This window comes from Manis javanica, chromosome 17 (genome assembly GCF_040802235.1).
Source record: "Manis javanica isolate MJ-LG chromosome 17, MJ_LKY, whole genome shotgun sequence".
Taxonomy (NCBI): domain Eukaryota; kingdom Metazoa; phylum Chordata; class Mammalia; order Pholidota; family Manidae; genus Manis; species Manis javanica.
In genome coordinates, this window is record NC_133172.1 from 15,955,901 (window position 1) to 16,080,442 (window position 124,542).

At 40.2% G+C, this 124,542-nt stretch overlaps 1 protein-coding gene and 2 pseudogenes across 1 annotated transcript; 2 read left to right on the forward strand and 1 right to left on the reverse strand.

The window, feature by feature from the left end:
• The first annotated feature begins 577 nt into the window (after positions 1 to 577).
• On the forward strand, positions 578 to 29,380 carry LOC108388229 (uncharacterized protein C2orf78-like; annotated as a pseudogene).
• A 7,341-nt stretch (positions 29,381 to 36,721) lies between these two features.
• On the forward strand, positions 36,722 to 106,706 carry ZNF875 (zinc finger protein 875). Its single transcript, XM_073226196.1, is given in 16 exon segments — positions 36,722 to 37,413; positions 38,337 to 38,552; positions 47,504 to 47,560; positions 47,815 to 50,011; positions 58,779 to 58,843; positions 61,254 to 61,338; positions 62,488 to 63,968; positions 65,007 to 65,149; positions 65,369 to 69,483; positions 69,865 to 69,953; positions 78,691 to 78,816; positions 86,743 to 86,869; positions 87,310 to 87,405; positions 101,250 to 102,918; positions 102,920 to 103,013; positions 103,016 to 106,706. Coding segments are annotated over 8 exon segments (2,565 nt in total). The 5' UTR covers positions 36,722 to 37,413; positions 38,337 to 38,552; positions 47,504 to 47,560; positions 47,815 to 50,011; positions 58,779 to 58,843; positions 61,254 to 61,338; positions 62,488 to 63,968; positions 65,007 to 65,149; positions 65,369 to 69,197; the 3' UTR covers positions 103,094 to 106,706.
• Positions 106,707 to 107,518: 812 nt separating this feature from the next.
• LOC108403767 (swi5-dependent recombination DNA repair protein 1 homolog pseudogene) lies at positions 107,519 to 109,449 on the reverse strand (annotated as a pseudogene).
• Between the last annotated feature and the right edge of the window lie 15,093 nt (positions 109,450 to 124,542).

Below are 124,542 nucleotides of genomic sequence, written 5' to 3' on the forward strand. Positions count from 1 at the left end.
ATTATGTTTTTTTGACTGTATTTGTGAATGATGACTTTCTAGTCTTTGTTTCGTTTCCTTCTAGGTTATTGACCAATATTTTGTTGAGACATTAAAATAAATTATGACCTATTTGTCCATTTAACTTGTTACAATTATTTTCCCCAAATTCATTTATTTTAATCTTTTGTTTTTGCTTTATTTATAACATTCAGATACTTTGGATACTTATAAATAACGATTATGTTTTACAAGTAAAGATCATGTCAAGGTTCTCTAAATATATTTGCATTTCTCCACTTGGTTTTGTTTAGAAAACTTAATAGCTTAAACCAAAATAATAAAAACATTTACAAGATATTTACTAAGATCGTTGTTTGCCACTACAATTATTCAGTTCATCTTTAATGTATCCAAGGATGAAGACTGTAATGTAACTTCATGCGCATACAATGTTAGTCAGTTTACTTAACACTTTACTGGACAGCGTAGACCTTTAGCAGTGGTATTAAAAGTTATCATTCTCATATATTACTGAGCATATTGTCGTTATTTCAGGGGACATAACAGACCCAGGGTCCTCTGTTCGGGTGCTTACCGGCGCAAGCACGGGATGGTCCTCAGGGCCACATCACCGACTGACTACAGGACAGTCCCTCACCCACAGTCCTGAGGCCTCGTTACGGAAGAGCTCGGCAGGCCCCTTCTCGGAACTGCCGGGTCTGGTCCTGCCCGCTCTCCGCTCTCCTCCAGGCCCTGACGACCTCTAAGCGCGCTGGTGGCCAGCTCAGAGCCTGAAGCAGGCGGTCGTCTGCGCTTGCGCACGGGCAGTGCGGGCCGCCACTCCCAGAAGCCTCTGGGGCTCGGGAGGCTTTACGTCTGGATTTTTACGACCTTGGACTCCAGCTCCATCGTGCTGGAGGGAACTTCGCCTCCGGCCCCTTTTGCGCTTCCTTCTGCGCGCTGCGTTTTCCCATCTGAGGAAGAACTCGGCGGGGTCGCTGCGGGCAAGCCGGTGCGGGCGCAGCGTGGAGCCCGCGTGGGACGGGGAGCGGCGGTGAGAGCCGGACTGAGAGAGGCACTCGGAGCGCGGGCAGGGAGAGTCCGCCCGCCGCCTCCGGCCTGTGGGCCCCAGCGGCCGCGGAGGGTGGCTGTATCCCCGGGAGACGGGAGGGCGTGTGGCTGTGAGAGGCCGCGCTGCGTGTGAAGGGCCGCGGGGTACCTCCGTGGCGATCGGGGCACCTGCGAGGCTGGGAGAAGTGCGTGGTGTCCGTGTGACGGGGACATATGGTGCTTGTCCTGTGTGTGAGCGTCGGTTGCAGTGGCGCTGTAGTGTTTCTGGGCCCTCTTCTCAGCCACGTGCGGCGGCCGTGGGGAAATGATAAGATACTGAGCTTTAGATAAGGGTTGAAAGAAACTATAGAGTTTCTGTTAGGGTGGGAAGTTTAGATCAGGGATTGCCCTTGTGGCAGACATGATAAACTACAGTAATAGGATTTCTTTCCTGAAGGGTATCCCCGCGGGGTCTGGGAATTCATTTACGTGTTAAGAAACACCATTCCTGAGCACTCACTTCAAAAACCTGCAGTGAACACTGATACCAGATTATATCCACCGTACTTCGTTCTGCTTTTATGTAGATCACCATACGTATAGCGTTGGAGGGGGAAATAAAAGCGCCCAGTATGATTCCAAATCATTTCAAGTTTCTGTAAGCCGAAAGCAATAGAAACAGGAACTTCATTGTGATGTATGCTCGCTTGCACAATAATGAAGTGAGCCAAAATTCAAAGTGTTCCAAGGCAGGAGTTCTTGACTAGAGGTCTTTGTTTCTATGGGTTTAGAGGGCAACACAAACCCCTTGAAACTGTATGGAGAATTGCGGTATATATTCGTAAATTTGCATTTGCCAAAGGTATACATAATCCAAATTAATTAACATAGGTCTCGAATGAAATATTATTGTACCTGGGAATGGTTTTGCACAAAATTAGTGGCCAAGATTATGTGGATGGTTTAGAAAATCACATGACATGTAAGAGTATAATGCAGATACTAAAATTTACCTTTGTAAAAAAAATAGTAGATACATGGGAAAATGGTTATGATTAATGTTAAACCATGCTTATAATTATGGGTAAGAGTTCTTAAGAAATTTTTAAATTATATATCCAGCCTATTTTAAAAAGTAGAATTTTGTAAAACCTTTTGCATGGATTGTATCCAACATTATAATTTAATTGATTGTTCATAGGAGAATGGAAGGAATGAAACCATATGTACTGAGCATCTTGTGAATACCTAATTTCATTACATGTGCAAAGCTATTTCTCTTTACATTAACAGTAGGTTCTTTATAGTGAAATGTGTATGTAGTTGCAGTGCAGCTGAAGGCTGTTTAGGAACAGTAAGTTTTTTTTTCATGCTAGGACTTATATTTACAAAATTTTTTAAAAGGTGAAAATGCACCCTTTTCCCATACTGATGTTTTAAAAATATTTTAATAAGAAGAAAGGTGGATTAACTTGAGTTCTCCTGCCCAGAGATAATCATATTCAAAATTTTGGTGTATATTTTGCAGTTTTCATCTGTGCATATTTTCATGTTCTTTTTCTTTCTGCAGACTGAGACTTAAACTGTTATTTTGAAAAAGGAATCTAACTCAATTATATGTTTCTTTATATATATATATATATATCAGTGCATGTAGGGAGTAGAGCGAAGTTTAAGGGATCTCCTTGAGTGAAAAACATTCCAAGCATTTACAGGTTTTTGATATTAGAAATATCATTTAAACCTTAATTAACAGACCACCAAATAATTTAGCAAGACTTTCAAGATTCGTATTTTAGAGATGTAAGGTTCCTTCGAAGAAAATAGTAGAAATCTATGATATCCAGGTATCTTGAAAGTACAAATGATATTTCCTAAGGGAGTTAGTATGAAAAGAAAATGAAGATTGTAATATTTTCTTTTGTGTGCAAAAGAATAAGATTCACTCCTGTTAATATCCTCAGTTTAGCACTTTATTAGATCCTGTTCTTTGAATAGGTTTATGAGGCTGATGTTGTTTTCCTTTTTCTCTGTAGCTACTGGGGACTGAGGAATGGGACATGCTCTTTATCTGTCTAGTAATCTTTCCTTTTTTAAAAAAGCTTTTTTCCCTTCTTTTAAAGAACTGTGTTTTTTCCAAGATAGTCCTGAAAATCTTCAAAGTAGAATGGTAAGAAAAAGTTAAAAAGCAAACTTTGGTATGGTAAGCAGGAAGCAGTTCCTCTTAAAATAATGCAGTGAGGGACATGTAATATTTTTCATCTTCAGTAATGATACATTATTAGACTAACCAGTATGTATGTATGTATATTATCTTGATTAATTTTCTAAACCTTTATTTGTGGTAGATGGTATTCTCATCCCTACCTTCATGATTGGGAGGCAGATGCACTGGCAGGTTATTAATGGCACAAAGCTCCATATCACTTCTTGAATATCTGATAACAGAATTTCTTAATTTCATCAGGATACTACTTACTAGTTATACATACTTTTAAAATGTTTTTTTTTTAGTGATACTGTTTTTTTAAATGAATGATACTCATTCTTGATACTGTTTTCCTTCAGTTATATGGTTCATATCAATCTTATTAAGATGGCAAATTAATATATTTAAGATAACATTGTTATAATAATACTATGCCACCATGCAGCTAACCATAATATGTTGAACCTGCTGTCCACTGTGAGATATTTATGTTTTTATATTTTGGTTATCAAGAAATTATTCTCAGATGAACATAATTGTTCATATGCCTTTTCTACTTCTATGGTTATCTTTAAAAAAAAAAGATAGAATTGTTCCTTTTAAAATGCTTGCAGTCTATCAAGGAAGGTAAAATCTGAATAGGTAAGTTTAGGGCAGTGTGAGATAGAGACTGGAGAGATTTAGGTGACCTGTCTTGTGAGTTCACTGAAATGAGATGTCATTCTGACTATAGTAACAGTCAGGATATGAATAAATTATACTGAGCACATGGAATCTGTGTGACAGTGAATAGATTTAATATTGTAACCTTTATGTTCTTCATTCTAAGGACATTAAATGAAAGTGAATTAATAGGTAAAAAAATCTCATCTGGAGGACATCATTGCTAACCTGCCAGTTTTAGAAACAAAATAAGCCCGTCTGTCAAGAAGACCTGAAATAAAGCTGTATCAAGACCACCATCAATTTATAGAAGAGATTATGCAGGTCTGTTCCTTTTTTATTTTTTTAGACAATTCTAACATACCTGAGAGGAAATAATAAAGTGAGTTCAGGTTTGGGGATCCAAAGGACCACAAACAAAATAGCACTCAGTAAAATGATCCAAGTTTTGAGAACAAAGAATTTTGTTGAAATCCCCAACCAAAATTTTAAAAACATGCAAAACTCAATATATTTCCTGTTATGATGATTAGGAAGTTAGCATTTTAATAAAGAAAAAATGATCAGAGCAAAAAGATAGGGAATACTGATTGTCAAAACCAAAAATGTAAGCACTGTTAATACACAGTTATATAACTTTGCAGACTTTTTCTGTACTGTGTTATGATTATCTGTCAGTTCTGTGTGATATTTGTTGGTATGTTTACGTATCTTACAAAATAAATTTATTGGCCAATCGGGTTTTTCTGTTGACGTTATATTGGAATATTTTCCATGTTCTTAAATATTTTTCCCAACTTAACATTTAATGACTACTTTGTATTCCGGTATAATGGCGGTGTGTCATATATTTTAATCAGTAAGCTTTTCTAGATTCAGAGTACTGAATATTCTTGGTTCATTTCCAATATCTTGACAAACTTCAACCAGTCAGTAGGTCACAAAAGAGGTTCTGGTTAGGAAGATGTGGCCTCTTTTCCATCCTGAAGTTGGAAAATGGAAGGAAGGTCTGCTCAGAACAGGGCAGAGCTGCCCAATCTCAGACGTATATCTACATCAACAAAATGGCACATTGGCCAGAAAATTTCCTGCTGAAGTATATGGGTCTGGCTTCAGTATAGAGAAGCGTCTGCTCATGACTTGTGCAACCGAGAATTATGAGAATTGGAGAGGATGTCAATTCACGCAGAAAAGTCTAATTTACCCAATTGTATGTAATGTGAGGTAATTTAGAACCTGGAATGGAAGAGCATAATGATAAAATTAAATCCAGTGGGGAAACACTAAAGCACAACAGGTCTCAAGGTCTTTTCCGTTTTCCCAGGTCGGTTTTCTGAATTCTCTGTGTTCACCCTGGACCTCTGTATAGGGACCCTGAGTGATCAGCTCTTAAGAGGACTAAAACCATGGCCTTTGTAAGTTGATGTTTCTGTCATTGCTGAAACATGAGTGTGTTTTTTTCATTTTACGTTAAGTATTTTCATCAATTTTTGTGATGTTTACTACCAGTGGAGGCCCCTCAGCCAACTCCCGAGTTCTTGTTCTTCCCCTAAAGTGTGTGCCACATTACCCAGAATCCTCCCTATGCGACTCACTCTAACTAACTAGTGTTCATGTCATTACTTGTCAGATTATTCTACATCATCTCCTATGTGCCTATTCTGTTTTTAAGGGCACTGATAGAAAAGCATTCGAGTTCCTTAAGACAAGATCTGTGAAGTCTAAGTCTGTTGTGTCATTTGGTGAGACAGAGACAATGGTTCCATTTGTCCACCCATGAGATGACTTTCCAGAGACTTGATTTTCCAGGTAGATAAGACAGAATTTGGCATTAAATGATCTAAATCTTCACGCAGGGTGAGATCTTGTAAATTAGCATTTATTGGGACTTGTAAACATAGAGGTCATGGGTTTTTAAAGAAAGCCCTGAGAAACAAATACCAGGGCTATTCTGTTTTTAAATGGAACATGCTAAACTTAGGAGACATCTATAAAATTGATCATCCTTCCTCAGTATCCTTTAACTCAGTGTATTTAACATTTATTCCTTTTATAGTGCTCTTTTTTTCATGCAAATCTGAGTCCTATATTGTTTTCCTTTTCTCAGATGAATTTAGCATGTCTTCTTAAACATTGGTAAATATTTAAATGAAACTCTACCTTTGGTAAATTCACTCAGTTACTGTTTTTCTGAGCAATTCTTTATTGCTTCATGTTTAATGGACAGTTTTGGTCCTATCGTATTTTAGGTTGATGGGTTTTTTTCCTTTCAGCACTTTAAATATGTCATTCCACTCTCTAGTTGCATAGTTTCTGAGAGAAGTCTGATGTAATTCTTATCTTCACTTCTCTATAGGTAAGTTGTACTTTGTTCTGGTTTCTTTGGAGATTCATGTTCAGTTTTCTACAATTTGAATATAATGTGCATACATGTAGATATTTTGTGCCTTTATTTGTTTACTGTTCCTGGGTATGTGGTTTGTGTCTGTCATTAATTTTAGAATGTTCTAAGTGGTTATTCAGATTTTTTCTTTATTCCTATCTTTTTTCTGGTATTCTCAATACATGTGTATTATATCTTTTGAATCTTTTGAACTTGTCTTAGTTTGTGTTTATTTTGCTTTATTTTTACCATTTTTTTCTCTTGCCATTTCAATTTAAGATGTTTTTTTGAGGTTCAGGCTTACTGATTTTCTCCTTGACTGTATGTAGTCTTCAGGTGACCATGAAAGGCATTTTATCTACAGTGTTTTTGATATCTGGTATTTACGTTTAATTCTTTAGGGTCTCTATCTTTTTATTTATACTACGCAGCTGTTCTAGCCACTTTCTGGCAAGTTGTCCGCTTTATTTACATTAAAACCAGGAGCATCCTAATCATATTTAGCTTTAATCTTAGTTATTAAATTTACAGTTTGATAATTCTAAAATTTTTGCCATATCTAAATCTAGTTCTGATGCTTGTGCTCTTTGGATTATGTTTTTTTTTCTTGCCTATTAACATGCTTTGTACTTTTTTTTGTTGAGAGCTGGACATGACTATCTGGTAGTAGAAAATGAGGCAAATAGGCCTTTAGTGTGAAATCTTCATTTATTAGGCTAGGAATCATGCAGTGTTAAATGTTTGCTATGGCTATAGGTGTCATAGTCTTCAGTTTCTTCTAGTATCTTTTTTTTTATCTCCCCTGTTTTGTTTGGGTTTCCCTAGAAACTATTTCTCCAGTGGAGTTTGTATATTGTAGCTTTCTAGAACAGATGTAGTTCACTGTTATTTTAGAATTATGTAGCCCTGTTGTGGAAGTAAAGAACCAAGGAGGGCAGATATTTCTATAATTTTATGATTAGGGCTTTTTTCACTCATGGGTTAGAATCCTTGACCTGAAGAAGAATATCTTAGCCTGTTTTTTCCTTTTTATATGAGAAAGGAAGGTTAGAGGGAACTCAGTAATTTCCCTTCCTCAGGTCAGTAAGTCTGTATTACAGTAGTTTCCCTTGAGGGCTGACTTTACCTGAAGAGGACCAAATGAAAATCTGAATCCTCTGGGCTTATTTCAAAATACTTTCTTTTCTTCCCCTACCAACTTTTCTCTGTTCACAGTGAGAACCTGGTTGGGTTCTTAGAGGATCAATCACAAAGTTGTGGGGTTTCCTCTAATACTAGGCCCTGCTAAAATTTTTAACACTCAAACTAGTTCACATTTGACCTCCAGCAATTTGCCAGTCATATTTCAAGTGTTCCTTGGTGGTATGGCTCCAGCAGCAGGCTTCCATCTTGGCTTCTGTTCAGGGATGCTACAATTCTCTGTATTGCCTGTTGCTCATGGTTACAGGGCAAACCATTGTAACCACAATTCTCTAAGATGTTTTTTTTTCTTTCAGTTGACTGAGCTTTCTCTGTGGTGATAGTAATGATGGCTTCCACTCTCTTCACATGTTGGAGCATAAATCTGAAAGCTTGTTGTAGGTTTCTTATATATGACTTTTGGAGGAATATAGTTGACATGTACAGTATTATTGTTTTCATGTATAACATAGTGATTCAGTAATTATATACATTACTAAATGTTCACAATGGTAAGTATAGTTACCCCCTGCTACCATACCAAGATATTACAATATTATGTGTTATATTCTCTATGCTATACTTCATTCCTATGACTGTTTTATCAAATTGAGGTAGTTTTACATCACTTGTTTGCTGAAAGTTTTTCAGATGCTTTATCTGAATCTACTGAAATGTATCATGTAAAGTAATTTTTCTTTAATAAAATTCACTTTTAGTTGTGTACAGTTCTGTGAGGTTTGAAAATACAAAGGTTTTTACAGCCACAATCAAACTACAGAACAATTCTGTCACCTCACGCTGCCTCTGTGTAATCAAACTCCAATCTTAATGTTCACCCATGGCAACCACTGATGTGTTCTCTGTCTCTATGGTTTTTCTTTTCTAGAATGTCATATAAATAGAATCAAACAGAATATAGCCATTTGAGTCTGGTTTCTTTCAGTTGAGATTCAGTATGAAAAAAATTTATTCCTTTTTATTATTTAGTAGTAGTCTATTGTATGAAGCAACCAACATTTATTCATTGATCCAATTAAGAATATTTGGATCATTTCCAGTTTCTGGTGATTATGGAAGAAGCTTTTGTAAATATTATTGATAAGTTTGTGTGTGAACATAAATTTTCATTTCTCTACAGGTAAGTCCCTTTGAGAATTCTGGTCATAGATGTGTTTAGGTTTTTAAGTATCTGCCTGTTCTCAAAGGTCTATGGTTTCGCATTCCCACCAGCGCTGTGTGAAATTTCTTGTTGGTTCCGTCTTTCCTAGTACTTGTTCTTAACAGTTTTAACTGCCTTTCTGTAATCTTACTGACAACTTTTCATGCGCTTATTTACCATCTGTATCTCTTGATCAAGTGATCATGTGGTTTTTATCTTTTATTATGGTTTGATTACTAATATGTTTGATTTTTGAATCTTACACCATCCATTTGTTCCTGGAACAAATCCATTTGGCAGTTACCCATTTTATTGCTATAGTCGATATGCTAACAGTTTGTGTGTATATTTTTATAGAATTGTTTTGTAACTTTCATGTACTATCTTTATCAGATTTTTGTATCAGGATTATGCCGACCTCATAACATGAATTGGGAGATATTCCCACCTCCTTTTAGTGAAAGGATTTATGTAAGATTAGTGTTATCTTTCTTTAACATTTGATAAAATTCAGTAGTTAAGTATTCTTGGTCTCATGTTCTCTGTGGGAAAGTTTTTAATTATGAGTACAATTAATAGACACAAGATTATTCAGATTTTCTTTCTTGAGCCAACTTGTGGAATTTGTGGGAATTGTGTATTTCACCTAAATTTTAAAATTTATTGATAATAAGGTTATTCATTTCTTCATTTTCCTTTAAATATTTTAAGTGATCCCTTACCTTTCATTTCTTGTATTGGTAATTTGATATTTGTATAACCACTCGACTTTTGTTGTACATCATGTCTTTTTTGCATGTTTTATCTTTTACCATTCTTCTGTTTTCATATGTGAATTATATTTATAAAAATGAGTTTCTAATAGCATATAATAGGGTCTTTTTTGTTTTTGTTTGGCAGATTTTAACACTGTAGATCTTTTAATTGGAGTATTTCCTAGTACACTACATCCAATTTTATATATAGTTTGGTTCAAATGTATATCGTTATTTTTCCTTATTTTCTCTTTCCCTACTTGTTTTGTTCAGTACTTTTTAGAATCCATTTTATCTCTAATATTGCTTAACATTTGTCCTAGTTCTTACAATATGCATCTGTAACTTATCACAGTGTATTTTCTAATAGTATTATACAGTATATGTAAGACCATTATAATAGTCTACTTTCATTCTTTTACATGCTTTTGATCTGTGGTTGTCAATCCAAAGAGCAACAGAACTAGATTTGGATATGGCATTTGAGAATTATCAAGCTGTAAATTTAATGATTATGATTAAAATTAACATGATTAACATGTTTAACCTGTTCCTACTATAATTTACTTAACTAACCTCATGAGTAAATCCCTTAATTTGTATCTTTACTGGTATATTCCTATCTTCAAACTGTCTTCAAATTCCAATCATTTTTATGGTGCTGTTTTCAATTTTGTCCAGTCATCACACTGTAAACCTTTGATATGCTGCGCATAGGAAGGAATTAACCACTGTGGATGGAGACATCTATATTTTTTAGGGGAATTATAACTACAGAATCATCAGGCATATGTATTCACCTTTTCTTATTCTTACATTCTGATAATATATCTCACACACTGGGAGCAGTGTGTGAGAGCTGGCCAGTAATGTCACACCAGAGCCAACTATGCACATCTCTCCCTAAATCTGTGTTTTATACTATAGTGGCAATCACTATAAAACAGTAGTTTCTGTGTTTGGGAGGAATTGTTTGTTAAACGTTTGCCAGCACTTTACTGTATAAAATTAAGATTTTCTGAGATCTCCTTTCAATTTTTCAAATTTTATATCCATACTAGGATTCTTTTCAGCCATTCCTCATGGGGAAGATTCTGAAATTTCTATTAGTTCTACTGTAGAACATTCCTTTATTCTGGTCCTGTAAAGAAAATGGTTTTGTTTTCTTATTTATTTTAGATTTGGGTCAAGTTCTGAAATAATCAGTAATGGAAAAATGTTCATGTCTAGAAAATGTTCATCTCTTATTCTTCATCAGAGAATTCATACTAGAGACATTGTATGAATGTAAGGGATGTCTAAAGGTCTTTAGTCACCTTACAGAGCTTACTGTACATCAGAAAATTCATGGTAGTGAAAAACTGATTGACCTGAAGCATTTGAGAAGACCTTTAGACATTTTACAGATCTTAGAGTACATATGAGAATTCCTGCTGGTGAGAAACCCTGTGAACGTGAAGAATGTGAGAAGGCCTTTAGCCTTGCCTCAAACCTTGCTCAACATGGAAGAGATTGGTGGGAAGTTCTGTGTGTGTAAGGAATGTTGGAAGTCCTTTATTGACACTGGAAGACTTAAAATACATCAGAGAATTCATATGGGTGATAAATCCTATGAATGTCAGCAATGTGGGAAAGATCTTTAGTAGGTATGGAGTACTTACTTGACATCATAGTGTTCATACCCGTGAGAAACCTTTTGAATGTAACAAGTGTTGGAAGTCCTTTAGGCTCAGTTCAACCCTTAAAGCTCTTCGGAGTGTTCATACTGGTGAAGTCACTGTCCTTCATTGTAGTAAGATGCCACAGAGTCACTACTTGTCTTCTCTGTGCTACACTGCCTTTCCCATGAACCGCCTCTCTGCCCACACACATCATGTGTACCAGTCATAATACCCCTCAATCGCCTTCTCCCTCACACCCCACCCCTCCCCTTTGGTAATCCCTAGTCCCTTCTAGGAGTCTGAGTCTGTTTCTGTTTTGTTCCTTCAGTTTTGCTTCATTTCTGTACTTGTGGAAAGGCTTTTTAGATGTACCTCAGATCTTGTGATTTTGAGAGAATTCATACTGGTGATGAACTCAAATGTAAAGAATGTGAGAAGACATATCTTTGTGCCTCATATCTTGTTAGGCATGGAAAAATGGATACTGGTGAGCAACCCTCTGTATGTTTAGAGTGTGAGTAAGTTTTTACTAATAGCCATTAACTTACTATATATTGTAACAGTTCATACCAGTGAGAAACCTTATGAATGTAACAAATCCAAGAGGTCTTTCAGGCTTAGTTAAATCTTTGAGGTACAACAGAGAATTCATACTAGTTAGAAACTTTATGATATATACATATGTACTACACAGTACTGTATGTTGATGAATTTACATCACTGAGAATTTGAAAACAATATCAGAAAGCTCAGTTTTAGATATGGCTGTTTCCTTAAGGAATCAATATATGGTGTTCACTCCTTGGAATGTAAATATTTGATTTTTTTTTTTAGTTATGACCCAAATGTTGCTCAATTCAGAGAACTTAACACTATCTATATCATAACAAAACCTCTTTGGACACTCATGTTTATAGATGATCAGAGTATTCATGCTAAAGGAAAATTGACAGAATATAGGAAACCCTTCTTTATGCTTTATGTATAAAACCTTTCTAGCAGCAGTTATTAACTTTGAGAAAAATAACACAAAAATTAATATCTTAAGTATCATGATTGCATTTGTACTTAAAACCAGTGTGACATTGGGTAAGGTATTTATCCCCTTTAGGCATCACATGTGTTTATAGTAGTACCTACAGTATAATGCTGTTCTTAGAGTTACATGAAGCAGTACATGTAGGAAATGTATTTAGCATATACTTCGAATCCCAAAAAGCATTAGACACTATTTCTAATTTAATCATTTTTTGTTATTGTTTAAGTATTCTTATGAGATAAAGACCCCATAGTTTTACTGAATTAAGCAAAACTGTAGCTTCTAACTCCTTTTTGAATCTGAATTCATTCTGAATACAGGAGAGCATCTTCATTCAGATCTCTTAAGGTACATCAGGTACTTAATCTTGGAATTAATCTAAATATAAATAGTTACTAAATATAAATAGATATAATATAGATTTAGAAAACCTGAAACTTTTGAAAATAGTAATTTACATTTCTTTTGTGCCTTCAGAATTGATTATAAATTAACAAAAGGACATCCAATTTGTAATTCAAACTTTTTATTAGTGATAAATTTAAACATATAGAAAATTCCTAAGAACAGTGCAAAAACATGTTAATACATAGCCACCTCTTTCCTGTATATGTAGCTGAATAATTTCAGTGTTGTAAACATTATGATGTCTCGTCCTTAAATATATCTGTGCTTCCCCTAAAAAAGACAATTTCCTGTTTATTCAAATTGCTATATAATCGCTAATCATTTTATCTTCTAATATTTCATGCATATTCAAATTTAAAAATATTTCCCCAGGAATGCCTTTTATAACTAATGTTCAAAATTTTATCCAATCTACGTTTATTAGATTATTGTGGCTGTTTGCTTTTAATTTAGAGTAGTGGCTAGAAGACCATGGCCCACAGACCAAATGCAGCCTAACACACATTTTATAAAGTTGTGTTGCAACACTGCTGTACTCATTTATGTTTTTTACAGCTGCTTTCTTGCTACTGTAACAGAAGAGTTATGAGAGATACTGTATGGGAAACGAAACCTACAGTATTTACTATCTTTATAGTTCAGAAAGTTTTCCAACTTGCTGTTTACAACATTTCTACTGCTTTTCATGACTGGCTTGTATAGGTTTCATTTCATTCCTTCCTTTTTTTCAATTAAAAAAATTGGTACAATACTAAATAGCACACAATTTACTGTCTTCACCATTTTTAAGTGGTTCAAATCAGTGGTATTAAGAACACTCATAGCATGTGTAGGCATCACTACCCTATGTCTCCAGAACCCTTTTTGTCCTGCAAATTGGAATCTGTGCCCTTTGTACAATAAATCACCATTTCCCTTTCTTTCTACCTCCTGGCAGTGTTACAGAAAGCCTGGGCTGGATTGCTGAGGGAAGAACAAAGCAGCACTTGGAGGTCTTGGAGAGGGAAGGTTTATTTCATACCAGGGGGCTCAGAGGAGAGTGATCTCTAAAGGTCTGAGTCCTGAGCACAGCAGGGCCATGCCTTTTATATATTTACTACAAAGTAGTGGGCAGTCAGCACCCAGGAATGTTGCAGTGGAAGGTATGAGGTCACTATAGGTGTGTGCAGGTTGCTAGTTATATATATATATGTATATATATATATATATATATATTTTTTTTTTTTTGAGAGGGCATCTCTCATATTTATTGATCAAATCGTTGTTAACAGTTAAGAACAATAAAATTCTGTACAGGGTACTCAATGCACAATCATTAATCCACCCCAAGCCTAATTCTCATCAGTCTCCGATCTTCTGAAGCACAATGAACAAGTTCTTACATGGTGAACAAATTCTTACATAGTGAATAAATTCTTACATGGTGAACAGTACAAGGGCATTCATCACAGAAACTTTCGGTTTTGATCACGCATTATGAACTATAAACAATCAGGTCAAATATGAATATTCGTTTGATTTTTATACTTGATTTATATGTGAATCCCACATTTCTCCCTTATTATTATTATTGTTATTATTTTTAATAAAATGCTGAAGTGGTAGGTAGATGCAAGATAAAGGTAGAAAACAGTTTAGTGCTGTAAGAAAGCAAATGTCGATGATCAGGTGTGTGCCTATAGGCTAAGTATTAATTCAAGCTAAACAAGGGCAACAAAACATCCTCGGATGCAGAAAATTTCTCTCAAAACGGAGGGGTGAGGTTCTAAGCCTCACCTCTGTTGATCCCCAATTTCTCACCTGATGGCCCCCCTGCGACTGTGCCTGTCTTAGGTCGTTCCTCCCTTGAGGAATCTTACCCATCTCTGGCTAACCAGTCATCTTCCGGGGCCATACAGAGAAATGTAAAGTTGGTAAGTGAGAGAGAAGCAATATTGTTTGAAAAGGTTGGCTTTTTACTTCTTTGCAGATTTATGCCCTGTGGGTTTTATGCTCAACATTTGTCTTGAGGTATCTTTACCACTTGGAAGAATTATGATACTTGGTAAATTTGATATGAGGCACGAATTCTATTTAAGGGTTGTAATTAGGAAGGAAGAAGAAAAGCTATAGAAGTAGCAGATGGAAGAAAACATGGGAAGATTGGTTATTTCTTTGACATATCTTCTTGTAGAGTAACTTAAGCATGTATAGGTTTTAAACTACTAATTAAATTGCGCACCCACATTAACATAATAGGAATATAGTTACATAACCAAAGCAGACCTACAATTACCAGCCATCTCCAGTGAAACCAAGAAAACCAGTTAGGCACCCTAAGCATTTGTGAAAACTTATCTATGATATGATGGATATTGTCTAACTGAATTTGAATAGTTTGAGAAAAATCAGACAATTTAAAACAACACATTCCTGGGAACTGTTCACATCCCGTATGTTCTTTTAACAGTAGATAGTCTATAGTCTCAAGATTTTGGAGCACTGCAACTTGCACTTCTCCTAATTCTTGGTTGAGTTCCAACAGTATAGATCCAGTCAAATTTTTTATTTTACTGTATGCACAGGCCAGCTTAGATATCTCCTTCTTCATTCCAATGGCAATTCCAGGAACCAGTGGGATGAATGCAGCTATAGGTTGCTAGTTATATTTTAATCCATTTCTGTAAAGGTTACCCTGATAGTGTATTATGAACTAGAGGGCTTCCCTGACTGTACAACAAGCTGTTCCATAACTCTGAGTCTTTGGGAGAGTGGGAGGGGAAATACATTGTTACATTGTTTCAATCTCAAGCACCTTGTGATTCCTCTACATTCCTGAAACCAACAGAAACCCTGTTTCCTTGACTTCCTTAGCTTCCCACCACACCTAGCAAGAGGGGGAGGGATTTGAGAACTTTTTGAGTGTTTCCTCATCAATAGCACCTGGACAAGGCCGGAGGATCTCCAAATCTCCAAGAAGGTGTAGCCAACAGTACACAAGCCGTTGCAAAGTTTGGGAGTGGGGTGCTGAGGGCTGGCACACTCGCGCTGAAACCCGCAAGAAACCTCTAATGTTTGTAGGTGGACCGGCCACAAACGCTTCTTACTGGCCAACGTGAGGTGAATCCCCTTCCTTTGAAAATTCAGGCTAAGAGCTCTGTCTATACTTGAGGATACCCTCATTCTTTCCATCCGCCTCTGCATTGCTTGGAAACAGAGTTCAGTCTGTTAACATCCAATTGTGTTCCCATTATCCACGCTCTCCTGAAGCCCAGTGTCACACAAAGCCTCCGGCGAACCCTGGGCCCCTCAGATTCGTTCCATGGCTGACGTCCGTGAATGTGGTACTGCAGCTTCGTGTCTGCACAGCCAGAGGCCACTGGCGGGCAGCAGTGCGGGATGCCCTCCAGGTCAGTCCTGCTCCCTTGCAGTGGACTCTCGCGACGGTGGGAACCAGGACTCGGGCTCTGAACCAGGGTAGTAAAAAGCTCGATGTGCGCCGGGCCCTTCCGCCTCCAGCCCGAGCTGTGGGCGCCCGCAGTGTGACAAAGTCCTATCTAAATTTTAATTTTCCTCTTAACTGAAATGGAGTGTTGCCTTTCATCCTGAATGTAGGCCCCATGCGTGTGAGTCTTCGTTAGTCCATGAATACACAGCAGTTTCATTGCCATAGCGTCTCCAAAAAGTGACAGCCTTTGGTTGTCACTGCTTCCCAGAAACTGTCCTAATGACCTGCTACTCAAAGTGGCTGGTTCAGAACTATTGCTGTCTAAGACATCACACCAAATTTAGCGGCTCACACAACCACTTTATTATGCTCATGGATCCTGTAGGGCAATTTAGATATGGCAGAAACATGGCCAGCTTGTGTGTGTTCTACTACAGTGTTTATGGCCTCAGCAGGGAAGACTCAACAGCTAAGGGCTGGAACCATCTGGAGGCAATTCCCTTCATATCTGGAGCCTGGGCTGGGTGTTGAGCAGTCTGGGCCGTGCTGGGCTGTCCTTCAGAGTGCCTACCTGTGCCTTCTCCATATGGCCTTGGCTTCCTCAGAGCCTGGCAATCTCAAGATAGTCACACTTAGCATATGGCGCACGGCTCCAGAGGCCAGCATTGCAGTGATCAAGGTAGAAGCTGTATGATCTTTTGTGACTCAGCTTTCAAAGTTAAACAGAATCACTTCTGTGTTGGTTACAAATAACAAATCCCTCAGGGTCAAGGGGACAGGACAGGGACCCCACCTCTCAACAGGAAGAATGTTAAGCAGTGTGCAGCCATTTTTGAAAAACTGCTACAGTGACATGCCCATTAAGAAGTTCTAAAGTACTCTGATAGCTGCATTTCTGTGAAGTTGTTTGAAGTCCTATGGATTTCATGCATTTTATAGCATTATTCCGAGGAGGGTTCAGGGACTAAACCCAAATGTCAGATGGATCTAGCACATAGCATAGGCTTAGGCCCTCTCCTGAGATTTGAGGTACCGTTTCTGTCCTGGCTTATTGGTCGGGGCATTGGATTCAACAACGGTTTAGAAACTGGTCTGTGACCAGTTTGGGGCCTTTTGGGGGGTCTGACTTCTTTCTTTTTGTACTTAAATTTTTCTTCCCTCAATAGAGGCTAGACGTTTTCCCAGCCTCGCTCTGTCTTTGGTGCTTTTGAAGACAAGTTTCCTTGTAAGTCAGACTTTGGACTCATTTTGCTGGTTTTGCCAAATGGCATTTTCATCCTCATGTATGTTCCATTTTCTTCTTTGACCATTCGTCAGTTTAAAAGTGTGTTTGCTTTTCTGAGTTCTCATTTTCTTCTTTTTCTTTCATTATGCCTAGCTCACAGAATAAATGCCACCCAAAAGGAATAACTTAAGGAATGTGGAGAGATACTTTCTTTGCATTTAACCACTAAGTGAAGTTGACTTTTAGTCATTGAGCATCAGCACAGGCCTGGGAGGCCATCAGCCCCGTTCAGGTCCCAGTTCCACCTTTTATTAGCAGTCTGACCTTGAACCCACCACTGGGTTTGTACCTCTCTTTGCCTTTGCCTCATCATGGGGGAAATGGTGGCATCAGGATCATACTGATGACCCAGGGGAAGTGCCTGGTGCTCCAACCTTTACTGTGTTAATTGGAGAAACACTGTAAACCCTTCTTGGTGATGTCTGGCATTTACTCTCCTAACAGTTTAGTTAGAGGCTCCTGCACATTTTCTGTCTACTCTGCTTTCTGTCCTTCCTCACCCACCTTTCTTGATCTGGTTTGATCTTAATTGTGTGTGTTTACACAGATGTAATTCTGGCTATGTGTTTTCTCGAGGCTTGATTGCCTTCCCCCTACCTCTGCCAGCACGTGGAGTTCCTCAGGACCCTCTCCAAGCCCCTCCCTGGAGTCTACTACTTCTCCTGCATTCCCTTCCCCACCCCCACCACTGCAACTTTATTGCCTAAACGTTTCATGGTGAACATCCTTTCCTGACTTTTTATTATATTAAATTATAGTTGGTTGGGATACTGCCCTCTGTGTCTATGCTGTGTTACAGTTAGTGGAGGCAGGTGAGTTTATGTAAGAATTTACTTTCTGTGGTCACAAGGAGTTGCCGAGCAGAGATGGGAGAGACAGGACTGATGTTTCATGAGAGCTTCCACTCAGAAGTGAGAAGCTGAACCTTCTCAGGTAAACCTTGCTTTTCTTTTAGGTTTGGATTTTGGACAAATCTTGCTAGAGCTTCAAGAGGTAAGACCGAGCTTTCAACATTCACACCGAGAAAGGCCCAGGAGGTGACTTGAGTTGTAGTTTGGGATAGCAAAAGGGTTGACAGGTGGACAGTAGGAAAGTCTAAACATAATCCAGGGAGAACAGAAAAGGCTCCTCAGAAGTCAGGGTAAACTCTCAGTGTCTCTTTCTCCATGGTATCTGGCATGTGGATTCTCTTCCCTACTCTGCCACTGCAGTGCCAGGGAGGGATGGACGAGGGTGGGGTAGAGTTTGGTCACTCCATTCACACACACACCCAGGTACGTGTGTCCCCTCTGAGTGTGCTACCCTGCTGGACAAGCTCAGTGCATGTGCTTGCACAACATACTCATTTCAGTTGAGACATCCAGTCTGTGTGGCATCTGCTGGTTTTGTTGTGACCTCATGTCAGGATGATAATAGAGACAGTGACCTTAACGTTTAAAATCTGATCAGTCTGTGGGTAGGTAATCTGGAGTGTATTTCACACTTACAGCATTTCTCAGTTCAGACTAGCAGTAGTTCACAAATGCTCAGTAGCCACATGATGAGCTAAATGTGCTACCTTGTTGGACAGCACAGCTCAAGAGAATGGTTTTATGTGCACAGTCCACCTCTCTCCTGCCTCCATTATTCTCATCGGCCCCCACATCCTCAGCACAGTTCCTGTTGCCTCTTTCTCCTCTTTCTCCTTTTGTTGTGTTCCTTTTCTCTTCCCGATTCCTTAACCTTCTGGCCTGATTTCTTCTGTCTTACATCCTTTTAAAGGTCACCGTTTTCCTCTAACCCTCTTTCCAGTCCTTTTCCATGAGAGGTGACATGCCTTTTTGTCTTGGGCATTTATTTGCAGTTGCCTCCTAGTGATTATTTTCTTTGACCCATTAGTTGACGTAGACAGTTCACTCAGTTTTTCATATATCTGTCTTGACAGATGTCCAAATTAGTTCCAGTGTTGAACTACAAAGCATAAATTTAGAGGTGTAAATAGCACTTCTTATGTTTCTGCCTCGACTTTAAAAATAGCAAATATAGGTATATATTAGGATATAAGGTCTCACTGAGTATCACTTTACCTCATTGGTATTTTTGACAATTTTGTAACTTCTGTGTATTTTAGGGTTCCCATTCAACATACAGAATTCTGTATTCTTTTGTATAAAAAATAAAAATTTATTTTAAAAATTGCTACTTAAGTGGTAGTTATTTTTTACCTAGAAAAGTACATAAAATGGGCATATCAACTTGGTGAAGGGGGGAGCCTAGTAAACATAATGTTCTTCATGTAATTGTAGATTAATGATAACAAACAAAAAAACAGGCATATCAATAATGTTCCTTTCTGTGCTGTACTGGAGGATTATAAGGAAACAGGGTGTCAGATCGAAATGAGGGAGGGTGGGAAGTAGGGGTTCTCTGAGTGTCAGGGTTATAGGTTTTTTGGAAGCTTTACCTGGGGACACTGGTCAGGCCTGTCACTCTACTTGATGGAGCTCTCCCTTGGTGGTACCTTATATTTTTTTTCTTGGTATCATTAATCTACAATTACATGAAGGACATGTTTACTAGGTCCCCCCTTCACCAAGTCCCCCCCACATCCCCATTCACAGTCACTGTCCATCAAAATAGTAAGATGCAGTAAAATCACTACTTGTCACCAAGTTCACAGTCACAGTCCTTCAACATAACAAGATGCTGTAAAATCACTACTTGTCTTCTCTGTGTTGCACAGCCCTCCCCGTGCCTCCCCAACACTATACATGCTAATCATAATGCCCCCTTTCTTTTCTTCCCACCCTTATCCCTCCCTTCCCACCCATAGTCCCCAGTCCCTTTCCCTTTGATCCTGTTGGTAATTTGATAGGGATTGTATTGAATCTGTATATTGCTTTGGGCAGGATGGCCATTTTGATGATATTAATTCTTCCTGGCCAGGAGCATGGGATGAGTTTCCATTTGTTAGTGACCTCTTTAATTTCTCTTAAGAGTGTCTTATAGTTTTTAGGGTATAGGTCTTTCACTTCCTAGGTTAGGTTTATTCCTAGATATTTTATTCTTTTTGATGCTATTGTGAATGAAATTGTCTTCCTGATTTCTCTTTCTATTAGTTTATTGTTAGTGTATAGGAAAGCCACAGATTTCTGTGTGTTAATTTTGTATCCTGCAACTTTGCTGAATTCCGATATTAGCTCTAGTAATTTTGGAGTGGAGTCTTTAGGGTTTTTTATGTACAATATCATGTCATCTGCAAATAGTGACAGTTTAACTTCTTCTTTACCAATCTGGATTCCTTGTATTTCTTTGTTTTGTCTAATTGCCATTGCTAGGACCTCCAGTACTATGTTGAATAACAGTGGGGATAGTGGGCATCCCTGTCTTGTTCCCAATTGCAGAGGAAAAGCTTTCAGCTTCTCACTGTTCAATATGATGTTGGCTGCGGGTTTATCATATATGGCCTTTATTCTGTTGAGGTACTTGCCCTCTATACCCATTTTGTTGAGAGTTTTTATCATGAATGGATGTTGAATTTTACCGAATACTTTTTCAGCATCTATGGAGATGATCATGTGGTTTTTGTCTTTCTTTTTGTTGATGTGGTGGATGATGTTGATGGATTTTCGCATGTTGTACCATCCTTACATCTCTGGGATGAATCCCACTTGGTCATGGTGTACAATCCTTTTGATGTATTTTTGAATTCGGATTGCTAATATTTTGTTGAGTATTTTTGCATCTACGTTCACCAGGGATATTGCTCTGTAGTTTTCTTTTTTGGTGGGGTCTTTGCCTGGTTGTGGTATTAGGGTGATGTTGGCTTCATAGAATGAGTTTGGGAGTATTCCCTCCTCTTCTATTTTTTGGAAAACTTCAAGGAGAATGGGTATTATGTCTTCTCTGTATTCCGAGGTATACAGTCTGATAAAATTCCGAGGTAAATCCATCTGGCCCGGGGGTTTTGTTCTTTGGTAGTTTTTTGATTACCGCTTCGATTTCGTTGCTGGTAATTGGTCTGTTTAGATTTTCTGTTTCTTTCTGGGTCAGTCTTGGAAGGTTGTATTTTTCTAGGAAGTTGTCCATTTCTCCTAGGTTTCCCAGCTTGTTAGCATATAGGTTTTCATAGTACTCTCTGATAATTTGTATTTCTGTGGGGTCCGTCGTGATTTTTCCTTTCTCATTTCTGATTCTGTTGATTTTGTGTTGACTCTCTTTTCCTCTTAAAAAGTCTGGCTAGAGGCTTATCTATTTTATTTTCTCGAAGAACCAGCTCTTGGTTTCATTGATTTTTGCTATTGTTTTATTCTTCTCAATTTTATTTATTTCTTCTCTGATCTTTATTATGTCCCTCCTTCTGCTGACCTTAGGCCTCATTTGTTCTTCTTTTTCCAATTTCGATAATTGTGACATTAGACCATTCATTTGGGATTGTTATTCCTTCTTTAAATATGCCTGGATTGGTATATACTTTCCTCTTAAGACTGCTTTTGCTGTGTCCAACAGTAGTTGGGGCTTTGTGTTGTTGTTGTCATTCATTTCCATATATTGCTGCATCTCCATTTTTTTTTTTTTTTTTTTTTTGAGAGGGCATCTCTCATATTTATTGATCAAATGGTTGTTAACAACAGTAAAATTCAGTATAGGGGGGTCAATGCTCAATGTACAATTATTAATCCATCTCAAGCCTAATTCTCGTCAGTCTCCAATCTTCTGAAGCATAACGAACAAGTTCTTACATGGTGAACGAATTCTTACTGCATCTCCATTTTGATTTGGTCATTGATCCATTGATTATTTAGTAGCGTGTTGTTAAGCCTCCATGTGTTTGTGAGCCTTTTTGCTTTCTTTGTACAGTTTATTTCTAGTTTTATGCCTTTGTGGTCTGAAAAGTTGTTTGGTAGAATTTCAATCTTTTGGAATTGACTGAGGCTCTTTTTGTGGCCTAGTATGTGGTCTATTCTGGAGAATGTTCTATGTGCACTTGAGAAGAATGTGTATCCTGTTGCTTTTGGATGTAGAGTTCTGTAGATGTCTATTAGGTCCATCTGTTCTAGTGTGTTGTTCAGTGCCTCTGTGTCCTTACTTATTTTCTATCTGGTGTATCTGTCCTTTGGAGTGAGTGGTGTGTTGAAGTCTCCCCAAATGAATGCATTGCATTCTATTTCCTCCTTCAATTCTGTTAGTATTTGTTTCACATATGTTGGTGCTCCTGTGTTGGGTGCATATATATTTATAATGGTTATATCCTCTTGTTGGACTGAGCCCTTTATCATTATGTAATGTCCTTCTTTATCTTTTGTTACTTTATTTTGAAGTCTATTTTGTCTGACACTAGTATTGCAACACCTGCTTTTTTCTCTCTGTTGTTTGCATGAAATATCTTTTTCCATCCCTTGACTTTAACTCTGTGCATGTCTTTGGGTGTGAGGTGAGTCTCTTGTAAGCAGTATATCGATGGGTCTTGCTTTTTTATCCATTCTATTACTCTGTGTCTTTTGATTGGTGCATTCAGTCCATTTACATTTAGGGTGATTATTGAAAGATATGTACTTATTGCCATTGCAGGCTTTAAGTACATTGATGGAACCTTACCAAAGGTTCAGGGTTGGCTTCTTTACTGTCTTACTGTCTAACTTAACTTGCCTGTTGAGCTATTATAAACACGGTCTTATGATTCTTTATTTCTCTCCCTTCTTATTCCTCCTCCTCCCTTCTTCATATGTTGGGTGTTTTGTTCTGTGCTCTTTTTAGGAGTGCTCCCATCTAGAGCAGTCCCTGTACGATGCCATGTAGAGGTGGTTTGTGGGAGGCAAATTCCCTCAACTTCTGCTTCTCTGGGAATTTTTTAATCCCTCCTTCATATTTAAATGATAATCGTGCTGGATACAGTAATCTTGGTTTGAGGCCCTTCTGTTTCATTGCATTAAGTATATCATGCCATTCTCTTCTGGCCTCTAGGGTTTCTGTTGAGAAGTCTGATGATACCCTGATGGGTTTTCCTTTGTATGTGACCTTTTTCTTCTCTCTGGCTGCCTTTAATACTTTGTCCTTTTCTTTGATCTTTGCCATTTTAATTATTATGTGTATTGGTGTTGCCCTCCTTGCATCCCTTGTCATGGGAGTTCTACGTACCTCTGTGGTCTGTGAGGCCATTTCCTCCCCTAGTTTGCGGAAGTTTTCAGCAATTATTTCTTCAAAGACACTTCCTATCCCTTTTTCTCTCTCTTCTTCTTCTGGTACCCTATAATGCGGATATTGTTCCATTTTGATTGGACACTCAGTTCTCTTAAAATTCTTTCATTCCTGGAGATCCTTTTATCTCTCTCTGCATCAGCTTCTCTGTGTTCCTGTTCTCTGTTTTCTAGTCCATTAATGGTCTCTTGCATCTCGTCCATTCTGTTTTGATGTCCTTCCATAGCTTGTTTTATTTCTATATTCTCCCTCCTTAGTTCTTGCATATTTCTCTGCAAGTCCATCAGCATGGTTATGACTTTTGTTTTGAATTCTTTTTCAGGAAGACTGGTTAAGTCTATCTCCCCAGGTTCCTTCTCAGGGGAAAATGTAGGAGATGTTGAAGCTGTGTGGGTTAGTGTTGTCTGGATCAAATTTTTTTGCCTTTTCATGTTGATAGGTGCAATGGACAGCTATTTACTTTCTGTCTGCTGGGAGGGCCAAGGCTTTCCACTAGCTCCTGACCTTTCTTTACTGGGACAACTGCGACCCTTAGTGGCTTGTGTTGGGCAATTGCGTGTAGACTGGGTCTCTGTATCTTGCCAGGCCGGCATGGAGGAAGCTCCCTTGCTGTGGGCATGGCCCGCCTCCGGCAGCTGCTCTGCTATGGCGGGGCCCCAGAGGGGTAATGGACGGGGGGCTGTTTGGCAGTTTACGTCTGTGAGGGGTCTCAGAGCTGTTGCTCAGGGGGTTAGTACGCCCGGGGTTCCCTGGAATTTCCATCTGCTGGACTGTGACCTGGGAAGCTTCTGTCCAGCTGTGACATCCCTGTCCCTGTAAGACTTTCAAAAAGCACTCGCTTTTCTTTGTCACAGGGGCGCCAGCTTTGGGACCCACTCACAGGTCTTGCTGTCCTGTTTCCCTAGTTTCCAGCACTCCAAGCATGCACTGTGTGTGCGCTCTGGTGCGGATGGGTCGCGCTGGGTGCTTAGCAGTCCTGGGCTCCCTCTAGCTCCCAGCTCTGACTGCTCTCCTCCTGCCGGGAGCTGGGGTGAAGGGCGCTCGGGTCCCGCCGGCCCGGACTTGTATCTCACCCCTTTCACCAGGCGCTGAGTTCTCGCAGGTGTGGATGTAATCTGGCTGTTGTCCTGTGTCTTCTGGTCTCTTTTTTAGGGATAGTTGTATTTGTTGTATTTTCAAAAATATATATGTTTTTGGGCAGAGATTCCCACTGTCCTACTCACGCTGCCATCTTGGCTCCACCCTCGGTACCTTGTATTTTTAAAAATGATGCTATAAATGCTCTTTCACCATCTTGAAGGTTTTAGTGTTTGAATGATTTACAAAGAAGCCCGAAGAGGACTCAAGTCCCTTTTGCTGCTGCTTTGCTCAATAGCACCTGCCCCTGACCAGTGTTAGATTACGTCATAATGCAGGCTCAAACCAGCAGCATCAGTGTCACCTGGAAATGTGTTAGAAATGCAAATTCTCAGGTCCCCACTGTGACCACTGAATCAAAACTCTGGGCAGGTGGGGTTGTGGGGACTCTGTGCCAGGTGGAGGCATTGCACCAAAATTGTTTGACGAGCATTGTCTTAGATGATGTTTGAGTTCATGCTAACCTAATAACTGACACACATGTCACTCACTGCCTGGCCTTTGCACATCTAGGTCTTGGAATACCCATTCACCAGTCCCCCTCTTGGGAGTTTCTAGTCCTTCTTACTTGAAGTCTCTCTTCCACATCCTCTGCACATCCTGGCTTTTCTTTCTAGTGAGTTCTATGGTATGTATGTCCATGTTTGTGACTTTCTAGGAGGGATGGCCAAGTCTGTGACTTGTCATCTACTGCTGCAGACAGTGATGTTCAGAAGGGAGGGGAGAAGCTGTGTTCATGTGCTTCCCACTAAACAGAGACTGACCTGCTCTATAACTACTATTTTTACTTTATCTCCTTATCAGTATGTATAAACATTTCTGCTAGGTGATGGGTAAATGTATTTATGTGAGCATAGAAAGTCTGCATATGGGGATAAGCTCCCCATGTATATCGTTTATCCATCCCTCATTACATATCTCTGGTGTCTGATTCCTGTAACTTACTCTGTCACGGTATCCATCTCTACTTGAACATATATTAACGTTTGTGTGTTTTTTTCTCACTGTGGCATGCCTTCCCCACTGTGGCTTCAGTGTGGGAACAGCAGGTCTCAGGGCCCCTTGGAAGGCCCTGGCTTCTCCTGAATCCTACCTCACCTCTCCCGCTGTAACTGTTCTCTCTGGCCCACTGGTGGATCACAAGGTGTTGCCGCTACTCTTTGGTTGCAGGTGACACAGCAGAGGTGTAGGTGGTGTCTCTTGACTGATTCCTAGTCTTGCTCTTAAACCTGAGTTCCCACATTTCTGCATTTCAATGCTGTGTCTTTCTACAGACAAGATTTTGCTCATGTTCCTGTGGTTAAGGACTCCCTGTTTGATCACTTGTGATTACCAAGGGAAGGGGTTGGCACGGTTCATAGGGGATATATCCTGCAGGGGCATCTGCCTCAATATCTAAATCACAGGTTACTTTCATGCTAAAAGTTTCCCTTTATATTATTGTCATTTATTGGAAATTACATGAATTTTTAATGATTTCAGTCATTGGTGATTTAGATTACCTCTCCCTCCCTTCAGTTCTGGAGTTCTTCCCTTTTAGTGATCACTTTTAAACTTTTCAGTTTTTCCAAACTAGAAATTCATTCTATAAGGCTTGGTTTTTTGTACTTTTTTGGGGAGTGGGGGTGGGGGACACAGTTTTTAAGATGGTATCTCTGGATACTAAGGTAGCCTCATTCCACAGGCTTAGACCAAAAGTATTTTCATTGTTGTTTCTTCCAATGATTTTATAGATTCAAGCCTTTTCTTTGACTTACCAGTGACACTGGTTTGTATGGCTTTAATTTTTTTCTGTTTTTTCTTCATTTTCACTGATTTTTATCTAATATTAGTTTTCACCAGACATGTTCCCTAGATGAGCATTAATGGACTTTTCTCCCACTGTATTTATAACTTACATGGATATTCACTACTCTGAGACTCAGGCCAGATAGGAATGTGAGAAATGGGACTCCTCAAAGCACAGAGATTAAGTTGTAGAGCTCTGAGGTTTATCAAGAAACTCAGGTCTAGGGTAAAGGAGTTCCACATGCCCCAATTCCAGTGTGTGTGTTTTTCCCCAACACATCCAAGCAGTTCTTGGATACCAGCTGAGTGTCCACAGTTCAATTCAAATCTCATGCTGTCTAAGTGGACACATCATCAGATTCCCCATGTTAAGGGTTCAAAAGTCCTGCAGGACTCATCCCACCCCCGATTCAAGATGGCACTATCCAATCAGTCCCACACTGTAAGGAACTCCACTTTCCTTATCTATTCCTGGTTTTTGGAAGGCATTTCACTTATTGTGCTATAACCAGTTTAACTTTCCCTCACGTCCTTAATTGACACCAGGATTTAAGAACCTGTGTTCTGGGATCTTGTCCAAAGGAAACAGGTTATGCATCTGTCCTTGCTTCTATATTTCATCAGAAAGAGCTCCATTCTCTCTTGTAGTCTATGGGGTGAGTTGTTCTTAACTTCTCAGGAAAGTGGAGAGGATTGAAGACTACATAGAAGACTGGTAGGCCTTATGGAACATTTCATATTTTAAAAATCATTTCTACATTTTATCTGACTTACAAAAATCCTACAAATTACAAAGGAAACCAAGCAACAGTGACATCAAGTGATCCCCAGTAAGAGCTAGAACAGATGCCTCCTCTATCTCACACAGGGTGCTGCCCATGATTCTTAAGAACTAGGCAAAAGTCTGGTCCGTGTTAACAGTGCAGGATTGCTTTGTTGTGTGTAGAAGCATCTCACTTACCAAAGACTGACCTCTTCCTTGTTCCTTTGTAGTGATGGAGACTTTGCTGGGGATGGAGTCTTCCCTGGCTTTGCAGCCTTCAAGCCAGACATTTTATCTGCCACAAACTCCAGAAGTCCCCAAGACCTGCAGCAGCAGAAATACCCAGATACTTGAGAGTAACCCACCACCTGAGCTTTGGGGCATTTCAGTGATACCTTCAACTTAGACTTCTAGTAATCTCTTGGCACTTCCTACAGCTGAAAATGAGGAACAGATGGGGAACAACAATTTGGAGGATATTAAAACCAAGCCTTCAAAGCCTCTGGATGCCTCCCAGATCCCAACAGAAGACCAAGACGATGCACTCCTCCCTTTACAAATCCCTGATATTCACCAGCTCCTGGCCTGCATTCATCCCCTTGGCCAAGAGAGGCAGCCTGGTTCTGAAGACACTGACCTGGGAAACAACAGCCTGAGCCCTGAGGACCAAGGGACACTTGGAAATGAGGCTGAATCAAGTGGTGGTTTTACAAATGTTGCTGCCCTGGTGGGGGACAGTGACCTTCCTCAGCTGTTCAAGTGCCTTCAAAGACTTTGATCACTTTGAAGGTCCCGAGGTGATCAAAGCCAAAGGTAACAGATCCATCGAGTCAAACCAGGTGTGGGAAAGGTCATGTACCAAAACGGAGTCCTCTGGTCAAGCCAGGAAGAACAAACATAAAGCCTCTGAGCCTCTCAGTGGTGCACCCAAAACCAAAATCCAGCCAGGGGATCTGGAGGATCTGTTAGGGGGAGACGTGAGTATTCACAGTGTTGCGGATGGTAACAAGGCCCCTGTGACCACGACCAAGCATTCTAACTTCAAATCTCTGAAAGCTGCATCGAGCAGGACCAGCAAAACCAGAAGCCATGAACAGGAAAGGACTGAACGAATCAGAAAAAGCAACTCCAAGAAGCTGCAGGGGCTAAGCAGTCTGGGAGTAAAGTCATGGCAGAAGAAAAGCCAACCGTTCCCAAGATGAAGTGGAAGAAAAAGCAACCTCAGCTCAGCCAGGAGAATTTCAAAAAACCTCAAAGCAGCCTAGCCATGCACATGCTGGAGTCTGTGCAGGGTTTTCATACACCAGGGAAGAAGACTGATAGGAAACCTAGATTCTCTTCTTCCTGTGTCTTGGGAAATTATAGGATCCCCAAACACCCCCAGATGTCCCTGGCCACCAAACCATGGCTGAATACACCACATGAGGTTCAAGGTCCTGAGAAGAGTCACGTCAAAGCCAAGAAACCAGAGGGCAGTGTCGAAAACCACTGTCCATCTCCTTCCCAGGATGAACAGCCACTTCCTAGCAAGTTCACGTTGGTGCCTTTGCCTTTGCCTGTTCTGATTGAGGAGAGGACTCCAATTTGTTGAGCTCCTCAAAGGCCACAGTCTCTGACCTCACAGTGGCCAGCTTTGGCTTCCTCTACATGGCCTGGTACCACTGATGCAGCACAAACTACTGCAGTTGGTGTGCCTCTGCAAGCTCCTGCATCTTTGTCAGGTCCTGCCCGCTCAGGTCATCCTGTGTTGGCCAACTCAACCCAACCAGGCTGAGCAACTCTACCCAGCCTAGGGTCCCCCCATCTGCTGCTTCTAGACCTGCACCGTACAGAACATCATCTCGCACTTCCCTCCAGCAGGAGCCCATTCCCACTGCTGTGCCCCAGCACGAGCCTCCACCCAAGCCTCAAACCCAGCTTCCACCCTAAGAATTCTGCTTCCAACCCCGTCCATGGGGGAAACCAGATATTTCTGGACCAGTAATGTCAAAGCCCATCACAGAAGAGCAGAGGCCAGAGCGGGAGGCTATGAATAGGCAGGTTCAACGAGAATGAGAAAATGCTGCCAAATACACCCCTTTGGGAAAAGTACAACTTTTTATTGAGGGGGAAAAGGAAATGGAAATTGCTGACTGCTATGGCTATGCAATATAAGAGGCGACAGAATTGTTGGTGCCATTTTGGTTACCAAGTGTAGATATGTTTCCACACGTAGATAGATGTAAATTCCCAGATGTAGATAGATAGATATAAGGTTCTCTATTTATTCTGATATATTTTAAAACAGTAAAGCAATAAACGTAATAGCATTAGTAGATGAGTAATATGCTTTTTGAGTTTTGAAGTGCTTTAAACTGTGGTTTTTCTTTGGTGGGAGTGGGGAAGAGAGCCTGTATGAGAAAGAAAGACCTGGAAGGTGAACGGCACATCAGGGAAAAGGGGTAAGAACTGAGGAGGGAGGAAGAATCTCGGCCCAGGGTCAGGAAGGCCAAAGGGTGGGGGGAGAGGTTACAGGTTTATAAAAAGGAGCTGGCATGCGGGAAATGGCAGAAGTAAGAAGAATGTCAGGACTAAAGGTCAGGGTTGATTTTTGAATAGTTGAAGATGGCAGGAGATGTGTCTACATTGACCAGGAGAAATGCCATGAGTCTCTCATGAGGGCTGACATCATGTCTCATGATCACCAGGTAAGTATTTTAGAAACAAGGGATTCAGGACACAACTCCAAAACTTTGGGCTGCCTGATCCATGTATGATTATGGCTGGGGGAGGTGAGTACAAATCGGAGGGGAATCTGCCAGATGAATGGCAGTGGCCAAGAGCTATCCTGGGGGCAGCTGATAACAGGGGCTGAGCCCCACAAACTGCTGTGGCAGGAGCCCCAGTCAGAGCAGGGCCTGGGATTTAAATCACCGTTTACTCAACACATGCACACCAGGTCCAAGAGCACAGTATTGTCTGTATCACTGTGCCACTTCACTAGTGAGGTTCAGCCATGGACTGAGGTCACATTGCATGGGGAGGGGCAAGGCCTCAATTTATCTATTGCTTCTGAACTCTTCCGTGTTTAGGTTCTCTTAGGTGGCCAACCTGCCTTTCAGAGCACAGCACCCAGAGCTTCGTGGTGGACCAGATCAAACTTTGGGACGGGCCTAAATGTTAACTTGACAGGACCGGTCATCCTCCATCAACCCTGGTGCATGCAGCCTTGTCTGAACATCACTAACAACCTAAGCTCACAAGAAAAATCTCCCTGGAAGTATCTATTTCTTCTGGGTGCAAGCGATGGCAGTGTGTGCGGGCTGGGTTGCCCTGCCAACAACTGGAGGCTGAAGGCTCAGAATGATCCGAGGCGCTCCTTAGAAGGCCCTTGGGGGCAGCCACAGGGAGGGCACAGGACTAGACATGAAAGGGAATGGAGTGGGGAGAGGTCGAAGGGTGAACAGCAGGTCAGCACCATGGGAAAATTGGTAATTTACATTTTAAAACATTTCTATTCAGACATAATTCATGTACCATAAAATTCACCTTTAGAAACTGTAAAGTCAGTGGCACGTAGTACATTCACAATCTTGTGCAAGCATCATCATCATCTAACCCATAGCAATTTCATCGTTCCCCGTAGAACCCCCCTTACACATTAGCAGGCACTCCTCATTCCCTCCTTTCTGCACACCCAGGCAGCCTCTACTCTGTTTTCTCTGTCTGTGGATTTGCATGTCCAGGCATTTCACTCATATATATGAAATGATACAGTATGTGACTTCTGAATCTGGCTTCTTTCATTTAGCCGAATGTTTTTAAAATACACCCATGTTGTACCACGTCAACATTTAATTCCTTTTTATGACTGTATAATATACCCTATTGTGTGGCTCTACAATTTTTGTTTATCCATTCATCTACTGATGGACATTTGGGTTGTTTCCACTGGTAAAATACATTTATTGAGAGTTTATTCTGTGCCAGGCAACACCAGGCTAAGTTATTCACCCCATTTCACAGATAAGGAGATAAGCCTAGAGACTGCAGAGAATTTGCCCAAGTTTGAGCTGGTAACGGAAGGAGCTGGGGTTTGCACTCAGAGATCAGACTTGAGAGGTAATAGATTCATGTGCTAGAGCACTAGAAAGTTACAAAAGGAAAGCAATGGAAATATGCCCTTTCCCCGAGTCCCACAGCCGCCCATTTCCCTCCCTCTTTAGACATAGCGACTTTTGCCACACTCTGGGTCCTTCCTGAGAAACTATTTATACCCCAACGTTTGTGTATCACAACTTATTGACTAACTTACTGTCCCACTGATTTGAAATGTCACTTTATGGGATATGAAATTCTTGGGTGTATTTGCATCACTCTTCAGAACTGTCCTTTTTACCAATCCTTTTAGATTGCCATGTCACTAAAATTCTTTTATCTTCTTTTCATTTTTAAACATTTTCTCCCTTATTTGTTTCTCTCAGGTATTATCCCTTATGTTCATTCACTCTGGCATTATTTTTAATTATGGCTTCATTTCTGAAAATTGAAAAAAATGTTTAAATTAAGTCCTGAGGTCTATCATCTTATCTCATTCTGATTTATGTTGTTCTTTCATTTTTTTTATCATGGCAAAATCGACACAACACAAAATTGACCATTTTAACCACTTTTAAGTGTACAATACTGGCATTAAGTACCTTCACAGGACTGTGCAGCCATCACCACTTTCCACATTTAAAATAATTATGTCAAAAGATTGAACAGGTCTTCAGAAAGATGGAGGCAGCAGCAGTTTTTGAATGCCTCCAAACCCTCTCATGGAAATAGGTCAAGCAAAAGCAAACATTCCTAGGTAGCATTTATGGTTTCCAGAAGTTTTTCATCATCCCAAACAGAAACTCTGTGCCCACTAAATTAGAAAAAATAGATAAATAAATAAGAAAACATGGTGGCTTGCTTTCTGAGGTTTCCTGGCTCTGCTTTCCTCCCCAGCTTTTATCAAGATATTTCCCTTTGTGTCAGGTGTTCCTCCGAGAAGCTTCTGCTCTGTGTGGGCCACAGCCTGGAAAGGAGGTCTGGCCACTCAGTTTTGAGATGTAGAGGGGCTGGATTACTCCAGCCCTGTGGACTCTGTCCTGGGTCCCTTGGACTTAACTCACTCTGAGGTTGGGGAAACCTCTCCTAGTCTCTGCTGCTCTCAAATTGGCCCACAGGGCTTCCCAGTGGCTACCTGCTGGCACTTTGAAGGCCTCCGGCCCTCATGCCCATCCTCCTGTCTGCCACTTCTTCTAGAGCAGACACTGAGATTCCAGGAAGGTCTGTGCCTGGCGGTGGTGGTCAGCCCCACACTCGTGTTTGGGTTTCCTGGTTTCATGCTAAGTGCTGCCCGTGGGTGTTGGGTTTTGGTTGGTGTATTTCCATGGGAGGGTTTGGGGAGATTCAAAACCTATGCTCCTGACCCCATCTTTCTGGAATTCCACTTCTTCATATGACGTACTTAGTTTCCATGGTGGGGGTCCTGTGATTTTCAGTCCCCCAAAGCAGAGCTCCTCGTGCCCTCTCCTGTTAGGACTCTGGGTCAGATGAGGCTTTCTGTGTCTCCTCTGACACGGCACTTCACGTCTGCATTTGCTCAGTCCAGGTTTTGAAGGAGTCAAAACACAACAACATAATGAGCTCAAGAGTGGAGGGACATCTAGCCACCACAAGGGGTGGAATAAGCCTGTGGGCACATGGGGAGTCTGGAAAAAAATGTGTCTTTTCCTTCCGTCTTTTCTCTCTCTTTGTATCTCCTTTCCTAAACATGTACAACATGGAATCTACAATCTGTCCTCCTCCCCAGCAAAAAACCTGGTCCATGTTCAGGTTTCCTCATGTCAGTTCATAGTAATCCTGTTTTTTAATTGCTCAGGCCACAAACATTTAAAGTCCTTTGACTCCTCTCTCCCCCTCCCAACCACATATCCAGGAAATAATCGATTTCCATCGGCCTTACTTTGCAGTTGTTTCCAGAACTTTCCCATGTCCAATCACTTTTCTCCCCATCCACTCTAGTTCACGCCCCCTCATTTTCTGCCAGGATTACTGGGAGAGCCTCCTACCTCAGAGGTTCCCCAACTTTAGATTCACAGAGCCTTTGGTGTCTCACCTCTAGGCTAAAAGAAATACTTTATAGTTCCATTTATTAAGTTGTTAGGTGCCAACAAGCTAACAAGTATTCATCCTTGTAGTAGGATGGGTCATGGCCACCCAAAGAGATCCAGTCCTGATCTTTGAAACCTGTAATATTACTCCTATTTAGAAAAAGGGTCTTTGCATATTGATTAGATTAAGGATCTTGGGATGGGGAAGCTCTCCTTCGTTTTGGTTTTCAGGGTGACCCCTAAATGTAACCACGTGTCCTTATGAAATTGAGGTGAAAGGAAATCTGATACAGACAGAAGAGGAGAAGGCAATGTGGTCATGTAGGCAAAGACTGGAGTGTTGCAGTCACCAGGCAAACAATGCCAGCAGCCACCAGAAATTGGAAGAAGCGAAGAATGAACTCTCCCCCGAGAGCCTGCAGAGGGAGTGCAGACCTGACGACACCTTAATTTTGTCCCAGTGAAACCGATTCCAGACTTCTGGCCTTCAGAACAATAAGAAGTAATTTGTTTTTTTAAGCCACCAAGGTGTGGAGATTTGTTAGAGCAGCCATAGGAAATAATGCTCCAGTAATACAGTACATTATAACAACTAAGTAGACATTTAAGAAATAATAGTATAAAAGGAAAACTTTTTCACTCTTAAATAACCCCAGTTATCTTGTTAATGGAAACTGTGTGATTGTTGGGCACTGTACAACTTCCCAAACCTTAGAATTAAATTGACCTGCCAGTCTCATTTCGTGCTTCACATCGATTTTCAAACAGTACTTGCTTTCTGTGACAGCTACTGCCAAAAACCCGCTTCACAATATGATGGCACTGAAGGACAATAGCATGATTCTATGTTCAGTCTGTAAACTACTGAACCTGCTAGAAGCTCACATGGTATCTGACAGATGGCACGTAATGCTGTGAACCCTTCAAGGTTTTGAAGTATCCTGTGGCACCCTGGTGAATTTGCTGGGGTGTCCTTGGGGTCTCCCCAGTGTACCCTGTGAACTACAGTCCTAACTGGCGTCCCTGTTCGCACCCTTGCCTCTCTAATTTGTCACATAACCACCAGAGTGATCCTTTCAAAACATAAGGCAGATTCTGTCCTGCTCAGACCCTTCCATGGTTCCTCATTTTTCTGAGTTAAAGCCAAAGTCTCTATGATGGCCTAAAAGGTCAAGATTTTCTTCCTTTTGATCGCTATAAGCCCTTGTCCATGTGGGCTTTGAAACAAGAATGGAGTTTTTCTTGCTCATTATTATAGAACTATTGCCTGACACAGACCCATGAATGTGATAGGTACTCAATAATTTGCTCTGTCAATGAGGCTCTAACTGCCTGGTAGAGAAGACTTGGTCCCAAGAGCATAATGGCCAGGGTTTCTCATTGTTCATCTCAATTATCACCATAATTGACTACCCATCCTTGTAGTGAGACAACACTTATTTTAACATCAGGTGAACATCCGACAATCTTTATTGGGTGTCATCTGGGGTCCTGGGATGTTCCAGGCACCGGGGATAGAGCTGTAAGCAAGTCGGGAGAAGTTTTCCTGTCTTCCTGAGAATTACTTTCTCAGAGGAAGAAGACACAGTGAACAATCCAGATCATAGCCAAGAGTGGTAAGGACGTTGAAAAACGCTAAAACAGGACCAGGTGACAGGATGACTGGGGGGCTACGTAGAATGGGTGGTCAGAGAAGTTATCTTTCAGAAGAGACATGTAAGCAAGATACGAATGAGCAGATGGAGCCAGCCAGGTGAAAATCAGCGTGAGAGCATCCCAGGGAGAGGACAAAACTGTGGAAAGGTCTTGAGTGGAGCAGCAGATGTTCAGACAGTGTGGCTAGAGAGGAGCAAGCAGGAGGAGAGGGGGTTTAAGGTCACAGAGACAACAGGGACTGAGTCACACTGGACGCAATGGTAAGGAATTTGGAATTTTTAATTCCCAGTGCCATGGAAAGTAATTGGGGGTAATAAGTGCTCCCACTTTATACCCTCCAAGCAATTCTATTAGAGCAATAGAACGGATTTTTGTTTTAAAAAATTATGAGCTGTTGTAAGAATGCAGTACGTAAGAATGAAGGTTGTTCCTGTACTGAGATTGCCCCTCCAGGTGTGGCACTCATCACCCAATCGTAGGCAAGTACCATGTGCGTGGAATTGTCCCTTATTTTTGCTCCCCCAGAAATCTCATCTGGACTTATTTGCTATAACCTGGTGTCATATATCAAGGTAGGAATTTCGTCTTCTGGAGTCCCTTGCTGCTCTCCAGGAATGATCAGGTAGGAATAAGCACTCAGGAGCGTGGGAGTAACACTGAAGTATGCGAGAGGTCATATGGAGACTGTTATTCCTAGCCTGGCCATTGCCTATCAGGTGAGCTGCTGAACCCTATTTGCTGACAGAATACCTTCCCTGTATAGCCTTAATTTCCTGGTTGCGTGTACAAAATTATCTACTTTTTAACATCCCAGTTACTCAGGAAGTGAAGAATGTGAGATGGTCACCTAGGCCAGGGTTTTCTTGCTTGTTTCTGGTCTCTATAAAGCCAAGACTGCTGACCACTTGCCCGAGAGACCAAACACTGGTCAGTATTCACAGACTTCCTCCCTGAAAGGACCAGGTCCTGCTTCCTGTATCTTGTTAGTCAGCTTGAGAACTGCCAGCACCTGGGCCTACATGTTTCCCAGTCATAGCATTGTAAAGCCTTCTTATCACAGTCTTAACATCCAGCATGTTTGCAAACTCTGTTAATTTGTTAATTTTAACATAATTTTAAAAAGAGCTACTTTTTTGAGACAGTGCTCAATGGAAGCAGATGCCCCTGCTCCCCATCCCACCAGCTCTGCTTTTGCCTGTATTTCCACAATAAAAGTATCCACCTGCTGAATTTTTTCACTGCTGTCTGAAAAGCCAATGACGACACAGAATCACTTCAGGAACAGCAAAGAAAAATATACACAGTAGGGAGTGAGAGAAATTAGAGATCTGGACACTGGCCTGAAGGAGGATGTTTAACACTTGAGCAGGGGGTTTAAACTAGACGGTGAAGGACAAGCCATGTCACCACATAAACATACAGAGAGGCTTCCAAACCATAGGGTGTCAAGTATCCCCATAGAGTTTAACTTGTAAACCAAAGCACAAACATTCAGAGTGGTTATATACAAAGTCCCGTGAGACTGAATGACTAGCTGTCTTGAAGGGCCATTTTGGAAAGAAGCTGTGCACACATTCGTGGATACACACATCCACACGCAGAAAGTGCCACTATTTGAATTTGCTGTAAATAACCGTCTCAGAGGCAGGAACTGTCAAACAGATCTTTGCGTCCGCGTTACCTCACAGTGACTCTTAATGAAAAAACAGTCATTTTCACTGTTTTATTGGTGTTCTTATATTAAAAATGTAGTCTTCAATTCTCTTCTAGGCAGTAAATGGGACTGCTGAATACCTCAGGCCACCAAGTTTGTGTAGAGAGTAACAAAAACAAGCGGAAATTTTCATTAGTTTTCCTTCGCCCGATTTAGAAACCGTGGGTAGTTGAGGCAGGACTCGGGTCAGCAATGCCTCCTTGAACGCTGGATTTTTGTGAGTGTGGCAGAGAGGCTATCTAGCCGGCTATCTACCTCCGCAACCAAAATAATTCTAAAACGGAAAGTTTAACGGCTCGAGTATCAGTCCGTTTAACGGCTCGGTTCCCCTGCTACCGCCTCGATCTAACTGGACCCAAACGGCCGTCACCGCGCTCGTTCCCCAGTGGCCGGACTTTCCTCAGGCGGCGGTACGAGCCCCGCTGGGTCCTAAATTCTCCCGAGTGCAGGAGAAAGTCCGCGTCCACGGCGTCCACGGGCGCCGGATGTGACGTTTCCGGAAGCTCGGAGTGTTGTCGTTGGGGACGAATCCCGGGAACGTGGCGGGGTCTGCGCGCCGAGCGTGGGCCGACTGTGAAGCGGAGCGGCGGCCGTGTGTGTGCACTCGAAGGATTCGGAAACCTTGAATGTTTTTGCCCGGGGTTGGCAACGTAGGCTTGACTGCCTTCGAAAAGGGAGCCTCAAGCAGTTGTCAGGCGGCCCCTCCCGACAGTATACGCCCCCTCCGCTGCCCCCTGCCCCCTTCAGCCCTTAGGCCACCTTCCGTGTCTGCGGACGCTGCATCTCCCAGGGCCTTGAATTCCAAAGTGAATTCTATAGCTTGTGTATTTTCAAGCATGGAAATGCTACGGTGTGCTTTTTGATGTGTATTTTGTGCTTTGTGTGTGTATTTTGATGTGTGTCAGATACCCAGATTCTTTTTGGAAATGGTGTAGACATACCTGATGAGAAGTTGGAATCTGATTCTAACAGCAAGAATATCTAGAAAGATTGTAGAATTACTGCAGCTTGAGACCCAGGGAGGGAAACTCCCAGGTTTTTTGTTGGTTTGCCTTTGGCATCCCAAGTTACCTTTGAGTCCTTTTGTTATTGAAAGGGTGGTTGGTCTTTGAAGATAGATTTGAATAAATTGTTTTCAAGATCTAAATTCCTTGCCCTGATATGATGAATATAATGTTACAGATTAACTGGAATAGTGCTTTAGTGAGCAGAGTTAGAATTATGAGCGTTCATTCCCAGAGCATTTCTTTTAACTGTGCTTCAGTATGAAAAAAGTACACCATAGAAAAATGTCAATTGCTCTGTTATTAAATACCAATGACCAAACTTATGTCATTTAGCAATTACTATGACAGTTCATTGAGTATACTCTGCCATGGAGTGGATTGAAGTGGGTATCCGGGAAGAGAAATAATGCAAAAAATTTAAGATACTGCTCCTCCGTTTTGGTGCTGAGGGCAGGGCCACCCAATGATAGTGAATGATAAGCATGGGAAGTAATGTAAATTTTATTCTTGTACCACCTAGTTTCGGTGCAGGGATTGTGAGTTTTTGAGTTAGCCGATCCTTTCACCATTGTGATAAGGGTTTCCTTGAGGGTTTCAGTCTTTTCATGGGAAAGAGACCTTATTTGATGGGAGCCATAACATAGGGTATTTTTCTCTTAATTTTGTTGTCATGTACAGGTTTGTCGGATGAACACGCTGTGTGCCAGGCTGTGCTGGTATGATGGGGCCATGGTTGATGCCACCTGTTTTTTTCTTTTCTGCTCAGCACTTGGTCCTGATGTTTGACCGTGGAGATGTGAGCTTTCCGCCTAGAAGACCGGGTGAGGGCTCTCTTCCAGATGGGCAGCATGGTGGAAATAAATGAAGACATTCCACCCCGTCGGTACTTCTGCTCTGTAGTTGAGAGGAGCAGGATGGGCTCCATTTACTCTGAGGACGGCAACACTGAACATGCCTTCATCCTGCATAACAAGCACATCATGTAAGACACCTCCAGTTTCCTTTTTCTTTTCTGGTGACTGACGCCTCACTCATTCTGCTCTTGTGCTCCTTTATTCTGCTCAGAATTGCTAAAACTGGAGAACTTAGCACCATCATTAGCATTGATCATTTTTACTGGCAACCCCTACGTACTGGCTATCCTTGACATTGAAACACATGGGTACCAAAAGTATTATTCTCAAGACAGTAATTTCATGAGTAAGAGACCTAGCTCTTTGGCCTGTTCCCTGTGGCCCAGCTGTTAGGCAAGAGAGTTGGTGCTTAAATTACACAGGTTTTGTTGTGATTAATGTTTTTCTCTGCTAAGGCAGCCGGTCATACTATTATTGTTAAGACTAGCAGAGTCAAGATTCCTCACCTCTGCTTATTTTGTAGCAAATCGAGTGATTCAAGAAGAAGTTTTTTCATCTTAACATTTAGTGTAATCATGCAAATCATCAAATAAGTATTGAGCACCTACAGATTGTGTGGCTTATCGTAAGACCTTCCCCTGAGTTACTTAGATCTTAGGGAGGCAGCATAAATAGAAGATTTCAGTGCAGTGGATAGGCAACAACTCCTAAAGCTGCAGTGATAATGAAATGATGTGTAATTTAGGAAGGGAATAATGTTAAAGTGTCTCATCTACATTTTTAGTCTTAATCTTTCATAATACTAGGTCCTTTTTAAAAAAATAATAGTGTTTTGTATAGTTTTTAATAGTTCATAGAGTATTTCACCTCCTTTACTGCATTTGGTCTTCACAGTTCAGTGTGCTCTGAGTTGGGCGCATTATCCTCACTCTGTAAGTAAGGAACCATTCTCTGGGTCTAGTGACATGCTCTGTTCCACAATTTGGAGTAAGAAAACCTGGATTTTCTAGCTCTTCTTTCAGGATTCACTCGACATGATAGGCCACATTCTTTTTGTTTTACTTTTGGTAATTCTCTGTGAGCTGATGGTAGTCTATTGAGATAATAGTCTAGAGCCACACGGACCACTTTTTGGTTATTGTAAAATTATTTTTTGAATAGATGACATGTACATATACAAAATTCAGAAAGCACAAACCGGTGTGTGTGTGTGTGTGTGTGTGTGTGTGTGTGTATTTAAAATCAAAGTCTCCCTACCGCTTCTCTTTTTCCCCAAACCCTCACTTCCCCTGCCCTGAGACAGTCAATCTTACTAGTTTCTTATATGTCCTAGAGATGATATATGCATAGCAATTATATCACATTAGATTTTTGATCACATACTACTGGAAGGGTTTGTCAGTGGTATTGACACTTGGGGTGGAAAAATTCTTTGCTGTGGGGACTGTCCTGTGTGCTATAGGGTTTTTAGCAGTGTCCCTGGTCTGTACCCACTTGATGTCAGTAGCACCCCCACTGTGACAACCAAAAATGTCACCAGACATGACCTCATGGATTCTGAGGGGCAAAACTGCCCTGGTTGAGAACCAGTGCCCTAAAGAACAGCAGGCGGGAGAAAGGGACTACTGTTGTCTTTTATTTTTATTTTATTTTCTTATTATTATATTTTGAATAAAAAATTTTAGAGTTGTTTATTAGGACTGTCATTAAAAAGTGAAAGAGTCTACATTCTCCAGAGGGAATGATGTTATTTATGTATTTATTTTATTAAGGTATCATCGATACGCAATCCCATGAGCAACATTGTGGTACCAGATTCCCCCCATTGTCAAGTCCACACCACATACCCCATTACAGTCACTGTCCATCAGCATAGTAAGATGGTATAGAGTCACTACTTGTCTTCTCTGTGCTATACCTCCTTCCCTGTGGCCCCCCTACATTATGTATGCTAATCATAATGCCCGTTAATCCCCTTATCCCTCCTTTCCCACCCACCCTCCCCAGTCTCTTTCCCTTTGGTAACTGTTAGTGCGTTCTTGGGTTCTGTGACTCTGCTGCTGTTTTGTTCCTTCACTTCTTGCTTTGTTGGATATGCCACAGATGAGTGAAATCATTTGGTACTTGTCTTTCTCTGGGAGTCTTATGTCACTGAGCATAATACCCTCTAGCTCCGTCCATGTTGTTGTAAATGGTAGCGTTTGTTTCCTTCTTACGGTTGAATAATATTCCATTGTGTATACATACCACATCTTCTTTATCCATTCATCTACTGATGAACACTTAGGTTGGTTCCGTTTCTTGGCTATTGTAAATAGTGCTGCAATAAACGTAGGTGTGCATGTGTCTTTTTGAAATTGGGCTCCTGCTTTCTTAGGGTGAATTCCTAGGAGTGGAATTGCTGGGCCAAATGGTATTTCCAGTTTTAGTTTTTGAGGAACGTCCAAACTGCTTACCGCAGTGGTTGAACTAATTGATAATTTACATTCTCACCAGCACCATAAGAGGGTTCGTCTTTCTCCACATCCTCACCAAGATTTGTTGTTGTTTGTGTTTTGGATGGTGGCCATCCTAACTGGTGTGTTCTGATATATCATTGTGTTTTTATTTATTTATTAATTTTTTTAATTTTGGTATGATTAGTATATACACTAACATGAACAACATTGTGGTTACTAGATTCCCGCCATTATCAAGTCCCCCCACATAACCCATTACATTCACTGTCCGTCAGTGTAGTAAGATGGTACAGAATCACTACTTGCCTTCTCTGTGCTATAGTGCCTTCCCTGTGCCCTCCCTCCACACCCCCCGTACATTATGTGTGCTAATTGTGCTGCGTCTTCTCCTTATCCCTCCCTTCTGACCAGTCCTCCCTAGTGCCTTTTCCTTTGGTGACTGTTAGTCCATTCTTGGATTCTGCAGGTGTGCTCCTGTTTTGTTCCTTCAGGTTTTGCTTTGTTTTTATAATCCAGAGATGAATGTAGTCCTATGATACTTGTCTTTCTCTGCCTGGCTTATTTCACTGAACATAATACCCTCCAGCTCCATCCATGTTGTTGCAAATAATAGGATTTGTTTTCTTTTAATGGCTGAATAAGATTCCATTGTGTATATGCACCACATCTTCTATATCCATTCATCTACTGATGGACAATTAGGTTGCTTCCATTTCATGGCTACTGTAAATAGTGCTGTGATAAACATAGGGGTGCATATGTCTTTTTCAAACTGGGCTCCTGCATTCTTAGGGTAAATTCCTAGGAGAGGAAATCCTGGGTGAAATGGTGTTTCTATTTTGAGCTTTTTGAGGTACTTCCATACTGCTTTCCACAATGGTTGAACTAATTTACCTTCCCACCAGCAGTGTAGGAGGGTTCTCCTTTCTCCACATCCTCGCCAACATTTGTTGTTGTTTGTCTCTTGGATGTTGGCCATCGTACGTGGTGTGAGGTGATATCTCGTTGTGGTTTTAATTTGCGTTTCTCCGATGATTAGCAACTTGGAGCATCTTTTCATGTGCATGTTGGCCATCTATCTGAATTTCTTCTTTGGAGAAGTGTCTTTTCAGCTCCTCTGCCCATTTTTTAATTGTTTTATTTATTTTTTTGTTGTTGGTATGTTAGCTGTTTATATAATTTGGATGTCAAACCCTTATCGGATATATGATTTATAAATATATTCTCCCGTAGTGTAGGATGTCTTTTTTTCTATTGATGGTGTCCTTTGCTGTACAGAAGGTTTTCAGCTTGATATAGTCCCACTTGTTTATTTTTCCTTTTGTTTCCCTTGCCCAGGGAGATATGTTCATGAAGAAGTTTTTCATGTTTATGTCCAAGAAATTTTTCCCTATTTTTTTGAAGAGTTTTATGGCTTCATGACTTACATTCAGGGCTTTGATCCATTTCGAATTTACTTTTGTGTATGGTGTTGGACAGAGATCAAGTTTCATTCACTTACATGTAGCTGTCCAGTTTTGCCAGCACCATCTGTTGAAGAGGCTGTAATTTCCCCTTTGTATGTCCATGGGTACTTTATCATATATTAATTGGCCATAAATGTTTGTGTTAATATCTGGAGTCTCTGTTCTGTTCCACAGGTCTGTGGGTCTGTTTCTGTGCCAGTGCCAAATTGTCTTGATTACTGTGGCTTTGTAGTAGGGAAGGTGGGAAACGAGATTCCCCCTGCTTTATTCTTCCTTCTCAGAATTGTTTTGGTATTCAGGGTTTTTCGTGGTTCCATATGAATTTTAGAACTATTTGTTACAGTTTGTTGAATAATGCTGTTGGCATTTTGATAGGGATTGCATTGAATCTGTAGATTGCTTTAGGCATCATGGCCATTTTGACAATGTTAATTCTTCTTAGCCAAGAGCATGGGATGAGTTTCCATTTGTTATTGTCCTCTTTAATTTCTCTTAAGAGTGTCTGGTAGTTTTCAGGGTGTATGTCTTTCACTTCCTTGGTTAGGTTTATTCCTAGGTTTTTTATTCTTTTTGATGCAATTGTGAATGGAATTGTTTTCCTGATTTCTCTTTCTGCTAGTTCATCGTTAGTGTATAGGAATGCAAGATTTCTATATATTAATTTTGTATCCTGCAGCTTTGCTGAATTCAGATATTAGTTCTAATAGTTTTGGAATTGAGTCTCTAGGGTTTTTTATGTAGAATATCACGCCATCTGCAAATAGTGACAGTTTGACTTCTTCTTTACCAATCTGGATCCCTTGTATATGTGTTTGTTTTGTCTGATTGCCGTGGCTACGACCTCCGGTACTATGTTGAATAACAGTGGTGAGAGTGGGCATCCCTGTCTTGTTCTCGATCTTAGAGGAAAAGGTTTCAGCTTCTCGCTGTTAAGTATGATGTTGGCTGTGGGTTTGTCATATATGGCCTTTGTTATGTTGAGGTACTTGTCCTCTATTCCCATTTTGTTGAGAGTTTTTATTGTGAATGGATATTAAATTTTGTCAAATGCTTTTTCAGCATCTCTGGAGATGATGATGTGGTTTTTGTCCTTCTTTTTGTTGATGTGGTGGATGATGTTAATGCATTTTTTAATGTTGTACCATCTTTGCATCCCTGAGATGAATCCCACTTGATCATGGTGTATGATCCTCTTGATGTATTTTTTAATTCGGTTTGCTTATATTTTGTTGGGTATTCTTGCATCTATGTTTATCAGAGGTATTGGTCTGTAATTTTCTTTTTTTTGTGGGGTCTTTGCCTGGTTTTGGTATTAGAGTGATGCTGGCTTCATAGAATGAGTTTGGAAGTTTTCCCTTCTATTCTATTTTTTGGAGAATTTCAAATGTCTTCTTATTATGGTTTTGTGTTCACACTGATTTTCCTTGTTTGTTAATGGTAAGGGATTTTTTCAACCTTTATAATTTTATCATACTTGATAGGTTAGCGTTTAATTGAGGAAGTAATTAAATTTGAGGCATTTCTACAATAAACACAATTATGGAATAATAAATAAAATTTGCCTTTTTAAACTGAGAAAACTTAAAAGAAATTTCACATTCAGGTGGGTACCTTCTTCCTCAGGAATTGGGTTGAGCATGACAGGTACCTACAGCCATTAAATATTAGCTTGATTACCCAGTGAGTGAACACTCCAGTGGTGACTCCATAAGGCTATTAATTTTCTTTCTGATTCTGTTTAACCTAAAAATTAGGCGCAAAAGTAGGAGGGTTATAATAAGGTATATTTTTGCAAAATAAGCCCTTGGCAATTTGAGGAGGCTTACTCTGAATTAAAGTAATTTGGGTGGTGCATGTGAGAAATTTAACTGAAAGCCTAGCATTTTACTCAAGAGAATTAGGGTGAGCATCAGTCTCTTCACTGTTTTTGGGGCCTAAGCTCTTTATATCCTCATTTCCTCAATTCCTTCTCCAGGCCAAAACCATGCAAAGTTCCAGTGGTTTCCCGCTCCCATTAGCCATTCGAAATGTTATCACACCCTCAGTTTCTTTTCCTTAAATAGGAAACAGTTGTTGCCTATTCCAGCGTGAATGGGAATGCCTTTGGAAAGTAAGGGAGTATAATGGAAATTGTAGTAGAAAAACATTCCAGAGAACTGGATTCTTAAAAGCTAGTTTCACTGAGCATCCTTAATCATGAGGAAAATGTAAACTGAAACCACAGTGAGATACTACTTCATACCTACCAGGACAGCTATGATAAAACAGACGGATAATAACAAGTGTTGGTGAAGATTTGGAGAAAATGCTGGTTGGATATAAAATGGTGCAGCCACTTCAAAAAACAGTTTGGCAGTTCTTCAACTGTTAAGAGTTACCATATGGTCCAACAGTTCCACTCCTAGGTATATACCAAGAGATATACATGCAAACATATATTCACACATAAACTTGTAAAACTGTTCAAGTAATATTATTTACAATAGGCAAAACATGGAAATAATCCAGACTTTCATCAACTGATGGATAGAGCAACAAAACATGACATATCTATGCAATGGAATGTTATTTGGCAATAAAAAGGAATGAGTTCTGATACATGCTACAATATAGATATACCTTGAAAATATGCTGAGTGAAAGAATCTAGTCACAAAAGGTGTTTGTGGTTGTATGATTCCTTTTATATGAAATGTCTAGAATATTCAAGTCTATAGAGGTAGAGTGTAGGTTAGTGTTTGTTTAGGGAAAATGAGGAGTGACTGTTCATGGGGTTTCTTTTAGTGGATATGTTCCAAAATTAGATTGTGATTTTTAGATATACTAGAAAACATGGAATTGTGTACTTTAAGTGTCTGACTTACATGGTATGTGAAGCATATCTTAGTAAAAGATGTTCAAAAAAATTTAAAGCTAACCTAAAATTACTGGTGAGAGTCCAGGTAGAGGAGCACTGGCCGTGACTTGACAGTGAGTGAGGCTAGTGAGTGGATACATGACGGGTTTGAGACTATTTAAATTCTACTTCTGTGTATGTTTGGAAATTTCGGTATTAAAAAGTCAAAAACAAATTAACCTAATACTTATTAGTGAAATACTAGAAACATTCACACTAAGAAAATCAGAAAGAAGGTACTATCACCAGTATTAATATTTTTTCTAACTTATTAGAAAAATACTATTTGATAGGAAACAACTCAGAAACAATTGCTTTTTTCTTCCCCATAACTTCTGACAAGCTTCTCTGTGGCCAGTTGACTTCCTCCCCAAGGATGAGGGTTTTTTTTCCCTCTCAATCAGCATATCTGAAGTCAGGTTGTATCTTAATATAGTTTTTTTATTTTTTAGTGGCTGTGATGGAATGAGTCATAAATACATATTTGGTCATTCATGTAACCAAATATTTCCCAGGTATACTTGATCTTATCCACAGTTCCTGAAAACATTGCAGAGTCTTAAAGGTGAAATGGGTGCCTTGTCATATTAATGAGATACTTTTGGACCCCACCTGAGGGCAGGGGCTGGAGGTTGAATCAGCCAGTGGCCCATAATTTAGTCAATCATGGCTATGCAGTGAAGCCCTCTCATGAACCCCAGAAGAGCTCACTGCTCTCTCCCCGGGTGGATCCTGCTTCTCTGTGAGCTTCAACGCTTGGGGAACCAGAATGCTCCCGTGTGCCACCAAGCCCACGCCCCAAGCTCCACGAGGATAGAAGCTCCTTTATTTGGGACCTTGTCCTATTGTAGCTCTTCACCTGGCTGTTAACGTGTATCCTTTACAGTACCCTTTCTTAAATTGGTAAAATTAAGTGTTTTCCAGAGTTCTGTGAGCCGCTCCAGCAAATTAATTGAACCTAAGGGGGAGGTCATGGGAACTTTCAATCTGTAGCTGGTAGGTCAAAAGCATAGGCTTTTGCCTGGGGCTTGCAACTGGTGTCTGGAGTTGCGGGTGGAGGGCAATCTTGTAGAACGGTGCCCCTAATCCAGGGAATCTGGTGCTGTCTCCAGGCAGATGGCATCAGAATTGAGCTGAGTTCTCAGACACCCCTACTGGTGTTCAAGAATTGCTTGGTGTTATCTGTGGGAAGACCCCCCCCCACACACATGTACTTAGATTAGAATTGGGTCTGGGAACTGAACCTGAAGTTATATTACTATTACTGCTGTGTGTAATCCTGTTATGGTTATATATATATGTAGGAAGAGACAACATAGCAGTGGCATATAAAATAATGGTGCATTTTATGTTCCATGAAATGCTATTCTTGTATGCCTCATACAGCTAGGTAGCCAGCCTTAGAGGGAAAAGTTAAGTAGGAATCTGAAATCATAAATTATACTAAAATAAAATCATAATCTGTAATCTTATACCACAGTCTTTTACCAAATAATCTTATACCAAAATAAAATAATTGACTGAAGATTTAAGTGTAGCAAATTAAAGCATTGAAAAAGAGAAATTTATATAAATATGCATAGGTAAAAAACATCTTACCCAAAAGTTATAAAAGTTGACAGGCTGATTGTTTTGCATGTCATAAATATGTAAGCAGAGTTAATTATTTTTCTTTTTTTTTTACAAAACAGCTAGAGGTTTTGTAAAGTTTGTGTGGCTGGGGCTGGGTAGGGGTGAGGTTGGTGGTAGAAGTTGATTGAGTGTCTTGGAGTTGGAGAGAGAAGAAGACTTAAGAAGTCTTTAGACCTTCTTGATCAGGATGCACTGTGTTCCTAGCCGAAGGACAGCATCTGGGTGAATATGGCTTGGGCGTGAGGTTGCAGAGGAGGGATCCACTCAGGGCAGGTCATAGCAGCGCTCGCTGTCTTGAGTTCAGATCATCTTTAGTAAAGTGGGGCAAAGTGGGGCCTGAATCCCTTGGCTGAGGCAGGACCCTGGATTGCTTGGGTGAAGGAGAGTCAATCTGCATCTGTTTTTCTTTGGATGTAGTAGCCAGAATACAACTTGCTGCAGCTAAAACCTGCAGTTTCTGGGGTTGAAGGAGTAGGTTTTATTTCCTTCTTCCACTAGCCAGAGTTACCAGGCCCAGGGAGGTGAAGGTAGTGCACCTGGTCAGTCAGAGTTGTAAAGCCAGTGTGACTTCCAGAGCATTCCCATGCTTCCTCCTTCCTGTCTTCTCAGAACACTATCCTTTTTCAGGAAAACAGCCCCAAAGAGGACTGATCCTCTCCTGCAATACTGACAGCCATGGCCCAGGTGAGTTGATGCTTTTTCTGACCTTCCTGACATTCAGTTCTTAAAAAACAAATAACAAACAAAAATTTAAAAGGACATGTGAGCATTTGCTCTCCTTCTCCTGATATTCCTGGTTTATCAGGGTTCCCCTTAAGGATCCTGGTCACCATTTCCTCTCATTCTCATCAGATAATCCCATCCCATTCCCAAGTACCCCTCTTTTGGCCCACATTAATATTTTCCTTCAGTAAAGAATTGTGCCTCTCTTTTTTCAGCCCTCTCCCAGGAACTGTGATGGAGAGGACATGTGCTCTCGGTTAGATCTGTAGAATGAACTTGTGTTGTCTAGATAGTGATTTGGTGAAGTGGAGGTATGAGTTGCTTAGCTGGGAACACACATGGAAAAGCCAGGATTATCTCCACAGATCAGTAATCACCAGTAAGAGAGGATGGGAGGTGGTGTTGGTAGCTCCAAATGTTAGACTGTTGCAAGGTCAGCTGGTTTACGAGGCTTGGAGGATTGTGGAATTGGCAGCTGATTGAGACAGATCTAGACAGATCACTGTGACTCCATTAGGGCATCTGCACGTGAAGTCCTGTCTGAGGTGGAGCAGGAAATGTGGGGCATAAGTTATTTCTGTGTGAATCACCAGTTTTCTTTATCTCAGAAATAAGGATAAGGATGATGGATGCTTACAGTGAGTTCAGCCAATTCATGAATTGTTGAGATCATGCTATCTGCTCTTGGAAGAACCTTCTAAGTATTGTCTGGTAATACCTATAATGTAGAAAATTCTGATATCAGGAAAACTATTATTGAAGAACTTGTATTAATAGGAAATCATTCTTGTAACAGAGTGAACTAGAGTTTATGAGAAACTTCAGCTATATGCTGTTTCAGAGATACTGCTGTTTTAAAATGTTTGTCAAATTGTAAATTGTCCAAGTTCAGGTAGTACTACAAGGGCCCTGAGCCACCACCTCATGCTACTCCCTGAAAGAAGACACCCTTGTCTCTTTTAGCTAAGTCAATGGAATTTATCATATTTTAAATTAAAATTCCTATTTCACTATGTTTGATTAAGTCATTTTTAGACATTTTCTAGTTATTTCTTTATAAGATATGTATGAATTAGGGTTTCTGTACCACAATTTTGTTTAAATAAGTGCTATACACATGATTGAGACCTTGTAAATATTCTGTTGTAGCTATTCACTACTATCCCTCTTTTAAAAAACTTTGTCATAACAAATTTCAGATATAGGAAAGTCTTGTAGTATTAGGAACTACCATATACTTACCATTTAACTTCAATAATTATCAGCTCAGTCTTGTTTTAGGTACTAATACCTGTATCTTGTGTGCACACCCCCCTATCCTCACTCCCCAAAACAGCATTATTTTGAAGCAAATGCAAATTGGTATGCATCTCTAAAAGAAAGATAAAGATTACTTTTTAAAAACAACCATTACGTCATTGTTGCATCTGAAAACAGTTAAAAATAGTTTGTAAATGTCATCAATTAAATTTTCATAATTGTCTGGTTTTTAAAAAGTCATTTATTTGAATTAGAATCGAAATAAGAACTATGCACTGCAATTGGTTGAGATGTCACTAAGTCTCTTTACTTTGCAGATGCCCCTTCCATATCTTTTTGTTGCAGTTTTTTTGGTAGAAAAGGAAAAAACTGGTTTACCGTCCATTGTTTGAAATTCACTGGTTGCACCTCTATCATTTAAGTGTTGCCTGAAAATAGATAGTTAAGTCCATAGGCTTGATGAAATTCAGTTGGGATTTTTTCATGTAAAATGAACTGAATACTCTTGCATCTATTTTGAGATACATAGGTAGTGGTTCTCATTAACACCAATATGATAGCTCATTTATTTTACCCTGTAATACAAACACAATAGTCTCTAAGTATTTCTTTTGTTACACCAGTAACACACGTTTACTGTTTCAGGGATCAGTGGTGTTCAGTGATGTGTCCGTAGACTTCTCTCAGGAGGAGTGGGAGGGCCTGGACCCTGCTCACAGGGACTTGTACAGGGATGTGATGCTGGAGAACTACAGCAACCTGGTGTCCGTGGGTAAGGGCATCTGTGCCGATAATTTAGAGTTCTTTGGAGTATCTTTTTCTTTCATTGGGAATTTCTCAGGTGAATTTCTGCTCCCTATCCCCATATAAATGGTTTGAACTGAAATGAAGAGAAGAAAATGGTCTGCTCCAACTGGCTGTGGCAGAAGCTTCATCTTCTTTCTTTGGCTGTTCCTGTAGTGGTGTCCCTTTTGTGGCCATCAAGGACTGGGTCTTATTTCTGGATCTGATTTACCCAACAGCATAACCATGTTCCATATTCTCTCCTTGTGAGCAGGACTTAACATTCCTAAGCCTGAAGTTATCTCCTTATTGTTGTTACAAGGGAAAGAGCCCTGGGTCGTTGTCAGCTGATAAGAGGACTGTGTTCAGGTGAGTGAGAAATAATAGGACAGAAGCAAGCAAAGCATTACAGATAATAACTCTGCTGGTCAGTGGAGAAACAGCACCTTTGAGATATAATCATGGAAGCTCCCAATAAAACCCAAGGCCATTGGGAAAAACTAAGTCCTTTACATGAGTTTAGAAATGACCATTTTCATTCATTCTGTCACTTACCACTCTTCTTTTAATTTCTCTTAATTTCAAATATAGAGTGCCCTCTAAAGACAACTTTCCTTCAAAGGAAACTCCTTTACCTGTATTTAGGATTCAATTCCTTTTTAGCTTTTCTCCCTCTTAGACTCATTGAAATGTTTTCTATTATCACCGCAAAATAATATACTTGGTGTGTGTTTGTGTGTGTGCACAGGCATGCATCTGTGTATCTGCACTGCCTCCCCTTTAAGTACTAATCTTCTTTATACCTACCTACCAGTGACTTTTTTTTGTCAGTTTGTCATGCATTTTTCCTTTGTCCAACATTTTTTATATCCTGATTTGTGCAGAGAGGCTTAGTTAGCCAGGTGCTGCAGTTTGATAATTATGTCATCTACCAAGAAGTCAGAGTCAAAAAGTGGTGCTAAAATATATCCATAAATGACTTCCACAAAGTAGAATCTAGTAGAAGAGAGAATCAGACAGGGAGCTTCACAGGGGCTAAATATGCAGAAGTGGTATCGGTCCATACTGAAATAGTAGTTGGAGCCTTGCAAGGGATTGCAGTCACCATCTGCAGAGACAATGTTGGGAAAAACAGAAAGGTCTTTCCCTCTGTAGGAAAGGGAGAGGTGGCAGAGGAGAGATTTGGGATAAAGCAGGGGAGCCAGAGGAGCACTATACTAAGCATTGGTCCAAGTGCCAGAATTATAGTATTGAAGAGAACATTTAAAACTCTGTTCTTCTGGAGTTTATATTCTAGAGAGTGTGATAGAGAAAAGAGTGGTTATAATATATATAATGTCAGGTGGTGGTATTATGAAGGGAAGTTCTAGAAGGCTTCTTTGTTGAGGTGATATTTTAGTCAAGACCTGAAGAAAGGGAGGGAAAAAGTAAAGATTTAGGCAAAAGGAACAGGAAGAACAAAGTCCCTGAGTTAGAAGCTTCTTGGCTCCTGCCATTGTGGCCGGAGCAGAATGAGCAAAGAGGGAACTGTGTGAAAGTAGATCAGCAAAGTAGCAGGATGTAAGTGTGTTGGCGAGGTGGAGGTGGGAGGGACGGTGGACTGCAGATGACCTACGGTCTTGTGGGCCTTGGTATGGACTTTGAATTCTATTCTGAATGAGATGTAAAACCATTCTATTCTGAATGAGATGATTTGAGCAAAGGATTGACATCATGTTTAAAGGATCCCTGTAACTCGGAGGTTGCTAATTTGGGGTTCCTTTGAATAGAATTTTGGGAGTATGAATTTGGATGAGAAGAAAAAATACGTTTTTATATATAGTTACCTCTAACTGAAATTTAGCATTTCTTCCTACTATGGTATATGCAAAAACCATAGTAATATTAGTAGTTCCTGTGATTTTGACATGAATAGAAATAAATCATGGATATTTTCTTTTTTTTTTAAGGTATCATTCATGTATACTGTTATGAAGGTTTCACATGAAAAACATTGTGATTACTATCTTCACCCATATTATCACATCCGCAACACACACCCCATTGCAGTCACTGTCCATCAACGTAGTAAGGTGCCACAGAGTCACTACTTGTCTTCTCTGTGCTACACTGACCTCGTGACCACCCCAACACCATGTGCGCCAATTATAATGCTCCTCAGTTCCCTTCCTCCATTCCCACCTGCCCTCCCCCACCCCTCTGCTTTGGTAACTGTTAGTCCCTTCTTGGAGTCTGTAAGTCTGCTGTTTTGTTTCTTCAGTTTTGCTTCGTTGTTATACTCCACAAATGAGTGAAATAATTTGGTATTTGTCTTTCTCCACCTGGCTTATTCACTGAGCATAATGCCCTCTAGCTCCATCCATGCTGTTGCAAAGAGAAGGATTTGTTTTCTTATGGCTGAGTAATATTCCATTGTGTATCTGTACCACATCTTCTTTATCCATTCATCTACTGATGACCAGTTACGTTGCTTCCATATCTTGGCTATTGTAAATAGTGCTGCGATAAACATAGGGGTGCATATGTCTTTTTGAATCTGAGACCTTGTATTCTTTGGGTAAATTCCTAGGAGTAGAATTCCTGGGTCAAATGGTATTTCTATTTTTAGTTTTTAGAGGAGCCTCTGTATTGCTTTCCACATGATTCAACTAGCTTACATTCCCCTTAGCAATGCAGTAGGGTTCGCCTTTCTCCACAGCCTCACCCACATTTGTTCCTTGTCTTGGATGTTGGCCATCCTAATTGATGTGAGATGATATCGCATTGTGTTTTTAATTTGCATTTCCCTGATAATTAGCAATGTAGAGCACCTTTTCATGTGCCTGTTGGCCGTCTGAATTTCCTTTTTGGAGAAGTGTCTGTTCATATCCTCCGCCCATTTTTTTAAATGCATTATTTGCTTCATGGATGTTGAGGTATGTGAGTTCTTTATATATTTTGGATGCTAACCCCTTGTCAGATATATCGTTTATGAATATATCCTCCCATACTGTATGTAGGGTGCCTTTTTGTTCTACTTATGGTGTCCTTGGCTGTACAGAAGCTTTTTAGTTTGATGTTGTCCCATTTCTTCATTTTTGGCATTGTTCTCCTTGCCCAAGGAGAAGTGTTCAGGAAAAAGTTGCTCACGTTTATATTCAAGAGATTTTTGCCTATGTTTTCCTCTAAGAGTTTTATGTTTTCATGACTTACATTCAGCTCTTTGATCCATTCCAAGTTTATTTTTCTGTATGGAGTTAGACAGTAATCCAGTTTCATTCTCTTACATGTAGCTGTCCAGTTTTGCCAACACCAGCTGTTGAAGAGGCTGTCATTTCCCCATTGTATATCCATGGCTCCTTTATTGTATATTAATTGACCATATATGCTTGAGTTTATATCTGGGCTCTCTATTCTGTTCCATTGGTCTATGGGTCTGTTCTTGTGCCAGTACCAAATTGTCTTGATTATTGTGGCTTTGTAGTAGAGCTTGAAGTTGGGGAGGATAATCCCCCAAGCTTTATTCTTCCTTCTCAGGATTGCTTTGGCTATTTGGGGTCTTTTGTGGTCCCATATGAATTTTAGAATTATTTGCTCTAGTTTGTTGAAGAATGCTATTGGTATTTTGATCGGGATTGCACAAATCTGTAGATTGCTTTAGGCAGGATGGCTATTTTGACAGTATTCTTACTACGCATGAACACAGGATGGATTTCCATTATTTTTGTCTTATTTCATTTCTCTCGAGTGTCTTGTAGTTTTCACAATAGGTCTTTCACCCCTGGTTAGGTTAATTCCTAGGTACTTTATTTTTTTTATGCAGTTTTTAATGGAATAGTTTTCTTGATTTCTTTCTGCTAGTTCATTGTTAGTATAGGAATGCAACAGATTTCTGTGTATTGATTTTGCATTTTGCAACTTTGCTGTATTCAGCTGTTAGTTCTTGTAGTTTTAGAGTGGATTCTTTAGGTTTTTCTATGTACAGTATGTCATCTGCAAATAGTGACAGTTTGACTTCTTTACCAATCTGGATTCCTTGTATTTCTTTATTTTGTCTGATTGCCATGGCTAGGACCTCCAGTACTATGTTGAATAACAGTGGGGAGAGTGGGCATCCCTGTCTTGTTCCCGATCTTAGAGGAAAAGCTTTCAGCTTCTCGCTGTTCAGTCTGATGTTGGCTGTGGGTTTATCATATATGGCCTTTATTATATTGAGGTACTTGCCCTGTATATCCATTTTGTTGAGAGTTTTTATCATGAATGGATGTTGAATTTTGTCGAATGCTTTTTCAGCATCTATGGAGATGATCATGTGGTTTTTGTCCTTTTTGTTTATGTGGTGGATGATGTTGATGGACTTTTGAATGTTGTACCATCCTTGCATCCCTGGGATGAATCCCACTTGATCATGGTGTATGATACTCTTGATGTATTTTTTAATTTGGTTTGCTAATATTTTGTTGAGTACTTCTGCATCTATGTTCATCAGAGGTATTGGTCTGTAATTTTCTTTTTTTGTGGGGTCTTTGCCTGGTTTTGGTATTAGAGTGATGCTGGCTTCGTAGAATGAGTTTAGAAGTATTCCCTCTTTTCTCTGTTTTAGAAAACTTTAAGGAGAATGGGTATTATATTTTCTCTATATGTCTGATAAAATTAAGTGCTGAATCCATCTGCCCCAGGGGTTTTGTTCTTGGGTAGTTTTTTGATTACCAATTCAATTTCCTTGCTGGTAATTGGTCTGTTTAGATTTTCTTTTTCTTCCTTGGTCAGTCTTGGAAGGTTGTATTTTTCTAGGAAGTTGTCCATTTCTTCTAGGTTTTCCAGCTTGTCAGCATATAGATTTTCATAGTATTCTCTAATAATTTTTTGTATTTCTGTGGGGTCCGTTGTGATTTTTCCTTTCTCACTACTAATTCTGTTGATGTGTGTAGATTCTCTTTTTCTCTTAATAAGTCTAGCTAGGGGCTTATCTATTTTATTTTCTCAAAGAACCAGCTCTTGGTTTCATTGATTTTTTTTCTATTGTTTTGTTCTTCCCAAGTTTATTTATTTCTTCTCCGATCTTTATTATGTCCCTCCTTCTGCTGACTTTGGACCTCATTTGTTCTTCTTTTTCCAGTTTCAATAATTGTGACTTTAGACTATTCATTTGGGATTGTTCTTCCTTCTTTAAATAGGCCTGGATTCTTACATACTTTCCTCTTAGAACTGTCTTCATTGCATCCCACAGAAGTTGGGGCTTTGTGCTGTTGTTGTCATTTGTTGCCATATATTGGTTGATCTATGTTTTCATTTGGTCATTGATCCATTGATTATTTAGGAGCATGTTGTTAAGCTTCCATGTATTTGTGAGCCTTTTTGTTTTCTTTGTACAATTTGTTTCTAGTCTTATGCCTTTGTGGTCTGAGAAGTTGGTTGGTAGAATTTCAGTCTTTTTAAATTTACTGAGCTCTTTATGTGGCCTCGTATGTGGTCTATTCTGGAAAATGTTCCATGTGCACTTAAGGAGAATGTGTTTCCTGCTGCTTTTGAGTGTAGAGTTCTGTAGATGTCTGTTAAGTCCATCTGTTCTAGTGTGTTCTTCAGTGCCTCTTTGTACTTACTTATTTTCTGTCTGGTGGATCTGTTCTTTGGAGTGAGTGGTGTGTTGAAGTCTCCTAGAATGAATGTATTGCATTCTATTTCCTCCTTTAATTCTGTTAGTATTTGTTTCACATATGTTGGTGCTCCTGTATTGGGTGCATATATATTTATAATGGTTATATCCTCTTGTTGGACTGAGCCCTTTATCATTATGTAATGTCCTTCTTTATCTCTTGTTACTTTCTTTGTTTTGAAGTCTATTTTGTCTGATACAAGTACTGCAACACCTGCTTTTTTCTCACTGTTGTTTGCATGAAATATCTTTTTCCATCCCCTGACTTTAAGTCTGTGCATGTCTTTGGGTTTGAGGTGAATCTCTTGTAAGCAGCATATAGATGGGTCTTGCTTTATTATCCATTCTTTTACTCTGTGTCTTTTGATTGGTGCATTCAGTCCATTTACATTTAGGGTGATTATTGAAACATATGTACTTATTGGCATTGCAGGCTTTAGATTTGTGGTTACCAAAGGTTCAAGGGTAGCTTCTTTACTATCTAAGTGCCTAACTTAACTCTCTTATTAAGCTATTATAAACACAGTCTAATGATTCTTTATTTCTCTCCCTTCTTATTCCTCACCCTCTATTCTTTATATGTTAGGTGTTGTATTCTGTACTGTTTTGTGTTTCCTTTCACTGCTTTTGTGAATAGTTGGTTTTAGTTTTTGCCTTTTGTTAGTATTTGGTTGGTCTGCTTTCTTTGTTGTGATTTTATATTCTCTGTTGACATCTATTTAGCCTTAGGAGTGCTTCCATCTAGAGCAGTCCCTTTAAAACATCCTGTAGAGGTGGTTTGTGGGAGGCAAATTCCCTCAACTTTTGCTTATCTGGGAATTGTTTAATCCCTCCTTCATATTTAAATGATAGTCATGCTGGATACAGTATTCTTGGTTCAAGGCCCTTCTGTTTCATTGCATTAAATATATCATGCCATTCTCTTCTGGCCTATATGGTTTCTATTGAGAAGTCTGATGATAGCCTGATGGGTTTTCCTTTGTAGGTGACCTTTTTGGCTGCCTTTAATACTCTGTCCTTGTCTTTGAACTTTCCCATTTTAATTATTATATGTCTTACATATTCAATTATTATATGTCTTTAATTATTATAGTGTTGTCCTCCTTGGGTCCCTTGTGTTGGGATTTCTGTGGGCTTCTGTGGTCTGAGAGACTATTTACTCCCCCAGTTTGGGGAAGTTTTCAGCAATTATTTCTTCAAAGACACTTCCTATCCCTTTTTCTCTCTCTTCTTCTGGTACTCCTATAATGCGAACATTGTTCCATTTGGATAGGTCACACAATTCTCTTAATATTCTTTCATTCCTGGAGATCCTTTTATCTCTCTCTGCCTCAGCTTTCCTATGTTCATGTTCTCTGATTTCTATTCCATTAATGGCCTCTTGCACCTCATCCAGTCTGCACTTAAGTCCTTCCAGAGATTGTTTTATTTCTGTATTCTCCCTACCCACTTTATCCTTTAGCTCTTGCATATTTCTCTGCAGCTCTGTCATCATCGTTATGACCTTTATTTTGAATTCTCTTTCAGGAAGATTGGTTACATCTGTCTCCCCAGGCTCTCTCCTCAGGGTTGTCTTGGTAATTCTGCACTGGACCAAATTCTTCTGCCTTTTCATGGTGATAAAGGTAGTTGTAGGTATGTAGTGTGTGTGTCAGCTGGGAGAACAAAATCGTTTCCTTCTTGCTGGTTGCCTTGCCCTTCTCCACTGCCTGTGTCAGTTACCCACACACCTGGCACAGCCTCTGGATTAATCCCCTAAGGTGCCATGCACGGGGTCCCTGTCAGGGTAGCCCAGATCCATGCAGGGAGTGGCAGGCACGCCGTTTGTGCTCTCTTGTGAGAACGACACCCCTTTGCTCCTTGCCCATGTTTCCTCTGTCTGTGTTGGGGAGTTGCGTATTAATGCTGGACTCTGTGTGTGGTCTGGGTGGCTGCATGCTGGGAGGAGATTCTGGTTGTTTGCTGTGGGCTCAGCTGCTCTCTGGCTGTTCCGCCGCTGTGTGCGCACATGCGGCCACTCCCTGGCTGCTTGGCCACTGCATGCCCATGCGGGGCCACTCTCTGGCTTCTTGGCTGCCATGGTGGGGCTGCACTGGAGGGGGAACAACTGGCAGGCTTTTTATCACTGTGAGGAGCCTCAGGGATGCATTGCTTCCCACGGGGCTGGGGCGCCCGAAGTTCCCCGGGATTCCCAGCTGCTCAGCTGAGTGTGCTGGGATGCTTCCATCCACCTGTGAGGCCCCTGTCCCTTTAAGACTTTCAAAAAGCACTTGCTTTTCTTTTGTCCCAGGGGAGCCAGCTGCAGGGACCCGCTAACAGATTTTACTTTTCCGTTCTCTAATATACTACAGCACAGCATGCAATGTGTGTCTGTGCTCCTTGTGCAGATTACTAGTGCTGGTTATTTAGCAGTCCTGCACTTCCACTCCCTGTCCACTCCGACTCCTTTCCTCCCACCAGGGAGCTGGGATGGGGAGAGCGCTCAGGTCCCGCTGGGCTGTGGTTTGTATTTTCCCCCCTTCATGAGATGCTGAGTTCCCACAGTTGTAGATGTAGCCCGGCTGTTGTACTGTATCCTCTGGTCTCTCTTTTAGGAATAGTTGTATTTGTTGTATTGTTGATTTTGGAAGGAGATTTCTGCTGCCCTACTCACGCCACCATCTTGGCTCCTCCATCCATAGGCTTTTAAAAGAATTATATTGTTTAAACTAAATTTGAGATTTCAAATTCATCATCATCATCTTGATTTCTAGCTTAAGTCCATTGTGATCAGAGAGTATACTCAGGATAGTTTCAATTTGAAAACTATTTTTATATTCACTTAATGACAAGCAATATGGTCAGTATGAAAATGTTCTGTGTGCACTTCTGTTCAGTGTTCTGTATGTGTCAAGTCAAGTTTGTTATCACGTGGTTCAGATCTTCTAAAGCCTTCTTATTTTTTGGTCAGCTTTTTCTGTCAGCTGCTGAAAGAAATGTGTTTAAAATCTCCGTTTCATTATTGTGGGTGTGTGTGTTTCTACTTTTAGATTCGTCAGTTTTTGCTTTCAATGTTGTGAGTCCATAGGATTAAGAACATACAAATTGTTAGATCTTCCTGGTGGACTGATCTCTTTATCATTGTGAAAATGTCTCTATTTTAGTTCTAATAATACTTTCCACATTAATGGCAATGTTATCTGATATTTGTATACCAACACTGGTCTATTTTTGCTTACCGAGTGCATGGTATACTTTTTCCCATCTGCTTGTTTTAAACCTTTCTGAATACTTACCCTTAAGTCCTGTCTGTTGTAAGCAACATAAAATTGGAATTTTGAAAATTTACCAATGATTTTTGTCTTTTAATTGGAATACTCAGTCCATTTATATTTAAGATAATTATGTGTATATTTGAGTTTAAATATACTACCTATGATGAGTGTTATAGTTATCCCTTCGTCATTACTCTTCTTCTTTCTTGTCTTATGAAAAATGTGATCACTTGAATGGAAAACAAAGTATAAAGAAGTAAAGGCGCAAGAAGCACATGGTTATTGAAAATGCTTCAGAAGGCAAAATAAAAGGTAGGCAGAAATACTTCCACAAGTTGAGAATCACGAAGTATCAAGAATGAACTAACTTTATAGATGACCACTTCATGCTGTTACCAAAGAAAAATCTAAAGTGAAAGCATTATAGATGGTACCTAGCAGAATTTGAATTATACTGTAGCTAATAAACAAAAAATTGTGACTGTTTATTCTGTGTTTAGGAAATGAGTGCTTGGACTCGAGATACAAGAAAGTCTTACAAATGGAGAGTTTGTCCTTATTTTGGTACTTCAAGCAATCTTCTGCAGCTTTATTATGCCTTCACTGCAAATTTAGTCAGCATTCATAACAAATTAGATCTCTGTCAGGCTTTATCATTCATTGAGCATTTTTATGTAATTTGCTTCATCCGTAATCATGCATTCTATGAGGTAGAATATACAGAGGTTCAAAAAAGTTTAACTTTGCAAAAGATCATACATGCTGTTAATAACTTAGCTGCTTATTACCTAAAACCTCTTAGAAAAATGATTGTTTTGAGGGCTTGCAGAGCTGAGGACTAGATAAGAATTCAAACTGATGGCATGGGCCCTAATTATCCTATCCTTGTATAAATCCACCTCTGTGGATGTAAATCTGGGGAACAACTTATTTTTTAAAATCTCCAGGTGATTCTTCTGGAGAATTATGAAACCTTGACTAATCTAGTCCTTCCTGGGTGGGTGAATGCATCCACAAGTCCATAAATATTAGCATTTCATTTGACAGCTGTTGACTTGAGATAGGGTTGCCACATTTAGCAAAAAAATACAGATCTCCTAGTTAAATTTGAATTTCAAATAAATATTTTTTGTTGGGGAAATACTTATACTAAAAACTTATTCATTATTTAGCTGAAACTAAAACAACTTGACATCCTGAAATTTATCTGTCAATCTAAACTTGGAAGAAATTATCATAAGCATCATTCCTTTCAGTATTTTTGACTTAAACCATATTTGATCATAAGCTTTTAGAAGATAAGTGCTATCTTTGCTTCAGTGTTGTAATATTCCTTTGATGTTATTTAATCCCAACATGAGCCCTCAAACTCTGTATACAGCGTCCTTTTCAATTCTCCCAGCCTCCTCGACCAACACTTGGCCCAAAAGTTCTGAATATGCCTCCTTTGCATTCTTTTCCACCTAAAATATTATCCTTACAGTCTATTTCTAATACCCCCATGTACTGATTCCTCTCCTCAAATCATGACTACACATTTCTATCCTTGCCCTCCCACACCAAATTGTTTGTTTCCTTTGCCTGCATTCCATTTTTCTTTCTATAATTTGTTATGAAGTTGCCTTTTGCAGAGTCTTGCTAGTCCTTTACATAAACTAATTCTTGTTAACGAACAGAAAGAAGAGCTTTTAATTCTCTTCTTACTGATAAGGAAAATGAAGCTTGCAGAGCAAAAACTGAAATGTTTCAGGCCACATCACTAATATGCTTTATAATACAATCAGAATTTGAACCAAGTTCTTAGCTGAGTCCCAACCTCAATTTTTTCCACTGCATCAGAGTTTAAATGTCTGTCTTTCCCAATACAGTTTAAATTCCTAATAGTCAAACCCATACAACTCCACCCATGTCCCTGTCCCCTGACAACTATTAATCTGTTCTGTCTGTAGTTTTGTCAATTGAAGATGTTCTATAAATGGAATCGCACAAAATGTCCCTTTTAATATGGCTTTTTTTTCATTAAGCATAGTGCCCTTCAGTTCTATCCAAGTTGTTACACATATTGATAATTAATTCATTTTTATTAGTGTTATTCTATTGTACATATGTTTTCTTAGATTCTGTTTGTCAGTTTGCCATCCACTCATCACAAAGCCATTTATATTACCTGTACTTTCTTATTTTCTGTGGTCTTGGTGCTCTGGCATTTGGGGGCATTACAGACCTCCTTCCAATGTCTGGCCAATACTTAGTGATAGCAGGGTCTTGGCCAGAAGCATGCTTTTCATATACAAACCAACCAAACCATGTCCTTCATATACAAACATCCCAAGGCAGTAGTTCCCTTGCTCTGAATCATCCCAGGGCCTGGTACCAGGCAGCTAGAGACTGCTGCTGTGTTAAGAAAAAAACTGGGTAAAAAAGTTTGGTTTTATTCAAGGAGTCATGAATTGGGGACCTCCAATCTAGTGGGTAGAAAGGAGCTAGGACAACTATACTAAGGAAGAGATTTTAGAGACAGAAAGGTGCAGGAACAAAGAAGTTGTACTGGTATCTTCTAGGTTGTAGCATCTTTCCACGTTCAATCTTCATCAGTCTTTCAATCTTACATGTTTCAGGACCACTTCCTGGTTGTATTCATGAGTAGCACAATGATCTGTTCCATTGTACCCTATAAGTTGTTCTCTTGTATTCTCTAATAATTTTATGAATTCTCTTGAAGATACAATGAGATCTCTGTGACCTGGAGGAAAGCCCTCTTCCAATTGTGCTGGTGCTCCAGTCTCAAATTTCCAGACTTGAGAACTGTAAGGAATAAGTTTCTCTTTATAAATAGCAATTTATAATACTTATAAAATAAATTTATATTTATTTTCTATTAAATTTGTAATAAGTTTATATTATAAAATATAATGTATAATTTATAATAAATCTATAATTTATTAAAAAATGCTGTGCTATTTTGTTATAGTTGCCCAAACTAAGACAGGTCTTCAGAGTGGCATTCTTTTAATGATACTGTAAGAGGTTTACCTTTTACCCTGACAATTCTTTTAAGAAACTTTTCATTTTATTTTCTCCAGTTTCATTGAGGTATAATTAACTCATCATTTTTATTTAGACCCTGTGATTGACTTAAGCATTTTCAACATTCCTTACTCCTTTTTTGTGCCCTTCCATATTCTAACTATAAGTTAGATGCCTTCTCAAGCTTCACTTCAAACATTTCAGATGCCATTTTTGTCTCCACTCTTGCCAGTTTTCTCCTGAATTCTTCAGTGCTGGGTTTAACAACGAAAGCTCATGTTGAGCATTACACACGGCATGGGAGAATTGCTTAAGAATTTTCTCAGAAGCACAATTCCTGGGCTCATACGCTTCACTCTCTTGCTGTTCCTTTTTTTCTCTCCTTTTCTCATTTGTAGTTGATTTCCTTCCCAAAGTATTTCCAGTGTTCCAATCTTTGCCTTTTCCAGGCTCAGAATTAGAACCACAGTCATTCTCCACTTGTAACAGGACAAAACAGGGAGCGGTGGTGGGAACAGAGATCATTGTAAAGATTTTTCTTTTGAAATACTTCTGTCAAGGAGAAGTCATTCATGAATAAAAGCCAGATTTCACCCAGAGGCTAAGTTAGATGCTCCAAAATGTATTCTTCCAACATACACAGAGAACAATATAGGGCCGGGTGAGACCTAACTCTGAGCAGAGTAGCGGCCCCTAAAACCTGTCACTCAAGAGCCCTGTAGCTAGGTTGCCCTGGCGCATCTCCTTGCTGCAGCCATGGCCCAGGCGCCAGGGTGTGGGGTCTGATTCAGGTCCCCCAGGCTGAACCCCCAATAGCCAGCCAGCCAACAGAGCAAATATGCTGCTTTAGGGACTCTGTAGTTGGCACCTGCTTACATTGCCTTTATGACTTAGCCTTAGAAGTAATATGCTTTCATTTCCCACCACAGGCTCAACAAGATTCAAGAGGAGGGACCATTGGCTTTCTCCCCAACTCAAAGAACATGTGTGAGATGGGGAGATTGTGACTATTTGGAAAAAATAAGCAGCCACAACACTCTTGCCAGAAGCACATTGTGTAGGAGATAGCTTTTTCTGCTCTTGATTTTGGATTTGCCCATGTGACTTGCTTTGGCCAAGGAGCCAGCTTCCATCTGGGTATTTCTTGCGACTCTTGCCTTAGAACCTTGAGCTGCAATGTAAGATGTCTGAGGCTACCATGCTGGTTAAGGCGACCAGACTAGACCCATGGAAAGACCATATGGAGAAACACTGGTATTACATGAAATAAGAGAGATGTCCAGTTGCTCTGGAACTTCACACTGTTCCAGGTTCAGCTATCATGAAGTCCTGAGTCAGAACTGTCCAGCCAGTCTGATTCTGAATTCCTGACCCAGATAAACCATGGAAGTTAATCAATGATAGCTGTTGTTTGAAACCATTAACCTAGAGACATTGAATGTAAAGACAATGCCAACTCATTCATGACACATGACAATAGAACTCTGACCCATAAACTGTGGCAACCACCTCGTTTTCGGGAAGGAAACCAAGCTACAACCTTGGCAGCAATCAGTTTGAAACACTCAGGACTTGGTGACGGCCAGCTTCCCTGTTTTTTGTGTTTTCTTTTGCCTGTGCTTCCAGTTCACAACCAACCAGAGAAAGCCCATACCAATTCCCAAATCAGTAACATAAGATGCACTGCTCCTAGTTAAGCCCACCTCCGGCTTCTCTATGCCAGTGACCTCCCATCAGAGTAACCCTAGAGACGGCCCTTTTTCACTCCGCTCTCCTGCATGCTTTGGAGTCTCTGCCAAACACAGCTGATAGTAGCTGTAGCGCCAGTAATTTGAAACAACCCGTCGATAACACGACAAGACATTAATTACATACATAACATGTAAAAGTTTAAAAATATTGCAGGAAGAACATAATGTTCAACATCTATTTGGTTTTAAAAGCGGCTTAGGAAGACATATATGAAATGATACAAGCTTAAATATAGCTATGTCTGAATGGAGAAATTAGAGGCATTGTTTATTCCTGACTGTGGACAGCGCGTGGAGGCTCCAGTGTTATGGGGTTTGGGCGCCCAGCCTCCGCAAGAGGGATGCTCCCAGGTGAGACTCTGAGCTCACCTGTAGCGGCCTCTCCACGGCCCCGCCGCACCTTGGGGCGGGACTTCGGTCGCGCCCCCGGCCTTCGCAGGGGCTTCTGGGAAATGAGGTTCCCGCCCCCCCCCACACCCACACCACCCCGCCTCCCCCGTCCCCCTGCTCGGCCCCGGCACCTCTCTGCGCGCGGGCGGCGCGGGTTGGCCTTCTTGTTGGCGGCGCAGGAGGGCAGAGCAGGTCTTCCGCTGCACCGCGATCCGGGAAGGCACCGTGGCGGCCTGGGGCCTGAGACATACACGCGCACATCTGGAGAGGTGAGTCCCTCAATCTTACGGCCTGAGGGTGGCGGGAATAGCCGGCAGTTTTAGGTCGCAGGGAAGCGAGAAACTCAGGTCTAGGGTAAAGGAGTTCCACGTTCCCCAATTCCAGCGTGTGGGGTTTTCCCCAACACATCCAAGCAGTTCTTGGATACCAGCTGAGTGTCCTGCAGTTCAACTCAATCTACGTGTAGACATCAACCGATTCCACAGGTTAAGGGCTCAAGACTCCTCCCATCCGCCATTCAAGATGCTAATCACAAGTCTAGGTTGCCGCCTGGGCTCCGAAATACCAGCTATAGGTTGGAGGTTCGAATGACCTCCCTCCTCAGATTTAATTTGCTCAAATTTGTTAAATTGTCACAGAATTCAGAGAAACATTTTATTTACTATATTACCAGTTTATTATAAAAGGATATAATTTAGGAAGAGCCAGGTGTAAGAGATGCATAGGGTAAAGTATGGGGAAGGGGTGCAAAGCTCTGTAAGCGTGCCACTCTGAATCTCCACCAGCCCTGAAGCTCTCTGAACCCTTTCTTGGTTTTTATAGAGGCTTCACTACATAGACATGATTGATAAAATCATTGCCGTTGGCTATTGATTCAGCCTCCAGCTCCCTCCACCCCCCTGAGGGACAAAGTTGCCAGAGTCCCATTATCACCTGCTGTTATATTATGTTTATTATAGATAATCTATCAGCGTGGGTCTCTCATCAATATACACACGTCTACATACAGGGATCCTGAGACAGGGATCCTGATTATCTCAGGATCCCACCTCTGGTTCCCTCCTCCTCCCCAATTCCCTCAAGTTTTTCAGTCTCTGCATTTCATTTGTGCTCCTCACAACCCCATGCCTGACTTTGGTTCCCTCTGAGTTCTGTTACAAGCATTTCACAATTTACAGTGATTCAAGGGGGATCGGCCTAGGGCCCTATCCCAGTCCAGGTGGCACACTTTGCCTAGGACTTCTTTCACACCCATTCAATAGGGGAGGCTGATACTAACATGCAAACCTTGTTTTCTACCTTTCCAGGTGAAGGGATATTGGAAGAGATTCTAGAAGCATGTGTGACTATTTAAGAGAAATCTTTTAATGTCTGCACCATGATAGGTTCTGGTGGGGCTTGGGAGAGGTGGTTAACAGGAAGCTGTGGATATTAAGGAACGAAAGAAAAGGTAAGATCACTCACAATTCAGCAATTCAAGATATAATCCTGAATGTCTCTATGGCTACTTAATACCCAGAAGCTAGGCCCTCACCTCTATCAAGGCTACAGGCGTATGGGTACCAGTGAGATTTGTATTGTAAAAATTGGTAAAGGGAAACCTCACAGACATGATGTGTGGAGGCCTGCAGGGGGCGCTCCCATGCCCATCACTCCCTGTCAATTGCAGACCCCCCAAGGAGAGGACCCTTTGCAACTCTACTGTTTTGGCTACTTCACCACCGTGGAGGAGGAGGCAAGAGTTCTGCCTCCAGCAATACCTCAACTAATGAGCAACTGTTACACAGCACATGGGACTACCAGTTTCCTCCAATGGACTTTTTACTTAGAACACTCCCCATTCTCTTTTGTAAGAGTCTCCACTCTGTTCTCTAGACTGCCTACGGCTTTGCAATAGCTTGCTTCTCTTGAATTGCAATTCTCTTCTTTTTCTGAATAGACCCATTTTTCTGGTAAAATAACTGACAGCTTTATTTTTATTTTTTTATTGAAGTATCATCAATAAACAATCTTATAATGGTTTCAAATGTACAACACAGTGGTTCAGCAGTTACCCATATTAAATCTTCACCCCCTCTAGTGTGGTTACTATCTATCAATGTAGAAAAATGTTACAGAATCATTGACTATAGTCTCCATGCTATATACTACATCCCTGTGACCAAACTTTTATTGTGATTGTGAATTATTGTGCCCCTTTTTCCCCCTCCCCTTCCCCTATCACCCATGTCAACCCCTCCCCTTAGTAACCTCTACTGACTTCTTAGTGTCTATCAGTCTAATGTTGTTTTGTTCTTTCTGTTTTACTTTGTTTTTATATTCCACAAATAAGTGAAGTCACATGGTATTTGTCTTTCTCCGCCTGGCTTATTTCACTGAGCATAATATCCTCTAGCTCTTCATGTTGTGGCAAATGGAAGGATTTCTTTTCTTTTTATGGCTGAATAATATGCCACTGTGTATATGAACCACATCTTCTTCATCTTTTATTCATCTACTGATGGACACTTAGGTTGCTTCTGTATTTTGGTATGGCAAATAGTGCGGTGATAAACAGGGGTAAATATATCTTTTCAAATCAGGGGTTTTGTTCTCTTTGGGTAAATTCCTCTAAGTGGGATTACTGGGTCAAATGGTATTTCTATTTTTAGTTTTTTGAGGAACCTCCATATTGCTTCCCATGGTGGTTGCACCAATTTACTCTGCCACCCACAGTGTAGGAGGGTTTCCATTTCTCCACATCCTGCCAGCATTTGTCATTTCTTGTTCATTTTGACTAGAGTAAGGTCATATCTCATTGTGGTTTTGACTTGCATTTCCCTGATGATTAGCGATGTGGAGCATCTTTTCATGTGCCGTTTGGCCCTTTGTATTTCCTCTTTGGAGAAATGTCTGTTCAGATCCTCCACCCATTTTTTAATCAGGTTATTTGTTTTTTGTTTATTGAGGCATATGAGTTCTTTATATACTTTGCATGTTAACCCTTAATCAGATGAATCTTTTATGAATTTGTTCTCACATACTGTAGTTTGCCTTTTTGTTCTGCTGGTGGTTTCTTTTGGTGTAATCCCACTTGTTCATTTTTTATTTTGTTTCTCATGCCTGAGAATAAGTGTCCAGGAAAAAATTGCTCATGCTTATGTTCAAGAGATTTTTGCCTATGTTTTCTTCTAAGTGTTTTATGGTTTCTTGACTTAGATTCATGACTTTGATCCATTTTGAGTTTACTTTTGTGTATGGAGTTAGACAATAGTCCACTTTCATTCTTTTGCATGTAGCTGTCCAGTTTTCCCAACAGCAGTTGTTGAAGAGGCTGTTTTTCCCCCCATTGTATATTCATGGCTTCTTTATCCCATATAATTAACCATGTATAGGTAGATTTATATCTGGGCTCTCTATTCTGTTCCATTAATCTATAGGTCTTTTGTTGTGCCAGTACCAAACTGTTTGGATTACTGTAGCTTTGTAGTAGAGTTTGAAGTTAGGGAGTGTAATAACCCCAAGTGTTCCTGTTTCTAAGGATTGCTTTGGCTATTTATGGTCTTTTGTGGTTCCATATGAGGTTTAGAACTATTTGTTCTCTTTGATTTAAAAGTGCTGTTGGTATTTTGATAGGAATTGCATTGAACTTGTAAATTGCTTTGGGAAGGATGATCATTTTGGCAATATTAATTCTTCCTATCCATGAGCACAGGGTAGATTTCCATTTGTTGCTTTCTTCTTTAATTTCTCTTATGAGTGTCTTACAGATTTCAAAGTACAGATCTTTCACCTCCTTGGTTAGGTTCCTAGTTATTTTATTCTTTTTCACGTACTTGTAAATGGGGTTGTTTTCCTATTTCTCCTTCTGGTAGTTCATTGTTAGTATGTAGGAAAGCACAGATTTGTGTGTATTAATTTTGTGTCCTGCAACCTTTGCTGAATTCAGTTATTAGTTCTAGTAATTTTTTGGTAGAGTCTTTAGGGTTTTCTCTGTATAATATCACATTGTTATTGGCCATAACGCTGGTTTTCCAAGGATCATATCTTGGAGGCAATGAAGAATGAAGCCAGCAAAGAGTATGGAGCAACCAACAAAGCTCTTTTAATGAGTGAAAAGAGAAAGTTCCTGCTAATAAGGAGGGGCTGGAAGAGAAGATGCCCTCAGGGCTGTGGTGTCTTGGGTTTATATTGCCTCCTGCTAGGATGAAGTCCTACTCCCCACCTCCAATCCCCATAGAGAACTGAACTAATGACATCACAGTCATTCCTGATTGGGTAAAAGCACAATGCTTAATTTGCATAGGACGTAATCAGACCAGCTGAGCTCTATCTGAGTATACTTTTGGATGGCTGAATTTTATCTGCATACGGCATAACCGATCAGAGCAGCTGAGGTCTAACTGGCTAAGTTGGATTGGGGCCTTTTTTTTTTTGGAAACTTACAAGGGCCCTGAACTTTGTCTTCTTGTGTCCTATTATCACCTGTCTCAATGTCATCTGCAAAGAGTTACAGTTTAGCTTCTTCCTTAGCAATTTGTGTGCCTTTTAAAATTATTTATTTTGTCTGATTGCTGTGGCTAGACCCTCCAGTACTATGTTGAATAAATGTGATGAGAGTTGGCATTCTTGTCTTACTCCTAATCTTAGAGGAAAAGCTTTTAGATTTTCGCTATTAAGTATCTGACAGCTTTATTTTTAAGGTTAGCAATATAGTGTCAGATTTGTTTATGCCTTTCTTACAGAGAGAACTTTGGTTGCAAAATTTAAGGAGACACCAAAAAAACCTCATTAATGAAGATAAATATTTTAATGTAATATGTTTAAAAATCAAAATCAACTGCAAAAAAATCCATGAACAAAACTAAAATTATGTATCCGTTTTATACCTCCCGCCATCAACACTACCAAGGAAATTTCCTCCAAATAGCAACTGTCCTCCAGCGTCCAATAAAAACCCCAAGGTTTCTGGATCAGGCCTCCAGTCCTCACCACGCTATTACTACTAACAGGGGACCTTTTGTTCTTTGCCCCAAGTTCAGCCTCTCCACCCCACAAAATCCTGGGACACTAGACCAGAACCACTCTCACCACCAAGCGGGAAATTGGTCGAAGCCAATCCCACTCTCTCCCTAAACAGCCTTGGCGGTCCCTGTCAGTACTGGCGCGTCTTCCTACCCTCCGGGATGCAAGCCGGGTGTGGCTTCCAACCGGGAATCCGAGCGGAACATCACCCTGCGCTTTGCCCAGAGCTGCGCCCACCTCCGCCAGCATAGGCCCCCCGGCGCGCCCGGACTCTGGTTTCCGCTGTGGGAAGGGCGCATGGAGTTTAGACTTGGCCGGGGTGAACCCAGCTCACCCGCGCCGCCTAAGGTCAGCGTGCACGGTCTGGCTGCCCACTTCCAGGGTGGCAGGACCGCATTTCAGCCACGCTGTCCGCCCAGTTCAGGGGCCCTTGTAGGAGAAACGTGAACCTGAAGGTCTGGGCGTCTTGAGAGTGGGTTCTTAAACTTGATTTTATGAGAGGTGCCCCTATCAGAGTCACCATGCGTTTGCAAAGCCATCTCACCTTCGCCTCTCTAGCTCAGAGACTACAATCTCCAGAGGCCTTTGCGGCCACTTCCGTTCTCGCTCACCTCGCCCCTCCGCGCACTGAGCCACCGCCCATAAGCACTTCCGGTGTCGGACCGGCTCGCCCGGCTGGAGGGCGCGTTGATTCGGCCACCGGATTCGGGCCTCCCGGCACCTCTCTGCACCTTGTTCCCCAGCCTCAGCCTCTGGTTCCGGAACGTCAGCCCGCGACCCGTGAGTGCCCTACAGCCACTGCCGCGTCCAGTCAGCACGTCTCTAGCTTTTTCTTTCTTTACTCACGGGGACACAGGCTGTCTCTGAACTCGGTCGCCGTCCTGTTGGCATCTCCTGGCCGTTATCCTTTCATTCCAGCGCAGAGTTAGACACAAACCCTCCGCTGCTGGGGATCATGGGCTTCTCTCCCTGGCAAGAGCTGGGGTTGAGCTTGAGGGTATTTGGTCGCCCTGGGCCCTTTTAACGGGGCTCTGGACGGGAACTGGGTTGTACCGGTGATGTCGGTGACGCTTCCAGGTGCGGGGCTCCGGAGCTGACCGCTTTGACTCGTGGGGAGGCGCTTGTCAACTAGGCGTGCTTTCATTTCTCTTCACATCCCAGATCTATCTTCTGAGACTTTACCCTTCTCCAGGGACAGCATTCAGGAGACCGGGAAAATGGCCACGGGGCTCCTGAAAGCCAAAAAAGAGGTGAGATTTCCCTAGCATTCCATCTTGGCTTGTTAACAGAAGGAAACCTTCCCTTTTCTTGCACTGCAGGCTGCCTGGGTATTGGGCAAAGTTCTTTGTGCTCCTGGAGGAGTGACTCATGTTCCCCGGAGCCCTCCCTCAGCAGTCGTTTCTGCTCCATCCATTCCTCAGCCATCCTCGGAATTGTTAATTATGAACACGCACGAAGCAGTTCAAATAAAAATACCGGGACATCCATGCTTAATTATCCAGTGATAAGGATAAAAGGCAGGACAGCAGAGAAGTCTGTGGAATGAAGAGGTTCGGAAGTAGGGCAATCTGAATTGCTCTTGACGGTTTGTTAAGTTGAAAGTTGGTGGTGGAGGACTCCAGTGGGAGGAGGACAGGAAGCATGGTTAGCCTGAGGCTGGAGCACTGGGCACGCTGTCCTTGCCACGCTGGGAGGATTGTAGTGGCCAGTGGACTTATTTAAGATTGATTTTTATGTATGTACTGGTGAGGCTAACTGTCCATACATGGGACAGAGAGAAGTTTAATATGGTTTGTCCTGAATTTTACATTTGAGAGCATTTCAGCATCTGGCAATGGGGAGATCTCACCAAAAATTCTAGATTGCTAGCTTACGTAAAAATAGACTGCACTGTACTCTGGTGTCAGGAAATTTGAGCTGAAAGGTGTCTTCATTATTTGGATTGTCCTGCAGAGTCTATTTGCTGTACTTTCCACAGTATTCTGCATACTGAGGTTTAAACCATTGACCAGCTCACTTTGTGCCTGTCTTTCTCATTTTTATTACTCACCTGGCCCCTGAAGGATTTTCATTTTCTATCTTTGAGTCTAGGTGGCCAGGAGTGAGGAGTGTAGACTTTGTCTTTGATAAGCTGGGTTTTGAAGAATGTTGAGAAGATTTTGCTGTAAAGAAAATCAATGTTATGGGCAGATGGGGTCTTAAGGGGAAACTTTCAACCCCTTAGAATGGTGACTATGGTGATCTTTACTTAATTGAATGTGATTAACAATTATTGTGTGACAGCACAGTTGCCCGGCTGGTTTGCTATCATTTTTGATATGTGATAACTTAGTTATTTCAGATGTGCCTCAACTATCCTTATCAAAAAATCAGAGTAGAATTCAGACAGAAAACAAGATCTTCCTTTATTCTTACTCCTGGTCTCCCATGGGAGACTGACAATTTCCTGGATGTCATCAGAACAACTTTGAGAGGTATTTTTTTCTCACTTGTAAAATACTTCATTCCTTTAAAGTGTTAGTACCAAGAATGCATGAGAAATCCAATTCAAGGCATTTCCTAAAGTAATATTGAATCTTTTGTGTTACTTTCTTCTACTGCTAATGTTAATAGGGAAGTATTCTAATTTTCTGAGAAAAGCCAGAAGTTTATGTAAGCTAACTTTTCCTGCCCCTAATACTTTCTTTATACTTTTTTAAAGTAGGAAAAACTGATCAAAGGGCACAAGAATTTGAATGGATAAGTTAAGATGAAACCTCTGTGCTAGAGGAATACTCAACACACATGAGATGTTTGGTGCATGGAGGAACCACAGCTTAAATAACTTAATTTGAAGGAACTATGTAACAAAAGAGTTTCTGTTGTTCATTTTGGTACATTATTTCAGGCATGTAATAACCCACATACTTCAGAGGAGTGGGTAGACTTTCCAGGTACTGTGATGTGCATGACATCTAGGTTATACAAAACAGTTTAAGCAAATATTCAGCAGGATATTAGGTATCACTACTAAGGACTTTTGCCTGAGAGGATAAATTATAATTTCATAACAAATGAGGTGTGCTAGCCTCCACCTGATGTTACTAATTTTTAGCCTGTTTTCATTGATTTCATAGAACAGACTTGCTGATGTTTGTTGTGTGTTGAACATTTGATGGACTACCAGTGATATGTCAAGTACAGCTTGCACTTAGGAGTCTTTTATTTTATTTTGGGTTTCCTTTATCATTGGGATCTGGTTTAATTTCATACACATACATACTCTGCCCCTCATACCTACATTTTGACAGACTTTAATGATAACATCATGTAGCAAAGCTAGTGACTGTATCTACCCAAACCCATTTTTATAGGTGAAGTATAGCCAACATTTATCCCCCTGAAAATGATTTCTATAATAGTGCATTGAATAGATGAACCCTTCCCCAGTTTCATAATTTGGGGGAATATTTAACACGTTCCTAGTATTTAACTAATTTATTTAGATACTGCTTCTGTGATCAATTTTGTGCATGTATTTCTTTTATAAATTTTTATTTATTGTCAAAACAAAAATTTAACTGTTTTGAAGCAGTGGGCACTCATACTAGTTTAAGATTTGGAACCCTGGCTGTTCTAAAACATTTGATCCTATTGATTATTTCATCTTCTTTTGAGACTCCCTTCTTCCATCACCATGTCTTTGCATTATTTTGTGCATTTTTGTTTGTTTGGTTGGTTTTGTTTTTCTTGCTACACTCTGCAGTTTTACATTCCCAGGGTAGATCTACTTGGGCAGATCTTTTTCTTCTCTCATGTGAATGGTCACAGTAGTGTCCGGATTTGTTTCCACACGTTGGTATGGTCCTTTGCTACCCCTGCATGTGTCTGTTCAGAAGCAAAGATCAGTGGCTCTTGACAGTGCTTTAGATGTTCAGTACAGTCCTCATTTCAAATGTGTTGTCCTGTTCTGACATGATGTTCTGATTATTCATTCTCAAAATGTGTTTATTGCCTGCACAGTAGAGCCATCTCTCATGCAGCTTTAACTTAGATAAATAACATTTTAGGTGTTCACCTGGAAAAGGGGAGCAAGATACCTATTCAAGTCTTTCAGCTGAATCTGTCTTTGCCATCTATTGACTTCATTCCTGGGACTGAGTATAAAATGAGAGGACTACATCTGTTGCTCTGTAAATCTATCTTAGGAGCTTCTGACAGTATGAGCATCTCAGCACGTCAAGGGTGATATTAGTTGCAAAGTATTTTCATATAACATGACTCCTTTGTCAGTGTATCAGTGAGCATTTGCTGCATACCAAACCATGCCAAAACTTTCTAATTAAAACAAAATCATCGTTAGCACACAACTTGATAGGTATTTTGAGTGGGCACCAGTGGGTGCTTTGCAGGTTTCATTTGGGCTTGCCATGTTGGCGCTGGCAGCTCACAGTTTGTCTGGGGCTGGATGACAATCTGGGCATGACACTTTGCAGGCTGGTTGATTACAGTTGTCTTGCCAATAGGTTTCAGCCCCCGGGTAAGTTCACTATGGATTAAATGTGACCAAAGAAATAACAGTGGAACATTCTTGGGGTGAAAGGGTTTATCACCTGATTTGTTCTCCCAGCTGTAGGTCGAGCACTAGCGTCTCTGCCTCGGCTCAGAGCACTGGGCCGAGCTCTCTATATAGCGCAATAATAGTTTATCACCTGTGGGTGTGGAAGCAGTAGCCTAGCAACAGGCCAGTTACATCATCAGGTGGTTTAAGTTTAGTGAGGATCCTGGCCATGGGAACCCTAACTTCCCCACAAGGGTGTTTTGGTTTTTCTTGGTTCTTATTAATGTGAGCTTGGGCTCATTCCAGAGACGCTGCTTGAGCTTGATCAAATGATGGTCTTGAGTTTCTCTACCCACCAAGAGGGAGGACACCCCCAGTGAACAAGCACCTGTTAAGCTTTGGCTTATGTCATGTTTGCTAATGTCCCTTTGACCAAAGCACATGACATGGCCAAGTCCAGAATTGTAGAAGGGAATAACACAAGGGTGTAGACACAGCGAGACATGATTCACTGGGGTTCATTACTGTCTTGCCAGTGGGTTTCAGCCCCAGGCAAGTTCGCTATGGATTCAATGTGACCAAAGAAAATTGACAGCAGAATGCCCTTTGGGGTGAAACGGTTATACCCAACTTTATTTCCAAGTGGCAGGTCAGTCACTAGAATCCCATTCACTCAGAGCAAGTCTGTATGCAGCAAGCCAGTCTCTGCCTCTGGGCCCCTCTGTCCACACAGCCATCCTCTGGGCTTCTCTGCACAGCCATTCCACACAGCCGTCCTCTGGGCCTCTCTTGCACAGTCGTCCCACACAGCTGTCCTCTGGGTCTCTCTGCCTGCACAGCCATTCCACACAGCTGTCCTCTGGGCCTCTCTTGCACAGTCGTCCCACACAGCTGTCCTCTGGGCCTCTCTGCCTGCACAGCCATCCTGCACAGTCGTCCCACACAGCTGTCCTCTGGGCCTGTCTGCCTGCACAGCCATCCCGCACAGTCGTCCCACACAGCCGTCCTCTGGGCCTCTCTTGCACAGTCATCCCACACAGCTGTCCTCTGGGCCTCTCTGCCTGCATAGCCATCCTGCACAGTCGTCCCACACAGCCGTCCTCTGGGCCTCTCTGCCTGCATAGCCATCCCACACAGTTGCCCCACACAGCTCTCCTCTGGGCCTCTCTGCACAGTCGTCCCGCACAGCCGTCCTCTGGGCCTCTCTTGCACAGTCATCCCACACAGCCGTCCTCTGGGCCTCTCTGCCTGCACAGCCATCCCACACAGTTGCCCCACACAGCTGTCCTCTGGGCCTCTCTGCACAGTCGTCCTGCACAGCCATCCTCTGGGCCTCTCTGCACAATCATCCTGCACAGCCGTCCCAGTCTCTGTCCTCAGTGCTGCTGCCACTCCAGCCTCTGCTCTCCTGCAGCCTTGCAGCCCTGCCATTGTGTCACGCCCAGAGCACTGGGCGGAGCTCTTTATATAGAGTCAACAGTCATGTATTGCCCACAGGTGTGCAATGAGCTAGTCAACCAGGGCCAGGTGAGAATCCTGGCCACAGGAACTCTCATTTTATCCACAATTACTATAGCTACCCTGCACCCCAATGATTCCCATCCTTCCCATGAGCAAGATAAATTCACCCCGCTCCCAAAATCTCTAAAAGCTTCATCCTCTGGCTCAAAGTGCAGTGTTGTGTGTATACCAGCCTGGGTGTGGTTAAAGCTTCTTCAGTGAGACTCCTTTTGAGTCAGAAAACTGTATATTAAAAAGACAAGTTATTTCTTTCTCTCCATGCCAGCCACCATCCAGTGGCACAGCATGGACAGGAACACTGCCGTAGACACTCCCAGTTCAAAAAGGGGAGGAATTAGAAACTCACAGGAGGCCTCCTCATTTTGAACTGTCTCTAGCATTTTTAGTCAAGCTCATACAGCCTTACTCTTTGAGTTTTCCATGTATCAGATTATAAGACCCCTTTATTAAACAAAAGCTACAGTTCTCTTCTGGATAGGCCTCTCATCTTCGGACAGGCCATCAGGGCTGTGGGACAATGCCTGGAGGAATCTCAGAAGCCCTTTAGTTTACAGTCTGCTAGCATCCCCTTAACATTTTCAGAGGTTATAAAGTTTGGCTCATTCAGCCACACTCTTGATCTTTACCCTGAGGTCATCTCTTATTTTGAGGCTCTTGCTCCCTGGAGAGACTGGATATGTGGAACATTTTCATTTTCCAATCCAGCAAATTTTGGCTTGTCCATATTTCCTCCACATTATGCTTACAAACTGTTTCATTGCTTCTTTAGCTCTTCTTTTTTATGTATGTTATGTAGCTGAAAGCATCCAGCTGAAGCTTTTAATAGGCTTTCTGGAGATCTCTTTAGTCAGATCTGAGAATTCATTAGGTATTTTTTCCATTTTCTACATTAGTGCAGGTGGTACTTTTGCCAATGCGTAAAATGTGTTGCCTTTTTCAAGCTGCCATAGTGGTGTCCTCACCACTTTTCTAGCCTCCAGTAAGAGTTTGTGAACCGCTTTCCTTACCTTTGCTAACAGCTTCCTGGATGCTTTCCCAGACTCGACACATGTCCTGCTCCCAAAGCCAATGCCATATGTTTTAGGTATTTGTTATGGCAGCACTTGCTTTCTTTGCACCAATTTAATGGTTTGAAAATCATTTATTCGCAATTCTGTGGGTCAGCAACTGGGTCAGCATTGTGCTTGGGACAGCTGAGGGTTCTTTTGTTGATTTATGTGCACTTATCGTGGGTCTGCAGTCAGCTGGCTGCTCGGCTGCAGCTCGATGATCTCATGTGTCTGGTGGTTGACAGGCTGGTTGGTTGAGGTACCTCAGGACTTGGTTCTCCGTGTGGTTGGACCTCTTCAGTGGGCCAGCTCAGTTTATTTACATGGTGGACTCAAGGTTCCCTGCACAGAAAGAAAGAAGGCTAGCCCCAAATCCAGATGCCTTTCAAACCTTTGGGGATATTTTGTTAGCTAATTTCCCATTGGATAAAACATGTTGCATGGCCAAGCTGGAGTTAGTTTCGGAGGGGAATGCGTATATGATAAAAACAGGGAAGTGTGATTAACTGTGGGTTGTCAATATAAAAATCTACAAGTCAGGTGGGATGCTTTTGGCTGTAAGCAACAGGAATCGTCACTCAGGCTGTTCTAAACAATAAGTAACCGAGCCCATGAAAGGAAATCCAGAGACAGGACACACTTCAGGGTTGGGTCCTGTACCTTCATGAGCTTATCAAGGCCTGGGGTTCTTAAATCCCTCTAGTCTACCCTGCTCACATGTCAGCCTCATGCAGGCTGGTGCCCCTGAGAGACAAAGGAGTTTACCAATTTAATGGTTTAAAAATTATTTACCAATAACAACTTTGTTTGTTACAACCCTAGAAAGTAAGTACTATTATAATATACACTTTTAGAAAATTGAGACAGAGATGTTATGTCACTCATGTAAAGTCATGAGAGAAGGAGGGCTAGCATTTGGACACAGTCTGTCCCCCCGAGTGAGCTTTTAGCAACTTGAATATTTCTCAAACTTTGCTGTGAACCAGAATCACCTGAAAGGCTTGCTTAAACATTGCTAGGCCAGAATTTCTGATTGAATGGTTCTGGAATAGGGCCTGAGAATTTGTATTTCTGGCAAGTTCCCAAGGAATACAGGTGCAGTGGGTTCAGGGACCACACTTAAAGCCAGTGAACTAAGCGATTCTGCCTTTTTTGGGTAATCTGTGCCCATGTTTATGAGCATCAAGAAAAGTACTGGCTTCCCCTTACTCCATCTTAAAAATGAAGTCTCTTGTTAGAATCCTACAGCAGGTGTCTTGTGGCTTGTTGGTTGGCATGGGCCATAGGGCCATTCTTCAGATGACAGGGGGATGGAGTACTTTTCCACCAATCAGGCCTTCCCTTGACTTGACTTTGGTTCCTCAAGCTGCTAGCTGTGTTGCTGCTCATCAAGAGAGGTTTGGATGGATCATGGGGAGTCATCCATTTAGTGTTTACCGTCTCCCAAATGCATGGTTCTAAGACAAATCATGACTTTTCCAGGGCTGTAGGAATACTAGTTGTGTCACCATTATTGAAGTAACACGTTAGTCTCAAACATAGCTCCTTTGTCAGAGATTTTCACGGTGTGTGTGTGCATACATGCACGCATGTGTGTATGTTCATTCTTAGACGGGATTGTAAAATCAAAACCCAGGGATTAGGCAGATATCAAATGAGTGAATACTCATTTTCTCTCCAACATTTAATCATGAACTGTTTCAAACATACAGAAAAAATACAAGGACTCGTACATTGACTCTCACATACCCACCACCTAGATTCAACAATGAGTATTTTGCTCCATGTACTTTACCACCTGTTTATCCACATGTACATTCCTCTACTGTCAGTATAAGGGTCAAATACTGCCTTTACTGCAGTATTTGGTAGAGTACAGTAGAGCATAGAGTTTTATATTCCTTTGGCCTTTCAAACCCTCGGTTAGGCTGCTGGTACAACTGGCCTGCTGTCCTTTCCAACTAACCACTTTTCATTCCTTATTCCCTCCCATCCCATATACCTTGTCTGGAGGGACCACCCCTCTTCTATCACCTTGATCCTTTGAAGTCCTGCCAGCCCTTTGAGACCAAGATCACCACCGTCTCATGAAACCAGCCCTTTACAGGCTACCTCTCTGTGGGGAAGTTGGGGTTCCTATGTCCAGGATCCTCACTGAACTTAAACCACCTGATGATGTAACTGGCCTGTTGCTAGGCTACCGCTTCCACACCTTTAGGCAATAAGCTATTATTGCGCTATATAGAGAGCTCAGCCCAGTGCTCTTGGTGGAGGCGGAGACACTAGTGCTCCACCTACCGCCAGGAGAACAAGCTCGGTCATAAATCCTTTCACCCCAAAGAACGTTTTGCTGTCAATTTCTTTAGTCACATTGAATTCATAGCGAACTTTCCCAGGGCTGAAACCTTTCGGCAAGACAACTGATGAAAGCCGGCAATGTTCATTGTTGACCAAGGAAAAAGACAGGCTGCCCTTATGGGAGGGGTGCTTGAGTGGGCTGCCCCTGTGAATGGGGAGACAGTGGATTGTCCCCCAATGGGTATGTGGTCTGAGGTGGCTTGCGTCCTAGAAGACTGGGCCCCACCCCAAGACTGGTGGCAAGTGGAGGTGACACCTGAGGCAGTAGGGGTGACACTTGGTATATTAAGTAGGTCTTCTGAGAAACGGAGTCCCCGGGAGGCAGCGGGGACTGTGGGTTGGCTGCTTCTCACAGTATTAAAAAGGTCTACAGAAGAGACCCAAGAAATGGCAGCACAAGAACGCAAGCTGCAAACTTCTATGGATTCCCTGAAGAAGGAAATGGCATTGATGTAAGAGGAGGAAGCACGAGAACACTGGCAGCAAGGTGCCATTGAAGAGGTAAAAATTTCCTTACAGAACGAGATGGCAGTGCTGCCAGGTGTTCTGAAGGAGGAAGAGGCCATCAAGGAAAAGGACGAACTCCTCAGGGCAGCACAGGCGAAGGTGGCACAAGAGCATCAGCTGCGAAGCATTGAGCTGAAGGTAAGAGACCTTCTGAGGACTGAGCTAGCATTGCTGCGAGGCACTGTAGAAAAGGTAAAGGCTGTAGCAGAGGAGGCACTTGGGGGAGGGGAGAGAAAGGTGCCATCAGCCCCAGAAATGGAGGAGCTGGGGAAGGATGAAGGGGTGGTGCTGGAGGCACTGGCGCCTCCTGTATTGTAAGCATGCCGAGTGGTTGTAAAAAAAAATAAAGACCCAGCAGCTGAAAGTTCCCCAAGGAGAGGAGCAGCCCCCTCCCCAGGTCATGGGTCACCCTATGGTCCGCCCCTATACTCAGGCTGAGCTGGTGGATTTAGGCTCTCGGTTTAGACAGAAGCCCTTGGCTCCTGCATCTGTGGGACTTAGGTGTGGATGGAATTGTCTGTCAGGATCAGAGATGGGAAAGCTGGCTTCCCTGACAGTGCAGCCCACCTTGAGGCAGTGATTACAAAATGCACATCGGACCTCAGGAGTCACTCCCTCCTCGATTGGCTTATGGCTGCACTTCATGCTGTGTGGCCCAATCCGGGTGACCTACCATCCTCTCCTGTTAGATGGCAGATGTATGCTGAACTCCAACAGGTGTTACGAGAGCTAGGCATAAGAAATGCCATCTGTAGTCCAGATAATTATGGCCCAGATGAAGAGATTTTCACTACTGGGATGAGAAATACTATACTTCAAGCGGCTCCTACATCCCTCTTTGGGTCTCTAGTGGCCATTCTTTCCCCTCACTTAGGGCAGCCCATAGGCAAGGTGACATGTTGTCTTGCCAATGGGTTTCAGCCCCAGGCAAGTTCGCTATTGATTCAGTGCGACCAAAAAAATTGACAGCAAAATGTTCTTGGGGGTGAAAGGGTTATACCCAACTTTATTTCCAGGTGGCAGGTCAGTCACTAGAATCCCATTCCCTCAGCGAGTCTGTGTGCAGCAAGTCAGTCTCTGCTTCTGGGCCCCTCTGTGCACACAGCCGTCCTCTGGGCTTTTCTGCACAGCCATCCCACACAGCCATCCTCTGGGCCTCTCTGCACAGTTGTCCCACACAGCCGTCCTCTGGGCCTCTGTCCTTGGCGCTGCCACCACTCCAGTCTCTGCTCTGCTCTCCTGCAGTCTTGCAGCCCTACCACCATGTCGCACCCAGAGCACTGGGTGGAGCTCTTTTTATAGAGTCAACAGCCATGTATTGCCCACAGGTGTGCAGTGAACTAGTCAGCCATGGCCAGGTGAGAATCCTGGTCACAGAAACTCTCATTTTATCCACACATGTACAGTAGCAGACTTAGGAGAGGCTGCAGCAATGACATCCCAGAAAGAAATAAGATCTATTACTCACATGAAGAATTTAGGGCCCCATGAAGGTTACGAGGACCCAGATGTGGGTTCATTTAATATAGGCAGGAGCAGATGGAAGTGGGAAGTCCAATAGGATCTTACTGGAGCTATGGCAACAGCTGAAACCAGAGCAGCAGTTCCAGCCATTAAGACCAAAGAGGCAGAGGTCAGAGACAGAGCCACGAGTCCAGCCTGTGTGTTTGCAAGACTTCCTGCTGGAGAGTGAGCCAACCTCACTTGAAACCCACGCAGGAAGGTGATTGGGGAACATGGTTTGACTGAGGGGAAGGTCATGGTATCTGCCCTGAGGGACCAGGGGGGAACCAGGGCCACGTGTTGAAATAGCTATCCATTGGTTCCCAGTGAATATACAATGTGCCCTCACTCTGGTGGACACAGGGGCTGAATGTTCACTGATTCATGGTAACCCTGAGCGGTTCCCCAGGACCCCCACTATCACAGATGGATATGGGAGTAAGGCTGTCAGAGTGAAAAAAGCCCAAAGCCCTTTGGGAATAGGGCATCTACCCTCAAGAGTATACTGTGTATATATTTCCTATCCCTGAGTATATTTTGGGGATTGATATCCTGCAGGGTCTATAGTTGCAGACCGCTGCAGGTGAGTTCAGACTGAGAGTACATGTGGTGAAGGCAGTTCTGAGGGGACATGCTAGGCACCCGCCCATAGCTTTGCCTGTGCGTCAGCGGGTGACTAATACCAAACAATACAAACTGCCTGGAGGGCATAAAGAGATTGGAGAAACTCTCCAGGAGCTGGAAAGGTGGGTATTATAAAGGCCACCATAGTCCTTTCAATTCCCCAGTGTGGCCAGTAAAAACGCCAGATGGCTCCTGGCGTATGACTGTGGATTACAGAGAACTGAATAAAGTCATACCCCCTATGCCTGCTGCTGTCCCCTATAGTGCAGTCTTGATGGATACCCTCAGCCGTGAACGAGGAGCATACCCTTATGTGGGAGATCTTGCTAATGGCTTCTTTTCTATTGACATTGAGCAGGAAAGTCAGGAACAGTTTGCCTTCATGTGGAAGGATGGCAGTGGACTTTCACCATCCTCCCACAGGGATACCTCCACAGCCCCACCATCTGTCACGGACTTGTAGCCCAAAACTTGGCTGCATGGGAGAAACCACCAATGGTGCAGCTGTACCATTATATTGATGATGTCATGCTCACATCCAATTCTCTTTCAGATGTAGAAGGTGCAGCACCTAGACTGCTGCAACATTTACAGGAGAAAGGATGGGCTGTGCACAGTATCAAGGTTCAGGGACCTGGTTTATCTGTCAAATTCTTGGGGGTCATCTGGTTGAGTAAGACCAACATTATACCAGAAGCAGTTATAGATAAAGTCCAGGCTTTTCCTACCCCTAGAACTGTAGTATTGCTACAGGAGTTTCTGGATCTTCTAGGCTACTGGAGAATGTTTATCCCGCACTTGGCATAAATTCTGAAGACCTTATACCAGTTGGTACGAAAGGGCGTCAGTTGAGACTGGGATGAGACATGTGCATCTGCCTTTACTACAGCGAAACAGGCAGTCAAGGCTGTGCAGGCCTTGAGTGTGATAGACCCATCAAGGCCCTGTGAGCTGGATGTTCATGTCACTGAAGAAGGTTATGGCTGGGGTCTCTGGCAGCGGTTGAACAAACTCGCCAACCTGTTGGATTCTGGTCACAACTCTGGAAAGGGGCAGAGGTACGATACACTTTGATAGAAAAAAAAATGGCTGCCATGTATCACGCCTTGCTGGCTACAGAATCTATCTCTGGAATGGCCCTGATAAAGGTAAAACCACCTATCCCATCTTGGGGTGGGTACAAGACTGGGCCCAAAGCCAAGGAGTGTGGCACAATGCCCACACTGGCCAAGTGGGGTGCTTACCTACAGCAGTGTAGTGCCCTCTCTAGTAGCCCCTTGAGTGAAGAACTCCAACACTTGTTGGGGCCAGTGACATATACTAGTGAAAAGCAGGAAGAACTTGCTTTTGAACCGTTAGTAGCAGAGAGTCCCTATCGGGAAGGAAGAGCCCCTATACCCGAAGATGCATGGTACACAGATGGCTCCAGCCATGGGCAGCCCCCCAAATGGAGGGCCATAGCTTTCCATCCTAAGACTGAGACAATATGGATGGAAGATGGTGAGGGGAAGAGCAGCCAATGGGCAGAGTTGTGGGCTGTGTGGCTTGTGATCAGCCAGGAGCCCTCCCCTACAGTTGTCTGCACTGACAGCTGGGCTGTCTATCAGGACTTGACCCTGTGGCTACCAACCTGGTACCATGCCAACTGGCTGGTTGGTCACCGACCCCTTTGGGGACAAGAACTGTGGCAAGACTTATGGGCCTGTGGTCAGTCCAAAATAATTACAGTATACCATGTGACAGGTCATTTGCCACGGCATCCCATGAAATGATGAAGCAGATAAATTGGTCCAGATATGTTGGTTAGAAGGAAAGCCTGCTTCTGATGTAGCCCAATAGTTTTACATCAGCATCTGTTGCATGCAGGGCAAAAGACAATGTGGGCTGTAGCCTGTCAGGGGGGCTTGCCTTTGACCTTTGAAGAAGTTGGTAGAACCCAGCAGGAGTGTGTCATGTGCTCCAAAAGGGGCTTACATCGAGCTCCACAGCAACATGGGACAATAGCTAAGGGGCCTATATCCCTTGTCAGGTGGCAGATAGACTATATTGGACCTCTACCTGTGTCAGAAGGATATCGGTATGCTATGACTTGTGTGGACACAGCTATTGGACTTCTGGGTGCTTTTCCTACCCATTGTGCAGACCAGCAGATGACCAAAAGAGACCTGGAGCTTCTCTTTGCTGCCTATGGCCGACCACAGGTAATTGAGACTGATCAGGGCACCCATTTTACTGGACATGCCCTGTAAGAATGGGTGCGACAGCTGGGAATCAAGTGGAAGTTTTATGTGCCACACAATCCTACCACAGCAGGCGTGATAGAGAGGCACAATGGCTTGTTAAAATCCGGACTAAAGTCTGCGGGGATGGTCAGTCCACCTATGGACCGTTCTACGGCATTTGAATGAGAGACCCCGAAAGGGAGCCCTGAGCCCCGTAGACATGTTAACACATATGGCTGCCTCCCCTATACAACTGCAAGTACAAACCAAGGAAGAATCACTGCAGCCGAGGTTCGGCCACCAGAATAACATGTTGCTGCCAGCACCAACTGCACTGAACCCCGGAGACTCCATTGACTGGATGTGGCCTTGGACTTTTCGACACATGGACCAATGATGGCCGGCTCTCCTGGCACCTTGGGGACAAGGCCTGGAAGCTGGCCTCCTGTGTGTTCCTAGAGTAACAGCAGAGTGGCCACCAAAGGTCAAGCATATGCACCTCCAGTAGCACTGTATATAGACCCTTCAGGAACCCCCATGGGGAAAGGAGTGAAAGTATGGTATGCTAGACCTGGATGGGACCCCCTTCCTGCTACGGTCCTATCACAGGACCACTCTCTTGCATGCATCCTACCTGATGGACAAGATTTGCCTATGTTGGTGTCATTATAACATGTGTCTTATCACCCCTAAAGTCTTTGTGGATTGGGAAATTCCTCTGGCTTGAGGATTATTATAATTTTTTGTTATTAGGAACCTCCTCTGGCTTGAGGATTATTTTAATTTTTGTTACCTGTATCAAAATATTGTTGTATCCTAATTTTTATTATCTCTAAATTGTTATCCTCTGTTGCTGTTGTGGAATCTGGTTACAGTGCTCCAGCTTTCTCGCACAGGGACCATTGTAGAATGAAAATGTGTAGATTGTAAGGCGAGAATCCTGGAGGGGTGGAGTGTGGAGAAGTTGGGGTTCCTATGGCCAGGGTCCTCACTGAACTTAAAACCACCTGATGATGTAACTGGCCTGTTGCTAGGCTACTGCTTCCACACCTTGAGGTAATAAGCTATTACTGCATTATATAGAGAGCTCTGCCCAGTGCTCTAGGCAGAGGCAGAGACAGTAGTGCTTGACCTACCGCTGGAGAACAAGCCCCCTAATAAACCCTTTCAACCCAAAGAACGTTTTGCTGTCAATTTCTTTGGTCACATTGAATCCATAGTGAATTTGCCTGGGGCTTAAACCCACTGGCAAGACACTCTCCCTTTGAGATTCCTCTGACGCAGTGATTCACAACCATGACTATACTCAGGAGCCTTTAATAGTATAATAGCCCTATTTCCAGAAAGCCTGATAATTTATTGTTTTTTAGTGGGCCCCAGGAATCCATAATTTAAAACACCACAGTTATCAAATACAGCCAGGGATGAGGGGTGAGAACCATAGCTCTTGTCCTCTCTGTGCTCTTTATTTGTGACTAATTACAGTAGAGTGGGCTGAATACAGTGATTGCTATTAACTGTAGGTGGGGGCAAGGTGGGGTGGTATCTTAAGCCATTCCACAGCCCATCCAGTGTAGAACAGTTGAGCTGGTAGGGGACAGGAGCTATAGGAGAGGGTTTTCCAAGAGGGTAAAAGCCACGGGGAGGGCACAGCATAGAATTAGTTTGCGAGATACGTTGCCACCCTTCCAGGAGTGATGGTGTTCTGAGAAGGGGACCAGTCATGTACCTGCTAAGTGAAATTGATCCGGTAGGAATTGCAGCAATCTGTCAGTAACCTGTCTAGGCTAGTGGACCCCTAGTATAAGTCACATTCAGCCAGCTATGGCTCTGCAATAGTGCAAAGCCCAGAGTGGTCAGACTTACGGATTTTTCAACAGGATCTATAAGTTTATATTTTCATATGAACTGTCTTAATATATAATTAATATAAAGAACTGCAGTGTATGGGTCAAACTAATCCTGTCTGTGACTAAAGGGCAGATTGTGCCCTTTTAGGGCCAGGATTATCGGGCTAGGAAGAATCTCAGACCTGGATCTCAGACCTGGTGCATTTGGGCTTGGTTTCTACACACCTCCAACCCAGGACACGTCACCAAAACATCCCTACCAAAGACCATTATATATTCCCACCCTCCAAAGTACAGCTTTCTAGGTAGCAGAGGGTCATTTGTTAGTGGAATATTAATAACAAATGCATATTCCATCATCTAAAAACGTATTTGATGGCTTAGTATCTGCACGCTCTATTTTAGGCACTGGGGCCAACACAGTAAACAATATATATGGAACTTACTTAGAGTCCAGTGGCGAGTCAGGAAATAAAAATGAATAACACATGCATTATCGAGAGTTAAGGGGATATAGTGAAGCAGGAGAAATGAATAAGAACCAAGTGAGAAGATGGAATTTACATCAAACAGTCCCCCCAGAGCACTTACTGTGTGCAGTTGTTTTTTGAGTCCTGACATTTATCAACTTAACTGATACACAAGCAACTCTGACCCTGTGAAATAAGCACTCTTTTTTTCAGTTTGCAGAAGAAATTGAGATGCTGAGAGGCTCACCAATTTGCCTAAGGGTACACTAGTTGAGGACAGGTGAGTTCCAGATGCAGGTAGTGTGGTTTGAGTCCATGCTCTTTGCCACCACCCACTTGCCTTCCTCAGTCCCGGGCAGGGCAGTGGCATGTGAGGGAGGGGAAGGAAGGATTCCTGCTGTGAAATGTACACGTGGGTGGGCTGTTCACCCCCAGAGACTCAGCTGCTTCGTGTAGAACATAAATGCTTAGACCAAGTAATCTCTGATATTCTTCAAACTCAGCAAGATGATTATTTTTTACTGTGTAATTTGTGTGTATGTGTGTATGTGTGTGTGTCTTCTCCCCACCTAGATTTAAAAGCTCCTGATGTGAAGGGGGTTTTGTTCTGTTTTGCTTTTATCCCCCTAAGGGCTAGCCTAGGATGTTGACAGTTACAGGGATGCAAGTGATGCTGGCCCAGTAGAGATAGGAGAGTAATGGTCTTTGGACTCTTGGCACCAAGGTCACGTAGGGGTGGGAAAATATTACTATCTTGGGTTCATTGGCCGGAGCCCTGTAAATTAGAGACAAAAGATGCATTAACAAGAGAAAAACAAACAAGTTTATTAACATGTACATGCATACCCACAGGAGTACTCTGTGATGAGTAACTCAGAGGGGTGGGTGGGCTCATATAGCAACTTAACAAAAAAGTAATAACTTTTTAGAGAAGTGACAAGAGAAAGGAGAAGGATTGTGAGTTTCTGGGGTGGCAAATTGTGGTAGGGAAAATAGATGGGGAACAGGTGAAAGCTGAGGCTGGTTATTAATGTTAGTTGAGTAGCTTGCTCTGGTTCTCTTTCCTGGCTGGTAAGATGTGGTTGTCTTCAGTGATACAACTGCTATTCTCCTGGTAGAGCGGAACAGGGACACCTTCAAAAATATATTTTCTGCTTTTAGGCAAATAGAAGGACAGAGCTTTTCTTGCATCCGCTGCTACTTAATTGCCTTCAGCAGAAAAAAATACTTATTCCAAAATGGAATGTTTTGGAGTGGCCTATTCTGCTACCCTTTTTTCACCATTTAAATTAGGTTTTAGAAACCTCTTTGTCCCTCAGGGAAGCTGTTTGATCCCTCACCCTGAGCTGTGGCAGGCAGACTCCTGGGTGAGCAGGGCTTTGTTTTGTGTTGAAGGCGTTTGTGGCATTCAGGGATGTGGCTGTGGACTTCACCCGGGAGGAGTGGCGGTTGCTGAGCCCTGCTCAGAGGACCCTGCACAGGGAAGTGATGCTGGAGACCTACACCCACCTGGTCTCACTGGGTAAGGATGGCTTCCTTTAGCACTCAATCTGCCCTGTGGAGTATTTTCTACATGTCACAAGGAAAGGCTACCCATGAAGCAGCTTGGTCTGAGTGTTGGGCTTAAACCAATAATTTACCTTTTCCCTCAGAATAAATCTGGATTTAGTAGAGTTTCATATTTTGTATGATACTCTGCATTTCCAGCCCTCTTTCCCAAGCCTGGGGCTGTCTTACTTTATCTCCCTCCAAACCCAGGAGGTTTTTATTCCCCAAGTGTAAATACACTGGTTTTCTAATAGGAGGCAATTTTCTTACTCAAGCTTCCTATTGTAGAGAAGTCACTATTCATAGGTCCTGTTTACCACCCTCTGGGTTTCCCTACCCATTTTGGCCGTGAGTTCTGGAATGGCCCCTTGAGCTCATAACCAAGAGTCTCCTTGTTTTCTTTCCTATGAGCAGAAATTCCATTTTCCAAACCAAAACTCATTTCTCAGCTGGAGCAAGGGGAAGAGCCCTGGATAGAGGAGAAACAGCATCCACTCGGCCTCTGTCCAGGTGAGTGAGACACTGTAGACGGGACCTTGCTCAGCTTGGCTTATTGGGAAGGAGGCATCTCTCAGGTACTAGGGGGATGCTCTTCTCCAGGCCTCCCAGGTCCTGGCATGACCCACCTTCTAGAATATCCTCTTCAGTTGAGGGAGAGACTTTCCTAGTATCCTTGTCTCTTTCCTCCTTTCCTTTCACTTAGCTTGCCTTTTCCATCCTGTTTTCCTCATTCATAAGCTTCTTTCTCTCTTCTTCATCTTAAAAACTGCACCTGCCCTTCTAGATACATCTCCAGTTTCTCTTCGGCTAAGCATAATTAATTATCTCCACCTCTCCAATTCCCATAATTGGAAAAAATGACCCAAGAATTAAGATGACAGCAAGTTATGAAAAATAATAAGATGTATTCATGTGTTAATATCCCAGCTTAAGAAAAAAACGTAAATCAACTGAAATCCCATTTCCCCTTCCCTGACTGTATTCTATACCTTCCTACCTCCCTGCCCAAAGGAAACTGTTTTTAAAAATTAGGAGTTTGTAATTCTCGTTGCATGACTTTCTGTTTTACTTCATATATATGAATCCCTTATCCATCTATAGTGTTGTTTGGCATATTTTTAAACTTTCTATCCATGTCATCATACTATGTATATCCTTCTGTAATTTGCTCTCCTTACTGACACTGAGTTTGTAAGATTTATCCATGTTGATATATGTATTCATTGTTGATTCACTCATTTTTACTGCTATATGATTTTTTTGTATTATATATGTAATTATAATTCACTTATCCATTCTATTTTGTTGGACATTTACTTTTTTACCAATTTTGACTGTTAAAAAATACAACTATAAACATTCTCATAGCAGTGTCTTTGGACATATAAGCACTTAACTACTCCAAGATGAACAACTAGGAGTGGCGTAGCTGAGTCAGTGTACGCTTGTTCAGCCTTACTAGGTAATGCCAAATTGTTCTCCACGGTTGCTGCTTTAGTTCACTATGGCTGCTGTAACAAAGACTTCAGTTTTTGACTGTCTTTTGGGCATGAAATGGCCTCTCACAGTGGTTTTAACTTGATTAGCATTGAATTGGAGCATCTTTTCATGTGTTGTAAGGTTGATTGGCATTGATGTTTCCTCTTCTATGAATTGCCTGTTCAAATTTTTTGCCTGCTTTTCTTTTTCTTGTTCATTTATAAAAAATTATAAGTGAATTCTTTGTCAGTTAAATGTATCATGTCTGTCTTACAGTTTGTGGGCTGCTACTTTTTTGAAAACTTTAATTTTGAGATAATTTAAGTCTGAATTGGTAAAAAAAAATAACAGAAAGTTCCCATCTATTCTTCACCAATAATATCTTAAATAACTGGAGTATATTTCAAATCCAAGAAGTAGACATTGGTACAATTCTGTTAAGTAAACTACGTGTATTCAGATTCAGATTTCATCAGTTCTTACATGTACTCTTCTAGTATTGTTGTATAGTGCTTATGAAATTTTGTCACATACGTAGATTCATGTAACCAACACCACATTTCTCTGTCATGTTCCATGTAGGAATGTTCCATCACTACAGAGAAGTTCATTCATATTACCCTCCCTCCAGCCTTAGCCCCTAGCAACCACTGATCTGCTTTCTATCACTGTAATTTTTTCATTTCAAGAGTATAAGTAGCCTTTAATTATAATTTTATAAATTGTGGTGTAGTTTTATCAGTCTTTTTTGTATGGCTTATGTGCATGTGTATCTGATTTAAGAACTTCCTTCTGTCAAGATCATAAAATGTTCAGACTTCTTCTATAAATTAAAAGAGATATTCCTTTTTACTTTTAGATCTTTAATCTGGGAGTGATTTTGTAAGTGTTGGGAGATGTGGATCTATTTTTATTTATTTCTAAATGCATAACCATCAGACTTGGTACCATTCATTGGATAGTTCATCATTTTCCTCAAATTAGAATGCCACCTATCATATTTTGAGTTTCAGTGTATGTATGGGTTAATTTCTGGACTCTGTTCCATTTTAGAATTTGCTTATCCCTGCACCAGTATCACACTGTTTTTATATACTATAGCTTTTTAATAAGTCTTGCTGTCTGGTAGGTTAATTCCTCCTATCTTACTTTTCATGGTGTTTTTGTTAGTTTTAGCCCATTTACAGTCAGCCTGTGAGATTTCATAAATATATGGTCAGGATTTTGTTGTAATTATGTTGAATTTATACATTCATTACTAAACATTAATCGGAGAGAAATGACATCTTATTTTTTAGTAAGGCATCTTGATATACACTCTTATGAAGGTTTCATATGAAAAACAATGTGGTTACGACATTCACACATATTAAGTCCCCCCCATACCCCAATGAAGTCACTGTCCATCAGTATAGTAAGATGCCACACTCACTATTTGTCTTCTTTGTGCTGCACGTACATAGAGTCATGTAACCAACACCACATTTTTCCATCATGTTCCATGTAGGAATGTTCCATCACTACAGAGAAACTCATTCATATTACCCTGTGTACTAAGCATAATACCCGTCCATCCCTTTCTCCCTCTCTCCTGACCTACTATCTCCAACCACTCCCATTTGGTAACCCCTAGTCACTTCTTTGAGTCTGTGAGTCTGCTGCTGTTTGGTTCCTTCAGTTTTGCTTTGTCATTGTACCCCACAAATGAGGTAAATCATTTGGTTCTTGTCTTTCTCTGCCAGGCTTATTTCACTGAGCATAATATCCTCCAGCTCCCTCCATGTTGTTGCAAATGGTAGGATTTGTTTCTTTCTTATGGCTGAATAGTATGCCATTGTGTATATGTACCACATCTTCTTTATCCATTCATCTACTGATGGATACTTAGGTTGCTGCCATATCTTGGCTATTGAAAACAGTGCTGCAATAAACATAGGGGTGCATATATCTTCGTGAATCTGAAAAGTTGTTTTCTTTGGGTAAATTCCTAGGAGTGGGATTCCCAGATCAAATGATATTTCTATTTTTAGCCTTTTGAGGAACCTCCATATTGCTTTCCACAATGGTTGAAGTAATTTACATTACCACCAACAGTATACAAGGGTTTCCCTTTCTCTGCATATTTGCCAGCATTTGTTGTTCTTAGTCTTTTCGATGCTGGCCATCCTAACTGGTGTGAGGTGATATCTCATTGTGGTTTTAATTTGCATTTTCCTGATGATTATTGATATGAAGCATCTTTTCATGTGCCTGTTGGCCATCTGAATTTCTTCCTTAGAGAATTGTGTGTTCATATCCTATGCGCATTTTTTTTGGTGTCATTAATCTACAATTACATGAGGAACATTATGTTTACTAGACTCCCTCCTTCATCAAGCCCCCCCCCACATACCCCATTAGTCACTGTCCATCAGTGTAGTAAGATGCTGTAAAATCACTACTTGTCTTCTCCGTGTTGCACAGCCCTCCCCATGTCCCACCCCCCAACTTATACATGTTAATCGTAAGGCCCCCTTTCTTCTTCCCCCTCTTCTCCCTCCCTTCCCACTCATCCTCCCCAGTCCCTTTCCCTTTGATAACTGTTAGTCCATTCCTGGGTTCTGTGAGTCTGCTGCTGTTTTGTTCCTTCAGTTTTTCCTTTGTTCTTATATTCCACATATGAGTGAAATCGTTTGGTACTTGTCTTTCTCCACCTGGCTTATTTCACTGAGCAAATGGTAGGATTTGTTTTCTACTTATGGCTGAATAATATTCTAATATTCCATTGTGTATATGTACCACATTTTCTTTATTTATTCATCTACTGATGGACACTTAGGTTGCTTCCATTTCTTGGCTATTGTAAATAGTGCTGCAATAAACATAGAGGTGCATAGGGGTGCATGTGTCTTTTCCAAACTGGGATGCTGCATTCTTAGAGTAAATTCCTAGGAGTGGAATTCCGGGGTCAAATGGTATTTCTATTTTGAGTTTTTTGAGGAACCTCCATACTGCTTTCCACAATGGCTGAAGTAATTTACATTCTCACCAGCAGTGTAGGAGGGTTCCCCTTTCTCCACATCCTCGCCAACATTTGTTGTTGTTTGTCTTTTCAATGGTGGCCGTCCTTACTGGTGTGAGGTGATATCTCATTATGGTTTTAATTTGTATTTCTCTGATGATTAGCGATGTGGAGCATTTTTTCATGTGCCTGTTGGCTCTCTGAATTTGTTCTTTGGAGAAGTGTCTGTTCAGATCCTTTGCCATTTTTTAATTGGCATATTTGCTTTTTGTTTGTTGTGGTGCATGAGCTCTTTATATATTTTGGATGTCAACCCTTTATCGGATCTGTCATTTATGAATATATTCTCCCCCATACTGTAAGATGCCTTATTTTTCTATTGATGGTGTCCTTTGCTATGTAGAAGCTTTTCAGCTTGATATAGTCCCACTTGTTCATTTTTCCTTTTGTTTCCCTTACCCAGGGAGATAAGTTCATGAAGAAGTTGCTCATGTTTATGTCCAAGAGATTTTTGCCTATGTTTTTTTCTAAGAGTTTTAGGGTTTCATGACTTACATTCAGGTCTTTCTTGCATTTCGAGTTTACTTATCTGTATGGGGTTAGACAATGGTCCAGTTTCATTCTCTTACATGTAGCTGTCCAGTTTTGACAACATCAGCTGTTGAAGAGACTGTCATTTCCCCATTGTATATCCATGCCTCTTTTATTGTACATCAATTGACCATATATGTTTGGGTTAATATCTGGACTCTCTATTCTGTTCCACTGGTCTATAGGTCTGTTCTTGTGCCAGTACCAAATTGTCTTAATTACTGTGGCTTTGTAGTAGAGCTTGAAGTTGGGAAGCGAGATCCCCCTGCTTTATTCTTCCTTCTCAGGATTGCTTTGGCTGTTTGGGGTCTTTTGTTGTTCCATATGAATTTTAGATCTATTTGTTCCAGTTAATTGAAGAATGCTGTTGGTATTTTGATAGGAATTGTATTGAATCTGTAGATGGCTTTAGGCAGCTTGGCCATTTTGACAATATTAATTCTTCTTAGCCAAGCGCATAGGATGAATTTCTTCCTATGAAAACTCTAAGTTCTCTTAAGAGTGTCTTGTAGTTTTCAGGGTATAGGTCTTTCACTTCCTTGGCTAGGTTTATTCTTGGGTATTCTTTTTGATGCAGTTGTGAATGGAATTGTTTTCCTGAGTTCTCTTTCTGCTATTTCATCATTATTGTGTAGGAATCCAACAGATTTCTGTGTATTAGTTTGCTATCCTGGAACTTTGCTGAATCCAGATACTAGTTTTAGTATTTTGGGGTGGAGTGTTTGGGGTTTTTTTATGTAGAATATCATGTGATCTGCAAATAGTGACAGTTTGACTTCTTTACCAATCTGGATGCCTTTTATTTCTTTGTTTTGTCTGATTGTCATAGCTAGGATCTCCAGCACTATGTTGAATATAAGTGGGGAGAGTGGACATCCCTGCCTTGTTCCCGATCTTAGGTGAAGAGCTTTCAGGTTCTTGCTGTTAAGTGTGATGTTGGCTGTGGGTTTGTCCTATATGGCCTTTATTATGTTGAGGTACTTGTCCTCTATACCCATTTTGTTGAGAGTTTTTATTATGAATGGATGTTGAATTTTGTTGAATGCCTTTTCAGTATCTATGGAGGTGATCATGTGGTTTTTGTCCTTCTTTGTTTTGATGTCATGGATGATGTTGATGGATTTTTGAATGTAGTACCATCCTTGCATACCTGAGATGAATCCCACTTGATTATGGTGTATGAGCCCCATGATGTAGTTTTGAATTCGGTTTGCTAATATTTTGTTGAGTATTTTTGCATCTATTTTCATCAGGGATATTGGTGTGTAATTTTCTTTTTTTGTGGGGTTTTTCCTTGTTTTTGTATTAGAGTGATGCTGGCTTCATCGAATGAGTTTGGAAGTATTCCCTTTTCTTCTATTTTTTGGAAAACTAAGGAACATGGGTATTATGTCTTCTCTGTATGTCTGATAAAATTCAGCAGTGACTCCATCTGGCCCAGGTGTTTTATTCTTGGGTAGTTTTTTGATTACTGATTCAGTTTTGTTACTGGTAATTGGTCTGTTTAGATTTTCTTTTTCTTCCTTGGTCAGTCTTGGAAGGCTGTATTTTTTTAAGAAGTTGTCTATTTCTTCTCTGTTATCTAGCTTGTTAGCATATAGATTTTCATAGTATTCTCTAATAATTCTTTGTGTTTCTGTGGTGTCGGTCAAGATTTTTCGTTTCTCATGTCTGATTGTATTTATGTGTGTAGATTCCCTTTTTCTGTTAATAAATCTACCTAGGGGTTTATTTCTTTAAAGATCCAGCTCTAGGTTTCATTGATTTTTCCTAATGTTTTATTCTTCTCAATTTTATTTATTTTTTCTCTGATCTTTATTATGTCCCTCCTTCTGGTGACTTTGAGCCTCATTTGTTCTTTTTTTTCCAGTTTCAATAATTGTGACTTCAGACTATTCATTTGGGATTGTTCTTCTTTCTTTAAATAGGCCTGGATTGCTATATACTTTCCTCTTAGAACTGCCTTCGCTGCATCCCGCATAGTTGGGGCTTTGTGCTCTGTTGTCATTTGTCTCTGTATATTGCTTGATCTCAGTTTTAATTTGGTCATTGATCCATAGATTATTTAGGAACATGTTGTTAAGCCTCCATGTGTTTGTGAGCCTTTTTGTTTTCTTTATACAATTTATTTCTAGTTTTATACCTTTGTGATCTGAGAAGCTGGTTGGTAGAACTCCAATATTTTTTAATTTACTGAGGCTCTTTTTGTGGCCTAGTATGTGGTCTACCCTGGAAAATGTTCCATGTGCACTTGAGAAGAATGTGTATCCTGCTGCTTTGGGGTATAGGGTTCTGTAGATGTCTGTTAGGTCCATCTGTTCTAGTGTGTTGTTCAGTGCCTCTGTGTCCTTACTTATTTTCTGCCTGGTGGATCTGTCTTTTGGAGTGAGTAGTGTGTTGAAGTCTCCTAGAATGAATGGATTGCATTCTATTTCCTCTTTTAATTCTGTTAGTATTTGTTCCACATATGTTGGTGCTCCTGTGTTGGGTGCATATATATTTACAATTGTCATATCCTCTTTTTGGACTGACCCCTTTATTACTATGTAATGTCCTTCTTTATCTCTTGTTTCTTTGTTTTGAAGTCTATTTTATCTGATACCAGTACTGCTACACCTGCTTTTTTCTCCCTAATGTTTGCATGAAATATCTTTTCCCATCTCTTCACTTTTGTCTGTGTATGTCTTTGGGTTTGAGGTGAGTCTCTTGTAAGCAGCATATAGGTGGGTCTTGCTTTTTTATCCATTCTATTACTCTGTGTCTTTTGACTGGTGCATTCAGTCCATTTACACTTAAGGTGATTATCTATAAAAAAGTACTTATTGCCATTGCAGGCTTTGGATTCATGGTTACCAAAGGTTCAAGGTTAGCTTCTTTACTATCTAACCATCTTCCTTTAACTCACTTATTATGCTATTATAAACACAGTCTGATGGTTCTTTATTTCTCTCCCTTCTTATTCTTCCTCCTCCACTCTTTTTTCTTGTGTTTTATTGTGTACTCTTTTGTGTTTACCTTGACTGCCTTTGTGGATAGCTAATTTTATTTTTTGCCTTTAGTTAGTATTTGGTTGATCTGCTTTCTTTGCTGTGATTTTATTTTCTGTGGTGACATCTATTTAGCCTTAGGAGTATTTCCATCTACAGCAGTCCATTTAAAATATCCTGTAGAGTTGGTCTGTGGGAGGCAAATTCCATCAACTTTTGCTTATCTGGAAATTGTTTAATCCCTCCTTCAAATTTAAATGATAGTCTTGGTGGATGCAATATTCCTGGTTTGAGGCCCTTCTGTTTCATTGCATTGAATATATCATGCCATTCTCTTCTGGCCTTTAAGGTTTCTGTTGAGAAGTCTGATGATAGCCTGATGGGTTTTACTTTGTAGATCATCTTTTTTCTCTCTCTGGCTCCCTTTAGTACCCTGTCCTTGTCCTTGATCTTTGCCATTTTAATTACTATATGTCTTGGTGTCATCCTTGGGTCCCTTGTGTTGGGAGATCTGTGGGCTTCCATAGTCTGAGAGACTATTTCCTTCCCCAGCTTGGGGAAGTTTTCAGCAATTAATCCTCCAAAGACACTTTTTATCCCTTTTCTCTCTCTTCTTCTTCTCGTACCCATATTATGCAAATATTGTTCTGTTTGGATTGGTCACGCAGTTCTCTTAATAGTCTTTCATTTCTAGATATCCTTTTATCTCTCTCTGCCTCAGCTTCTCTTTATTCCTGTCCTCTGATTTCCATTCCATTAACAATCTTTTGCACCTCATCCAGTCTGCTCTTAAGTCCTTCTATTGATTGTTTCATTTATGTTATCTCCCTCTAGACTTCATCCTTTAGCTCTTGCATATTTCTCTGCAGCTCCATCAACATGGTTATGATTTTTATTTTGAATTCTTTTTCAGGAAGATTGGTTATATGTATCTTGCCAGGCCATCTCTCTGGCATTGTTTGAGTGATTTTGGACTGGTCCAGGTTCTTCTGCCTTTTCATGGCTCTAGAAGTGATCACTGGCAAGTGGCACGTGTGTCAGCTGGGAGAATAAAGTCCCTTCCTGCATGCTGGTCACCTTACCCTTCTCCGCTGCTTGTGCCCATTACCCACACACAGGGCGTAGTCTCTGGGTTAACCCCCTGAACTGCCATGGGTGGTGTGGCCATTTGGATGGCCTAGTGCACTGCCAGGGATCACAGGGCACAGTGTGTCCTCTCCTGTGAGAATGGCACCCCTTCGTGGACTTTGCCCCACCTTTCTCTGTGTGTTCTAGGCAGCTGCCTGATGGTGACAGCCTCTGGGTCTATCCCAGCTAGCTGCGTGCTGGGAGAAGACTCTATGTGGTTCCTGTGGGCCAGGCTGCTCCCCAGATGGTCCACAGCAGTGGCAGATCAGCTGGTTTGCAATCAGTCCCAGCAAGGGGTAATGAACTGCAGGCTGCTTATTGCTGTGAGGGGCTTCAGAGCTGCATTGTTACCCAGGGGTTTAGGGTGCCTGAAGTTCCTTAAGATTCCCAGCCTGCTGGGATAATATTTTTAATGTACCCAGTTTTCTTTTGTCCCACGGGAGCTGGCTGTGAGGTTCCACTGTCAGTCTCTGTCTTGGATTTTACTTTTCTGTTTCTCTAATATCCAGTATACCATGCAATATGTGTCTGTGCTCTTGTTGCAGATTACTAGGGATGGTTATTTAGCATTCCTGTGCTTCCACTCCCTCCCCACTCTGATTGTTTTCCTCCCACTGGTGAACTGGGGTGCGGAGAGTGCTCAGGTCCCACCAGGTCACAGGTTTGTTTCTTACCCTTTTTGTGGGATGCTGAATTCTCGCAGATGTAGATGTAGCCTGGCTGTTGTACTGTATCTTCTGGTGTCTCTTTTAGGAATAGTTGTATTTGCTGTATTTTCAAATATATATTGTTTTGTTAGGAGATTTCTGCCGCCCTGCTCATGCCACCATCTTGAACGCCTCCTGGCTATAGGCTTTATATTCCTTTTATTGGGTTTGAGGCAGTCCCATTCATTTCCTAGTTTGTTGAGTGTTATGAATAAGTACGGGATTTTTTTAGATACACTCTGGTTCTATTGAGGTGGTCATAGTCTTTTTTCCATTTATTTTGTTAATATGCTGTATTTCATTAACCGATTTTGATATATTAAACTTTGTTTTCTGGAGTAAATACCACTTTAATGTATAATCCTTTTGACTTATTGCTGGATTTGGTTTGAGAATATTTTGTTAAGGATGTTCTTCTATTCATGAAGTTTATTGATCTGTATTTTATGTTCCTTGTTATATCTTTATCTAGGTTTGGTATCAGGATAATAATGACTGCATATAATGAGTTGGGAAGTCATCTCTCCCTCTTCCCCATTTACTGAAAGAGTCGGTGGAGGATTTGTATTGTTTCTTTAAATATTTGTTAGACTCCACCAATGAAGGCAATCAGACAGGAACTTATCTTTGTGTGACTTTTAATTACTGAATCTGTCTTGTTACTTATTTTATCTATTCAGAAACTTGTTTTTCTTGGGTTTTTGTAATTTGTGTCATTCTTCTATTTTGTCTTTGTTGTCTAATCATTGGCATAAAGTTTATAATATTCTCTTCTAATCCTTTTAATTTCTGGGGTGTCAGTAACGAAGTTCCCTTATTGTTGATTTGGTAATTTCTGTCCTCTTTTTCTTGTTCATTCTAGCTAGATTTCTCAATTTTGTTGATCTTATTTAAAAACACCTTTTAGGTTCATTGGTTTCTCTATTCATTTGTGGCTTTCTATTTGATCATTTTTTGTGAGCATGTATTTTCCTTGTTTAGACTTATTTTGTGCTTTAGTTTTTTTTTTCTTACTTTCTTAGGATACAAACTTAGTTGATTTGAAACCATTCTTTAACAAAGGCATTTAAAGCTACAATTTTCTGTCTGATCACTTCTTTAGCTACATCCCATAAATTTTGTTACACTGTGTTTTGTTTTCATTCAGTTCAAATATGTTTCAGTCTCTCTTACGATTCCTTGTCTATCCCACCAGTTACGTAGAGGTGCTAGTTTAATTTCCACATATTTGTGGAAAGTTCTAATTTCACTCCTTTGTGGTAGGAAAACATTTTGCATGACTTTAAAATTTTATTGAGACTCACTTTTTTGCCCAGCATATGGTCTATTCTCGAGAATATTCTGTGTTTATTTGAAAAGAATATGTATTCTGCAGTCATTGGACAGAGTGTTCCACCACACATCATGAAATTGGTCAAGCTGGTTGATTGTGTTATTGTCTTCTATATCTCTTATTTTCTAATTATTCCATCTATTATTGATAATGGAATATTGAAATTTCTAATTATTGTTGAATTTTCTAATTCTTTCAGTTCTTTGTTCCCTGTGTTTTGTATATATACTTTTAGATATATATTCATTTTGATTGTTTTAGTTTTCTGATTACCCTTTTGTCTTTATGAAATGTCCTGTTTTTTATCTAGCAATAATCCTTGTCTTGAAGTCTATTTTGTCTGCTATTAATTCAAGTATTCCAGTTCCCTTGTGATTACTGTTTACATGATGTATCTTTTTCATCCTTTTACTTTCGACCTACTTGTGTTTTGAGATCCAAAATGTGTCTCTTGTACATAGCACATTGTTGGATATTACATTCTAATTTAGGGGTACAAAATCTCTCTTTTTTTTTAAATGTTCAGTTCATATTTAATGTCTTTATTTGTAGGGTTTAAGTCTGCCACTTTGTTGATTTTTGTCTCATATCTTTTTATTCCTCTATTTCCTTTACCGATTTTTTGCTATAATTATTGCCTTTTATAATAATCTCATGTATTTTAGAGGAATTAAGGGAAGAAAGGAGAAAAATAAATGTATGTAGATCTTTTATATTTATCCACATATTTAGCACTTTTAGTGGTCCCCATTTCTTCCTGTGTATTTGATTTAGTGTCTGGATATTTCAGCCTGAAGTGTCATTTCTTTTCAGCCTGAAGGTCTTATTTAGTATTTCCCATAAATCATGTTTGCTAACAACAGATATTCTGAGTACTTGTTCATCTGTGACTATCTTTACATCAGTTTCATTTTTGAAGGATACTTTTTTTAGAGAACAGAATTTATCATTGGTAGTTTTCCCCCCTTTATTTTAGCTCTTTGAATAATAGTTCCAGTGCCTTCTTGTCTCCATTGTCTCTGACAAGAAGTTAGCCCCAGTGATATTGTGTGTTGGCCCCACCTCCACCCCCTCCCCCATACATGTTGAGTCATTTTTCTTTTGTGGGTTTCAAGATAGTCTCTTTGTCTTTTTTTCTGATAGTCAGCTGGCTGTGATGTGTCTAGCTGCCACTCTCTTTATGTTTATCTTGGGGTTTGTCAAGCTTCTTGGATGTGTAGATTAATGTTTCTCATCAAATGTTTTTTATTCAAAATATGACTTTTTATCCATTATTTCTTCAGACCTTTATTCTGCTCTTTTCTCTTGGTCTTTGCCTTCCCGAGCACCCATTACACATAGGTTGGTTTGCCTGATGGTATCCCACAAGTTTCTGTTTTTGTTTTTCCCCAGTCTTGCTTTTACTCTGTTCTCTAGTTTGGGTCATTCTTAGTAATTTCTTTTCAACTTCACAGTTATGTTGCAAACTCAAATATGCTGTTGTATCTCTCTAGTAACTTTGTAATTTCTGTTATTTTACTTTCTAATTCCAGAATTTCCTCTTGTTTCTTTTCAATAGGTTCTATTCTTTAGTGAGATTCTCCATTTTTTAAATTTATCATAGTTTTCTTTAAGTTTTTACACATTGTTTCCTTTAACTCTTTGAAGAAGTTCATGGTGTAAGCCTTGAAGTCTTTTTTCCCCCCTCAATCAACATCATGGCCAACTCAGCAAGTGTCTATTGGGTGCATTTTTTTCTTGAGTATGAGTCATTCTTTCCTGTTTCTTCAAAAATTGGATATTTTGCATATTGTACTGTAACCCTAATGTCGGTTTATATTTTGTGCCTGAATATTATTATTGTTGTTTTTCATTAAGTCACTTTTCTAGATTAAATATGTGGAGTATGTTTCCTCTGTGAAGGAATGTTTTTTCTTGATTTTTATTTTATTCTTGTGTTTTTTTCTTTTTTAATCCTGGTTTCCTAATTTCAACCTTGTGTCTACAGAGCTTAGTGGTCTTCAGCGATGGGCTGTGGGTTGTGTTCAAAGACTTCAAGCCAATGAGGCTTCCTGCCTCTGCCAATGGATAAGTGTGTGGTTTGGGGAGCCCATTCAACGGTCACATTTTCAAGTCTTTTCTAGCTTTTTGCTTTCTCCTGATCACTTTCATTTTTCCTCTGCATGTAATTGTAGCCTCCATATCAGACAGGGATATGTGCATAGCTTGGGCTCCCATTAATCTTGCCTGCTTTTGCCAAGAGCCTTCCAGTCAGCCAGGAATGTGTAGACTTTATCAAGTCTCTCTCTGGTTCTCTCATTTTTAGGGTCTCCCTGCTGCATATCTGGATAGTCTACCAGTTTTTGTTCTGTTTTGTTTTTGTCCCAGCCAAGACTGCAACCCAGCCTCAGTCACTGGCCTTCCCTGTTCATTTACTGCTTAGATGACTACTTTTATTGACAGTTACACTAGGTGTTGGTGTCTCGTCTTCCATTCAAATTAAGTTAGCCCCCTACAGCAGCAGCAGAACTGATTATTTTGTGGTCTGCCCTGAAATAACTGCTGTACCAAGCAAGTTGGGGGATTGGAAGGGTGAGAGCAGCTCTAGGCAATCGTGCCACAGTCTCCCAATGGTCTTACCTAAAGTTCAGAATTTTTCATAACTGAACACTTCTCAATTTATTGTATGTTTTTGGTTGATTTCTGAAACTTAACTTTTTTGGGGGAGAATATGAAAATAAGTCCTTGGTATAGGTTTCCTACATTGCAGTAGGACAGGGGTCAACAAACTTTTTCTATGAAGAGCCACACAGTAAATACTTTAATAAGCTTTTCCAGGCCACATGTAATCTGTCATATTGTTTTTTTAATTATTTATTTGTATTTCAACTCTTATCATTTTTAACTAGTGGACCATTTGAAAACAGGTTGTAGCCTTTATTTGACCCACTGGGCAAGTTTGCTAACCCCTATAATTAAAAACATAATGTATAAAGTAAAATGAAAAATAGATCTTTTGATAAACACAAGGATATGTGGGTGGGAGACAGCTTTTGGTATAAATATGTAATGAATGACCAATGGGCAAAGCAAAATGGCCTAGGCGGCCCTAAATATGACTATTCTGACCAACATTCTTTCTTTGGCAGGACCAAAGCTGGAAATTCAACCTTGTCCCTCCTGCCCTCTGGTTTTCTCTAGTCAACAAGCCTTTAGCCAATATGTGTGGTTCAGTCATCTCCCTCAGCTATTCTCAAGTTTCTGTGCAGGAAATCATCTCCATCCAGAGAAACATTATCCAGAAGATCTAAAACAGCAGCAGGAGCAAGTCTTTGAGCAAGTCTGCTTGAGCAACAGAATAGAAATTCAAGAAAGAGAAGGCTCCAGACCCCTTTCTGGGAGCAGAAGCAGAAGCATTTCCAAGGCACTCCCCTGCCCACCACGAGGACAGCCAGCAAGGCCCCAGGAAGATAGCACCATGGTGGGTGTCAGACCCAGCCGAGACCAAAAGGCAGAACTTGAGGAAGCAGATAATATATTGCATGACTTAGAGGCTTCAGGATTTGGAGCAGTCAAATATGGGGAGTTTGGGCTGTACTTTATCAAGGAGTCACACCTGTTCAGCCTCCAGAGCACACATACAGGGGAGACACCTTATGTGTGCACTGAGGGGGGACAAAGCTTTAGCAGTACATCAACCCTCATAAACAGCCAGAGGACGCACTCTGGAGAGAAGCATTATGTTTGTAGGGAGTGTGGGCGAGGCTTTATCTGGAAGTCAAAACTTATCATGCACCAGAGGACACACTCAGGAGAGAAGCCATATGTGTGCAAGGAGTGTGGACGAGGCTTTACTTGGAAATCAAACCTCTTCAACCATCAGAGGACACACTCTGGGGAGAAGCCTTATGTTTGCAGTGAGTGTGGGCGATGCTTTCGCCAGCATTCACACCTCACCCGACATAAGAGGGCACATTCAGGAGAGAAGCTTTATGTGTGCGGGGAGTGTGGGCGAGGCTTTACATGGAAGTCAAAACTCATCATGCACCAGAGGACACACTCAGGAGAGAAGCCATATGTGTGCAAGGAGTGTGGACGAGGCTTTACGTGGAAATCAAACCTCTTCAACCATCAGAGGACACACTCTGGGGAGAAGCCTTATGTTTGCAGTGAATGTGGGCGAGGCTTTCGCCAGCATTCACACCTCACCCAACACAAAAGGACACATTCAGGAGAGAAGCCTTATGTGTGCAGGGAGTGTAAGCAAGGCTTTAGCCAGAAATCGCACCTCATTAGGCACTTAAGAACACACACAGGAGAGAAGCCTTATATATGCACAGAATGTGGGCGTCACTTTAGCTGGAAATCAAGCCTCATGGCACACCAGAAGACACACTCAGGGGTTAAACCTTATGTGTGCCTGCAGTGCGGGCAGTGCTTTAGCCTAAAGTCAAACCTGAACAAACACCAGAGGTCACACACAGGGGAAAAGCTGTTTGTATGCAAGGAATGTGGGCGAGGCTTTACTCGGAAATCAACCCTCATCACACACCAGAGAACACACACAGGGGAGAAGCCATTTGTGTGCAGGGAGTGTGGACAAGGCTTTAATGGTAAGTCAACTCTCATATCACACCAGAGGATGCATTCTGGGGAAAAGCCTTTTATATGCAGGGAATGTGGAAGAAGGTTTAGCCAGAAGCCAAACCTGTTTAGGCACAAGAGGGCACATACAGTTGATTTGCCCTTTGTGTGTAGGGAGTGTGGGCAAGGTTTTTGTGATAAGTTAACTCTCATTGTACACCAGAGGGCACACTCGGGGGCAGCCTCATGAGGGCAGGGAGTGTGAGCAAGTCTTTAGCTGGCAGTCACACCTTAGTAGATACCAGAAGATACATTCAGGAGAGAAACCTTAAATATTTGTAGGAAGTGTGGGCGAGGATTTAGTCGGAGATCAAACCTCATCAGACATCAGAGGACACCCTCAGGATAGGAACCTTATGTGTACAGGGAATTAGTAAAATCTTTAATCAAGAGTTAGGACTTCATGAGACACCAGAAGTCACACTCAGGCCTCTGGCTTTAGTAATAAGTCAGCCATCGCCAGATACCAAAGTGGAGAGACATCTTACATGTGTTTAGGAGGCTAATGGTAAGAGTCAGAATTTCTAGTCCGCCTAAAGAACTGCTACCTGTTTTCAGGACCTCTGGCTTTCCACAGAGGGGATGGTGGGTTGTGGAAGATCTCTCAGGTAGCTTGATGGACTACTTCGAAATCGTTTGAAATTAGGGATGGAGACTATTTTGTCATTTCCTAAGTATACTTGAATACTCCTTCCAAGGTAACCTGGATGTTACTGAAACAATACGAGAGCTTGTCTCTTAATGTCTGTCTGTCTAACCTTCAGAGAATAAGAGACTTGACAAAAACCATGTCTGATGTAATCTTGGTTCCTGCAGTGTGTTTTTTCTCATAGATACACAAAAATAATTGTATTATACACAGCAGTAATCGTAATATAACTCTGTTTGGGTTCCAGGATCCAATTTCAATGTGTAAGTGTGTGGGAGGGGGTTGTGGGGAAAATGGAAGTTCCTCGGTCCAGGATCCTCACCTGACCCTAAACAACTTGATGATGTCATTGGCCTACTGCTGGGCTAATGTTTCCACACCCACTGGCAATGAGCTGTTACTGACTGAGTCACTATATAAAGCACTCCACTCAGCAGAGGCAGAGATGGAGGTGGATTATGGACCTATGAACTTCTGTATGCAGACATGACTCTAGTGCTCAACCTAGCCATGAGAATAAAGCTGGGTATAAATCCTTGTACCCCAACAACGTTCTGTTGTCATTTCTCAGTCTCACTGAATCCATAATGAACTTGCCGGGGCCAAAACCCTCAGGCAAGACAATTGACGTAGTTGGCAGGATTCACAAGATTGAAGAAGAGAACAGGCTGCCCTCATGGGAGGGGTGTTTCAGCATGCTGCCCCTGTGGATGGGGAGACATTCAAGTATCCCCCCAGTGAGCATGTGATCTGAGGTGGCTTGCCTTGTAGAGCTCTGACTGGACCCAAGAGCTATGGAGTGGCATGGCACAGAAGTCTACACTGGCCAAATGGAGTGCATACTTACAGCAGTGTAGTGCCCTCTCTACTAGCCCCTTGAGTGAAGAACAATGCTTCTTGGGTCCAGTGACATATACCAGTGAAAGGCCGGAAGAATTTATTTTAGAGGCATTAGTAACAGCCTTTACTGAGAGGGAAAAGCCTCTGTACCCAAAGATGCATGGTATACAGATGGCTCCAGCCCTGGGCCATCCCCAGAATGGAGGGCTGTAGCTTTCTATCCTAAAAATATGGATTGAAGCTGGTGAGGGGAAGAGTAGTCAATGGGCAGAATTGCAGAAAGTGTGGCTTGTGATCACCCAGGAGCCCTCCCCAGTAGCTGTCTGCACTGACTGCTGGGCTGTCTAGTGAGGCTTGACTCTGGCTACTCACCTGGTGCCATGACAACTGGATGGTTGTTCACCAAGGCTTGTGGCAACACTTCTGGGTCTGTGGTTAGACTAAAACAGTTACAGTATATTATGTGACAGGCCATTTGCCACTAGCATCCCCAGGAAATGATGAAGCAGATGAATTGGTCCAGGTATATTAGCTAGAAGGAAAGCCTGCCTCTGATGTGGCCCAGTGGTTACATCAACATTTGTGGCATGTGGAGCAGAAGACAATGTGGGCTATAGCCCATTGGTGGGGCCTGCCTTTGACCTTTGAAGAAGTCAGCAGAGCCTCACAGGAATGCATTGTGTGCTGTAAAAGGCACACGAAGTCCCACAGCAACCTGGGATGATAGTTGTGGGTCTGATAATCTCGTCAGGTGGCAGACTATATTGGGCCTCTGCCCATGTCAGAAGGGTATCAATATGTCATGATGTGTGGACACTGCTGCTGGGCTTCTGGTTTTTCCTTCACGTCGTGCAGACCACTGAACAACCAAAAGAGGTCTACAATGTTTCTTTGCAGCCTATGGCCAACCACAAGTAATTGAGAGTGATCAAAGCACCCACTTTACTGGGCACACACCCTAGCAAAAATTTCTGCTTGCTAGGTGTGCATGGAGCTCCCTATCAGTTCTGCTATTTGTCTCCCATGAATAGTGTGAATTGTGAACTCGTGAGTAGAACTGGTTTGAGTACAGCTGGAATGACCACTTGGCAGCAGTTGGTCTCAAGCTTAAGGACAACTATTTTCATTATTTTTCATGTTATCTGTATGTTATTATAGTCTCTATTGCTGTTATAGAATTTGGTTACATTGTTCCAGTTTTCTCACTCAGGGACTATCATGGAAGATTGAGGGCACATAGATTGTGAGGTGATAATCCTAGAGGGGTGTAGGAAAAATGGAAGTTACCATGGCCAGGATCCTCCCCTGGCCCTCATCTACTTCCTGTTCACTCAGCAAATGCACACTCATTCAGTCAAGGGTGAGCAGAGAAACTGGCTTTGCCAGGTAACCTGTTTTTTCAGTTTCTTGGGAAGGAGCAGCTGGAAATTGCATTTGTAAATCTAGCACTGAGATTTTTGGATTTTGTTCAACTGATTCTTCTATAAAAGTACTCCCTAGATGTCCTTGAGATGCCTTGCATTTTGCCCAAGAGGCAAAGGTTCATTAAGCAAAATAAAATGGTGAAGATAAAAAGATACTGGGTAGTGTAATATTACCCTGACACACAGGGATGTGACCCATAGAGTAGATACAGTGCCTGGGGTTACAAAAGAAAAATGGTGAAGATGATATGACTGTCTCAGATGGAGCAAGAAAATAGGAGAAGAGAATGATATTTAGGGTCATGAAATCAAATTTCTGCTCTCTGGAATAAGGGAGTGATCAGCAATGTGACAGGTTGCTGACATAGGGAATGAGATGAAAACAGTTTTATATGACTGTGATGGAAACTTGTAGAGCTGTTGATGAGTTTAAAATTTCCATTGTTTTTGGGACAGTGCATATATATGTGATTTTTATACACACATACACACTAATTTTAATAGGCATTCCCTTTCAACTGGCAATCTGATTTCTATACATTCTCTTAGGCAAATCATCATTATGCATAAATGTATGAGAAAGATAAATGTCCAGTGCATTTGTCCAAAGTATTTTTATAAAATTAGTTAACTTAGGTATATTCCTATAGTGCAATCTGTATCCATTAAATATGATGATGCTGGTCTATAATTGATTTTCATTGGAATGTGTCCATAATATATTATTAAGTGCAAAGCCACTTATGTCCATTTAAATATATATCTGCCTGTGCATACATACATACCTATATTGCTTAAATTCATTTCACCTTTGGTCAACATCATTTATTGCTTTGTTGGGATTTATGTGGTTTCTAAATTAAAATCACCATATAGTTCATGTTTAAATTCAAGCAAATTTATATTTTATAATCAAGTCACCATACATATCATATATATTAGATTATTATTTTGTATATGTAATCTATAGCATTTTAAATTGCTCCTTTACCCAATTTCTTAAATATACATGTGCCCATTTGTTCAAATTTATAGAAATATTACTATTTCTGGAGTCATTTTTTTAAATAAACAAAATAAGGATCTAAATTTAATTTTACCTTATATTTTTTAACTTTCCTCATGACATAACAGATTTCTGTCATGTTTTATATTATGTTTATGTTTATAATAATAAGTATGTATTTCTTGAATATAAATGTAACTGCTTAGACAATTTTTTAAAGTCCCTATACTTTCTTGTCTTTTATTGTACAGTGAAGATAATTTAATTTTTATTTTTGCTAATGTTTTAGTATATATTTGAGTTAAACTTTTTTTTTGTTTTCTAAATATTTCATACATTTGTCTTTTAACATTTTATTTGGAAATAATGTCAAAATTTCAAAAACCTGCCAGAATAAGGATAGCACAAATAACACCTATATATCCTTTACCTCAGATATACCTGTTAGGATTTTTGCTCCCTTTGTTTTAACTTGTTCTTTCTATATTAATATGTACATATTTTTTCTGAACCAGTTAAGAATAAATTACATATATCATGTTCCTTTACTCCTAATTTAATGTGTTTATAATAAGGATCTTCTCTTATGTAAGCACAGTACAGTTACCAATTTCAATTTATGTAATAGTGTTCTATCTACTGTATTGTCTGTAATCCAATTTTATCAATTAATCCAAAATGTTCTTTATAGCATTTCCTCTGTCAGTACAGTGTCAACTCTAGGGGGAGGTATTGCATTTAATTGTTATGACTCTAGTTTCCTTTAATTTAGAAGTTTGTCACTCTTTCGTGATCTTTTAAGAAATTAACATTCTAAAATAATTCATTCTCCTTTTGAATAGAATATTCCTTATTTTGGGATTGATGTACCTTCATGATTAGATTCCAGTTCTGCATTCCCAATTGGAAATACTACTTAAGTAATATTGAATATTTTAGATATCACATCCAGAGGCACAAGATGTCCATCTGCCCCTGCTTTGTGATACTAATTTTGATCACCCAAAGTGTTGTCTGATTTTTCTACAATATGGTTACTTTTCCATGCCCCTCTTGCAATTAAGCAATCTGTGGGAGGGCATTTTAAGGCCATGCAAATATTCTGGGGTTTTTTTGGACATAGGAGTTTAGTTACCCACTAGACCATCCCCATGTAAACGTGGTAAATAGATGGAAACAAGGTTCATAAACTTAGGAGAGATGCAGGCATTTTTGGATCAGTTTTGGTTTAGACATTCGCCAAACTGGACTACTTTTTAACATTTAAAATAAAACTTTTTTTTTACCACAATAAACAAAACAATGTATTAAAACTGACTTCCAGAATTGCCCAAATTATTTTTTTAAACATGATTTAAACTTTTTTTCTACATTACTTTAAACGTAAAGTTTTCTTTTGCAGATTTATCCAAAATACTAAATTTTCACTTTAGAAATTAGTTTATATTTTTATGAGGCCCTAAATTGATGTTCATCAAGATACCTTTCTCTAAGCCCTCATAGTTTATACCTTCCATTTAAAATATGTAATATCTTTTAAGGTGTCATTCTCAAAGATATTCTTGAAAGAATTATGAATTAAACATCTATAAATTCTTCTTCACTTCTATTAAAGTGTAGCAATTTATCATCTAATCCATACTGGTCTATCAACTGAGGCTGAGTTTCTTGTTCTCAGATGTAACTGACTGCAACTCATAAAGCAACAGCTGGCTACAGCTCCACTTTATTAACAACTGTAACTGAGACAGGTCATTCTTTAATCTATACATTTTGACTAGTTTTAGTCTCCGAAAAAGGTCTTCTCTCTCCTGAATCTGCTTCACCAATTTTGCTTTTTCTTCATTTAATTCTTTTTTGGGAAGATTCTCATTCACAAAGTCATCCTGGAGATCACTGCAGGACTCAGTATCAACTGGCTTAGATTCGCATACATTGATATTCTTGAAGGTATTTTTTAAATATGTATTTTCTTCAGATTCATTGTCTGTACGTTTAATACTTTCTCGAAATTCCAAATAGTTTTCTCTGTTTAAGATGGTTTTTCTGAAAAGGCCTTATTTTCTTCATTTTCCAGTTTAAGATGCTATACCACACTGGAACAGGAATTAAATGAAGATCTAGTTTTCCTTAGTGGTTCTCTAAGTGTTGCGCTCATAGGTTGTTTTCTTGAACTACTTGTACAGATAGATGGTAGACTGTCGCAGGCCTGTGGAGTGCTAGGTAAAATCACAGCTGAGTCGGATGGACTTTCCATCTTGAAAATGAAATCTTAGTTTATGTCTCCCTACGCCATTCCCAGTGTAGTTAACGCGTGCAGCCGAAGCCGTGAGTGGGCCCTGCTCAGCAAATACTGTTTTTTTTTTGAAAATTTCCCTCTAGATTTAGCAACCATTGGTTAATTTTTCGACCTAGCCTTTTCTATCATGTCAAAATGCTCATTTTCCAACTCCACAGACTCCTTTCACATTTGCCATCCAGCACTAGAGATTCTACTGTAAGCAACTATTTTTTACTCATTCATTCATTTACTTTTTCATTCTCAGTATGGAATTTATTTGTCCCCATTTTCAGTGATATATAAATAACTTCTCTAATTATCTTGATGCTCAAATTATCTTGCATTTAGCCAGTGGGAGCCTTTTCAAGCAGGCTTTAATCTTCTTGTGGACATTCATGCCCTCGTCTTTTTTTTTCTTTTTTAGTTCTTTGCTTTTTAGTGTGACAAGGTATTCCAGGTTTATCTTGAATATTCCTTGCCCCAGCCTTGGAATCTGCCCTTTCTCTATAAAGAGCCCTTGTTCCTTATAGTGGGAAATGATTTTAGAGACCAAAATCTGGAGGCTAGAGATGTCCATTGCCACTGGGGTGTCTTTGCTTCTGGCCCCTTTCAGTGTACAAAGCTAGGAAACGTGTGTACATACAAACATATATATATAAATGAATACACATTATACATATGCATGTTTGTGTACACACATAAGCACGCACATGTAAGTCATGAGTCCAAATTGACACCTCAATTCCAATCCATCCCCACAAGGTTCTTGTCTTTTCCCATTCCATATCTGTATGTCCCATCTAACACACTGGGAATCTCATCTACTAAAAGCATTAACACATCTCATTTGCTCGATCCCACAATACACCTGTAATATACAGAGCATTTCTCTGCCTATACCACTAAACCTACTTAAAAGAGTTCTGGATTTGTTTTCAGCTCTTCTCCCCACTCCACCACACCTGCTCAATCTCATCCAAGTTTAAGGGTAAATATTTTGTGTTCTTAAGCTAGTTGAATTATTTTTTCTACTAATTAGTATAGTTCTGATAGTCTTTTGAAATAAAATCAGATTCATTTCAATATTTTTTCTTCTTCCTTTCCTTGTTGGTTTAATTTTATTTTGTGAACATTAACATGAAGTTACCTGTTGCCAAAAGTCAAAATTATATAAAATGTATCCTCAGAGAAGTGCCATTTCCCTACCATACCTCCTCTGCCCTATTCTCCCTCACCCCTTACAGGTAACCAGCTTCATTGTTTTCTGGTTTATGCCCTCTGAATTTCTTATTTATAAACATAGTAAGATGCATATATTTTAAATTTCCTTCTTTTGTGCACAAAAGGTTATATACTTAACATGTTCTTTTGAACTTTGATTTTTTTCACTTAGTATTTCTTGGCAAATGCTCCGTGTTATTTCAGCCCCCCCCCCCCCCCTTTACAGTGCTCTGTTGTATGTACGTACCATAGTCTGTACAACTCGTTTTCCATGCTTGGATACTTAGGTCATTCCTAATATTTTGCAATTGTATTAAAGTTGTAATAAATAACCTTGAACATAATATTCTTGTACTATTGGAGATATTTCTTCAGGGCATTCTTAGAAGTGGTGTTGCTGAGTCAAAGTGTATATGCACATGTAGTTTTGTTAGAATCTGCCAAAAACCACCTCCTTAAAGATTTTACCATTTTGCATTCCCATCAACAAATGTACAAGATTGCCTATTTCTCCAATGCTTTATCAATGGAATGTAATAAATGTTTGAAATTTTGCCAATCCAGTGGATAAGAAATGGTATCTGGTGATTTGTTTTAATTTGGAGAATGAGTGAAGTTGAATATGCTTTCTTATATTTAAGGGCCATAATTATATCTCTTTGTGAGCAGTCTGCTCATGTCTTTGCCTATTTTTCTATATGGATTTTTAACATTTTTATCAATTTTTAAATGTTAGGTATATTGTGCCTTTACCTGGGTAATATATTCTCCCAATTTATTATTTTCCTCTTGACTTTTTAAATGATTTTTCCCCTTCCAAATTGTGTCTTTTAAATGTATGTGGTTAAATTCACTGTATTTTTTTCTTTGCATTATGGGTTTTAAATCATAGTTAAAAGCTTTTCACTACACCTATATTATTCTGGAGTCCGCTCTTATTGGCAGCTAATACTTATATACAATTTCATTTTTCTTACCTTATATCTACTTGGAGTTTATTTTTATGTGTGCTGTAATGAATTGAATTTTACCTTTTTTCTCTCCTAAACAGCTGTCCATTTGGTCCAACAACATTTCTTTAAAAAGTTATCTTTGCCTCAATAACTTTAGATTTCACCTTTATCTTCATGTAGTTGGGTCTGTTGGGGGGGCCTTCTTTTCTATTCTAATGGCCTATCTGCCTCTTCATATACCAGACTACCCTGTTTTAATTATAAAGTCTTCTTTTTATTGAAGTATAGTTGATATACAATATTAGTTTCAAGTGTGCAACATAGCGATTTGACAAATTTATACATTATGAAGTGCTCACCATAAGTATAGTTATCATCTGTCACCAAAGTTATCACAATATTTTGACTATATTCCCTATAGTGTACTTTTCATTCCCGTGATTTATTTTATTTTATAATTGGAAATTTTTGCATCTTTATTCCCTTTACCTATTTTCTCCATTCCCACCCCTACCTCCCTCCCTTATGGCAACAACCAGTTTTTTCTCTTTATTTGTGAATCTATTTCTGGTTTGCTTGTTTGTTCATTTGTTCATTTATTTATTTTTTGGATTCCACATGTAAGTGAAATCATATGTATTTGTCTTTCTCTGACTTATTTCACTTAGCATAATACTCTCTATGATTATCCATGTTGCAAATGGCAAGATTTCATTCTTTTCTATGGATGAGTAATATCCATTCAGAATAAATCTAAGAATTGTTCTAAACATACAGATAGAAGATGCTCCATGTTATTTGCCACTGGGGTGTCTGCTTTCTATGGATGGGTAATATTCCATTTTATATATGTATACACCATGTTAATCATAGAGGCTTTGGTGGCTGTTTTACTAAGAGGGCTGATTTCTCATTATATTGATTTTTAGTGTTTTCTTAGCTATTCTTACATGTTTATTTTTCCCTAAGAAGTTCACTATCAGATTTTCTAGTTTCATGATAAAGCTCAGTATTTTTATTGAGATTAAATTAAATTTATAAATTAATTTAGAATGGATATCTTGTGGTGATGGGATCTTAATCACAAAGAAGGAATATTTTTCCATTTGTTGAATTCTACTTTTTTTCAGGAATGTATCATGGTCTTCTACCTGTATGTTTAGAACATTTCTTAGGTTTATTCTGAAGTATTTTATCTTTTTACTGTAATAATGAAGTACATGTTCTATTCCATTATACCTCCTAAATGATCATTTTTGTATATGAATGCTATTGGTTTTTGCATATTACTTTTATAGCCTGCTACCTTGCTGATTTCTTTTACTGTTTGCACTAGTTTTATCATTGAATCTCTTAGGTTTTAAAGGTATATTACTGTGATAGGCTGGATGATGGCCTCCCATTATTCACATCCTAATTTCCTGAACCTATTAATACCACCTTATGTGGCAAAAGGGACTTGGCAGATGTGATTAAGTTAAGGATCTTGAGATAGGGATGTCATCCTGGACTACCTGGTTGGATCCTAAATTAATTCACAAGTGTATTTACAGGAGAAAAGCAGAGGTATATTTCACTACAGAAACAGGAGATGAAATGACTGAAGCAAGAGGTTGGGGTAATGTGTGAAAGTGGTCCTCAGCCGAGGAATATAGGCAGCTTCCAGAAGCTAGAAAAGGCAAGGAAATGGGTTCTCTTCTAGAGACTCCAAAAGGAATCAGTTCTGGGAACACCTTGATTTCAAACTTCTGACCTTCAGAATTGTAAGAAAATTAATTTGTGATGTTTTAAACCATGAAGTGTGGGGTAAGTTGTTACACCAGCAATGGGAAACTAGTACAACTACCATGTATTCTGTATGTACATCAACAAATAGGAATAATTTTACTTCCAGTTATTATGCCACTGATTGTTTTTCTCTCATTAGCTAGTACCTCCAGAGCAATGTTAAGTAGTACACAAGTGGTAGGCATCTTTCCCTTGTTCCTAACCTTAATGGGATTGCCTCTTGTATTTTGCTATTAGGCATTACGGTGGCTTATGAACTGATGTGTATATGTCCTATCATGTTAATGAAGTATTGTAGCTCAGCGTGGAAGGGAGTTCTTTACCCAGGCAAGTGCTCTATGAGTCTGATGAAAGCAAAGCAGGACAAGAGGAAGAGCAGGTTGGTAGAAAGGGTTTTTATTGCTCACAGCTCGGGTTCCCTAGCCAACCCCTGCAGTCACATGGGCACTAACTCCCACCCCCTGCCCACCCCTTCCAGGAGGAACTCCATGGGCAGGACCCTGGTGACTGGTGGGCACCAGACCAATTATGTACCAGCAACAGAAGGGAGGGGAGGATGGCACTTTTCTCTCCACCCTTTGCCCCAACCATGGGCCTGCAAATGGGGTGGGAAATTCTGAGTGGAAACTTCCATTTACCCCACAAGTATCTATTTCTATATTCTCAAGAATTTTTATTATAGATGGGTATTGAATTATGTTAATGGTTTTTTAACATCTGTGGAGATAATTAGATTTCCCTCCTTCAACCTATTGTGAATTATATTAAGAGGTATTAAAATGTTTAGCCATCAAAACATTTCATGTATAAAACTTAGACATGGGGTATTATTAATGTGGTATTGAAATGTGTATGCTAACACTTTAAGTTTCTATTCATAGGTAATTTTATTTTGTGTGTACAGTCATCAATTTTAGATATTATATTGGCTTAGAATATTTGGATTTCAAAAAATAATTTGGAAGATTGGCTTAATTTTTTGGTAGGAACTTACATAGCATTGAGACTGTATGTTCTATAAATGTTTGGAATATTCTTCTGTGAAAACATCTGGGTCACATGCATTTGGGGGGAAATTCCTCAATAACTTTCTCTCATCTGTGAAAATTTATTTTCTAAACTTTTTAACTTGACTGGGGTCAATTTGACATATTATATTTTCCCTTAGAAGGTGTGTATGTTTTGTCTGCTTTTCAAATTTAACTGCAGAGAGATGTACAAAGTAACCTCTATGATTTTTTTGTTATATAATTAACATGACATTTTTACAGTGTACAATGTGTTGATTTTATTCACTTATACATTGTAATATGATTAGTTTCTTCTGTATCCAAAAGTAAACTGTTCCTATGAAACCTATCATAAGCTCTGAAATGACATAAAGTGAAAAAGTAATTACCATTGATTTTTGTGAGTGCTATAAGATAGGGGTCCAGTTGCATTTTTCTGCATGTGTTTATCCAGTTTGCCCAACAACCATCTGTTGAAGAGTTTATCCTTTTTTTCTTTTTAAAATTTTTTAAATTATGGTATCATTAATTTATAATCACATGAGCAACATTGTAGTTACTAGATTCCCCCCATTATCAAGTCCCCACCACATACCCCATTAGTCACTGTCCATCAGCATAGTAAGATGCTGTAGAATCACTACTTGTCTTCTCTGTGTTTAACTGCCTTCCCCGTGCCCCCCCACATTATGTGTGTTAATCATAATGCCCCTTAATCCCCTCATCCCTCCCATCCCACTCACCCTCCCCAGTTCTTTTCCCTTTGGCAACTGTTAGTCCATTCTTGAGTTCTGTGAGTCTGTTGATGTTTTTGTTCCTTCAGTTTTTTTTTTGTTGTTGTTGTTCTTATACTCCACAGGTGAGTGAAATCATTTGATACTTGTCTTTCACTTCTGGCTTATTTCACTGAGCATAATACCCTCTAGCTCCATCCATGTTGTTGCAAATGGTAGGATTTGTTTTCTTATGGCAATAATATTCCATTGTGTATATTTACCACACCTTCTTTATCCATTCATCTACTCATGGGCACTTAGGTTGCTTCCATTTCTTGGCTGTTGTAAATAGTGCTGTGATAAACATAGGGGTGGAGTTTATCCTTTTTTAACTGAGTGTTGGTCATGGTGCGTAATCCTTTTAATATGTTGTTGAATTTGCTTTGCTAGTACTTTGTTGAAATTTTTTACATCTATACTCAGGCATAGTGGTCTATAGTTTTCTTATAGTGTCTTTACTTGGCTTTGGTATGAGGGTAATGCTGGCCTTGCAAAATGAGTTTGTAAATGTTCCCTTCTTTTCAACTTTTTGGGAAGAGTCTGAAAAAGGTTGGTGTTCATTCTTCTTTAAATATTTGGTATAATTCACCATTAAAACCATCTAGACCTGGAATATTCTGTGATGGAAGGTTTTTGGTTACTGTCTTAATCGCCTTAGTTATTATCTATCTGTTCAGATTTTTTATTTTTTCATGATTCAGTCTTGATAGATTGTACATTTCTAAGAATTCATTCTTTTAGGTTATCTAATTTGTTGGCATGTAATTGTTGATGGTGTCTTATGATCCTTTGTATTTCTGTGGTCTTGTTAATGTCTCCTCTTTCATTTTTTATTTTATTTTACTTGACTGTCCATTTTCTTAGTTTAGCTAAGGTTTTGCCAATTTTCTTTCATAAAACCAACTTTTCATTATATCAGTCATTTCTCTGTTTTTCTATTCTCTATTTCATTTATTTCTGCTCTTAATCTTTATTAGTTCCTTTCTTCTGCTAACTTTGGGCTTAATTTGTTTTATGCCTTATTTTTTGAAATGTAGTTAGGTTTGAGATCTTTCTTTTTTCTTAATGTAGGCATTTATTGCTGTAAAGTTCTCACTTAGAACTGTTTTTGCTGTGTCCTACAGTTTGATGCATTTTGTTTCCATTTTTGTCTCCAGATTTTTAAAAAATTTCCCTTTTGATTTCTTCTTTGACCAACTGGTTGTTTAGGTGTATGCTATTTAATTTCTACATATTTGTTAATTTTCCAATTTTCTTCATGTTATTGATGATTCCTACTTTAATACCATTGTGGTCAGAAAATATACTTGATATATTTTCAATCTTCTTAAATTTAAGATTGGTTTGTGTCTCCTGGTATGCAAAGTTCTTTCTGAGAAATTCACTGATAGCCTTGTAGGGGCTTCCTTGTAATGTGATGAGTCTCTTGCTGCTTTCAAAATTCTGTTTGTGTTTGATTCTTGACAATTTGATTATATGTCTTGGTGAAATCCTTTTTGGGTTGAAATTATTTGGGGACTTTTGAACTTCATGTACCTGGATGTCCATATCTCTCCCCATATTTGAGACATTTTCAGCCATTGTTCCTTAAATAACTTTCTGTCCCTTATCTTTCTCTTTTTCTTCTGGTATTCCTATTCATGTATGGATCTGTTTTATAGTATTCCATAAATCCCATAGATTTTCTTTACTCTTTTTCATTATTTTTCTTTTTGCTCTTCTAAGTGGTTAATTCCAAATGACCTGTCTTCACATTTGCAGATTATTTCTTCTGCTTGATCAAGTCTGTTGCTGATGCCCTCTATTGCCTATTTCATTTCATTGTACTCTTCAGCTCCAGAATTTGGTTCTTTTTAATGATTTCCACCTCTCTATTGAAAATCTCATTTTGCTCATGTATTTTTTCCTGATTTTTGTTGTGTTGCTTTCTACATTCTCCTGTAGTTCATTGAGCGTCTTTAAGACGATTTTTAAAAATTCTTTGTTAAGCAGTTCATGGATCTCCATTTCTTTAGGGTTGGTTATTGGTGCTTTATTAGTGTCTTTTGGTGATATCATATTTCCCTGATCCATGTACCCTTGCATTTGTGTCTGTGCATTTGAAGGAGCAGATACTTCCAATATTCACTGACTGGTTTCTGCAGGCAAAAACCATCTGCGATGTCTCTGGACTGATGGGACTGCCTGTGTGGTCATGGCTGAGCATGGCTGGAGCCAGGTCATGTGGCTGCTATCAGATCAGGAGTTTGGTCCCATTGGTGGCGCTGTCACTGGGGACATGTACAGGCATGATTTCTGCTGGGTTCCTAAAGGACAGGACTGCAACCAAATGGGGCTTAAGTTGGGTCACAGAGCTGCTTCCAAGTCCACTTTCAGGTCTGAGATCATCAGGCCTGTTACCAGGAGCACAGAGGACCATGGCTTCCATCATGATCCTTGGTGTGCAGTACTGCCTCCAGATTTTAGTAGGTCAGAGCTGAAGCTGTATCACATGGTGGCTACCTAATCTGGAATTAGGGCCCATTGGTATGGCTGTTACTGGTGGCACTGACAGGTGTGGCTCCTCCTGTTCTGAGACAGGGTTATTTATAGCCCCAAAAAGCTCCCCTACTGTATTTCAGTAGCCCTTTTCCTGGTTAAGCATTCATTTTGTTGCTGTAAACCTTTGACTGTCTTCTACATTTCTGGTGAAGTTGATTCTGGCAGGTTTTTTCCCCAGGCTTTTTTGGTGTTGGAGGGAGGGACAGGCCAGAAACAAGTTCCCTATTTTGCTCTTTTAGCTGATTTACCAAATAATTCCTTTTAACATTAAATATTCAATATATTTTCATTTGATCTTTAAAGTAAAATTGAGACAGGGAAGTATTTCTCAACAAGTAGTGAGAATCACTACTACTGTAACTGTGTTGCAAGTGCTGTATTTGTGATATGTGCCATTTTCTACATACCTGGAACAGATTTTGAGATTCCCATTCAATAATGTTTTTTAAAAATGTTTTACATGATTGTCATATTTAAATAATTAGTATATTAAAAAAACATGTAATGCAAGTTCCCACTCTCTATTACCTGATTCTCAAAAACTTGTTTTCATTTACATAAATTCTTTCTGGTGGTATTTATTATGGTTATAATAAGTTCAAAAGGAACAAGAATAGGTAATATCAATTCATTTGGGAGAACATTAGTATGTTTATGTAATTTGTATTACATTCCAAGAACATAGTAAAGTATTGGGTTTCTTGTACATTTCTGGTAAAGTTTAATATCTGGAATTTTTTTCTTTGTGTTTTGCTATTTTTACATACAAAATTGTCTCATTGGTTTATTTCTAACTCCTTATTCATTTAATTTTCTTCAGCAAAGCAGTTTGTTCTTACTAAAGAAAACCCAGATAATTATAGGATGACTTTTAGTCAATGCTTAACAGTCAACAGACATCAAAGAATTTGTACTGAAGAGAAACTGTGCCAGTGTTTTACGCTTGAAAAGCTCTTTAGAAAAAGCTTAACAGATCATCAGATGATACATACCCAAGAGAGACATTGCATATATAACATTTGTGCAAAAACATTTATCCAGTCTTCAGGCCATAAGAAAAATCAGAAAATTCATACTGAAGTGAAACCTTACCAGTGTTAAGAGTTATGGGAAAGTCTTTAACCACAGTTCAAGGTGTATTCAATATCAGAAAATTAATAATAGAGAGAAGACTTATAAATATATTTACTGTGGAAAGTTCTTTAGACAATGCTCAACTCATAATAAATATCAGAGAATTCATACTGGAGAGAAACCATACAAAAGTATTTACCATGGAAAGTCTTTTAACCAGTGTTCAACTTGTATTCAACAACAGAGAATCCATACTGGAGAGAAACCTTGTAAATTTATTTATTACGTAAAGTTCTTTAGACAGTGCTGAACTTGTATTCAACACCAGAGAAATCATAGTGAAGAGAAACCTTATAAATATATTTACTGTAGATAGTCCTTTAGCCAACACTCAACTTGTGAAGAACATCAGAGAATTCATACCAGGGAGAAACCTTACAAAAGTAATGTAAGGTTTCTTTACAAATGGAAATCTTTAACAAGTGCTCAATTCTTACTGTGAATAAATAATAAAACATATAGTGAGGGAGGGAAGAATTTTAATATTCTCATAGCCTAATGAAAAATTTAAAAATTCACATTGGATTTAATTACACATGTAATGAAGGTGAAAAAACCCTGTAATGAGTAATCACTCTTTTAAATAATTCACTTTGGAGAAAAACTTTAAAAACATGATGAATAGGAAAACATTTACTGTAATCATTCAAGCTTTATTTATCTATAAGAGTTCATATTATAGGAAAACCTCTCAAATAAAATAATCTTAAGAAGGCTTTTATTCAATTATTAAGTCTAAAAGAAGATCATAGAATTCATACTGGAAAGGACTCATACAAGTATAAAACTTAGCAAACACTAATCTTAATGCTTATAGAATTCATACTAGAAACTCATGACATACAAAGAATATTAAAAATTGCCTAACATACACTTTATAAACATAAGAGAATTTATATTAAAACAAATACTTTTACAAATAAAATGAATTTAAGAAGGCTTTTAGCCAATCATTAAGTCTAATTTATGAGACTGACTGTACTGCCTACTGCGCTAAGGAGGCACTACATTAAGTCTGATTTAAAATGAAGCATTCATGCTATGGAAAACATTAAATGAGTAGTGAAATTTTCATAGCCTTTAAGTAATACTTGTGATATAACAAACAGAAAATCATACCAGAAGTAAATCTTACAAATATAAGGTAAACATAATGTCAACATAAAGAGAAAAGTTTTAATTGTAGTATGGGAGATTCTTTAGCAAATACTCGATCCTCTCATTTTAAAAAGTCATACTAGACATAAATTTTACTAACATAATGATTGTGGAATAGCCCTTAAAAGATAAATTAAGTAAATATCAAATGATTCTTGGAGTTTTGGAAGAAAACTTCTAAACCTAGTAAGTATGCAATAGCATTTTGAAAATACTAAGAGTTCACTGAACCAACAGATAACTCACATGGCAAGGAAACCTAAGCGTGCATCAGCTGTGGCAGGTATTTTAGTCAATTATCAAATCTTATTCCATATTGGAGGACATTTCAAACCTTTAATGTTAACAAAGCAGTAGGGAATTTGTACTTTGGAGAAAATTAAAATTAGAAACAAAAACTGGTAAAATTTAAGGATACATGTAATAAAAAAAAGCAAGTAAGATGCACACAAAAGATTTACTGGTAAAGGCCATCAGATGCTAGGTGATAAAAAGGCCTTGTTAATTAAGTGGGGACTTATTCAAAACTCACTTATTTAGTTAGGTGATTATCAACCCTCTTGATGCAATGAATGTCTTATGATCAAGCCTTGTTGCCTGAATGGGGTGGGTTACCAGGAAAAAGGGAACTTGGAGAAAAAAATGTATTTATATATATTTTTGCTAAGTACAAGCCCTCCACGCATTTTGTTATTGGTAGTAAGTCAAACTGCTAATATAACCCAAATCTCCGATTTAGGCCTCTCTCCTGAATTTTAGGTCTATCTATCTAGCATTATTTGAGATCTCTTGTTCCATGCCCTGCAGAGACCTCAAACTCAACATGTCCAAAACAGAACACATTTATCCTTAATCTAATCACTCTTCAGGGTTCTTTATTTCAATAACTGGCATCATTATCCACCTGATTGTGTGGGAAGATACATGTGAGACCTTACTGACCCATGCCTTTCCTTCGCACCTTACATCCAGTTGTCAATGTACATCCTACACTTCTTCAATTCTATCCCCTCTACCCATTCTTTCTAATGAATTCATTCTTCCTTCAACCCTTTGGAAGTTTAAGTGCACTGAATATTGAAACATAAAACATGGTATAAATATGTCAATATTTTGAAGAATGTACCTCTAAACTTGGCACAAAGTTAATGTGAATGAGTTTAATGCATCAATCTCCTTAATTATCAGAATAAGACAGACTCTAGAACTCTGAGACTATTACAAACCAAAAGGATAATGGAAAAAGCATGCCAGGCCTTGAGAGTCTAGTGATTCTGGAGAGGAAAGGGGTTAGGAATATAAGCAAATGTGTGGAAGGAATAAAATAGAGACTCTGATGGCATGGGTAAATAACATCATTTTTCTCTCTGGATGGATATGGGTATTTTTGTGATCTATCTGGATCAGACAAAGCAAACTAAAAGGCAAATTTGTCAGACCTAATTTAAATCAGAGAGATCCTAAAAATTTGTGGTGGTGTATCTTGTATGTATACACTCATACAACTGAAAATCAGATATTTTCATTTGTATAAAAAGTTCTGTCAAGTGACTCTAGTCATGTGACCCCTCCATCCCAGAAACGAAAATTGTCCTGTATTTTTGCTTGGATTACTTTTCTGTTTTACAATTTAATTGGAAAGATAGAGTATATACTTTTTGTGTGATGCTTCATTCACTCAGGTTAATGCTTCTATAATTCATCAATGTTTTGCAAATACCCAGTTTATTACTTTCACTGCTTAGTAATATTCCATTTCTATAATAAGCCACAATTTGTTTGGCTATTCATATGTAGAACATTTGGTGGTTTTGTGCTTGCTAGGAATAAAGCTGCTTAAGACATCAGTGTGTAAGCTGTTTTTATTTATCAAGTAAATATCCAGGGGTGGAATTGTTGGGTGGTAAGGTTGAAATGTGTTTAGTTTTATAAGAAACTGCCAAACTTCTTTCCAAAATTACTGTACCATCTTACATTAAACATAAACAATGTATATTCCAGTTGACCCACATTTGATATTACCAATCTTTTAAATTTTACCCATTCTAGTGGATGTGTAAAAACCTTGTGGTTTTATGTTTGTCTTTCTCTGATTATTAATGATGTTGAGTACTTTTCAAGTGCTTGTTGATCATTCATACATCTTTGTGATCTGTCTGATCTTTTGCAAATTTTTGTTAGGGTTGTTTGATTTTTTTAGTTATAGGAGTTTTATATTCTGGTTATAAGTCCTTTGTAAGAAAGTTTGTGAACACTTTCTTCCATTTTGTGGCTTGCCTAATCATTTCCTTAATGTCATCATTGGATGAGCAGAAGCTCATCCCCATTCCCACAGTTAATCCCCATTCCCACTCTTCACCCCACACATTTATGTGCAGTGTTTGTGTGGTCATGTTTTCATTTTCTTAGGAGTTGACAGGTTATATGTAATTTTGTTTATTTGTGTTTAACTGTTTTCCAAGTTGGCTTCATGATTTTACATTCTCATACATGAAGATTCCATTTATGTACATCCTTGCCAACATTTGTTATTTTCTGCCTCATTTATTATATCCACTTCAGTGGGGATGAAATGATTTTAATTTGCATTTCCCTAATGAGTAAGGATGTTGAGAATCTTTTCATGTATTTAAGAGCTGTTATATATTCTTTGGGAAAATGTCTGTTTATACCCATTTTTAAAAACTGAGATGTTGGTCGTCTCCTTGAGTTGAAAGAGCTCTTTATAAATTCTGGATATAAGTCCTTTATCAGATACATGTTTTGTAAATGTTTTCCCTGTCAGTTACTTGTCTTCATTTTTTAGTGGGGTCTATGGACACATACATGTTTCTAATTTTGACAAAGCCCAATTTCTCACTCACGGACTGTGCTTCTGTTGTAGCATCTGAAAAACATTTGCCTGACTCAAGATCTCCATACTGTCTTACATTTTCTTCCAAAAAAGTAAAACTTTCAGATCTTTCATTTTAGTCTGTGATCCATTTTTAGTTAATGAATGTTTGAGTACGTGTGGGACATGGGTCTAAATCTACCCTTTTGCATGTGGGTATCCAATTGTCCCAGCACCATTTGTTGAAAAGACTATCCTTTCACAATGAATTGCCTTGGCACTTTTGTTGAAAACAAATCTCTAAATATAAGGGTTTCTGGACTCTTAAATTCGACTTCACTGATGTATATGTCTATCTGTAATAAACTGTCTGACTCCATTTTTGATGTTTAACTGCTGATAGTTTTTAAGTTTCATCAACCCCTCTTCCACTTCTGCTGAACATTGAGGCTTGCTGATAAGTAGGCCTGGATGTTCCCTCCTTTGATACCAGTGAGAAGTACACACCCTGCATGGAAACCCTAGCTCAGCCTCACCCCCTTCCATGAAAATCCCAAGCCAGTCTCCTTCCCTTGTTCTCAACAGGGATTTCAGGACCTGCATGAGATCCATCCTGCTATCCACAATAGGCTTCATTATGTGACTAATAAGCTTTTTATACCTTCTTGGTATATGTATACTGTCATCAATCTCAAATTCCAAAATAAATGTTGGGTGGGGGTCCACCTCACCAATTCAGGATGACCAGAATTTCTAGATAATGACCATCACAGGGTCTTCTCTAGCTTTGACTTGCTGCCTGGCACTGCCGCCTACTAGCGAGCACAACTTTGAATTTCCGCCTGATGGCTCGTGTGTTGTACTAAGCTTGCTGAGTTGTCCCACATCTCTGTTATGGATTTGACTGACGTAAATTAGAAGTTTAGATTATTGGCATATAGGACCAACAGTATGGGATTAAGGACATCTTTAAAATGGTCCTGGGTAGTACATCTCAGCAAATACCTATCTGTTGTGTTTCTGTGAATCATGTTATCTGCATATCAGGATAAGCTGTGACTGACATTAGGCTCAGCAGAATGTCTTATCCTGTGATTGTGTGTATCAGCCAGGAATTGGTTCCCATTCTATAGTGTGCTCAAGGGAAAGACTGATACCCTACACAATACATGGGCCCACTGGGTAGTGAATCATGTGGAAATGAGCAATTATGTGGTATGCTGAGATCACCCTCATAAAAGATGGCTCACAAGGACCCTACAGTAGAATATCTTTAATGCTACCTAGGTCTCTGTTGCCAAAAAAGTACCCATCTCATCCCTGTGGCACAGTCAAGGGGGTAATTCAACAGTTACCCTGGTGGAGGCACCTAACTCTGATGATAAACTGAGTTAAGGTACTCTGGAGGAACAATCTTACTACACATATGAGCAGGCTGGAGAGAGAGGACCTCCCTGATGTACATCTAATATTCACCAACCAGTAAATAAATGAAGAAAGGAAAGAGGGATGGAAAGAAGAAAAAGAACAAACTTGGATACAGAAAACCAAAAAAGAGGTTTAGAATTTGCACCAATTGGAAATCCAGACTTTAATAAAAAATTTATACCTCAAAAAGGGTGATAACTGGCTTTTGCACCACTACTACATCACAGGTGCTGAACTAACTTTAATATCTACTGCTGAAATGAACCACCTGACCAATCTTCATGGAGTTAATCCTGGGGCTCAAATGGTAGTTATTGAGACAGGGACCATGGGTTTAGAGTAGGGTAAGGGCCTCCATAAGAAAACAAAGCAAGATAATCCATTGTGAGATTTGCTTTGGCCTGCTGGGGGGCCCAGTTTATTTTTCTAACTTTATACCCAGGTGCTGCTTTTCTTCCTTCAGCCCTAAACAAATGATTTGCAACTTGGGCAATGTAGCAAGGAAGCCCAAAACAACATAGTAAAAACAGGAAGGATTCCATCTTGAAGATGAGACTGCATCTTAAAACCCAATTAGTTAAAAAGTAAGTTTCTTAACAAACAGACAATAACTCCGCCCACCTTGGGAGCAAAGCAGGCAGTCTTGAGTGATACAGACCAGAAAGCTGCTATCCTGGGAGGAAATCAGAGCAGTAAAATTCTTGTAAATAACGGGGGAAGCCTAATAAGAAACTTAGTGTTTCTTCAAAGGTAAAC